This window comes from Chenopodium quinoa, unplaced genomic scaffold (assembly GCF_001683475.1).
Source record: "Chenopodium quinoa cultivar QQ74 unplaced genomic scaffold, ASM168347v1, whole genome shotgun sequence".
Classification (NCBI taxonomy): Eukaryota; Viridiplantae; Streptophyta; class Magnoliopsida; order Caryophyllales; family Amaranthaceae; genus Chenopodium; species Chenopodium quinoa.
Genome location: NW_018744662.1, coordinates 2,413,338 through 2,514,571, shown reverse-complemented (window position 1 = coordinate 2,514,571; position 101,234 = coordinate 2,413,338). Strand labels below are relative to the sequence as shown.

General features: G+C 34.6%; 12 protein-coding genes and 1 pseudogene across 15 annotated transcripts; 5 read left to right on the top strand and 8 right to left on the bottom strand.

The window, feature by feature from the left end:
* Nucleotides 1-3,647: 3,647 nt before the first annotated feature.
* LOC110702029 (BTB/POZ domain-containing protein At3g19850-like) lies at nt 3,648-8,349 on the top strand. The gene is made up of 3 exons (XM_021879670.1): nt 3,648-3,991; nt 4,227-5,447; nt 7,646-8,349. The coding sequence occupies exons 1-3, from the start codon at nt 3,929-3,931 to the stop codon at nt 8,129-8,131; spliced, it is 1,770 nt and encodes a 589-aa protein (XP_021735362.1). The 5' UTR covers nt 3,648-3,928; the 3' UTR covers nt 8,132-8,349.
* A 2,384-nt stretch (nt 8,350-10,733) lies between these two features.
* Nucleotides 10,734-17,738, bottom strand: LOC110702027 (phosphatidylinositol-glycan biosynthesis class F protein-like). 2 transcript variants are annotated; one of them, XM_021879669.1, is made up of 7 exons: nt 17,536-17,738; nt 17,091-17,254; nt 15,261-15,315; nt 14,809-14,857; nt 13,957-14,024; nt 12,839-12,947; nt 10,734-11,097 (listed from the first exon to the last, which is right to left on the bottom strand). In XM_021879669.1, the coding sequence occupies exons 2-7, from the start codon at nt 17,155-17,157 to the stop codon at nt 10,984-10,986; spliced, it is 462 nt and encodes a 153-aa protein (XP_021735361.1). In that variant the 5' UTR covers nt 17,158-17,254; nt 17,536-17,738; the 3' UTR covers nt 10,734-10,983. The 2 variants fall into 2 exon arrangements, with proteins under 2 accessions (XP_021735361.1, XP_021735360.1); XM_021879668.1 differs by having other exon boundaries at nt 17,091-17,182; nt 17,536-17,736.
* Nucleotides 17,739-19,001: 1,263 nt separating this feature from the next.
* On the bottom strand, nt 19,002-28,356 carry LOC110702026 (U-box domain-containing protein 62-like). 2 transcript variants are annotated; one of them, XM_021879666.1, is made up of 12 exons: nt 27,327-28,356; nt 25,687-25,803; nt 25,387-25,579; nt 25,026-25,192; nt 24,702-24,876; nt 23,882-23,943; nt 23,036-23,117; nt 21,846-21,903; nt 21,507-21,631; nt 20,698-20,778; nt 20,554-20,624; nt 19,002-19,498 (listed from the first exon to the last, which is right to left on the bottom strand). In XM_021879666.1, the coding sequence occupies exons 1-12, from the start codon at nt 27,809-27,811 to the stop codon at nt 19,357-19,359; spliced, it is 1,758 nt and encodes a 585-aa protein (XP_021735358.1). In that variant the 5' UTR covers nt 27,812-28,356; the 3' UTR covers nt 19,002-19,356. The 2 variants fall into 2 exon arrangements, with proteins under 2 accessions (XP_021735358.1, XP_021735359.1); XM_021879667.1 differs by having other exon boundaries at nt 25,687-25,816; nt 27,327-27,465.
* A 1,104-nt stretch (nt 28,357-29,460) lies between these two features.
* LOC110702025 lies at nt 29,461-35,003 on the bottom strand (annotated as a pseudogene).
* LOC110701810 lies at nt 29,740-32,742 on the bottom strand. The gene is made up of 6 exons (XM_021879435.1): nt 32,686-32,742; nt 31,510-31,644; nt 30,895-30,951; nt 30,309-30,408; nt 30,066-30,196; nt 29,740-29,823 (listed from the first exon to the last, which is right to left on the bottom strand). The coding sequence occupies exons 1-6, from the start codon at nt 32,740-32,742 to the stop codon at nt 29,740-29,742; spliced, it is 564 nt and encodes a 187-aa protein (XP_021735127.1).
* Nucleotides 35,004-40,788: 5,785 nt separating the features above from the next.
* LOC110702024 lies at nt 40,789-45,907 on the bottom strand. Its single transcript, XM_021879665.1, has 6 exons — nt 45,754-45,907; nt 44,024-44,306; nt 43,636-43,770; nt 42,825-42,881; nt 41,325-41,459; nt 40,789-41,148 (listed from the first exon to the last, which is right to left on the bottom strand). The coding sequence occupies exons 2-6, from the start codon at nt 44,300-44,302 to the stop codon at nt 41,083-41,085; spliced, it is 672 nt and encodes a 223-aa protein (XP_021735357.1). The 5' UTR covers nt 44,303-44,306; nt 45,754-45,907; the 3' UTR covers nt 40,789-41,082.
* Nucleotides 45,908-47,803: 1,896 nt separating this feature from the next.
* Nucleotides 47,804-53,352, bottom strand: LOC110702023 (uracil-DNA glycosylase, mitochondrial-like). The gene is made up of 7 exons (XM_021879664.1): nt 52,628-53,352; nt 51,631-51,857; nt 50,969-51,127; nt 50,559-50,589; nt 49,213-49,348; nt 48,709-48,792; nt 47,804-48,401 (listed from the first exon to the last, which is right to left on the bottom strand). The coding sequence occupies exons 1-7, from the start codon at nt 53,055-53,057 to the stop codon at nt 48,335-48,337; spliced, it is 1,134 nt and encodes a 377-aa protein (XP_021735356.1). The 5' UTR covers nt 53,058-53,352; the 3' UTR covers nt 47,804-48,334.
* Nucleotides 53,353-55,982: 2,630 nt separating this feature from the next.
* LOC110702022 lies at nt 55,983-60,791 on the top strand. Its single transcript, XM_021879663.1, has 6 exons — nt 55,983-56,161; nt 57,177-57,753; nt 58,067-58,571; nt 59,653-59,701; nt 59,966-60,179; nt 60,409-60,791. Exons 2-3 carry the CDS (start codon nt 57,211-57,213, stop codon nt 58,502-58,504), a joined length of 981 nt encoding a protein of 326 aa, XP_021735355.1. The 5' UTR covers nt 55,983-56,161; nt 57,177-57,210; the 3' UTR covers nt 58,505-58,571; nt 59,653-59,701; nt 59,966-60,179; nt 60,409-60,791.
* Nucleotides 60,792-61,284: 493 nt separating this feature from the next.
* Nucleotides 61,285-62,903, top strand: LOC110701850. The gene is made up of 5 exons (XM_021879464.1): nt 61,285-61,539; nt 61,811-61,924; nt 62,105-62,184; nt 62,300-62,424; nt 62,638-62,903. Exons 1-5 carry the CDS (start codon nt 61,487-61,489, stop codon nt 62,707-62,709), a joined length of 444 nt encoding a protein of 147 aa, XP_021735156.1. The 5' UTR covers nt 61,285-61,486; the 3' UTR covers nt 62,710-62,903.
* Nucleotides 62,904-63,159: 256 nt separating this feature from the next.
* Nucleotides 63,160-67,838, bottom strand: LOC110702021 (disease resistance RPP13-like protein 4). The gene is made up of 2 exons (XM_021879661.1): nt 67,740-67,838; nt 63,160-66,018 (listed from the first exon to the last, which is right to left on the bottom strand). The coding sequence occupies exon 2, from the start codon at nt 66,002-66,004 to the stop codon at nt 63,467-63,469; it is 2,538 nt and encodes an 845-aa protein (XP_021735353.1). The 5' UTR covers nt 66,005-66,018; nt 67,740-67,838; the 3' UTR covers nt 63,160-63,466.
* Nucleotides 67,839-72,971: 5,133 nt separating this feature from the next.
* Nucleotides 72,972-75,923, top strand: LOC110702020 (thymidylate kinase-like). 2 transcript variants are annotated; one of them, XM_021879659.1, is made up of 6 exons: nt 72,972-73,167; nt 73,280-73,657; nt 74,008-74,119; nt 74,465-74,524; nt 74,912-75,016; nt 75,441-75,923. In XM_021879659.1, exons 1-6 carry the CDS (start codon nt 73,130-73,132, stop codon nt 75,555-75,557), a joined length of 810 nt encoding a protein of 269 aa, XP_021735351.1. In that variant the 5' UTR covers nt 72,972-73,129; the 3' UTR covers nt 75,558-75,923. The 2 variants fall into 2 exon arrangements, with proteins under 2 accessions (XP_021735351.1, XP_021735352.1); XM_021879660.1 differs by lacking the exon at nt 75,441-75,923 and having other exon boundaries at nt 74,465-74,607; nt 74,912-75,003.
* A 1,176-nt stretch (nt 75,924-77,099) lies between these two features.
* On the top strand, nt 77,100-79,603 carry LOC110701809 (double-stranded RNA-binding protein 4-like). The gene is made up of 6 exons (XM_021879434.1): nt 77,100-77,112; nt 77,597-77,862; nt 78,544-78,760; nt 79,000-79,122; nt 79,222-79,259; nt 79,520-79,603. Exons 1-6 carry the CDS (start codon nt 77,100-77,102, stop codon nt 79,601-79,603), a joined length of 741 nt encoding a protein of 246 aa, XP_021735126.1.
* A 961-nt stretch (nt 79,604-80,564) lies between these two features.
* LOC110702018 (ADP-ribosylation factor GTPase-activating protein AGD4-like) lies at nt 80,565-98,936 on the bottom strand. Its single transcript, XM_021879658.1, has 19 exons — nt 98,561-98,936; nt 97,801-97,877; nt 96,970-97,067; nt 94,254-94,324; nt 92,277-92,339; nt 91,202-91,246; nt 90,165-90,230; nt 88,903-88,950; nt 88,710-88,805; nt 88,586-88,627; nt 87,967-88,194; nt 87,677-87,808; nt 85,839-86,057; nt 84,597-84,680; nt 84,243-84,512; nt 83,285-83,403; nt 82,774-82,864; nt 82,241-82,680; nt 80,565-80,862 (listed from the first exon to the last, which is right to left on the bottom strand). The coding sequence occupies exons 1-19, from the start codon at nt 98,606-98,608 to the stop codon at nt 80,748-80,750; spliced, it is 2,352 nt and encodes a 783-aa protein (XP_021735350.1). The 5' UTR covers nt 98,609-98,936; the 3' UTR covers nt 80,565-80,747.
* Nucleotides 98,937-101,234: the final 2,298 nt, after the last annotated feature.

Below are 101,234 nucleotides of genomic sequence, written 5' to 3'. Positions count from 1 at the left end.
TCTAAGATAATTCAAGTCTCTTACCAAGTGAGCTAAACCCTGCTTGTTTTTTGAATAAGTCATATAATCAACATTATATTCCTATTATTGTTACTTGTGTCAGGCTAGTGTTTATTCAATTTATGGATCTTGTGAGCTCTAAATTTCATTTGTGTACAGTGAATAAGCCCCCTAACTGAGGGCATCTGCTACCAAACAAGTTGGATGCTTCACTTTGAAGTAATAAGAGGTTGATTGTTAAGTAAGAGCTTATATTCTTTCAAGAAAAAAAAAAGTAAGAGCTTATATATATATTAATCTCTAGAACCAAAAAAAAGTCTTGATTTTGGGGTACTAGAAAGAATGAGCAAGAATTTTTCAACATCTAAAATTAAAGACACTCCTTTTTAGATAGTGATTTTTGACAAATTTTCAGTAATTAAGTAATACAGTATTTTCCCCTAAAAAAAATAAAATAAAAAATAATACAGTATTTAAGTGAATCATATTGATAATTATTTTTAGAAGCGATTTCCCTCAATAATATTAATTAAAAAAAACTAATTACTCCTTTAAGTTGGTTATTACAAAAAAACAAATTTTCCAAGTACTATCTATGACTTTGTGGGAAGGAGTTCAGATCATAATAATATGGAGTATATGAATTTACATGAGGATGAGACATTGGATCATAAGGGATAGAAGAGGAAGATTTTTGTCAATTACTTCATGAAATAATCAAATTGGGTTCATATAGCCGACTCCACTTATGGGATTAAAACTTTAATTGATTATATTGATTGATTGATTTTGTTTAGCTTAAAACCGCTATCAATCAATCAACTATGGTAATAAAAAAACAATTGATTTGAGTAATTATGGCTTAGGTTTCATTTTCTCCATGGATAGATGGTATAATGTGATGGAGTTGAGGTAATTGTCTGGGTCCCTTGGTTCACATGTAATTAAAATGTAGTGTACCCCATAAAATCCAAATTAACAAGAAAACCAACAAGGGAACCAAAGGTGCTAACACATGGGACAAAGGATACCCACTATTCATTTTCTTGACTTGGCAGAACTTTGTCACTCACAAAAGACAATTTTATTTAATTTTATTCCTATCATTTTTATTTATTTTATTTATCTTTCAAAAGATTTGTTTTTGCCAAAAATTTAATAAATGTCATTTCTGACTATATTATGAGCTAGATAAAATGCATCTTCTTCTCTTCTCTTTATTTAATCCTTCTCTTAGCTTGCAAACATAGGCTCACGTGAAATAAACATATCAATTTCTTACAATTAATTAATTGTCAATTTGACATGCATGATTTATAGTTTATAATTTATATTTTGTCAAAATATTGTCATGGAATATATGCATGTATTAACTTTTATCTAAACAGAAAAATTGTGTTGATTTGAACCTCTATCTAATTGTGTCCAATGAGTTGTTTCGCACTTTCACATTAGAAATGAGGAGTTACTCCTCACCTTATGAGGTTGAGATAATTGAGGATAAAGATTACTTGATTTATATCTCATTTCAAGCTCACGTATCATGGGAATATTTAATTTAGTCCGAACACTCAATGCCAGGTGTTTTGCATGACACGTACAATATCAGTTTATAGTTCTTCTATTAATCTAGTTACACACTTGTTTGAGTCATATCATTAAGACATTATTTTGTCACTTTATATTCACTAATTTCAAGAATGATAAGTCTTAATAGTTTCCATTAATAACCATGATACACATCATAATCCTGAATAAACATATTGTTTGAAAACTGTGAACTCATGAATGCATAATGTTCACTAGTTAAGTAATAAACGGACTAGATGTTCGTTCTTAATTAAATCCATATGTCCCGTCAAAAAAATAATTAAATCTACATGAACATACTATCCACAATTAAGAGCCATATAAACTATACTCAATTCATAAATTAAGATATAAATTTTAAAAACATTTCAAATTATATGTTCACTGAAGACATCACTACACTATGTTGGCACATATGTCGTTCACAGGTTTTAAAAAACTTATGAAATTTATTTCTATTATTATTACTATTACAAAAACCATCTTTTGGGGTACTTGGATTTATATTGGCAAAACCACTACCTAGCACTTATATATTTTTTTCTAATAAAATTGTGACAACTTGATAAAAATATAATGTAATGATGCTAATTTCCCTAAAAATATATATATATAAAAAAAATAAAATAAAGATGCTGATTTCATATAGACGTCAAATCTGACAGTATTAGAGAAATACGAAGTAATTCTCAAAAACATCTGGTATCTAAATAGAAGAAGGAAGTAAGTAAACAAAATACTACCTCCGTTACATATTATTTGCAACGATTAGACATTTTTCCTCTCTAATTTATGTCAAATCGTTGCAAATAATATGTAACGGAGGTAGTAGTATAAGAGTTTAAGGGATTTATTATTTTTATTTTATTTTTTTGGTGTTCTAAGAGAGTAATATAAAAAAATAATACTGCAGTATAGTTATAGTACCAACTTGAAGTCAATTTACTCGGTGGATACTAGACAAATCGAATAATCAAACCATCTAACCTCAATTTTTTAATTCTCACCAACTAGGAAACAAGTTGGAAGAAAGGCTGATTATGTTACAATTTTAAGGATAATTTGTCAAGATCTATTGGTTAAGTTACACTTTATTTTGGTCGTATTATTCTTTTATATAATTCACACATATTTCTTTGACTAACTTAAATGATTTATATCCGTCATTAAAAAAAATGCAGAGTACTTCAATAATTAATTTATGAAAATATGTAAGGTGGTAAAGGAGACATATAGTCGTGGCCTTGTGAAAATCTTTTACGGAGTATAACTTAAACTAAAAATTAGTTATATTAGTTGTGATCGACAAGTATGAAGCTTCGAATGATGCAATTTAGAAAGAGTGCTCTAATATAAGTTTTTCGTACCCTCAATTGAGCATCGATTCAAAACTGATGCGAAAAGCTAGTTTTGAACCGATGCTCATTTGCATTTTTCTACTAGTGAGCAAGGTATTATTTACTTACAAACTCTACCAATGATTATAAATTTTCTGAATAACTATCTAGTAAATAATTCTCTATTCTATAGTAATTGACACACGTTCGCTTTTTTAACTAGTCATAGGTTACTTTTAACTATATTATTGTACTGATAGATTGGAAACAAATGTACTATTAGTATGTAAAATGTTGTTAAGAATATAATACTTTAAACTTTAAAGTTTCATTATATCAACAATATTTTTTATACTTTCTATAAATATTTAATTATTTAAATGTATAGGTTAATATATGTGTCAATTATTATGAACCACAGGTTCCTTGTTTTAAAAATTTCTTTAGTCTAAAACCTCATAATAAATTGTTTTTTTTAGGACAGTTCCTTATAATTAACCTTTTATTTTAATCAGAATGTAAATAACAACCGTCTCATCTTTTTACAACGCCGTTGTATAAGGGTCAATCTTTTGTACGTACACATCATGTTGATGACGTGAGTCACGTTTTTATCTTTTATTGGCTTTTCTCATTTCTCATTGTAAAATATCTCTACATTTCATATATTAACGATCAAAGTTATACACTTACAAATTACAAGCATATATGTTACATTGTCATAAACTCATAATTCATAAAACGGACTGAATATATATATAAAATCGACACCATAAAAAAAAATATATATATAATATTGTGGCAAAGGTATTAATAAAGACAGCAATATTTTCCTGTTTATCTGCCAACACACTACACACATGCTATCCTAATTTCTATATCCCAAACCACACTGTCTACTTCACCTCCTGCCAACTCTCAGATAACAGAATATCACCCCTTTTCTTCTGTCTCTCATTTTTCTATTTCAAGCTTCATTCAATGTAAATAACCATCAAATTATGGCAGACCAATGTGATCTTCAAATCCATATCAATGGCCAACAAACATTCTTTCTCAATCAGGTATTTATCTATCTATCTATGTCTATTTTATGTAACACATTTATTTCTTATCATCAATTCTATCAACTACCCACAAGACGGCCACTCCTGATAAAATCTTGGTTCATGTAGCCGACCTCATCTTTTCGGGATTAATGCTTTAACATAATTGTTATTCTATAAAAAGAAATCATATCTTATTAATTGATAAGTAGTTCAACAGGAAAATTAATTTCTGTGTTCAATTTTCCTGCAGAAAATTGTCTCAGCTTTTTCAGGAAAACTCAGGAAATTGATCAAACAAGAAAAGAAAAGAACTCAAATCAAGAAATTAAGCTTTACCCTTGAAGATTTTCCTGGAGGTTCAGATGGGTTTGAGCTAATTTCAAGATTCTGTTACAACAATGGTAGAATTCCAATCACAGTTCATAATGTCTGTCAGCTCTATTGCGCTTCGATTTTTCTGAACATGACTGATAAGTACTCAAGTTACAATCTTTTTCAACAATCAGAAACTTTTCTTGATGAAATGTTTCATTGGTCTTGGGGTGATGTTCTTGAATGTTTAAGAACTTGTGAACCCTTTTTCACAATAGCCGATTCAAGTAATCTCATTGATAAACTCATTACCACTTTGCTTGCGAAAATTGCTCAAAACTCTGATATATCCCTTATCTTTTCATCGAATTCTTCCTCCTCATCTTCTCCTGATAACACAATGTCTCGTAGACTTCGCCTTTCGAATTCATCATATAAGACTAATACACCAGATTTGAGCAAACCACTGTCATCTTCAAGCACCAATAACACCATTAGCAATACTACTAGTAGTAACACAAAGGCTTGGTGGTTTGATGATTTGGCTACACTATCTCCAATGGTAATAGAGAGGGTAATTCGGAATTTGGGTGCTTTTGGGAGTGACAATAACAGCCTGTTGCTCACCAAATTCGCGCTTCATTACCTTAAAACCGCGCTTCAGAGCAAGAAGAACTGCTCTGTATACTCGAAAGCTGATTACAGTGGGCTTGCAGATACCGCGATTTATGGAGTGATTCTGATGGGAAGAACTGCATTTTCTTGCAGAGCATTGTTTTGGGTAATGAGGCTAGTAACAGGATTTGGACTCAGCAGAGTCTGCAGAAGTGGATTGGAGAGACTAATAGGCAGTATGCTCGATTTAGCGAAACTCGATGATCTGTTAGTATCAGGACATAGTATTGAAGGGAATCATCATGTTGGAGGTGTTTATGATGTTAATCTTGTAATAAGATTGATTAGAGTGTTTGTACATTGTGAAGGTGTTTCAATAGCAAGATTAAAGAAAGTGGGGTGGTTGGTTGATCAGTATTTGGCAGAAATTTCACCTGATCAGAACCTGAAAATCTCCAAATTCATAGGTGTTGCTCAAAGTTTACCAGATTCTGCTAGGGATTGCTTTGATGGAGTCTACAGAGCAATTGATATCTACCTTGAGGTAACAAATACATGTTCTTTTTACTATTTGTGTTTACTTTTCGTCTGCAAGCCACCTTCTTTACTTCTGCTTTGTTCTCCTCAACTTATTAAAATAAGCGGGTGTAACTAAACTAAAATAAAGATAACTTAAAAACATGAGTTAAAGTAGAAATAGTAAGTTTTGCAAAAATAAGCCGCATAATTAACGAGAGAGGCTCAATTTATCTTCATGATAAATAAAAATTGTTTATTTAGTGGCATTTTTGTAAATAAATCAACAAAATAATAAAAATTTATTTACAGAATTACCACTAGATTAACACTTTTGTTTATCATGAAGATAATATTTTTGTATTTTGTTACGGACTATGATTGTGTCTCGTATGGTGAATATTGTCTTGTAAAAATGATGGGGTTTGAAATTGATTCTTTCCATTTTGGGGGCATCTTATTATTGATGGTGTTAAAGTTTGGTTGTTATCCATTGATGAGTTGGGGTGATAGATGTAGTTTTGGACTAAAACTTTAAGGACTACAAAAAGACTTAATACAAAGGAGACAAGGGTGAGAAAATAAGACAAAGGATTCCCTGCCTATTAGCTATGAACATGACATTTTCCTCTTGTTACATGGCTTATTTCTCTTTCCCCCACTGCCCTTCCCTACATACTCATCCTTGGTGGCTACTTCTTATAATGTTTTACTTTGTACTTAGTACTACATACAATGCTACTATGTCCATAAGCCGATCTAGTAAGAGTTCTGTGTGACACGTGTCCCATCATTTTTCAGAATACAGTAAAATTTACATTTTTAATAAATAAATAAGTCATAATTAAAATTAAAATGAGATGTGTATTGAATTAAATTATAATATGGTTCAATTTAACGTCACCATTTTATACTTGTATGCAATTTAGACCAATCACGAGTAAATATTTGCACTTTAGTGTCTTAATTGCTTTAGTCGTCGAGTTTTTACTACTGTAAATGATGCAATGGTTTTAAATTCTGTAAATTTCCTGTCCGTTCTTAAATATTATGTCACATTCACTTGAAAATAATGCACGAATAGATTGAAAATAATTATGCTTAATTACTAGCGGAGCATGTCACACACTTGAAAAAAAAAGTGAAAGAGTGAGAGTAGTTGAATATCTTAATAGATAGATTGTATAGTGATGTCTCATACTCCAAAGATCATAATTTTAGTTAAGATTACTTTAAAAAATCATGGAGGAAATGGTCCATGCTCTTTCTTTATTACATGGCTCATAGTTGATCGATTGAGATGTTTTTCTTAATTGTCAACATCTAAAATTATAATTGACCATTTACTTCTACTTTTAACCCTTTTTATATTTCACATTCTTAATGTATAATCATCAATAACATTTGAATTATTTATTTATTTATTTTTTATTTATTTTTTAAGGAAATCATTTGAATTAATTATTTATTACAAAGGGGTGCGTGACAAACAATATTGTGATTTACGGTAAATTTTTTTTTTTTTTAGTTAAAATAGATGTTAACTAAATTAGCAAATAAAACCAATAAATACCGTCTTTAATACAAGTAAGAAAATTTCTGACTCTGCCACTCGTTTATGTTTAAGTTTTCTTGGCATGCCTCGTACCTAATTGCATATGCCTTATGAACTCAATCAATGAACATGATCACATAACATTTTTGCTTATTCAATCAATGAAGATTCTTGCCTTTACTCTTGGGACAAGAATTAAATCAATATGTGGGCCAAAGTTGACTGATTTAGTAACTATACCCAATCTAATCTAGGCATTACCCTCATGTGGACCCCACACACCCACTCACTCAACTCCTAAAAGAACAATCACGAAAATAATTTGTGGCTAATAAATGTGCTTTGAGTGGCTACTAAAAAAGTAGCAAGGATATTATAGCAAAAATACAAAATTTGAACAAGATTTAGATACATCTATTATTAGTTGTTAAAGAGCTACTACATGGATGTATTGTGTTTATTACATCATATGTCCAATAATTTCATATAAAACATACGAGTGAGTTCGTTATTAAAATTTAGCATTAACATAGTGCTCGTTACTTTTTTACTTTATTTGTCCCATAGTTTTAATTAAATGTGAGTTTGATAATGAAATGAATAATACCGTATGTACCATATGATAAGTAAGTCAATAATTTTTATTTTTCATTTTTATTTAATAATTGCAGTCTCATCCGACCCTCTCATTTGAAGAACGATCAAGGTTATGTCGATGTCTTAACTACGAAAAACTATCCTTAGAAGCATGCAAGGACCTAGCAAAGAACCCGAGGATTCCTCCTAGGGTTGCAGTTCAAGCACTTGCTTCTCAAAAACATGCAAATTATGAGCCCCCTACAAAAGCAAATCAATTGGAATACTATTGTGAGAGCCCTAGTACAAACAAGAGTAACAACAAACAAATTGTTGTATATGGATCGGAAGGAGTAACAACACATCAATATCACGACGAAGATGTTGAAGATGAAGAAGATGATGATGAATGTATATCACAAGGAAGTGAAGACATGAAGTTGAACATGCAAAGAATGCAATGGAGAGTGTTAGAATTGGAGAATTTGTGTAAGGAAATGAAGAGTCAAATGTCCAAAATGGCGAAGCATAACAAATCATTTAGCTCCCCAACATACAATAGACCAACAAGACTTTGTTAATATTTTCTTGGCCTTTTTTTTATCTTTTTTAAAATTTTCTCCCTATAACTGTATAAGATGGTTTTTTTTTCCCCCTTTTCTTCCCAATATATGCCTTGTTTTAATTTTTGGGTCTCTATAATTGGTGTAAGGTTGTAAATTTGAGGCATGTTTTTGTTATATTTCAATATATATGGTAATTAAAATTATGTGCTCAATAACTAGTTTTACTTGTATGCATGTGTTTGGCTTCGTTCAAGGGATTTACCAATTTTCATCAAGGAAAAAATTCATATCAAAATTCAAAAAATAATACTAGTTATCTCCGTTAATTATTATGTGCAACAAAAGAATACTCTTATTTTAAATCTCATATATAATACGTCTTTATTGTACCTAATAATTAACAGAGGTAGCATATACTAATATTCACACTTGTGTTTTGTTAAACAAGAATGATGTTAAACAACAAGAAAATGCCGAACTGAGAAACAAGGTAATATATATGACAATTACAATAACAATTTAGTACAGAGTAAGACATATGATGACAAATTACTTAGTTAAGGATTTCACAATTTATTGTCTCTAGGTGTAAAGAGATTGATCAATAATTACTTAATTACTCGGTAGAATGTTACTCTCAACACTAATTATCTAATCAACAATAATTACTAATTAACAAGCTCATAATTTAAGTATTTTTTAATATTTTTTCAAAGAACAAGCTGATCATAGTTTAAACTTTAAACAATTAGATACAACTAGAAGTGTATATAATATAAATAGAAACCAATAGTTTCATCCTCTAAATTAGTGACAAATGACAATCTCATTTTAAAAGGTTTATGTGTCAGGTTTTTTAAAACCCAAATAGTCAGTAAAAAGTACTCAGTATACTGTAAAAATCTAATAATCTAACCAAGTTTAGTACGTGGCACAAAAATAATCACAGTAAAGTGAAAACTTGAAGAAATCAATGCTCAATGATGAGGCTCTTATGAAGTAAAGATTCTACAAAACTGATCCTATATTCTTTTTATGTTTGTCTTATGATGTTTTTTTTTTTTAAAATAAAATTTATTTTATTTTATAGTATTATTTTAGTTATGTTTTGAAACTTAGGTGGGTCACATTGTTATGGCTTATACTGTGTGAATTTACTTGCTATGCCCACAATTCTAGCTACCAAGTCAATTTACTTGTTTCTATTGTTGGCTTCAAGTAAGTTTCTTTTCATATTTATTCTTTTCCATTTGTTTTGTTGATAAAATGGTTAGTTTTGAATTTGAAATCCTCTTTATACTCGAATTCAATAAAAAAAATTTTTAAGGAAAAATCCAGTCAAAAAAATCTTATAACCTTTCTGAGAAACTTCATATTATTCAATATCTTTTGAGTTCAGTAAAATTCAGTTTTCTTAAAGAAGAATTATAATAGAATACCAGTAAAAATAATTTCAGCTCAGCAAAAATAATTTCAGTTCAGTAAAATTAATTTAAGTTTAGTAAAAATAATTTAAGTTCAGCAAAAATAATTTCAGTTCAGTAAAAATAATTTCAGTTCAGCAAAATTAGGGTGAAGAGAACAGGGCCAAAGTATGAGCAAGTACTACCTCCGTTAATTATTATTTGCAATAAAGAAATATTTTATACCTTATAAATAATACCCCTTTGTTGCAAATAATAGTTAACGGAGGTAGTATATAAGTTTATTGTATACATGCACGTGAAAAATATCAAGAAAAATTCAGTATACTATAGGACCGTAAGTACCACCAATATTTAAGACAAATGTTTTTAAAAACCGGGTGTACAATAAGTTACTATCTGACGGGAGAAAAATAAAAGAAATATGGGAACTTTTGTTAGTTAAATAAGAGTATACGCTAAATCTCGAAGATTACATTCATATCATAGTATCCCTAATTATAACTACAATACAAGTGGGATGAAAAAAATGGGAAGAAAATCAGCAATAATAATAACGTGAAGAATAAAGCCAAAAAAGATTAAGAAATAGAAGAGAAAAAAGGGAAAGTACCATGGAAAGGTACTAATGAATGACAACTACGAAAACAAGATGGTAATGTAAGAAACAAGGTGTTACTTAGATTAGACGACTCATCAACTATTTATTAACCCGTGATTATATGTCTATATCAACTTGTTTCTACAATATACACATTTTAACACCCTACAAACACAATACAATCCTACATACATTTTTTATTTATTATTATTATTTTATTAAAGATTCAATATATTTAAACTTGAATATTATATATGCCACTATGGTATAAATTAAACGTTGATGAAATTATCAAAACTACGAGCTATACTAGAGTTGAACATTTGTCTGCTTTTGTATACTTGCAACACGTCTTTTTGGCATGTTATTTGAGAAAGTGATTACAACAGGATGACGGACAAATCAAACTCGAGTATAAGTTTAAAATGTAACTAATTTTTAACGGAGTACAATTATGCGCGCAAAAGTTGCAAGTAATACATTACACCTGCAGGCAGGTGGGTAACGAATTCAAGACTGACCGTAAGTTGCTCATCTCAATCCTAAATGACACAAACAAAGGCACCAAGGAAGCTCCATCCTTGGCAAGAGAAACATAAAACTCAGATTTAAGAGCATATAAATTATAAAGTGATAACTATTTCAATTAGTATTAGATTCAAAACATATTTCCAAACTATATTAAAATTGCTAAACCTAACCATACCTTATCTAAGCCTCACCAGGTCAATTACATGAACCTGGTAAGTGTCGTCTACTTTTGGTTGTTCTTTTGATAACTAAAAAAAGAAAGAAAAATTGGTAAGGTTAGAAAAACATGAAATAGAAGAGAAGTACATAACCTAGTCTACTTTGACACACTGTCTCCGACGACTATGAAAATATAACACAAAAGATGCCACCACGCCAATCAGATAGCCAAGGAGCGCTCCATACGCCACACAGATGGGCCATTCCTGCAATTCGATTGAATATGAAACAAATAAATAGAAGATCATAGTGTCTAATGACCCTCTCCAGCATCCATGAAATACTAAAATAGCAGCAAAATTCAAAGTTCCCAACCACATACAGATGGAATCACTTCTGCAATCATAGTTTTTCTCTCCCGTAAAAAGAGGAAATCATGTCCCATTAAATAATGTGCTTTAAAATACTTTACAAGTACAATAAAGATGATTAACAACTAACAAGACAAGTAGTAACTGAATTGGTCCAAAAAAACCCAAATTAAAGAAAGATCAAAAAAGTGCCAGGCATTCTATAAAATTAATACCAAGTATCAGTAAGTTTCACTCAACATAATTACTTTAAACCACAAAAACCAAATATAGCAGAGAAGTTCTTTGCAGTAGAGCTTTCTGCTCTTGTCTACAAAAGTAGTGGATGGCAAACCCAAATATAGCAAAACGTAGTGGATGGCAAACCCAAATATAGCAAAACGTAGTGGATGGCAAACCAAAGTAGATTGACATTTTTTTTAAAGTATATATGGCAAGTAAATGGGGATCGCCGAAGAAGGAAATGCAGCAAGCAAAATGAGACGGAGCTAGTTATATTAACCATATATAATATCACAACAAAATGAGACGGGGCAAGCAAACTTTCAACATTCACAGATATCACAATAATCCAGAAGACAGATCAACTTGGACTCTCATAGTCTCATACTCTCATGAGAGTAGTAGATTTCCTATATCTGCTCCAATCAAAGGTTTTACCTTTTATGGGAATTTCCATTACATAAGATTTCTAAAACATGCTCCTCTTCTTCAAGATTAAGTTTTTTCAAGTACCAGAGAGCACTCTTTTCTCTCTAACTCTTGAGTCAACATGCCTCTTTTCCAAAGCATTTTCCTCCAAAACATCAATGCCGAAAGCATACAGAGTATCATTAAGCAGTGATCATGTTAGCTCTAACATCACCAGATGCTTTCTAATCCCATAACCATAAGCTGTCTTTTTAATATTAAGCTGCCTCATATATCTAAAGCCTAAATCAACAAAAGCAATAGACTATAATGATTGATATAATAGACCTATTAATAATGAGAGAATAGTCAAGCACAAATCTAACATTATTCAGGTTCTTAATATAATAAATCCACAGGGCCACAACCTCAATGGAATAAACTTCCTGAGGACCGTCGTACAGTGAATATATGTGTTATTCTTGTATAATAAAAATATGTTGTTGCTAAACTATATGGTGCATTGTTATCATCATGGCTTTATACTATATGTGAGCGTGTAGGCTGGTTACTGAGTACTAACGCCATCGTAACCAACAAAACGGGCCTAGTTTAGCAAACTGTGACTAAGGAATAATTTGTAGTTGGAGAAACATGCTTGTGTCAATTTGATAACCTTCAATCAAAAACATGGAAAATATAGAAAAGTATCACAGAAATACTCCCCTTGTCCTTTTTTTTTTCCCCTCCTGATGTACCATATCGACTTATAGCACTATTCACATCCTCCACTTTACCATATTTGGTTATGTGTAAATAAGAAAAACCATAGCCACGTGGGATCTTATTAGATACATCTCAATATGTATTATTAAAATTTAAACTATTTTTATTTTTTTACTGAAAAAAATTTAAAGCTATTATTGGTCAAAGTTATGTGTTGGCAAACATGCCAAGTCAATATACTAGTAGTACAATTTAGAAAGTAGATTTTGTACATAATTACCTGCCATGGCCTTTCCCAATCAAGTGGCATTGGCCAGGCCCCAAACCAGGAGCCAATGATAACACCATGTGCTGGAAGGCAAACCATATACTCAACAAATCCTGTTGGCCTGGAATTGAAAAATAATAAGAAAAGTTATGTGCAATACTTGGAAGATTGCAAAAAGTAGCAACTAATTAGTTGCAAAATTAAGGAGCTGTGACAGAATTTGTATTATAATAATCAAGACCTTGCAGAAAACATTAGTATTAGCTTGGGTGAAAGAAGACCAAAAGATTATATTCGAAGGTGACAAGGGCATGGTTCTTAGCAAGTTGGTATCAGACAGGTTTAACTTGCCAAGAGAGAGAGATTAGAAGAGAAAAAGTGATCAGATCATCAGAGTGAAAGAAGGACAAGCATTGTAGAGAGAGATAATTATACTAGATTGACTAACAGGAAATACAGGCTCTAAGCATTCTATAGGCTGGCTTTCTCATAGAGTAAATACATATTTCTGGTTATTCCTTCTCTTTCTTCTTCCCTATCTATCATTTACTCTAGTTTTGTTCTCTCACTCTTGTAACAAACTTCTTTTTAACAAAAATTCCCTTCTTGCTCTCTGCTTCTGTAAAGAAAAAACATTCTAATCGAATTGGTCAATTTCCAATGTGGTGTTAATTGAAAGAACCCTTCTTCTTTAGTCATGCATAAGAAAAGCAGTGGGGTGGGGTGGTGCATTGCCCTTTCCAACGTAAAAGCCAAATTTTTTACAGTTCTTTCCAGATGATAGGATCTACTAGCCTTTCCCTTGTACTGCTACACGACTATGCCCACCCCCCCCCCCCAACTCCCAAACTACAGCACTGAGTCAAAAGCTGACAAAATGAGGATAAGAGATGTCTCTTTCCTTGTTTCTTTTTGGATAATATAAAGTCCGCACTCCGCAGCTATCCCAGATGACACTGTAGGACCTGATGACTAATGAGGCCTTACAAAACATGAATATACAAAATTTCACACAGCCAATTCATAATGGAGCAGATAATCTGAGTAACAAGAGATGGGCAGCATATAAATGGAAAGAGCAACAATAGTACCATGGAAAAATATAAAGAGAAGAATATTTGAACACTTGCCTAGTTTTAACAAATATACGTTGCCAGTCTACCCATGATGCACCGAAAATAGCAGCAGCCGGTAAGAACTGCCAGAGTATAGCAATTTAGTACTATTACCAACTTCAAGTACTATAAAACATAGGCAAAGTATAAGTGATTTTGAATTAATACACATACAATTGCTTTTCTGTCTTGGAAAATCCATTTCTAGGTTCATTACCTAGGGTACTTTAGGGATGAAATAACATTTCTTAAATATACTTCTTAAGATTAAATAAATAGTAATAAAATATATACTACGAGTAGATGTTACAGGAAGTCATTACTATCCTTTCAAGCACAATCATGTAGTTTGGTAGTTCCTCATTAGCTCTCTCTCTCACACACACACACACACACAAAAAGTTCCAAAAGGGCTACCCAAGTACAGTTCACAGCTCTGCACAATCAGTTTGTATATGTTCAGATAAGTCAAATGAGGTGAAGTAAACACACTCTCAATCATGGACAATGGTAGTCCTTGACTCCTCAGAGTTCTCATATAACAAAGATCCTTCAAGATACATACGTAATGAGTTCCAACTTTCTTTTTTCCTTTTTTTCTTGATTATCACTTCATTTCACCAGCTAACTCTTATAGTCTTAACTCGTAAGGAGTATTTTCTTGTATAACTTTCTACATGTCAAACATAAGGAAAATTCATTCATCTTTATATGTTAAAATTGTAGTGGAAAGAAAATGAAAGCAAAGGTGAGAGCACATAAACCACAAGAAATAAGAATGAACAAAACAAAAATGAACAAGTGCATCTATCCAAGTGAGTGCAACAGTGCGTGTGAAAGAGAAAGAGATAGACAGCATTCACTTACCGTAAGTGATGACATCAGCAGAGACCATTTAATTGTGCTCAGCGTATACCTGGCACAAAAAAAAAAAAAAAAAAAAAAAAAAACAGATATAACATTATTCATTGATCCTCATACATTCCAACATATCCACCTCATATTGCATTTGCTCTTGTTTTCATATAACAGTCATGACTAATACTGACCCCCAAAATGCAAAATTTTAAAATTCATGGGGTACTTTTAGAATATAAAAATAGTGGAAATGTACCAAAAAAAAAAGTTGCGTGGTGGGATGTAGGTGGTGGTGCTGTAGTACTACCTGTTTCCACCTCACAACACACTTTAGCTTGAATTTTATAAGGTATCTTTCTTTCATTGTGGAAGTCAAGGTCAACACATAGTGTGGGGTCAAATTCTGCAATCATTCACTGCACAATTCTATAGACAACATAATGAAACCCTGTAACACATACTTTGAGCCAACTGGAGCACCCAAGCTAATAGCTCCAAGAGCAAACACCAAGGCCCCTGCAGCAAACAAGATATAGGCATTACTGACTTAAACAAGAGATGGGCAGTATGGTAAAAGAAACAAGTCGTAGATGACATTAACACGGTAAAAAGAGCACACAAACCCGAGCACTATCAATAAAGGATATAAACATGTGATATGGAGATGGAGGTTCCAAAATTATCCCAAATGCAGAACTAATGAGCCTTCCACTGGACTAAAGTGGCAAGATAAAGCAAATGCTGCTTACATAATGTTTTCGAACTAAACCTCACAAACAGCAAAGCCAATTTTGAATCTCACACCTCACCAAGGCCACATACTCCCGAAGCACATTGATGAGTCACACTGGTGAGTCATTCATATATGTACTTTAGGAGTTTAGGTACATTTATCCTGCATTTCTAGCTTATTTTAGAGCATTTAGGTGCATATTTGTATGGTTTACTCAAGTTATGCTCTACTACTCCTCGTTTGCGTGTTTTTGGCATTTCAATGATTTTCAAGTGAAATCGATGCAAATGGAATATGTTTGGCAACACTTGAGTATAATTATCATGGAGAATGAAACTAGCTTGCACGAGGATAACAACACATCTCTTTAGGATGAATTTGACTCTAAATGAAGCAAAGTGCTTGTGAAAGAAGTGCCTAAACTGACTCTTGTTCACTATTTTGCTCAAAACTTATCTACAAGTAACAATTAAGTGATTCCAATTGGGTTGGAAAGTAGACTTGAAGAGCTTTCCTACATTAAGTCACACCCCGAATTTCAAAGAGAAACAAGAATATGATGTTTTAAATATGAGCAGTTTTGATGATCCGTTACTCGCCCAATCAGGCGAGCTCGCCTGGCCCCATTGGGTGAAGGCTCTTTGCTCCGGTTTTTCTCCATATTGTAATTAAGTATTCACACCGGATCAGGCAGGTTTGCTCGCCTGATGGTTTAGCGGACATGGTTTCACATTTTCACATGATTTCTACTATTTTAAGAATCAAGTTTTGTGGCTTATAAATACCTTCTGAGGAGACACAATAAAGAGCATCTTTTGACACTAATTTTCTTCCACTAATTATTTGACTCTCTTAGTTTTTTTAGCCCTAAATTTTCTACGGCAATCTTCCATGGATTGTTCTTGAGTTCTTCAATTTAATTTTGTGAGATATTTCAATTTCTCTTTTCTTATTAATTGTTTTGTTTCATGTTTAGCCTAGATTTATCTTGTTATTCTTGCTTTGCATCTTAGATATAGTATTTATAAGTTTCAATATGTTGAGACTGTGAGTAGATTATTACTAAGATTAAAGGGTGCATCATAAACATCCTATCAAGAAGTTAACAATGAGAATGAATGGGATCCCCTTATCCAAACCCTGAGACGAAGTAAATTACTTCTTAGGAGAGGCATTCACTAAAGCTGAGAAATACGCGTGAGACAAGCACCCTTTAATCCAACACACCCTTTCATACAGCATTGTAAGATTAATTTGGCATCTATCATTATTAAGTCAGAGGTGAATTTCATTAGATTAAAATGGACAAGATACTACCTTCCAAATAATATTCTCTAGTTGGTCATGCCTTTGCATCCCGGTCTCTCAAAAACCAATTCTCACCATAACCTATGAATGATAAGCATTACAAGCATTCCTAAAGAACCAAAGCAGATAATAAGCATAAAACAGTCTAATCCATAAAACACATTCTCAAACTATATTTACCGACCACAGATAACCCTAGCAAAAGTAACTAGAAGAAAAAGAAATTGGAGAAAATTGGGAAATCTCTCACCTGCAAGAAGCCCCAGTAGGCCTCGTCCTACCGCCTTCGAGAACTGACAGAAAATGTCAAATGTCATAGCTCTGTCCTAACATTAAAGGGTTCTGCAACACATTAACAACCAAATTTAATTCAATTGTTCCAATTTCATAGCTCCTTCCTAACATCAAAGACTTCTGCAACACAATAGCAACCAAATTCGATTCAAATATCAAATTAGGCTCATAATTCTACTCAATTTCATAGTTCCATCCTAACATTATAGGCAATAATTGATTCAAATACCAAATTAAGCTCATGATTTTCTTCTCTAGCAACAAATTCGCTGGTTTGTAATTATACAAGCAACAGTTCATACTGGAGAACCTTAAAATGAGTTTACTTAGAATAAAATTAACGATAAACCCTAAAATGCGAAATTGATATTTGATGAGTAGAAATGGAAACAACATCTTACCTGAGAAGCTGCTTCAATGGAGGATAGAAATATCAATGGAGATCGTGGAGAAAATTAATTGATGAATGTCCAAGATTGAGATTTGTGCAATTTGAAAGATTTGATTTTTACAGTATTTTTTTGAGCACTGATGTCTAAAAGGGAGACTATTATGATTGTGTACCTTTTTCGATTAAACAAAATATGGACACGGCAGGAACCAACTTGAACACGATCCGTTTTGATAACACGGTCCGTTTTGATAAATTGGCCAAATCAATCAATCATCAATCAATCAATCAATAACTATATATTAAAAAACATACCAGCAATGACACGTGTCATTTTCTGGTGTGTCCTTTAGTTTTTTAAAAAAATAATGCTGGTAATCTTTAGTAAACAAATCGATTTGATAAATCTTATACATAAATAAAAAGATAGCAAAATAATACATAAATAAGAGATTTGATATGATTTTCAATAACATATACGGAGTACATTGGCAAATATATAAACTAAAATAAAAATAAAAATAAAAAATCAGATTCTTAACATAATTGTGCCATAATGTTATGTACAACTTATTACAACAATAATTTTATTTAGATTTATTTGATTATATGTTAAAAAGCTCCAAGAAAGTAATTTGAATTTCAAATATTAAAAAATAGATAAAATACAAGATTTGATGTATCCTTCTACAAATAAATATTAACAATTATAAATTTAAGAGGAAAAAAAATCAAATTTTAACATAATTTGTGACATACATAGTGACTACCGAGTGTAATGTACAAAGTTTTAAGAAATCTATTTGGTTAACAACGAGAAAATTTTACCAATTTTTTATGAAATTAAATATATAATAATATACATATTGTCAAATGCGTTTTAAAAATAACTATCAGGCTAATAGGCTCTTTTATAATTATTAATTATAGGATCTTTTAAAATAAATTCATTACATTATATAATATTTTAAAAAAAATCATTGTTAATTTAATAATAGTTATAAAAAATTACCGTGCATGGCACGGGACCTAACCTAGTTATACAACTATTCTACACTTTATGCTCCATATTGTTTAAGATAGATTTTGTGAACGACGCAAAATGAACACGAGGCCAATCATGAACACGCCACGAAATGACTATTTACCAACAGTAGGAGGCGTTATAAAGTATGAGCAATGGGTAGATTGGTAGTCATATACATAGTTCAGTACACCTTGCTCAAGCGCAAGCCTCAGAACGGTACAGAGTATCATCTTAAACTTGATTGCTTGTCAATGAATTGAAACTTAAGAACTAGTCTCTCCTTGGTGATATTAAATTTATCTAGCAAGGCATTCGTTTTTGGTGCATCGTCGCTGCCTTAAAGATAATTCGGAGTAGCAATAACTGATCTTTTCTGAATGATTGACGCCTAATGATCACCGGAGAGAAAGGGAAGGGGAGAAAACGAGATTTAACTACTCAGTATGATATAATTAAATGTACACAGTATGCTAGGTCAAATGATACTCTAATTTTGTAGTGATTCATGGTAAAAAGTTGGCAAGAACAGCAGCCGTATCGGTAAAATGCCCTAAGGCTTCCTACAGATCTGTACACAACTCTAGACAGCAAATTACACAACTCTAGACAACAAATTACAAGCTACGGTAAAGAATCCACCTAAATCAAAATCTCACTCGCAAGCTTACGAAAAATATGCCAATCAGGCAAGATGTAAAACTGACTAATTTTCTTTGAGATCAATTTACATGAAGATCACACCTTAACAAATGGTGATCTGAAGCAAGGACTTGAGAAGAGGAGAGACTTGGCAGGGAGGAGCAATCAGGATTTTTGTTCTTGGCTACTACTTTGAACAGGGTCAGATGCACATCTATCCTCACTTGTCTGAGAAGCAGTGAGCTTTCGTAGAGACCTATATTGCAAGCGAACACTTTCTCCACTTCCAACAATTTTGAGCAGATACCTGAGTGACATACCAGAACAAAATAACATAAAACGGATGACCTGATGGCTAAAAACTCACCAGCATGTAAAAAATTAACAAAATTTATGGTTTTATATATTGAAAAAAAAAATATATGATAAATTTGTTAGAAAGGTACTTATATGTTCACTTTTTTGTGAAAAAGGACCTTATATGTTCAAAGTGGTGAAAAAAGGCCTTATAAGTCACTTTTGTTGTGAGTAGGGACCTTGACATCGGAATATGGCCATTGACTTTACTTTTCCGGTGTTGACCATCACTCACGTGGCACGTGATGTTTTAAAAAGGCCCTTTCGTTCATTTTTTCCCACGTTTTCACATTTTCTCTCTTACTATCCCCAAGTTTTCTCTTGAAATCCCTTCTCTTTCCTTAAAATCAAGAGAAAAAAAAGAAGGAAAAGGCATTTTTAAAACATCACGCGCATATTACATGATGGTCAATGCCGGAAAAGTAAAGTCAGCGGTCATATTCCGATGTCAAGGTCCCTCCTCACAACAAAAGTAACTTATAATGACCTTTTTCACCACTTTGAACATATAAGGCCCTTTTTCACAAAAAGATACACATATAAGTACCTTTTAGACAAATTTTCCAAAATATATATATATATATATATACATATATATATATATAGAAACAGATGTATTTTTCAGTAGGACCATGGTCCTATTTTTAGCTTCAACACATGTTCCCTATCTAAATGGAGTTAAAAATTATCAAAGCCCTAAAGAAGTCAAAGAAGGAGATAAGAGGTGAAGCCAACGACCCACTAATTAGCTAAACTTAAGAGCTATATTATAAGGTAACTAGGATTATTGTATCTCAACCTTTTCTTCCAGAGGCTGGCATGCTAAAGACAAGACGGTTGATGTTCCTAATTATGTATTCATGTCGAAGTAGATATTATACTCCAGGTTATCGAGTAAAAGGAGACGATTCTCCCAAAGAAAATTACAGAACAGCAGAGTATTAGTCCCAAAATGTTTTGGGATCCCAGAGAAAATTATCAATCCCCAAAATTGAGTCAACTCACCATCCATTAAGACACTGAGATGTTATTACAGCTTCTTTTCCAACAAATTTATCTGGTGTTCTCCTGTTTCCCTACACCATTTAAACAAACAGTCAGCATATTCATGTCAATCTTGAAGAAAATGGAATCCGTTAAACAATTCACCTTTATCATCACTTTCTCATTTACTGAAAATGGATAATGAACCCTTTGCAGCCCACTATCGGAAGTAATATCGCCTTCTTCCTAAAAAATATCGTATGTAAATTAGAGAAACGGATCCAATAGTTAAGGTAACAAGACCCACAACAGCAACAACAACAACAACCAAAAAAAAAAAACTGCTTCAAAGGTCCAAAGGTCCACAGGTCCATAGCTGAACCAACTATCCAAGCACACCACAAAAATCATGATACAAAGGTAACAGGAAATAAGAATTTCAAAGGTAGCAATACTTAACAAGCTTAGACAAGATAGTATGTCTCTTAAAGCTGAGTACATGGAGCAGCCATCTCATTGTAATATACTCCGTACATAATACAATATAGGAGGAAAAATAGATACAACAACCACAACAAAGCTTTAGTCCCAAATTGATTTGGAGAAACATCATTTAACTCCTCTGAAAGAGAAATTCAACAAAAAAGATAATCCTATTACTTTCTTTCTTTCTTTTGTTTTTGGTTTTTTTTTTTTTTTTATTATTCATTTAAGTTGCCAAGAACCTTCAGTTGAGCTGAAGTATGAAGTATCTCGTTACATAATACTCATATATGTATCACTTCAGGCAATTAAACTACACTGGTGACTTAATACATTATACACCCACACGCGTGCACAAGTACACAAGCACCTTACTAGTAAGGTAAAATTTACACAGCCTTCCCAAGAAGAACAGTGATAGTGTTTACAATAAAGTGTTAAAAAAAACATTCTACAGAAGCTAGTAACAGGAGTACATAATATACAAGTACCTTGTTGATCCTTCTTCCCGAATCTATCTGATCACCAATTTCTTTCCGTCGCTTTCGAAGCGTTGAATTATGGAAGAGTCGCCGATCATCCTCTTGCTTCACAGTTGCAGCTGCAGCTCTTAGAGCTGTATGAGAACCATAAAGTAAAAATTAAAAAAAAAAAAAAAAAAAAAAAAAAAAAAAATTGGAAAACAAGGAAAACAAAAAGGCAGTTAGATCCTCATTGCATAGGACAAAAAGTTCTGAATTTAAGAGAATGGTTGTGTAGTTCCATTTTACGAAATTAAGAATGGAAGAGAAGCTGCAAATAAAGATGAATAATCAATTAAAAAAAATTACCAAGGTTCGGAATCAATGACCGGGTCTCAATTTCTGCATGACACAGCATGCACCTGGACTGTCAGGCAAACAATCAGCAGTCATAAATTCTATTAAATAGCATGTCAAAAGTTCTTGTCTGCCTCAATAAATAAATCAAATAAAAATTTCATGTAAATCTCTAGTAGAATATCTTCCCTCTTACCATCAAATTATCCATATCCTCAAAAGCAACTATAAATAGCAATAACACAAAATAACATCAATTTGGAGAGTAATTTACAGTAATTCCAGTGATTCTCATTCTTTGCTCTAAATCTTCAACCCCTATTAGCTCTTACAGATAGAAAATCTTAGCCAGTCAGAGTGTCAGACTAATATAGTGTTTGTTCATAAATCATAATTCCTCTTAATCATCTTCCCTTTTGAAATCCAGGCATAAATTTAGATAGTGAAAGCTTCAAATATCTGCAGGAACATATGAATCCAGTAATGCTCCAAAAATTATAACTAAGTAACATCCAAAGAAAGAGGTTGAGGGGTTTAATTTCTATCAGACTTTACACAAAGCTTCAAAACCCCAAAAAGATATTTTCTGGATTATGCCAAAAACCAAGATTGTAAGTGTAATAAAGTGGTAGGTCATATTTTTGCCTTTTTCCTCTTAAATAATTATAAACAATATTTTAAAAATAATCTATTGGCTCTCGCTGGCTTTCACTTAATTTTATATGGCAATGAGGGCCTCTTTTTTTTTTCCTCAAAATCACTTCTAATAAATTTTAAAACTTTACAGATGGAAAAGGTTTTTTTCACATACAAGAGGTATTAAAGCACATACAGTACAAAAATAATTCTTCGCATGCACAACACAAGGACACTGATTTAAAACAATAGAACAGCTTACACATAGATAAAGGTGAGGCAAAATACCACAAATACCAAAATGAGATCAAGGGTTACAGAAAAGTCCCATGTCGCAAGCTCCACAAATAAAATGATTCTTAGATAATTGGCAATAGGTGCAACAAACCAACAACTATAGAAAATAAAGATAAAAAAGCTGCAGATAACCAAAACTAGATCCAAGGAAGTGACCAATGAATTTTCTCAATAATCGTGGCTGCAGAAATAATGAGCGAAATATTTTACCAAGAAGCTGTGAAGAACAGTGGAAAATTATGATCAGAATCAAGAAAAGGTTATCCTACCGCTTCAATAACCTTTCTCAGCATAAGACCCCCAAATGAGTGTCCACAAGAGACAACCGTGGCATCTTCAAGAAATACACCACTGCACATCAACAAAGTAGACCAGTAAAAAACAAATCATACTCATAATCAACCAAGTAGACCAGTAAAAACAAATTATTTTCATAATCAACCAAGTAGACCAGTAAAAGACAAATTATATTCATAAGCAAATTTTAAAATCTAGGTTCAGAAAAGATTACGTTAAAAAAAATTAGAGGGAAAATAAATTACTCATTGGCAGTAAGCAACTTCAGAGCTTTAATAATATTGTAAAACATCACCATATCCAAGACAATGTAAGCTGCAGTTAAATTTATCACTAATGTAGCAGTTTGTTCCCTTCTAATTAACATCTAACATAGTTATTCTTGCATTGTTATTTAACTCTGCACTCTGGAGTAGTTTGCATTCTTCTTTTTACAAATTATTAAAGATCCAAAATGCAAGTATAACAATAGGATTAAGGCTCCAGATTGCAAATTCAGTGCAAACTGTATTTATTTGGGATTTTGCTGCTGTTGTCATTGATTTTATAGTTTATGTATGCTCAGAATTGATAAACATCAAATCTATAAAAAGTTTGACTCTTGCTCAAAAAACAAACCGAAAGCTTGACCAAATCAAAGTTTTAACAAAAATATTAAAGCACCAAAAGCCCGGACCCTAAGTCAAAGTTATAGCATCGGAGTACACCAAGTACAGAGCTAGAAACACTGCAAAAAAGTAACAATCAATATAGAGATAAAGAATTTTTTTTTTTTTTTTTTTAATAATGAAACAGAGAACAAGTAGAATAGAACTTACGATAAAGGATCTGAAAGTACACTTCTTAAAGATGGCTCCTTGTTAATATTGCTTTGCCCCACCTGAAATAGCAACTCACAACATAAGATTACAAACAAGTTAATGGACATAGTGATGAATTTCCTTACAAGACTACAGAGTCTGGGAGTATTTATGTGAGTATATCCTATGAGCCTATGGGGATTTGGCTTCGATCCTAATGGAAAAGTCATATTGCTTAAATTTGATGTTTCTAGTATCTTTTGGGAGCGAACAAAATAAACTTGTTGTTTATATTTATTGCTTTAGTAGATTTTGATTAGTTAATAACATGTTTTATGGGTCTTTGGGTTGCAATTTGTGTCAGTTAATTGGGCTTCTTTGGTTTAACTAAGTTAGTTAGGCTTAATTTGGGATCCAAATTGGGTTAGTTTCCTAAACTTAGCTGATTGCGATTCCAAGTTGGAACAGAGAGCAAGACATATATTAGTAATTAATATAATCGCTGGGTTGCACTTTCAGGGAAGACATAATCTGGACCTAACATCCGGATAGTGGACTGATAAAGTGATAATACAGCAAGGTCAATTTGTCCAATTATTGAAATTTTAACCATTTCTAGTTTCATAGTTAACAACCAGAACATATATCAGTTATACCAGCTTTAACTCCAATTCTCTTCTAAATGAAATAACATGCTTGTCATTAACATTGCAAGCTAGCTCCTCCATACATTTGTTGGTCAGCAAATTACATGGCTTTCTTCAATATCCTCTAATTTAGTCATGGATAGATCTTATTACAAAGCTTAAGTCTTAAGCTGGTCGTAGAGATGACTTACATATGTACTGTCAGGGTATTTGCACAAAGTATCTTCTTCTGCAGAGAGATCATCCATGAATTGGCTTACAGATATGGGAGCATAACTGTGAGGAATGACATGACCAGCAGCAGTAATGGGCGAACAGTCCAGAATGGCATTGCTCTGCGGCATAAGCCTAAAGGCTAATGAAGTCCTGTAATGGTAGAGAAGTAAGCCTTCTTCTATTCTATACAGAATTCATACCCCACCCTTCCCCCTGTCATCTGTTTCTTAAAAAAAAGGGGTTGACAGAGGATAACCATATCCTACATTAAAATACTAGTGCAAATTCCGTTTGAGTACCTTCCAACACAACCAGTATTTGAGGAGGTATCAGATGCTGCACGATAGGTGGAAGCAGGACGCAGGCCTGCCGTTGCATGACTAAGTGCCTTTCCTGTCAGTAATAAAACAGAACCAGAACCTATCCCACTATCTGCCAGGTACCATCGACCGTTTGGATCACAGACCTATGAAGACAAATAGCTGACAGAAATCATTTAAAGACCACAACTTATAGAGCAGGGAAGCAACAAAATCAACCCATCAACATGGCGGGAAATCTTAAGCTAAATTAAGAAAACAAATAAGCTGCACAAGCAATTGTAAATATGTAATAATTGAAGGACAACATGCTGAAGTCAAAAGATCTGGGTGCCCATACCTGCAGGCCAGGAGTATCAGAAGATATCAGAGTTAACAAACCCTTCTCATATTCACCATTGATAGATGGCTTGCCTCCTCCAATAGCCCCTTTTCCATTTTGCATAGGAGAATGGAAATAGGTTGCTACAAGAACTGAGGAGGATGCCTCATTAGCAGGTAGTGGGTTATCATCAAGAAGTTGGCTAAAAACGCTGTTCAAAATAGACTATCAGCTATTAAGCAAGAGCAGAGGAGCCATAAGATTAAGAGCCAAAAGAACAGTGAATAGAAGAGCCAAAGAATATTATCAGTAACATACTCGCTGCGCAGACGGAGGTGCCTAGCAATAGCACACAAAACAGCACGCGCAGCTTTACCCAGGCATCTAAAAATTTCAGCCATACATGGAGGAGATGAATCACTATCTTCCAAAGCCCTTCAAACAAAAGCTGATGGAGTGTCAATTTCTCAATCGATAACTTAGGAAAAATATGCACAAATACATTAAAATAGGCGCATCCAACACAATTAATAAAGGTAATCATTTAAAAGTTGGATATGAAAAAGTCATCCAAAGCAATGTCATTCTCTCACCCACTGTCCTGAAACTGCTGACAGCTTGACTCAGACAATTTAAGTCTCTACCATAAACATTGTCCAGCTCTACGTTAGGATAACCCAAGAAGTCACATTTACCAGGAACTTGTGAGAATGCCTCTAGGAGATTTATTCTCCCAAGAAACTTCAAAAACAAACCCAAAGCCCACAAATCTGTCAGGAATACTTTGCAAAATTTTGAACATCCACCATCTTAATGCATTTGTTTGTAATCTTTGCATTATTCCCTTGCACTTGGTTCTTAGATTATAAGGAATATCAGATACTAAAGGCAACCACAGCATCACGCCTTTGAGCTTGAAAGCATAGATGGTTTAGAATTTAGGATGCCAAGTTGCCAAATATTTGTAACTTTTCACTACACAGCTATTGTAACTTCCTGTTGCCAGCTTACTGTTGTATGTTGCACGGTTGCACCCAAAAGCAGCTCTGTTTCCCCAAATTAGCATTGTGGCTCTCCATATTTCCATACATATGATGGAAAACTGCTGCAATATATCATTTCCAGCAGCTTGAAAATTACTCCTACTAGACCTATAATCTATACTACATTGGGAAAAAGACAGCTGAAGAATGTAGATATGACGGTGTCATTTGAGTCTAAGCCAAACCCACAACATCATTAAAGGGTGGGAAATAAAAATTGAAGGGCATTTGCGAATGAGGTGGTTGTTTGATTGACAACAAAAAGTGAAATAGGGGAAAGTAGATATTTTTCATGGGAATTAAAACTTCCCAAAAAAAAAAATTGGGAAATAAATCAACAAATTTCCCTTTGGTCAATCAAAATTCATAAGAATTTCGATTTCATTTGATGCCAACCAAACAAGATAAAAATCCTAGTTGCACGAGGGAATTAATTTTCCATGAAATACAACATCCCAGAGGTGTTTACTTCCCATGTAAGACAAACAAGCACTAAGAATACAATCTAACAGGCAAAGTATGCATAGAAGGTATGAAGTTCATTTGAGGTCTCAAACCATTCTGTTCTTCCCTAAGCTTCAACAAAACCGTCGAGAAGTATTAAATCCCATCAACAACAACAATTCAATTGAGGTCCAGATGTACACTGTTTCATCTCTAATTTCTTAATTGTCCAAAAAGCTCATATTTCTTAGAGTCATCCATTCATCCTGCCCTTTTCTCAATTAAGTTCACATTTTCCCACCTAATTCCACTATAATCCGAATAACAGCAACAAAATTAATAAAATAAAAACACATACATACATCAATCTAATAATCCAATAAATAAAATGAAGCATTAATTCAAACTAAATTAGAGAAATTAAAAATAAATAAAAAAAAGAACATTTTTTTAGAGCAAAAGCAAAGATACCTTCCAGCCCTATACATGTAAACACCTCTACTTCCTTTCCCAACAGTTCCAGCCCTATTTCTGAAATACAACCTTGCTGACTCCAACCCACACCTCATGATCGCGGCATCGTTGCTTCCGAGCTCAAGAACCGCGGCATTATACCTCATTAGAGACCCAGAAAGGGCCTCCACAGCCTTCAAATAACTCCCACAAGGCGCCCCATCATAGGGGGCGATATCCGAAACCCGAACCCTCGCCGGAACAACATCCGGGTGGAAGGAAGAAATGGGAACAGCATGGTCAGCGCGGTGGGAGGAAGGAGGAGGGGGTGGTGGAGGCAACGAGGTACGAGGCGATAGAGTCAGCGGAGGAGGAGGTTGCTGACTATGGTGATGATGATGATGAATTTGTGGGTTGTTGTTGTTGTTGCTGTTGTTGTTTGTACTATTATTGTTGTTGTTATTGTTTTGAGAGAGTGACTGAGACATCATCATCATCACCATTAACAACAACAACAGCAGCAACAACAACAACGAAACGAATAATCTGCGAACAACATTTACAGTTCACTCTCATTATTTTAGGGTTTTACAGGATGATTCCGTACAAAAAAAAAAAAAAACAAACTAGGGAAAATTACAAATGGGTTCAAAATTGAACCATTGAATAAACAAATTTTGCAATTTTGTGTGATTGTTTTGTAAAATAAGTATGTAATTGATTTAAATTAGCTAGTTTGAAGCAGAAAAGTGGTCCAAATTTAGGGGGGATTTCATTATTTAAAGAGGGTTTTTGACAAATTAAGAAAAAATGGTGTGTTGTTGCTCAGTATACGAGGAAGCAAGAAACTGGTGTAGAATACAAGAGGAGAGAGAGAGTGTGTGGAAAATAGGAGCAATTTTTGGTTTTAGTTGTCAGAAAGTCTGAATGTTTAAAGCACTTCATAAAGTTATTTTCAAGATTCAAGTGTTTGTGACTTTGGGCCTTTTCATTAGGTTTAATTTCAATTCAGTTCGACTTTTAATTTTCTTTTTTCATAAATATTACTTTCTCCGTTTTTTTTACTTCATACGCTTTGACTTTTACACTATTCACCATATCTTCTTTGACTGTTTTTTGTGAATGATATGTAAAGAAAAATATATTCATATGATATCTTTTTAAATTCGTCTCAATAAGTACTATCGTAATACAGAACTTTTATAATTTTTACTTATGAAGAATTAAAGTTATTGATCGCTAAAGTTTTGCATTGGCAAGCGTGATAAAAGAAACAGGTCAAGTAAAAAAGAACAGAGGAAGTAGTAATTTATTTTAGTTTAGTTCAGTTCAAATCAGTTCAGCTCAGTAAATCAGAACAGACACTTTGTGTTGCTTTGTTAACAATAGTCAAAATCTCTTGGGAGAGATTTTGCAAATTGTAAACATTTTCTATAAAGATTCACTATACTCAAAATTCAAAGTCAAAATCTTTATATAAAATGTTTACCGTGTTTGAGGATTTAGTATTCTGAAGATTAGTGGTTAAAAGTTGCAAAACCAACTCTCTTAGGGCTCTTTTATATAGGTTTTGGTAGTACTCGTAGTAATTAGTTTTGAATACATAAGCCATAACCTTTGTGAATATTGGAGGAAATGAAAACTGAATCATGGAGAAAGTTCATTATATAAATTAACCAATACAAAGTGATGAGAATTATAGCGGCAAATATTAACCAATACAAAGTGATGAGAATCATAGCGGCAAATTAAGGTTGAGAGAGTGGGAGTTTGACACTGAGGGCCTATTCTTATACGTTTATTTTCATTTCAGTTCAGCTCTAATAAGTTCAGTTCAGTTTAGCTCCTAATTTCCTTGTTTTATAAAATATTCATTTCACTTCAGTTCGGCTCTAATAAATTCAGTTCAGTTCAACTTCATAAAATAGGCCCTTAATTCTTATTGGCTTAAAGCTATGTAAAATTGTAAATCATTTTCCTTTATTTTTTCTCAAAAGTTTTGTTTGGTTCTTAACAGAGTGAACACCCTATGACCCTAATATCATGCCACCCAACTTTTATAATGTCTTTGTTAGTGAATATTCATCATTACTCCGTACTAAATTTTAAGTTAACACTTATGTTCATACTATGATTATAATCTGTCCAAAAGATTGATTGTATAAAGGTTCAAGATTTGGTTCCCAAATGAGGGTGAAAATTGAGTGCCATGATGATTAACATAGAATGCTGTAATCCAACAATTTTTAAACATATTTCAATTGACATCCTATATACATATATATGCTATATAAAACACACTATTAGATCAAAGATTTTGCAGCTAAACAAGGTGAACATGTAACTTCATCATCTCGACCTCATTTCCTCTGAGGGCTATTCCTTCCACAAAAAAGGGTCACTCCAATGCCTGACCTGTAAGTTACAATTCTTACAAAAACTCATTTGTAGATCCATTCTGCCATTCATTTGAACGAGCGCCAGACTCATCCATGTCTATGAATATGCTTACAGCCTGCATCATAACAAGCAACAGATTCTGCCTTAGTTTTCTTTAAATACTACTCCGTATATTAAGTGAGCTTTGCAGATTCATTCTTAAGATGACTAAACCATGCTCATGTCAGCTAATTTATTGAACATGAAGCCGGCCAAGCACTTTCTGTCCACAACCTTTGATTTTACAGCATTAATGTTCAAATGTATGTTCATATATTGATGCATTCAAAGAGATTGTCCTTGAGTTTATGTTGTTACCTTTCCAATTCGTGGCGGCTCCTTCGACTTTGAGAGGCTGCTTCGGATATGTGAGACAGCACCCCAACATCTCAAATTATTTGCCACATCGTCAAGCCTCAATATGTATTCTTCAGTCAATGGAATGATCTCTGAAATGGTAGTACACAGATAAAAATACTGATAAAGCATTTAGACGACTTTGCTAACTTGCTAGGTTTGTGGACTAGATTTATAAAAAGATACTCTAAGCTTTACGCAAACTAGTGCCATGCCAACCAGCTCTTAAGGCAAAGGTAATACCGTTGGACATTTCCTGTAACTTGGTTCCAGTGTTCTCACTTGGGCATAAGAAAGAGAGAAGCTGTAGCATGTTTATCAAATTAACAATACCTCCATCTTATTTTCATGATTTTTATACCCACGCTTAAGGCCTACATTTGACACTTGACAATAGCATATACATTCTCCAAAGCTCCAGCTTAATAAGTACACCTTGTCAGAACTCATCTAACGCAATGTCAACCATTAAGAAAATAAACTTAAATAAGTCTAAATAACTATATACAGAGCAAGTGGATAAAACTAAAATTAGAGGCAAGAGAGAATTAATACAATATACACTATACAATTTGCATCACAAATTCACAATATAATTTCAAGTGATGAACTCAACCATACATGCTGCTACAAGACATCACCCCGCAAACTATGACTCTATAATGGTAAGAAGATACATTATAGAGAGAAGCGAATTGAAAACCGGCCTCAAATCTCATCCCTTCGATTGCGAAGGGAGGATGACAAAAAAAGCTGCCGCATTTAAAAGTTGAAGAAATTCTCCACATACCTGCTCCCTGTACTTCCACATGACATTCATTGCAAGCAGGTTTCTCCCCATGAACTCCTGCACAGTGATACAGAAATATAACAATAGAATCTAAAACAAACCAGTTAATATAAACTTAAGAGAAGAATGCAATGAGTCAACCCAGGGTATCTAGTTCAACAAGTTGAACAAGCTGATCACTCAGTCTAAATGGCGAGGAGCTGGGGAAACTGTAAACTAAACCATGTACAGATGAATGTGATACAAAAGGAGTTCATCAGCTTGATTAATGTAACACCTAGGAAATAGTATTTTCATCAGTGGACAATTGAATAATTTGATGAATGAAAGAGTGGTGATATAAAATTTATTGTGCTAATCATATGTATACTAAAAACAAGATTCTAATGACCGATTTGAGGCAGGATACTTAAAGATACATGAACACCTTTGGGAAGAGCATGATAAGTAGTTCAAAGTAGACAAGATAAATACAAGACACAAGAACAAAGCCTTCTTATGAAAATGAACAAAAAGGGATCTGCTAATGAAAGAAAGGTTTCCATACATAAAAATGAAATGGATTTTTAAAAAATTTAAAAAGAAACAGTCAAATTAGCAAAAGGAAAAAGATACCTTCTTTCTGAGTTGTACATCATAGGACCTTCCATATTTGTTTCTTATAATAGCTGCAAGGTCTGCCCCTCTGAACGTAGAATCATCCACTCGAATAATTCTTTCCAGATTGTCCCTATAACTGTCACTACTTGCCTGAAAAGTGAAGCACAAAAGGACATATAATTTAGCCATTTTTACAGTATGGATCAAGAAAGGCCACTAAAAGTATATTTAGACATGATCGTCTATATGGTTGAGATCATAGAGAACAAAGCATCCTACATAGGTAACATTTATTTTGTAGAGACAAAACAAACGCTGCCTTAGTGCACACACTTTATAGTCCTGATGGCTATCCCTTCATCCCCAATACTCTTTGCTGGCCCAACAAAATTCACCCAAGAAAATCATCATCATTCCTTCCAAATTCTACATGGCAATGCAAATGCAAATTTTGTGTTCAGTAATCAGCTAGGAGAGAGATAGAGCACAGCTATTAACATGCTTGCTAAAATCTGGGAGTATGTATGCCCAATGAGGAACCATCTATGGTGATGCTTCACTTCTCTTTTGTCTTAAACTTGGTCTGTATGATTTACTACTTCCTTATAATAATCTAATTTAGGTGCTCCTTTTCCAAAAAAAAAAAAAAAAATTAAATAAAATAAAAAATGCAGAAGAGCTTTGAGGGTTTAGGAGAAAGAGCTTTGAGTTTGGATAATCAACTTACATGGTAACTTCTCGGCTAATCTGGAACAGCTAGATTCCCCTAAAACTTCTACACGAAAGCTAAAACATGCCTCAGTAAATTCAATTAATGCATCTCCAGTGAATGGATCAAAACTCAGTAGATCCATGTGTAATTACATAAAATGGTAACATTGACCCCTTAGAAAAGTAAACAAGACTGGTGTTATCGATCTTAAATGTCCTGTCCTGTTGTACCTGTACTGTGGCTTAGATTTAGCTAAACTTGAGCTCTAGTTCAGTTAATATTCAAAGGCAGTTCATAAAAAAACAAATGCAACTTACAGGCAGACAGCAAGCAAGCACAACAATTGCATACAAAACGTACAGTTAATCTACTTTGTTTCATATGTTCCAAATCCCAGGCAATAAGGTTATTTTGCCTACAATCAATTAAAACACATTATATATAGACTTATAAATAGCCAATTCACAACATTCACTCACGATGTTTGTTTTCTCAGCTGTCACAGGCTCACAGCTGATCACATATGATTTAGTCATCGCTTACTCGGTTCTCAAAAACGTTTTCAGCAAATCCTTGTCTGCATCACCAATATTTGGATCAGAGAGTAAGCCCACAAATGATGATACAGTGAGATTATCAGCAGCAAACTCTTTGATTCTCATCAACCTGACAAGCTCTAATGCTCTCCTATAATCCTTTCCATCTATAAATCCTCTAACAATTATATTAAAGGTGCATTCATCTGGAAAGCATTTATTGTCCTCCATATTCTTCAATAATTCATCAGCTTTAGCTAGGAACCCTTCTTTACAAAACCCTTTTATCATTATGGTATAAGCATGCACATTATGCAGCCCTTTAGTTGTGAGAAAGGAGAAGATGTCCACTGCTTCTCTAAGGCGCTTAGCATCACACAAACCATCCATCAGGATACAGTATGTAACAATATCAGGGACGACTCCAGTAATCTTCATTTGCTTCATTGTTGTGATTGCCTCATCTATTAGTCCATTCTTACACATGCCATCAAGCAATGAATTCCAAGTGATTACATTTGGCTTAAGTCCGTGAGCTTCCATTTCCTTGAAAAATTGGTGTGCAAGCTTGAGCTGATTGACTTTGCACAAGGCATCTATAAGAGTGTTGTACGTGATAACATTAGGGGTTAATCCATTATATATCATCTCCTGGAAAAGACCAAGAGCTCTGTCAATCATTTTAGACTTGCAATATCCATTAATTAAGCTGCTGTAAGTAACAACATTAGGTACGCAACCATTGTTAACCATCAAATCCATAAGCTTTTCTGCCTCATCCATCTCCCCACGTAAACAAAATCCATCTAACAGAGCTCTGTAAGTGATGATATCGGGAACCAATCCTCTCTCAATCATGTGAACAAAAATGTCCTGCGCTTCACCAACCTGGCCATCTTTACAATACATGTCAATCAACATGCTGTAGGTCTCAATGTCAGGAGATATGTTGTTCCCCCACATCTCAGTCAGCATTTCTTGAGCTTCTCTCTGTCGCCCCAAAGTGCACAAACCTCGATCTATGGTAGTATAGGTGACAACATTAGGGGAAATTCCCTTGACTTTCATCTCCTTGAAAAGGCGGAGAGCCTGAGGTAATAACCGGTCTTTACATAGGCTATCAATGATGGTGTTATAAATGACAACATCCGGCATACAATGTCCATAAGACTCCATATTTCGAAGGAATTCGAGAGCACCAGCATTATCACCGGACCTACACAGACCTTTGAACATAGAACCATAGGTGACTAATGTGGGTTGGTATTTGGTAACCAAGATTGACAACCTTATACAACAATCGAACGGCTTTATCCAGTTGATTAGAATGAATAAAACCATCAATCAGAGTAGTAAAGGTGACATTATTAAGTTGATAACCAAGTTTAATAATGTTGGCAAGAATAGAAAACCCCAAATCAACAAAATTCAAACGACAGTAACAATTAGCGAGGATCGAAAGGGAATAATCATCTTGACGAACACCCAACAAATGGAGCTGCTTAGAGAGAGAAATGACAATGGAGAAAGGTGGGTGTGGTTTAATCTTCAACATAGCACTAAATAATATACAGAAATCAATGATACAAGGAAGAGGGTGAATCAATTTCATATGATCAAAGAGGGAAAGGGGGATTTCAACATTAGTAAACCCTAATTTGGATTGTTGTCTAACAAATTTTAGAAACAATTTGGGATCATCGTAATAATCATCAACATAATTATAACGAGTAGCGTAATTGCGGAAAAATGGAATCTGAGAATGGAAATTGGGAAGAAGGGGAGAGAGATGGAGAAGGTTACATTCGTGAAGACGAAGAAAAGCTCCAGCAAAAATGGCGGATTTGCTCCTCATATTGTCGTAAAATGCCTTGCTGATATCAAATTACAAGCCCTCTATTAGGAAATATATGATAGAATCTACAATAATATTATTGTTAGGCAAGATATATTTGATATATTTGCTAGATATTATGAAAGGATATTATTGTGTTTCCTAGTTTAAGATAGATGGTTCCTTGGGGCTCAAGGTCTTCTTGTATAAATATGATGATCTATGAATGAGAAAGGCAAGCTATTGAATCATAATATTGTCATGGTATCGGAGCCACGACCTTCTTCATAAAAAAAATTTTAACACCGTACACAATGCCCGGCGATGACAATCCACCGCCACCACCAAAGATTGAACCTAACTCCTCGTATTATCTAGGATTCCATGATCGTCCTGGTGACTACATTACCTCCCAACGCCTAAAATTAAACAACTTCAATGATTGGTCTCATGCAATTTTTATTGCTTTGTCTTCCAGGAGGAAATTTGGATTCCTGGATGGTACGATCACTCACTTTGCTCCACCATGTACGAAGGATGACTGGGTCACGATCCAATGTATGCTCGTGTCTTGGCTCATGAACACGATCGATCCGGAGGTAAGGTCCATGCTATCGTACTATGACAACGCCAAAAAGCTTTGGGGTGATTTACATGAGCGATTTGGTCTTGTTAATGGACCACGGATACAACAAATTAAATCCGAAATTAGTCGGTGTGAGCAAACCAAAACAATGCCCGTAGCAGTCTACTTTAGCAAGCTCTCAGTTTTATGGGATGAACTTGACAAGCATGAGCCCTTGATCGCTTGAAAGTGTGGCAAGTGTACTTGCGATGTAGGAAAGCAGCATGCAAATAGACATGACGGAGACCGCCTCCAGCAATTTCTTCTCGGGCTTTACTCTGAATATTATGTCGCTCTTCGCTCTACCCTTCTATCCCAAGATCCTTTACCTTCCTTGAACCGTGCCTTTCAAACTATTGCCCAGGAAGAACGAGTTCGAGGTATTGCAACTGTCAAGGACGAGGCCTCAGAAGTTGCTGGGTTCGCTGTGAGGATGGAAAATAACTCCAAACTTCGTCTATCTCGCGTAGAGAGGGCAGCCTTGGTGTGTACCTTTTGCCACAAAAAGGGGCACGATGCTACAACTTGCTTCGATAAGCATGGTGTGCCCCCATGGTATATTGAAAAATACGGATCGAAGGAGGATTCTCGTGGGACTGCTCGTGGCAAAAGCACCCCTGTCAAAGCAAATGCAACTCCACCAACTATTGTGCCGTCATCCACCACTGCCTCGGCTTCCTCTCAATTTCCGCACCTCACTCCCGAGCAGTGGCAAGTCGTCATGGCTGTTATGGGTAATGCGCCACCCCCTTCTCACCGCTTGAATGGTAAGTGGATTATTGACACCGGATGTTCTCACCACGTCACCGGAGATTTCTCTTGTTTATTGGACGTTCGTGATGTTCCTTCATGTAATGTGGGTCTTCCGGATGGTACTAGTGTGAATTGTCATGAAAGAAGGAGTTGTAAAATTAACAGACAAAATAATCCTTCACAATGTGTTTTTTGTTCCTAAATTAAATTGTAACTTGATTTCGTTTTCACAATTGTGTTCTACTAATAATTGTGAAGTCATAACTAACTCTAATATATGTACTATACAGGACCAACGCACGAGGGAAGTGATTGGAACGGGTGATCTCAAGGATGGACTATACTATCTTCAGGAAGAGGCTTCTATTGCGACTATTTCGGTTGAAGACACCTTGAAACTGTGGCACAAACGGTTGGGACATCCTTCTGAAAAAGTTGTAAAATTACTTCCTTTTCTTAGTAATTCTAGTGCTCATTTAAATAAAGATTGTGAAGTGTGTCATCGTTCTAAACACACTAGAGACAAATTTCCTATGAGTGATAATAAAGCTTCCCGTATTTTTGAAATAGTGCATTGTGATTTATGGGGCCCTTATACCGAACCTTCATCTTGTGGTGCACATTATTTTCTGACTTTGGTAGATGATTACTCTCGTGCCGTATGGATATATTTATTGGTTGATAAAACTGAAGTTTTTAAAATATTTATGTCCTTTATTGCCATGATTGATAGGCAATTTTCACAGAAAATAAAAATTGTTCGTAGTGATAATGGACCGAATTCTTTTGCTTGAAAAATTATTTTATAGCCCAAGGTATCCTGTTTCAAACTTCTTGTGTTGGTACACCTCAACAAAATGGGAGGGTAGAGAGAAAACACCAACACATTCTCAATGTTGCCCGTGCCCTTCGATTTCAGGGGGGTTACCAATATACTTTTGGGGGAGTGTGCACTTGCGGCGGCTCATATAATAAATCGCACACCTTCGGTACTATTAGGCAATAAAACACCGTATGAAATGTTGTTTGGCACCCCACCTTTATTTAATGAATTACAAGTGTTTGGTTCTTTGTGTTTTGCTCATAACCAAAGGGCGAAAGGGGATAAATTTGCAAGCCGTAGTCGTAAATGTATATTTGTGGGGTACCCTTTTGGGAAGAAAGGATGGTATTTATTTGACTTGGATAAAAAGGAATTTTTCGTCTCCTGTGATGTGCGTTTTTTTTGAGGATGTATATCCTTATTTGGATGCCGAAAGCACCAATATTAATATAGCTACAGATGGTATGAATGCTACAATAAATATGGAAGAAAATATGGAGTCTTTTACTCCTATTTTCGACAGTGATGAGGGGCAGACTATGCAGCATCCACCGACTGCCCACACCCCTCACTCACTGCCGCATCCCACCACCCCGCCACATAGCCCTGCCACGGCTATCCCTGACACGCCAGCAGTACGGACAGCAGGTGGGGAGGACACCACGGCACCCGAGCTAATGGGGCGTGGTCACCGTCCGAAATATGCAAACTCTAAATATAGAGATTTTGTCACTCATACTCATGTAGCTCGAAATAGTCCATCCAAGGCATCACTCAACCCAATTTCTACTCCTCCCTCAGGTATGTCATATCCTATAGCACATTATGTTAGTTGTGATAAGTTTTCTGCAAAACACCGAAATTTTGTTGCAACTTTAACAGGTGGGAAGGAACCACGATCTTTTAAAGAAGCAATGCAAGACCATGGTTGGAAGATGGCCATGAAAGAATAAATGCGTGCCTTGGAGTCCAATGGCACATGGACCTTGGAAAAATTACCTCCCGGGAAGAAGGCTCTTGGAAGTCAATGGTTGTACAAAATTAAGTACAACTCTGATGGAAGCATTGAGCGATTGAAAGCAAGATTAGTTGTCTTTGGAAATCATCAAACCGAAGGCATAGATTATGATGAAACTTTTGCTCCGGTGATCAAGATGACCACGGTCCGCGCATTCCTTTCCATTGCCGCCTCTAAAAATTGGGAATTGCATCAAATGGATGTTCACAATGCATTCCTTCATGGTGATTTAAATGAGGAAGTCTACATGAAACTTCCCCCGGGTTTCATCACTGACGAGCCGAGTCTTGTTTTCCGCCTTCGGAAGTCTTTATATGGCTTCAAGCAAGCTCCTAGATGTTGGTTTGCTAAATTGACGTCGGCCTTGAAAAAGTATGGTTTTACGCAATCATACTCAGATTACTCCCTATTCTCTTATACAAAGGGGTCGGTGCAACTTAATGTTCTTGTTTATGTGGATGATCTAATTGTGGCAGGGAACAATTCTATGGCCTTGCAATTGTTTAAAAATTATTTGAGCAATTGTTTTCATATGAAGGACTTAGGTGTTCTCAAATACTTCCTTGGGATTGAGGTAGCAAGGAGTAGTACCGGTTTATTTTTGTGTCAACACAAATATGCTCTTGATATCATCTCAGAAACCGACCTATTGGGGTCAAAACCGGCCATGACACCCATCGAGCAAAATCACAATTTGGGGCGTGCTTCCGGCCCTATGCTTGCTGACTCGGAGCCATATCGAAGGTTGGTCGGCCGTTTAGTCTACTTGGCTGTTACACGGCCAGACTTGACGTATGCGGTTATTGTTCTCTCCCAATTTATGCAGGCACCGCAACAAGTACACTGGGAGGCTGCAATTCGTGTTGTAAGGTACTTGAAAAGTACACCAGGCCAAGGAAGGAATTTTACTGCGCGCTGATGGTGATCTCACACTTGAAGGGTGGTGTGATGTGGACTGGGCAGTGTGTCCCATTACGCGCCGCTCTGTCTCGGGTTGGCTGGTCTTCTTGGGCCACTCGCCTATAGCTTGGAAATGCAAGAAACAACCAACGGTGGCCACTTCTTCTGGAGAGTCCGAATATAGGTCCATGTGCGCCATCACTATGGAAATGAAGTGGCTGAAAGGACTACTCTTAAGCTTGGGCGTGCAACATCCTCGTGCTATACCAATTTTTTGTGATAGTCAAGCGGCCATTCATATTGCACAAAACCCGGTTTTTCATGAGCGTACAAAACACATCGAAGTCGATTGTCACTTTGTCCGTGATGCAATACAAGATGGTCTAATAATTCCACATCATGTGCGCACCAATGAGCAACTAGCGGATATTTTTACAAAGGCCTTAGGAAAGCCTCAATTTGATTACCTTCGTAGCAAGTTGGGCATCTTTGATCCAAGTGCTCCAACTTGAGGGGGGGTGTTAGGAAATATATGATAGAATCTACAATATATTATTGTTAGGCAAGATATATTTGATATATTTGCTAGATATTATATAATCTTATCTTAGGAAAGGATATTATTGTGTTTCCTAGTTTAAGATAGATTGTTCCTTGGGGCTCAAGGTCTTCTTGTATAAATATGATGATCTATGAATGAGAAAGGCAAGCTATTGAATCATAATATTGTCACCCTCAATAACTTCTTTCAGAAATTACTTTTAGTAGTTTGAAAACAGAACTTTAAGGTGAGTAATTTTTATCAAATGCTAGCGCCCAATGCACACTGTAGATAAGGCTGTGCACCAATCCAAAATCAGACGAACTTGGAATTGCCTATTTTTTGCGGATCGGGGATCGGACCGGATCATAATCGGTGGGGCAGGGTTTCATTCTAGACCTGCTTATTTCAATCCAGTTCGATTTTGGATCGGAATGAACCGGTTATATCTTTATACATACATCATTTTTTAACGTCTTGTTTTTATTTGCGTGCTTTCCTATTTTGTACCTGAAATTTATAAATTACAAATTTTGTACCTCAATATAAAATATAAAATTTTCACCCGAAAAATTAAATATAAATTAAAAAAAAAAAACATTTTCGTGTCCGGATCGGAATATTCCTTTTTTTACGGACCGGACCAGAAATCTGGGATCACTAATTTGTGATGACCGAAGACCGACCTAGAATCTAATGGTCCGGTCATGATTTGGTTTTCGGTTTCGGTCCTTTTTTGCACACCCCTAGTTGTAGCTAGTAATTTTTGGGAAACTCTTTTAGTTGTTGGCAACATACTACCTCCGGTCCAAATTACTCGCAACTTTGGAATATTTTATATCTCACAAATAACACCCCAAAGTTGCGAGTAATTTGGACCAGAGGTAGTATATAAACAAATATTTTAGAGGTATAATTATCCAAACACTATTCTTATGAATTTTTTAATTGGAAAAAAAAAACGTTAATGAGGACAAATAAGTAAATAATATTTAAGAGGGTACAATTGTCTAGACACTATTCATAAGAGCTTAATTATTAAATCACACAAGAAAAAGGTTTAGAGACAATTAACATCATATTAATAAGGGGGTATAGGTTAACAAACATCTTTAAGACCAGATATAATTGTACTCACATTATTCATAAGTGTGAAAAGCAAAACTTGATATCCCTTATTATGAAAGTTGGATGGTATGACATTAGGGGGTTGAGAACTAAACAGAACTTTTTGAGAAAAATAAAGAAAGATAATTCAATATAATATATTCTAAGACAAGCGGATCAATGTATACTTTGATATTCATATTTTTAATTTCAACCCCTCGAAATTTAAGATAATTATACTTTTAGAAAATGTACAATGTATTCCACACATCTCAAAATAGTATACGTTTTTTTGGTGCAACCAAAAATAGTATACGTGAACACAAGATTATTAAGTCCGAATGAAAAATACAAGTAATAACTTGAACACCATGATATTCAATTTTCAATTTAAACCTTCTTTTCATACTATGATTAATTGATTATCATCTTTCCAAAAGATTGATTGTATAAAGGTTCAAGATTTGGTTCCCAAATGACGGTGAAAATTGAGTGCCATAATGATTAACATGGAATGCTGTAATCCAACAGTTTTTGAAAATATTTCAATTGACATAACAAATCCTATATACATGTATATGCTATATAAAACACACTATTAGATCAAAGATTTTGCAGCTAAACAAGGTGAACATGTAACTTCATCATCTCGACCTTGTTTCCTCTGAAGGCTACTTCTTTCAACAAAAAAAAGGGTCACTCCAATGCCTGACCTGTAAGTTACAATTCTCACAAAAACTCATTTGTAGATCCATTCATTTGAACGAGCGCCAGATTCATCCATGTCTATGAATATGCTTACAGCCTGCATCAAAACAAGCAACAAATTCATAAGATAACAAAACCATGCTCTTGTCAGCTAATTCTTTGAACATGAAACCAAGCACTTTCTGTCCACAACCTTTAATTTTACAGCATTAATGTTCGTATATTCATACATTGATGCATTCATAGAGATTGTCCTTGAGTTTATGTTGTTACCTTTCCAATTCGTGGCCGCTCCTTTGACTTTGCAAGGCTGCTTCGGATATGTGAGACAGCACCCCAACATCTCAAATTGTTTGCCACATCATCAAGCCTCAGTATGTACTCTTCTTCAGTTAACGGGAATGATCTCTGATATAGTAGTCACGCAGATAACAATAATTATACAGCATTTAGATGACATTAAAAGTTTATAAACAAGAAAAGGCAACAATGTAAGACTATGAATTAATAAAATGATACTCCAAGCTTCATGCAAACTAGTGTCATGCCAACCAACTCTTAAGTCAAAGGTAAAGCGTTGGATATTTCCCGCAACTTGATTCCAGTGTTCTCAATCGGGCATAGAAAGAGAAAAGCTCTAGTATGTAGAAAAGACTGAAAAACATAGCATGATTGGAAATGATCATAATAATGTCATGGAATGAATTGAATACATATAATTTTCTGTACCAGTTTTACTGTTTCCTTTTAATTATGACGCCTGAAAGGACTTGATAAAAAGATGTAAATCTTCGATATTTCCATCCGCATTCTCTCTGCCTTCTGATAATGTATATCCTCCTAACCTTCATGCCCCTCACTGGGAGGGAAGGGGGTAGGGGGGCAACAGAGCCTTTAGAAATGTCACTCTATGGAACATCACTCCATGAAAATCACGTCATTTTTATGTATCTATCAGCAGTTATATTGTCGGAATTGACATTTCACCTCAAAAACAGCATGATAACCTTCCATAAAATCCGATCCAATTTCTCAAACCCATCTTGCACTTCTCCAACAAAACCTCATTTCCAATACATACTCTCACAATACAACTATACATGCATGAAAATCTCATTTTTGCAACTTTTATCTTATGAAAATGGTGATGTGTATAGTTCTACAGAAACCCTAATGAGCTTCAACAGTTCAACCTTTCCTTCCATCCAACTTTGATAAACATTTAAGATATTCTGGTCAATAAAACTATTTAAACTATAACCTTCTTGTTAAAAATTCCTATGGAAATTTTTTTGCTTCCCATTCTAAATTATCATCACTTCCATCTTCTTTTCATGATCTCCATATATGCACCCTTAAGGCCTACTTTATTCTATGCCCTATCAATGGAAACCATGAATTACGCTCCTCATCTCTTCTTACTGCAGAGGTAACTATGGCATTTGACAGTAACATACCGTCCAAAGCTCCAACTTAACATTTACGCCTTGTCAGAACTCATCTAATTCAATGTCAACCATTAAGAAACTAAACTTATGATAGTATGAATAACGATATACAAAGTAAGTAGATTGAACTAAAATTACAGGCAAGAGAGAATTAATACAGTATACGCTACAATCTGCATCACAATATAATTTAAAGGGATGAACTCAACCATATATGCCACTACAGGACCACATCACTCAGCAAGCTATGACTTTATATTTGTAAGAAGTTACATTATGATAGATAGACAAAAAAACTGCTGCAAGTAAAAAAACTTCCACATACCTGCTCCCTGTACTTCCACATGACATTCATTGCAAGAAGGTTTCTTCCCATGAACTCCTGCACAGTGAGAAATACAACAATAGAATCTAAAACAAACAGTTTATATAAACTCAAGAGAAGAATGCAATGAGTCAACCCAGGGTGACTAGTTCAACAAGTAGAGACAAGCTGATCACTCAGCTTAAAAGGCAAGGAATTGGGGAAACTATAAAGTAAAATATATGGGCGAATGTGATACAAAAGGTGCTCATCAGCTCATTTAATTTAACACCTAGGAAATATTGATACTGATCAGTGGACAATTAAATAATTCAATAAACGAAAGAACGGTGATAAGGAAAATTATTGTGCTAATCATATACTTCCTCCGTTTCTATTTAGTTGATGCGTTTGATTTAGGCACATATATTAAGGAGAGGAGAGAGTGAGAGAGAGAATGAAAAAGCAAGTCGGGTAGCTTGTAAATGCAAGGTAAAAATTTACCCCAAAAGGAAACGTGTCAACTAAAAAAAAATCCTAAAAAGGAATACGTGTCAACTAAAAAGAAACGGGGGTAGTAATGCTGAAAACAAGATTATAGTGACCAATTTGAGACAGGACACTTAAAAATACATGATCAACTTTGGAAAGGGCATAACAAGTAGTTTAAATTAGACAAGATAAATTCACGAGAAATGAACAGACCCTTTTATAAAAATGAACAAAAAGGGATCTGCTTAGAGAAGAAAAGTATATCAATACATAAAATAGAAATGGATTTTTTAAAAAATTGCTAAAGAATCAGTCAAATTAGCTGCAAGGAAAAAGATACCTTTTTTATGAGTTGTACATCATAGGACCTTCCATATTTGTTTCTTATAATAGCTGCAAGGTCTGCCCCACTAAAAGTAGAGTCATCCACTCCAATAATTCTTTCCAGATTGTCCCTGTAACTCTCTCTACTTGCCTGAAAAGTGAAGCAAACAAGGACATATAATTGAGCCATCTTAACAGTATGTATCAAGAAAGGCCACTAAGTATAGTTAGACATGATCAACTATTTGGGGTTGGAATCATAGAGTAAAGCAGCCTATGAAGGTGAGGTATTATTTTGTAGAGAAAAAATGATTTAGTGATCCTTTTAACCGCATATAATCACATCTTTTGTTCCAAAACCATCATTAGTGATCCTTTTGGCCCATCATAATATAAAGATATACCGGTTGGCCTTCAGGCTTTGATGATTCCTTCTTTGAGTTTTCATCTTCTGGCTCGACTGGATCATTCATATTTACTGAGCTGGAGCAAACAGCATGATGTTTACCAGATTTTTGACAGTGACTATAGTAGACAAGATCACGGCTTTGACAAAAGCTTGATTTATATGGAAGTAATGGCCCTTTATATCTCTGACCTCTACCTTCACTGAACCTTCCAGTAAAACATTGTTGAGTCCCAGATGACAATATACTGGAATGGGTTGTTGCAATGCTCGTCATGCCTCTGCGAGCAAAATCTTACACTTGAGGATTCAATCCAACAGTAAGCATGCCTAAATATGTATTATGTATAAGCAATATCCTAAATTTGGCTAGGTCCAGGATATTAGGGTAGATTCAGAGTTCAGGAGAAATGATGCTAGTGTCGGACATTTGAACACGTAACTGTCAAAAGCTCAAAACATGGGTACCCAAGTCCCAGGAAATATAGTTACCCCGACTCCCAGGAACATAGGCACAACGACACATTCTAACAAGCGTGATACTTAATGCTATTAACTCTGACTTAAAGTATGCAAATGTAGTTATGCACAAGCCATAGCTCATCTAAAAGATAAAGCATGTTAAAAGCAAAGCACAACAATCTCTGCACTTACTTTCATCTTTATACAAATCAAACAATAAAATCCACATAATAATTCCCTTTCAAAACCTTCCACGTCATAAACGAGAAAATACAGGTTTCTCTCAGTAATAAACAAAAATTGTAATAAATCAACAACTTTTTCATCAATTGGACTCCACCATCCACGGTTGATGGTGATTGGATAAAGGTGTTGATTTAATTAACAAAATGTCATTGGGGCAAGCTCATTATAAACAAACATTTGAAGGCTGGTAATTTCTATAATATATAATCTTTATTTCTCAAGGTTTTCCCACCACATTAAATTGGCTTCTAAATCTAAACATACAAAACTTCACATTTCAAAAAATCCACAACCATGGATGATGACAAAATCCAACCATATAAGACTAATCGCCCTTAAAAGGCTTTGTTCTCTTCACTAGATATTCGCTTATCAAACTAATTCACCATTGTTCTCTTCACTAGATATTCGCTTATCAAACTAATTCACCATTCTATAAAGTATCTATTTTTACTGATTAAAACCGACTTTTATTAATTGAAACATATAATACTAACTAATTTTGTGCCATTATAAGTGTGGAAGTTAAGGAATATTCACCAGATTTTTACTTAACTGAACTTTTTTTTTTTTTTTTTTTTTGAAGAATACTTAATTGAACTGAACTTATCTGAACTTAATAAAACTTATTTTAGTTCTTGGGCAACCCTTATCAGAAGTTATTTTTTCTAAACTGAACTTATTTCCTCAATTAAGCTTATCTTAACTTATTTGAACTTATTAAAGCAAAAATAGCACTACATGTAAATAAAAAGATGTTTAACACTCTCACAATTTCACAAACATCCTTCTTAAAGATTATAACTTGAATCAAAACCCAGATTCCCAAAATCATTATACTACGCATGAACTTAAAAACTTAATTATTAAGCTTACCTAACTGACAAATTCATCATAAATAAATATATACAAAAATTTAAAAAGGAATTTTTTTTTTTTAAAAAAAAAGATTAATACTCCTTCGTATTAGTTAATAAAGAATCAAGAAATTAAGTGTAAGAAAAAATTAATGTTGCGTACCTTAAAAGAGGAAGTTAACAAGAGTTTGATTAACTAGTAAGAGAGAGAGAAAAGAAGAAGAAAGGGAGAAAGAGAGAGAACCTCACATTTTAATTTTCTTTTTAATTTTCTGAATTGAAGAATTTTCAGTAAAACGGTTTTGGACCGTTGATTATGAATTTGGAGTGAGGGTGTCAAAGAAATTTTGGTCCGTGGGACAATTGCATAACTTGCTTATGTGGACTCTATCAAACCAACATATTTCAACTTTTTTTTTTTTTTTTTTTTTTTTGAAAAAATTCATAGAGCCATTCCCATGAATGATGTGAGAAGAGAATAAAATTCCGTAAATACGCTATATTTTAATAAAATTCTCATTGTACCGTCCACGTCAGTAAGTGTAATTATTATTTTTTTTTCAAAATTAAAAACAAACCGCTAATTGAGAATTAGCGGTTTTATGTAATATAAATTTTTATTCAAAGGAGGATTACCATCCAAGAAGAAATAAAATACGAAAAATAAAAAACAAAAATCAAAGGAAACTACCTATGGAGGTACAAAGCGTGGTAAAGCCACACCCCCTATTATCCTCCTCTAAAATACGACTAAGTTCTACCGGCACATTATTAATGAATTCTATTTGAGAGTCTTGAACAACTCCACGGTTGGCCAACCAATCCGCCGCTCGATTGCCTTTACGGTACACATGAGCTACCTTGACTTTCTATCTTGCATCATTTAGCAACTGTTGGCAGTAAATTATGTCATGAATATTTTCACCTCTAGAGACTTCTTTTTTTGCAAAGCTTGAAAACAAGCTATGTTCTCAAGCTGAACTTCCAGGTTCTGTATTTGAAGGTTTTGAGCCATCTCCGGTCCTCGAGTTAGGGCCATAATCTCGGCTCTATATGCTGTGCAATAAGCCAATAACCAAAGTTGGAAGAGAATGCTGACACTAGTGTGCCATTATTGTCCCTAATGAGGGTACCACCTCCAGGCTCCAGCAGGCCCCGGACAACCCTTAACAGCTCCATCAATTGATTGGCTTGCTCAAGTAAGTGGGTGAAAAAATAAACCGCTAATTCAATTAACAATTCAAGCTTTTAATTTTTTTTTTTTTTTTAAAAAAAATCAGATTTATAAAAGATGACGTGAACAGTGTGTCGGGAATTTTATTAAAATGTAGCCTATTTATGAAATTTTATTCTTTTCTAACACTATCTATGGAAATCGCTCAAATTCATCGTAGTCGCATTTTTTTATTGTTTTTTTAAAAAAAAAAAGAATTGATAGTAGTAGTCCCATTTTTAAAAGATGTTCTTGTAAAGTTTTTTTCTATGATTAACATGAAAATTAGAGTTAAACTAGTTTGTGCTCAAATGATTCATGTAAATCATGTTAATTATCTCTTTCTTTTTTTTTTTTTTTTGAAAGATTCTAATAAAGCTATTTTCTAGGTGTTCTTAATATCTAAGACCTTGTTTGATGAAGAGCTTTTAGCTTATTTTGGCCAATTAGATGTTTGACCAATTAAAAAAGCTAATTTGAGTGTTTGGTAAATAGCTTATTAAAATAGCCTTTTAAGCTCAAAAAGCTTTTTTAGAAAAAAAAAATTATAAGAGCTTTTTAAATTTAGCTTATTAAATAATTAGCTTTTTGTCTCTTATATAAACTAAAACAGCTAATAATTAACAACTATTTACCAAACACTTGCTAGTCAAACCAACTAATATAAACAACTAGTTAAATCAACTAATACAATCAACTATATCAATCAGCTATGAACTAATTACCAAACAGGGCCTAAATACCATTAACGTGTTTTGCGGCTTGTTGATACTTCGTATAATATTGGGGCTACTACTTGTCCGAGGACTAGTGCCAATACTGGCAATGCTGCAATACATCATATAGGTGATAATTTCTTATGTAAAAATCACCACCTAAAATTGTAATAAATTGAATTCATCCAAATTTATGACTTAAGATGGCAAGAGGTTTGGAATTCTATGTTCTATGTTAATCACGTTTACACATGTTTGTAACAACCTCGGCATGAAAATCCATAATAACTTAAAGGCCAATGTTGCAGAAAATCGTCTAATTTTCTGTTCCTTTCCCTTTCGTTCATGCTAGGTACTAGTTTTCGGTAGTCTTCCTCGGGTTGCAGACTACAAATTTAGGTGAGAGCCTTCGCCATAGTGGGTGTTATTAATGTTATATCATCCAATTTGACATCAAAACTAACATGTCTCACTGGCTAGTGTTTGCTCACAGTCGCAATGACATCGAGGATTTGCATTCCTTCATCTTCAGGCATACATAAATCATTGTTCCATTTACATACCACATTGACATCTATATCATACAAAACTCCCCAGGTTTGCTCCAAAAGACACCTTGCATACATTAGTCACTGTTCCGTGTACATACCAGATTGTCATCTACGGCTTAAAAAACCCAGGTCTACCCTAAAAGCCGAAAGATATTTTTCTACACAAAGGGGGCTAACTGGCTAAGGCAACAAAAATCTAGACCTTGGGACCATAATTAAGGCAAGGGGCAAGCCTACTCATAATGTGATATTTATAATATCTGCTCACAACTGCCAGTCGATAGGCAATTCCCCATTCTTCTCCAGAATCTGGTTTGTGCGCGAAAAGTGCCTGCACAAGAATTGGAATATAGCAAGTCATTAGCCCATCCCATTCTTCTCTTTTTCAGCAAAATCCAGCACCTTAAAACGTCTACTTCCTCGGGTTAAAATGTAGGAAAACTGATAATAATGCAATTTAGTAGCAATGCAGCAAGCAAGAGATCTGAAAACTGTGGAATCAACAGTAATTAACATAGATACATCTAGCTTCCTTGGCAACTGTAAGCCACCAGAAGGTACACTTTTCATGTAAACAGTAGCAATTAAACAAAATAATAGTATTAGATGCTCCTATCACTATGAACAGAAAGGCTTACCTGCATCCAAAGAAACCCCTATGAGCAGAAAGACCAGAGGGATGAGCTGATTTGAGAATATGGTGCTTAGACTCATCAATCAACCTGTACAATACCATCACCAATGTTGTATCAAACTGAACAGTTCAATAACCCTTACATTTAATATTTTGGGTTTTTCTAACATAATCATAAAAAACTAATTATCTGCTTCAAGAACATTTGAGGTAGGCAAACTTCTACAGAGGAAAAAAAAAAGAGTCCAGATGAGGCAACAAACAAAAGCAGAGGTTGCCAATAAAGACAGACATTATCATGACACTATTCACAGAAGATGCTCAGATAGCTACATATAAAGTACAGAGAAGAATTAAATCAAAATTTAATGAGTAATACACCAAAGAAAAATCACAGTTGACAATCAAGGTCAACACAACTGCACTAAAAATTTGAAATCATGTAGACATAGTAACATATAACTTGCAATAAGATTTATTCCAGATAGTGTAGAGCTAGGAAACAAACCTGACTTTCTCCTGAGCACAATTTCCCCAAAGGATAAATACAACACCTCTTCTCTTTTCAGAAATTGTTCGTATTACTGCATCAGTCAACTGCTCCCAACCTTTCTTAGCATGAGAGTTAGCTTGATGATTCCTAACTAAAAGAGTGGAAAGTATGTAAGTAACACGTCAGAAATACATGGATGGCCGGCATGGCCCATAGGTAACTCATATGGTACATTTTATAAGACCGGTAAATTATAATGAAAAGAGCCCCACATTAAAGCTTTGTAGAATCTGTAGAATAAAATAAATATAATACAGGGAAGATTACCCTGTCGGATGAGGTTTTCCGAAGGTTGCTACAGGCATCAACCAAGCTATCACTTGGTATCATCAATTAGTGATTTGTAACTACATTATTCTGGATTCATTTCTATCAAAATTTTTGATACGAGTCACAAGCAGATTTTTTGAAAAAAAACCATTTAGTTGAATGCATCAAGACAATGGTTACTGGCTCAAGTACAAGTACAAGCAAAAACTGGGTGTGAAGGCTTTGAGCATCAACTGCTGAGAGCCAAACATAAATCTCATCAATTGATATACATTGTTGAAGAGTTCTTCAAATTAGAAACTCCAGAATGCAGTTTCTATCAAAATACTTAAAATGAGGATCATGGAATCCTAATTCCTAACACTGATGGAAGTATGGAACCTATTTACTTTGCTCTCTTCTTGTCATATTTCTCAGTTGTATCATTTCAGGAACTAAAAATGTGCAGAGATACAAAATTAATATGCATTTGTCAGCTAGTCAACTGCTCTACCATCAACTTGAATGGTGGTATTGTACCCGGCACATGATGTTTTATAGCCAGCAACAGTGTGGGAAAGTTTTACTGTGTCTATTCCTACGTATCGTTCTACGTCTACTTACTCTACTATGTAGTTATTCATCAAAAAATCAATTATCTTCATCTTGCCATATATCTGCAAGATTAACAATATCTGAAAAAAAATTTACTTTTATGATGAAGTGATGAATTGTCCCTATTCTACTTGTTGAGGATGAGAATATGATTAAGTAGATGTAGAAATTTAGAACTATTTGAATTTAAATGTAAACTATACTATAGACAATTTGCAATAAATCCTTACAAAAATTGATCAAGACTACTAGGAGAGGGTTTTATCATAAAGGGCTAAAGCAAGATGCAAATCTGATACTTTAAATAAGTGGAGAAGCTCAGCACCAAAAAAAAAAGTGGAGAAGCTAGAACAACAACAATAACAACCAAAAAAAAAAAAAACACACACATACACACACACAGTATCTTAGACTCTTAGAGAAACTAGGCAACTTACCCGTGAGGACCGTGTTGAGCAGCAAAATACCCTGCAGGATTCAAAATAACTTTCTTCAAACCTCTTTTTTTTCGAAAGTGCTGAACATCTTACAGCTATATTCAAGAATTTGCAATTTAATAAACAAAAATATGAATGACTGATCTACGAGTTATAAGTCTTAGCAGTACAAAAGAATAAACATGAAATTTGATAGACAGATTAGTTGCAGATGAAAATCAAGATTAAAGAGAAATAATGGCTGGTATGAGAAGTACTCTTGGGTATAGAAAGAGTAAGCAAAGGCTAATGAGGTCAATTCTAAAAAGCAGGAGAATGCATGGATTTCACATGAATTAGAAGCAAAAAGGCCAATTTAAAGAAGAAATGCAAGAAGGAAAATAAACCAGTACACTTGCCAGAACTATAACCTGAACAGTCCATTTCTCCAAATTCCCATGAGATGGAATAGTGCATCCAAGATCTTGTTTGAGTTCCTTGAATATATTTCCAAGACTTGAAGGAATCTTGATACCCTCAGGTACTGAGAAAGATAAACCCATTGCCTGTCCAGGTCCATGATATGGATCCTGACAAAAATTAAAAAATCTCAAGAGGTATATCTTTTAATGTCACCTTACAAGAAAGTTACGCAGATCATAAAATCACACAGTTCAGAGAAGAAATATAAATGGAGTGATAGATTCAGCCAGGCAAGAAAAACTTCCTGGGATAGAAGAAGCTCAAACCTTGAAGAATTACAGTTTCAAAAAGTTCAAAGATGGAAGATTTAACATTCTGGCAACTATATCTCATTTGTATCTAAGTACATATCAATTGACTCAGCATTAACCTCCTTGTTAGAATCTGAGAGGAAAACAACAATAAATGGATAGCTCTCAAACTGCTTCAGGCCACACAACTCTTTAAACCAAGACATGTTAAGCAGAAATCCACCATAAGTCAGAAGATGATGAGTTGACAACTTAAATAGTCTTATCATTTGTTATGCAGGGACTAAAACAAAAACTCAAAAGGAATGGACTCCAATCAAGCAATAAAGTGAGACACGCAGTCAACAATCAACGAGTACCTGCCCAAGGATGACAGCTTTAACTTTATTAAGCGGTGTTGAGTTGAGGGCATTAAAAATCAAGTTTGGAGGAGGATAAATGGGAACTTTGCCACCACAAATTTCTGTTTCAACAAATTTGCATAGACTCTTAGCATAAGGCTTTTCAAACTCCTCCGAGAGAGTCACCAACCATGAATCCTCCACAAGGAGCTCCTTTAGCTTCACATAGCCATTACCCCCTTCAGCTGATATGTTTATGTACACAATTTCAAACAATCAGATAATGCTCAAAAAATAGTATTACCTCGGTCACAAAGAGCAATGCAGTAGATAGGATTCAATCTAAGATCTTGGGTAATACCCCTAGACTTTTACCAACTATGTCAGTTGGGATATATATACCATATATGTTTAAACCTATGCATGTATCCAATGACTAAATTGTACTATACTACTACATACATTATTTCCTCAAAATTGCAACATTTGATGCAAAGTACACAACTTTACAGTTTCTTACCTTTTAATCTCATCTCAGGAAAACCTAGAAATAAAATTACAAACTTCTATACATCAAAATCACAACAAAACAATCAATATCCTTCTACTACAAGGCAAGTTTGTAATTTTGGCATTCTCAAGTAAACAGACACGTAAATCCTGCTCGGAAATGATTCTTTTTCAACAAAAAAGAGCTAAAAAAAACTAAAAAGTACTTTACTTTTAAGCACTACATAAATCACAAGATACATCAACATTGTTCCCTAACACAAGATACATCAACATTGTTCCCTAAACACATTCAATTTTTCGATTATCTTACTTCATAATGATCATACAAAACAATAAATCACATTTCACATTTCACATTTCTGTCAAACTTTATCAGCTTCAGCAATTAATTTAACAACATGACAATGATCAAACTAAATTATTGCCAAAAATAGTGTCTTTATAATTATAAAAATTAAATTGACCTACTAATTAAGAATAGAAAGGAAATCGAAAGATAAACCTTTAGAATTCAGAACTTTTTCAGAACAAATTCGAAGATTCCTTTTAGACAAAGCTAGGGATTTATTAAACTCCATTCTAAATTTCTGCTCAGCACTCAGAACCCCAGAAGCATCGCTAGGGTTTCCGTCGCAGGAACCGCCATTATCGGTGATCGAAAGAGAAGAAGAGGAAACAGGAAGGGAAGTAACTGACTGCAAGTTGCTACTTCCGGCGACATTGTCGGTGGTTTTACGGCGTTTAGGGTTGGATTGGGGGAAGAAATCAATTAGGGTTTTGGAGGAGGAAGATGAAGGTGCCATGAAAATGGTGTTGTTGAGAAATTGGAGAGAGAAAAAATGGCGGGAAGAAGAGAGAGAAAATGAGGGTTTATGAATTGTTGCTGCTGCTAATGCTGTTGTTGTTGGGAGGTGAATTCCTGGAATTTTCATGGTTTTTGAATATGATGGGATGATATTATGGCGCTCATTTTTTGTGGGCTATCTTTTGGCGCTTAATATTTTTTTATTGGGGGTTCGAAGTCATGATATAGATGGAATTTGATCATAAATTAGTTTATGGATTAAACAATATTTTTAAATAATTGATTTTTTCACATAAATTAAATAATTATACAGCTCGTTTTGTGTGCGGCAGGCCACATTGTGTGGCCACTTAAACTTTTTGGTTGTTTGAACAAATGAAATAGTTAAAATTCAAACGCTAATTAAAAATAAAAAAAAAATCAACGTAAAGGTCTTTACCAAACAAGGCTGAAAACCAATAGAGGGATAAAAGCTACATATTGTAAGTTTCATGTACAATTTATGTAGATCATTGATGTAATTTAATTTTGTGAATGATGACGAATTGGATTTGGGCCAAGTGGCATTGAGATATAAATCTAATGAGAATGATAATTGAAAACATGCTTAAATAAGATGCTAAATCTAAAACTACTAAGTCCAAATATGATACAAGCTAGTGCAACCATACTCTTAAGACTCTTAACCCCCTTGAACATTCACGTGCAAGTTGTGTTTTGAAACAAATCAATGCATTAATCAAAAGTTATACGACATCTACAAATGAAATCTAAATCAACAAATACATAAGATTAAATCAAATAAAGGTTTCCTTCATCAAAACTATAATCGTTGAATAAATCTTGCACTGTGTACATCTCTCGCACACATCACTAGAATATATAACATTTTGAGAGAGACGGTCTAACGGTTTGTTGTAGCCGTAAGGATAATTTTCATCTATTTCACTCAAATGCCTTTGAAGATTTGATAACCTTTGCGATCCCGGACGACTATTTACCAACGAACTGATAATAGGGCAAAAGATGATTACCATTTTAATAAACCCTAACACACACAAAACCTTTAAAAAAAAAAAATTACGCAAAAACTAACGACTCCACCATGAGACGAACGAATTTTTACACTACTCATGTAGATTTATTGAAAATTAAATAGCAAAACCAAAGAAAATTAAGAGAAAAAAGTCATAAATAGTCTAATTTTCGAAAAAAATAGACTATTTTTGGCCTAAACGGCCAAAAAAATTGAAAAAAACCTTGAAGATGAGGAGGAGATTTGCTCATATAATTTGACTCAATTTGTACACTAATTCTTAAAAAAAAAATTAAAAAAAAAAATCATCAAATGAGAATTAACTTTGTTATTTTTAAATATGAAAAATTGTCAGGAATATTACGACCTTTCAGAGGTTTTTCATAAATATAACGACCTTTGGATTATCCCGCAATATTACGACCTTTGACCCTGATCTTCCATAAATAGGACGTAACCGGTTGGTGACTTGTTAAAAGGGTTAAGTGTGACACTGTCACTTTTTAATTGGCCAGATACTTTTTTGTTTAATTTTACAATTTTTTTATTTTAATAAATGATTTTAATATAAAATGTTGATTTGAATAATTAAAAGAAATAATTTTAATTTTAAAAAATTCCCTTAGCACCCCCTGCCCCCCATACCCCCGTGAAACACCCTACAACCACCACCCCTATGAAACCCACCAAGGCCGCGAGCCCCACCCACCCCCGTGAAACCCCCACCGTAATTCTCGCTTCTCCGTCCTCTATCCATTGATGCAAGCAAGTATATAGTGTTTGGGTCGAAAATGAAAGGGTTGGGTAGAATTTTAGATGAAGTGGTCGGAAGTCGATTTTAATGGCGGTGGGATTTAGGTGAAGTGGGCGGGTTTCCTGTTTAGGGGTTGGTCGGAATTTCAGAACCGATGAGAATATAAACTCAGGGATTCGAAAATGAAAGGGAAAAGGGGAGGGCTGCCAGAGTTCGAATTTGGGAGGGGAATGGGGTAGGGTGGTCGAAAAGGAGAGGGGAATGGGGTGATGTGGTCGGAAAAGGGAAGTGAAGGGCATACGGTGGTCGTCGGTCGTCGAGGCTAGTCGGAAGGGGAGGGGAAGGTGGTTGTCGGAAAACCCATTGTGCTGCTGGAATGGTTGGGGAAGAACAGGGTGGGTTTTACATTTTTCCTTCTTTTTTTTATTTGTATATTTTCTTAATTAAAAATCAGTTTCTTGAAAAAAAAATATAAAATCAAATTAAAATTTCTAACCTATCACAATACAACACGTGTCTTGGGTAACCTTTTAAAAAGTTTACCGGTTTTTTGTCCTATTTATGGAAGATCAGGGTCAAAGGTCATAATATTACGGGATAATCCAAAGTTCGTTATATTTATGGAAAACCGCTGAAAGGTCGTAATATTCCTGACAATTTTTCCTTTTAAATATGGAATTTTTATAATTATAGGAAAATTTGACAATTGTAGCCATTTAAAGTTTGTATTTTGCAAATTGCAGCCATTTAAAAAAAAATTACAACTTTCATCTCAAAAGTTCTTTTAAATTGTAAATTGCAGCCCGATCCAACTTTTTTATCGGTGTGTCTTAAAAAATATTCGGTTAAGGTTTTAGGGGCTATATTTAGCCCATAAGAACCCGAATTAAACACAGAATTAACAGAAAAATAACGCAAGTGCCTCGTTTTTCGTAACAAAACTGTATCGATTTATTGACAACTATTTTTTGTTGTAAAATGAGGCACTTACAATATTTTTTTTGCTAATTCCGAGCTCAATTCGGAACACAAAAAACTAAAAAGCTCCTAATACCTTTAAAAAAAAGTTAAATTGAGCTGCAATTTACAAATTATAAGAAGTTTTGGACTACAATTTGCAAATTTTTTTCAAACGGTTGCAATCTTGTAAATAATTATCTTTAAATGACTGCAATTTACCCATTTTCCTAATTACAAATAAACCTAAAGTTGAAATAAGATCATAATCCTTTAGGTAATCTTGATACGGAGTACTTTTTTTTTTTTTTTTAGGTAATCTTGATACTCGTATCAATTTAAATTGAAATATACGAATATTGCAATTTGAAATTTAAAAAAATGGTTGGAAATGCCATGACTCATGAACTCACGAAAGGGCTGTGATCTTCCTCAACAGTGAAGAAAACACCTAAAGATTCTACACATTTGACGGTTAAATCAGGTAAAACTAATTCTTCGTTATTGTAATTCTTGAATTTGATCAATGGTCATTTATTAATTTCTCCCTAATTGCCAATTGGGAAACAATTAGGGTTACTTTTGCAGAATTTCTATGACAAAGTTGGCCTCTTTTCCGATTTCTTATTAGGGCAATTGATCGTGTATTAGTCATTTTCTCTTTTAAATTTCAAATTTAGGCTTAAATTTCAGTTTTCTTGTAATTTTTATGTTGGTATTTCAATTGGGATTGATTTGATTCTTTTGTAGTTTCAGCTTTCTTGTAATTGGGATTGAATTATTAATTTTGTTCTGGCCTTTGTGAATCTTTAGTTTTGGATTTGCATAATCAAATGCTTTTATAAAATTCAGGAAATTTGCTTTGTTTTTGTATAGTTGTATTATGAAATAATTGTATTCAAAATCAGGATGTTTCAATGGGATATATCATGACTATATGTGGAATGTGAGAGAAATTTGATGAATGAAACTAGCAAGTTTATGAATTGTCTTGATAGGATTCTTGAAGCTCTTATGACTTTTTTGCCTTAGGTTTCAGTGATCATTGGAAGGATTAATCAGTGGATTTTTGTGGGGATAATATACATCTGAAAAAATTACCTCTGCGCCTAATTGGGTTCATGGGTACATAGTATATATGAGCATTTTTTGTATTAAAAAAATAGTGCGCGTGGGGTTGGGGGTGGGGTGGGTGAGGTGATGTGAGGTGGGTAGAGGATTAGATGGATGCATCAGTTCTAGATGTGTAAGGACCAGGTTTCCGTTTGAAGACAAATGGATAATTGTTCATGTAATAATAGCTACTAACTGATCTTAGGCAAAGCCTCATTTAACGTCTTTATAAAAGATTAAAGAATGCGTTTACTTTACCTACTCCTGTCAAAGAGGGAAAAAACTTTGCTAAGTGTATTTTAATCTATTTGGAATTCTCTGTTAAGTCAATTGTAAAATTGCAATCCCATTAAGTTGGTTTAGTGTTTCATTTCTTGCCTGTGTAGAACTTTATTTCAGATTGAAAATTCTTCTTCAAACATGGATGGTGGAGGAAAACGACAGTTGCCATCATGGATGATGAGAACTACTGCTACTGAGCAAGCAAGTATTTCAGAGACAAACAAAGAAAACATAGAAGGTTCTGTAAAACTTCATACCCAAGCTGTCGAGCCCCAAAAGAAAATTAAGGCAAAAAAGAATGATGCTGGGGTCCCATTGATTGAGGATGAATTGAATTTGCTTAAAAAATGTGAAACAAGAACAAGAAAAAGAAAGTTAAACAAGCATGATGAAGGTCAAGAAGAAAAATTTCATGAAGATGAACCATGCTCGCTTAAACCATGTAGAGAAAGTAGAAGCAAAAGAATGCCAACTAAGCATAGTGAAGATCGAGTTAATGACTTTCTTGAAAGTGATATAGAGAAAAAAGTTGATGGTGAAGTGAGAAAAAGAGCTCGAGAAAATGATCCCAGGAAGAAGCGCTTAAAAAATTCGACGGAAGAAGGTCAAAATGGAACAGCAGAATCTAGTTCAAGTGAAGATGAGCTTACGGTGGAAGATCTAGTAAGCATTGCTGAAGAGGTATTGCCCCCTTAAGATTTTGTACCATATATAATTATACAACTTATACTAGATGTCACCTGTTAGTATACTAAAATCTACATTAATCATCGATCAATACTTTGAACAACACTGGAATAGTTCTTATTAATTATTTATTTACAATAAGAAACGCTTTCAGCTTGGGCAGTTACTTGGTTGCTTACATTTGATTCTCTCCTCCCTCTTTTTCTCTCTCTGGTGCGGTCAAGATCTTGGAGATTTGTAATATGCTCTTGTGGTTCACTTCTTATTATATTAGATTTGTGCTTATTATTTCATCGTGTATTTGCAGTATTTAAAGGCTGATAAGATGGAGTGTCATAAGTCAAAAAAGATGGAATTTGCACCAGAGACCAAACCTCAAATTACATCTGGTTCTGAGATAGTTTTGGAGAAGAATTATCTCACGTCGAACACAGAAGTTAAGATGGTTACCGATCAGCCACTTTCTTCAGGCTCTTCTGTGACCAAGCCTTTATCCAGTGAAGGAAGCTTTCTTAATCCGAGTACCACTCGCGAACCTGGCCAAGACATGCTTGATTTGTTATTGGGTCCCTTGCTAAGGAAGGCAGGAGAAGTGGAGAAGAAGACTGATGCTATAACTGATAAAAACACGCTTGATTATGAGCTCAGCAAAATAAGAAGTCAAAATGACACTGTAGCAGAAGTGGCCCCTGTGATGAAGAAGAAGTTTAGTCTTAAAGAGAGAGCAGGAAGACTCTGGGATTGAATAGCTGAGCTTGCTGAGTGTGAAATAGTACTGATTATTCACTCTAAAGAAATTCATCATCAATGAGGTCTGCTGCTATCTTTTTCACATTTTTGTTTTCTAACCTGTCTTTGTTTCTCTATTATTCTGCCAGGAAGTCTGTAACTGAGGTCCCTTCTGGTGCTTCATAGTTGTGATATTTCTAACTAGATTTCACACAAGATAGTCTAAGAAAGTTACTGAGTCAAGAATGTCTTGTTTGATTCTATAAATGTATATGTATTTTACTTAGTAGCTGTTGCAGTTCTTATTCTGGGGTTTCTTGAAAAACAGCTGAGTGGTTGGAACCTCTCATTTAGAAAATCAGACTCTGCTATTCCTGGTTGGGAATTTTGTTGGGAAAGGAACGATTAATTTGTTAGATGTTTAGACTCTACAGATCGCTTGATTGCATCTCTATAGTTGTGCTAGTGTACTTGAATGACTGGTTAGGTAATTTGAACATGATTTAGTGTGATATATGGCGCCTCTTGAAAAAACTTGTGGACTAGAATTTGCATCCACGAGAATTGACTATTGTGGTATTTGAGCAATCCATAAAAGATTCTGTATGTATTTAGCACTCTGGATTTGCATGTTTTACATGACTCTTGGGATGTACATTTTGGCCAGCAGCCCAGCTGAGGACACACACACACACACACACACACACACACACACACATATATATATATATATATGTATATATTTTATGTTGAGTTCAATGCAAATCCTGTTTATGGAAATTTCAATTCATGAGCCAATGGATAAAGGATCTGGCATGTACATCTTTTGGTTCATGGATTTCCTTTTGGTGGTTTTTGAACATTTTATTTAGAGGTAGATGATATCAATACATGCATAAATTCTGCTTGAGTATTAAGAAGCTTAGATCACACTATTCTCTCCCAAGGAAGTAACAAGAGTACAATGAAGGCAATGAATTGATGAGGTCGTAAAGGCTCACCATTAGGACCGGCATCATTTGTTAAATATTAAATCTATACCAGTTGTATGGTTGGATGTTCTTTTGTCCATGTATTTTGTCTTTCATGTTCAATTCTATTAACTCGGTGGTTTTGGATGTCTTCTTGCTCATGCCTTATTTTTCTATGTTTTGTGTTCTGCAGGATTCGAGCTACAGTTTTGGCGTTCATTCATCACTTGCTTATACCAAAGGTATCTTCAATTATTTTTGCGGTGTTTAACATATGTTAGGATCTTGAAATGGTATATATAATGCTCCATTAGTGATATATTATTGAGATTGTCAATGTGGATGACCTTTTATTGAGATCCTTCTGTTGGCTGTTCTGTCACGTAAGTTTCATATCCTTCATATCCATAATTACCATAATTTATACCCTTGTGACTGTTTGATAAAGCGTGTCTTTTTAATTAAAATATGGCCAGAGTTAATGTTTAAGTTGTGGATTTTTGCAGTTCATGTGCTAATTTTCCATCCACGCGTTCGTGATTGACTTTGCTACTGCAAATTCTCAAGACAAGAAGAGTAATTGAGAAAGGCGATGATTAATCTTGGTCTGTGCTACACAGTCTATGAAAAATGGATGAATATTGTCAATTGCAACTTGCAAGCAGTCTAGTGTGGGTTGCAGCACTATAGGAAATACAAAAGAAACTGGAAAAGCAGCTGGTAATCCTTTTTTACAATGATATATGAAGATTGGTACTCATATATACTCTTAGAATTTTATTTAATTTTGCTATTACTTCTTTATATAATGTAACTTCTCATATGCTCTTCTTGCATTTCAATTTCAATATCCACTCAAATTTTGTATGGTTGTTACTGTTTATTCACTGAACAGATTTGACAAGATCCTAAGTTAGAAATTAATCGGTTTTTATGATCCTACTATTAGGTCTGCAGTAGAAAGCTCCCCCCTGAAGATCAAAGCTTTATGTCATGGAACCTGGATACTGTCAAGCTGTCAACCAGGGTGTTTCACTCCCTCTCTGTTAGTTCGAGTGAGATCCTGTAAAAGTGAGGAAGAGACATCTGCTTTTTTTTAGAGCAGGAAGAGACATCTGTTTAGCAAACCTGAAGTTGTCGTCTTGTTGACTGTAGCTATTTTTGAATTTGTATTCATGTCTGTACAGTGTTGTAGGGAATGTATATTTATTAGCCTCGCGGCTACCTCATTATGCAACTTTACTGCTTTAGAATGCAGAACAAGAATTGTAATAACACTCTCTTGGAATTTCTGCTCATAATACATCTGTGTACTATGTTGTTTGTACTGTATTAGCAATACGCAGAAAATTGATGTCAAATTGCCAACCAGAGACCATTGTAGAATCGCAGATTTTTAGGGCTTGTTCTCTTCAGCTTATTTTCAGTTCAGTTTTTAATTTCCTTCTATCATAAATTATTCAGTTCAGTAAATCAGAACAGGTCCTTAGTCTCTAAGAGCACATTTTGAGGATGATTGTTTCAACTTTCAAGTGGATCCATCAAGGTTAATTTTGTAGAGTCAGATGGTGAAAACTTTCGAGAGACGTGTAGGCGCAGGTGCTTGGTAATTAGCTTGTTACAGACTCACAAGTTACAGCTGTAGTACCAACAATAGTGCTCAATTGTAGTAAAAATGACAAAGAAAATTGGATTTCATCTAAAAATTCAATCTACACTAATATTATGACTTCTTTTCTTTGAGATTAAATATCTAAGAAACAGAAGAAACATACTATAAGTATTTTTTACAAGATTTTTTTTTTTTTTTTTTTTTTTTGTTTGATAAGAAAGAACCATTTAATTCGACAATAAATTTTGCCCACATAAAAATTGAATAAAAATATTTAACACAGAAATTGTTGCCACAAATTATGGAAACTGTTATGATTTATTGACTCCCAAAAAAAAGAAAAAAGAAAAAAAAAACATTAAACTCATGGAATGAAGGAATTTTGATATTTGAATAGAAAATCAGAATAACAAAAATGATTCTTGCCGTGTTAATCACAAACCCTCAAGCCAACATCTTAGTTGAAATGTACTCTCTTTTACCTCCCCCTCTTAAAATTAATGTATTTAATTCAAATTTGTATTTTTTTCATACAATTTGTCTGCATAACTAATTGCATCAAGGCATATGTAAAGCCCTGTTTCATCCGGAATTATTTAATTGTCACGTTACTAAATCAAATTACGCTATCAATGACATTACATTACTAGCAACGAGAGTATTAATTCTGGATGAATGGAGTAATTAGTTATTTTAATATTTGAAATGCTAATTTACGCAAGAATATCTGTATTGGTAGATTCAATGGGGTGCCATCAGAGGAGCGGTTGCATTGGCGTTCTTTCTTAACCAAGCTTGGCCAAACTAACCTTAAGGGTGCCAAACATGAAGAACATTTCATTGCACACCACAAGTTTGTATTTTCGACATTGCTCGTAAATTGTTAACAGTTATTAACTGTCTTTGTTCTCATGATGGAATGATCTTAAGTAGTTGTTTAAGAGTCCTGTCTTTCATGTTTTAGTTTTCGATTTTGACTTACGATCACTTGAGCACTTGTTGTAATCATTCATATCTTTCTGCCTATTTTCAGATCAGTGTATATTGTTTATACATTGTTCGGAGATGTGAGCATCTACGCTGTTGGCAAGGACGAATATGATGAACTTACACGTAAGCATTCACCACGCCAAGCTTCCTACTGTCTTTGTGATATATACATGTATGTGGTTAGAGATTACAATCAACCTGCATTCATTCTAAAAGCTAACTCTCTATTTCTCTGAAGTGTCCGAAGTTATCCGTGCTATTACAACATCTATCAAGGATGCCTGTGGAAAACCTCCATCTGAGAGCCGTTTTTTGGACAAGTATGGAAGAATATGTTTGTACCTTGACGAGATCTTCTGGAAGGTAGTATTCATGTGTTTCCTTTGAAGCAAACTTAACTTTTATTTTCCTTTCACTTAGTTCGCAAGCCAATGCAATCGGACACTAGTATGGTGTTATGTGTGTGTGTTTGGCTCTTTCCTTAATGTTGCTGTAAGATTTGGGTTCAGACGGGTTCAAAATGGAATTCATACTCTTTACTATTGTCAGCAAGTAATTTGCCTTATCTTTTTTCAGGGAGTGTTGGAAAATAATGATAACGACAGAATAAAGAGGCTAGCCAGGCTGAAGCCTCCCACAGAACTATGAATACAGAAGGAAAGAAAAGCTTAGTCGGATTCTGCAGTTCTTTTTTTCTTTTGCCATCTGAACTCTACACAATAGTGGACAGATAAATCAGAGGGGGTGTGCTTTTCTGTTGTTTTCAATACAGTTTTATTGCTAGTCTATTTGATACAGTTTAGCTACAAGTCTAAAATTACGTCTCTGTCATTACTGCTAGAATTTCCCGAATCCCTGTAAACACGCTGTCTTAATATGTGGCATGTATATGCTGAAAAATATTCATCTTAGGGCTTAGGAGGCGATCATTAGACTAAAATTGCAAAGCTAATTAATATAGCAGAAGCACATATATACTACAGCAATAATTGCTTTAGTGCTTCATAGTTCATGCAGGGTATTGAATCAATTTTATGCAGTCTTACTGAAATTAGTTTATGAAAGAAGCTACAATACGCGTATAGCTTAAAGGCGCACACTTTGTATGACAAAGCCATAATTTACTGTAAATATGTTTTAACATACATGAAAAATGCACTCTGGCAAACAATTACAACAAAAACCAACAAGGAAGAAATCCTGTTCTGGAAATCAATTCTAAAAAATCATGAATAGAAAAATCATATCTAAAAGTTGGAATGCATCAAAAAGAAGTAAAAAAAAAAGTGGTATGACATAGTATGATATTTCACCAGAAAAGCTCACAAGATAGTAAGATATATAGCTTCAATGTTCTATACCTGGCAATCAAGAACATCTTTTTCTGTTTTTCTCTTGATTTGATTTAGCTATTCCGATCCTGCTTCCAAACACCGCCTCTGAAACCAACTCCCTCTATTGGGAAAGATGTCAATTCGGGAGACCAACAAGCATGCACGGTGCTCAAGGATGGCATCACTCTCTGAATCATCTCCCACTTCAAATTCAAATGAGAGAGTGAATCCAACTTCAAGCCCTTGATTTTCCAAGTAGTCTCATCATTTCCCCAGAAACTTTTGTTCAACTGTGCTAGGTTCCCTCCACACATGGAAAGATACCGTAACATAGGCAGAGAAGCCGGGTTAAGCCAACGTGGGCTGATTTTTCCTGGGTATAATTTAAGAGACAGCTCATGTAGCTGCATTGGTGGGCAAATTTTCTCAAGTTTTGATATGACTTTATCACTCTCAAAACTGTTGAAACAACTTATTGTCAAAATCTGCATCTCTTTTAAGCCATTCAAGGCATCAGTCTCACCGTCATCAATTTCATCAGCTCGAGTCAGTTGCAGTTCCAGTATCCTTAGCTGACTTAAGCTTCTTAACTCGGAGAATCTGGAACCTCCGCCTTCCACCTTAGCTGGCTTAAATCCTAACAGAACTTGAAGATTTGAAAGCTTCTCCAAGCCTCTTGGCAGAAATTCTAGGGACCCACAATGACTTACATCCAGCACCAGTAAGTTCTCGAAAGTCATGACAAAAGGAGGCAGAGATCTTAGACTTTGACAGTAACTTAAATCCAATATCTGAAGGTTATGGAGTTTCTCTAATGTTAGAGGAACTTGAGTCAATGGGTGGGTATTGTTTAAGTTAAAGCATGTCAAGTGCTTTAGATTTCCAATCTTGTCAAGTAGGGAAGCAAGAGACACTCCAAAGATAGATTTTGACAGATCCAACACTCGCAGATACTTAAAATCACAGAACTTGCTCCCAACACATGAAGCAATTTTGTTCACTTCACCACTTTTGGAGGTGGATATTAATGCCCGCAATTTTTTGCTCGTTACCATTTCCTTTTCCTTAATGTCAGTGGTAAGTCCCAGATGGCGGCGATGAGCAGCACTTAATCCTGAAAAAGATTCATCATTAGCAATCTGGATTACCAGATCTCGGACCATATCATGAACTTTACATGTGGATATCTTCCCATTGTATTCCCACTCAACTACTTCAACCAAGCATCTATTTGTTAAGCCAGAGAAGCAATCTTCACTAGCTTCAGTCGCTAGCCTACCATTTCTCACAGGCACAAAACCCTCACCAATCCACCATCGGACTAACTGATCTTTACTTATTTCACAGTCCTCAGGATATATGGACAGGGAGAGTAGGCAGGACTTCAAGTAAGATGGGAGCTCATCATAGCTACATTGCAACGAAGCCATAACAGAGTTGTCTTCAAGATCAGTCAATTCCTCCCGGAAGTGATCAGCAATCCTCCTCCACTCACGATAGTATGGTGGCTTACAAAGCATCATTCCTCCAACTGCCTTGATTGCTAGTGGAAGGCCTTTGCATTTAGAAACAATCTCCTTTCCAACACATTCAAGCTCAGTCGACGTACAAGTACCATAATGTTCTGCAAATGCCACATTGCAGAAGAGTGACCAGCTGTGGCCCTCGCTGAGGACTTTGGGTTGATGGATTCTTGCTTCCTGCACTCCCATTTTTCTTGCAACATTCTCGATTCTAGTAGTCACAATAATACAGCCCCCAATTCCTTTTGGCAACCCTGCAAAAATCCTCGTCCACCATGAAGTATCCTCACTCCAAACATCATCCAACACAATCAAAAACCTTTTGCCTAAAAGGTATTGGTTAATCCTCTTTAGTAAGTCACCTCGATCATCCCCAACATTAACATCACCGAGGTTTCTCAAGATGCTCCTCATGATCTGGTCTTCAGAAAACTTCTGTGATACAGAGACCCAAATTCTCTTCTCAAAATGAAGTTCAACTTCTTTCTCATTAAATACTGTCTGAGCAACAGTGGTTTTCCCCAATCCCCCCATACCTACAACTCCAATGGATAGTATGCCACTGTTATCGACCTGAAATAACCAATCTTTGAGTTTTTTTGTATCACCTTCTAATCCAACCACCTGAGTATGATCATAAATGGGAGAACTCCATCTCGGTGGTCCATCTTCTTGTGCATTACCATGAATAGACTGAGAAAGCGGCCCCAAAAAAGTTAAGATATTATTTCTGATGCTAGTAATTTTTTCACTAATTTCCCCCAGCCTCTTTCCCATTTGGTATTTTGATGGAACCTTTATTGGGGAAAATCCATGAAGAAGTTTTCCTGAGCTATCTGACAAAAGCTGGCATTCTGCAAGTATGTCTTCAACTTCGTAGACCAGCTCTCGCAAATCAGCTAGAGTGCATTTCAGAACCTCGTCTTTTCTTTTGAGCCTCTCTGCATCCTTGAAGAAGCTTTTCATGTATTGGAGATCAGTTTGCACCTTCTGAAACTGATCCCTGTAACCAAGTAGAACATTACCTTCCTTGACAAGGACTTTGAAGAGTCTTTCCAAACATACACTGACAACTGCATCCACCATATTTCACTTCTCTCCTGAATAAAAAAACAATGACATCTGAGATTTGCGAGTCACAAAGCAAAAAGAGAAAAGTTGACATTAAAGAGCATTCAACAACTTAACAATATACGAATTCCAATTGATCATGTGACCTTTATGCAAAGATGGAAAAAAAGAGCCCCGGAAAAGGGAAAGAAAAGAAAAGCATGCACTTCAATGTTCCCTTTTGCAGATTATGTTACTTGGACTCGGGTACTAGTATAAGACACGGATATGTTACAAGTTGCAAAAATTATCATGCACCCGTGTGTACATTTTTTCTTGTTCAATTGCTCGCTAGGAGGCTAGGAGCTATACAGTTATACACTTATTTGGACTCGGGTACTAGTATAAGCAGGGGCGGACCCACCTTTAGTCATAGTGGGTCCGGTGACACAGTATTTTTTTTAAAAAATAAAATATCAAAGAGACCACTTATTATAGATAGGGGGTCTCTTTGATGCTGCTAGTGGTAACAACAAACAATATCAAAGAGACCTCTTATTAGGATAGGAGATCTCTTTGATGCTGCTATTGCTACAAAAGACTTGGTGTGTTTTTTTTTATATATTAAAGAGACCTGTTATTTATATAAGAGGTCTCTTTGATGCTGCTATTGCATTTCACAATTTTTTTGCGTTACTTTCTTTTTCATTAAAGAGACCAGTTATATTTAATAACTGGTCTTTTAAGTTATCTCACTTTTTTTTGTATAATTTTTTAATAATTTTTTTTCCCTTTTTATATCTTATATTTGTACAACCAATTTTAATATTTCCCCATAAAGCTTATCAATTAACTAAAAAATCATAAAGTTAATTCAATATAATAATTTTATTGTACCATTGGTTTATAACATGTTATTTGTAGTATTTTCGACTTGTAAAATTGAATTCTTAAGTACTGTATTTGGTTGTGATATGAATTTTTGTGTCCTATTTCTGGATTGAAATCAATTTGGTATATGTATATATACATATATATATATTTTATATATATAAGTTTTGGATTGAAATTAATTATGAACAAGACATGGAAAAAAAAATTGTACTTTCACAAATGATCAATAATTGATGGTGACACACTATCTCGGAAATCCTGGATCCGCCACTGAGTATAAGAGATGGGTATGTTGCAAAATCTATCATGCACCCGTGTCTACTTTTTATTATTGCTCAATGTATGACCTTCGGGTGTACAAAATGAGGCTATGTGGGTTTATGTCCAAGTGTCAAACTCGATTACTTTTGGGGGAAAATACCTATGTTTAAAGACTAATGTGTAAGTGCTCAACTAACTATCCATACCCATGTCGGAGTGTCGAAGATCCGGCAAGAATCTAAGTAACATAGCCCAACATATGTGCAATTGGTAAGAAACATCACAATTATACCCACACAGAGAGGAAAGCAGAAAAATACAGAACATATCCATGAATCCATGATAAATTAATAATCAATACTTGTAATTCTAAACATTTAAAGTTTAGATTGAAATGGGATTTGATCAATTTCTCTTAATTCTTCAGCAATTTTAACTAACGTGATACAATATAGCAATTAAATAAGAAGGATGAATTAGATTAGTATAAAATCAGCAAAACAAGATTTTTTTTCTGCTAAATTGACAACCATCTAACTTAACAATAAAACCCATTAATGTGCTGCAAAAATTAAAATAAATAAACAGTTAATGATGAGAGAGAGAAAGAGCTTACAGTAAAGAGGAGAGCTTGCAGATAGATGATGAATTTGAAGATGATGGTGAGTTGAAATGGTATAGTGAATGAGTTTATAATTGATAAAGGTGGGTCATTGCTCATTGACTTGGACATTTCAATGCGTTGACTGATGCACTAATACCATTTAATCAACAATTCATCCATTTGATTTTCCTGTATCAATCTTCTAGTGGTGATCAAAAATCAAATCAGGTCAGGCCAGGCCTTAACATAATTTCTCATGTCCAAATTCGCAAAAAAGTAGCGAATTTATCAGGTCAAATCGGGCTTTTTTATATAGCTTCTTTCTATAAAAAGTTTGTTTTCATATTGTTATATGACTCGTATTTTTTCTATATTATTAACTAGTTTAAGTCCCGTGAAATGCACGGTTTTTACTTAGCATATTTATAAATTATAATGTTAATTAATAATAATTAAAAATAATAAAAATTAATATTTTTAATTGAAACAATACTTGATTTTCTTTTCCATTGAATTTTATATTATATTGATATCAAAAGTTATTTTAAAAAAAGAAGCAATATTTAATGATTATAGGGTTTTATATAAGATTAAAATGTTACTTCCTCCGTTCTTTTTTACTTGACCCGCTTTGACTTTTACACTATTCACCACCCCTCCTTTGACTGTTTTTTGTGAATAATATGTAAGAAAAATTATATTCATATGATATCTTTTTTAATTCGTCTCAATAAGTACTGTCGTAATATACAACTTTTATAATTTTTACTTATGAATAATTAAAGTTATTGATCACTATAGTTTTGCATTGGCAAGCGTGATAAAAGAAACAGGTCAAGTAAAAAAGAACAGAGGAAGTATGTTAATTATAACCCGTGAAATGTATTTATGTACCCCATATATCCAATAAATCAACAATTCTAAAAAAAAATATAAATAATAAATAAAAGGAAATGTAACAATCCCGGTTGGAGCAAAAAATCTTTCAAAGGAAAAAAAAATATGACGTAGAATGATATGAACTATGGAAAACTGGAGTTTTACATTATTCCAATATTCCTTATATTACCTTATATGTAGTATATGTTTGTTTGATATAGAAAAATACCTATTATAAAATATTATATGTCAAAATATTTTCATTGATTAAATGCATATAGAATATACTTTATATATAGTTGTCAAATTGAAAGTTAAATATTATAGGATATTATAAAATAATGTTCATAAATATTGTTAAAAAAAGGAAAGTAAAAGTGGCGGGAATTTTTTTAATCAAAACATGACAAATGTCATATCAGATTCGCCTTAAGTATTATGTTATTGATTCATCTTCGAGAAATATAATTTCATGTTCTATGAAATTCAAAATTCCTTATAAGCGCGGACGGGTAAATAACTTTTCTTGTAAGCTTTATTAGTACACACGGTACTAGAATCAAACTTAAATTTTGGAACACTCATATAGGCCTAAAACAACTCGCTTTTACACCCCTCACTTTAATTTTAAAGGTTTAGACATAAAGCCAATTGAATTTGTTTAACTATAAACAATAAACATAGACATAAGGAGTCTTTAATTGCATCAATCCCTCTCTTTAAAAAATTTCCCGTTTGAAATTTGTTTCCAAAGACGAGAACCAAATCACTGGCACATAAAACTAAAAAACAAAGGAACTATTGAAAACTACAGCATAATACTAAAATTTGTTATATACATCCGAGTGTACTGTACACCCAGGATCATTTGCTCGTTTGATCAACAAATGAGCAAATATTTGTTTATTAAAGGAGCAAAAAGCAACTTTTTGGTGCAACAGACCTGTAAACACAAATTTTAAATCTGCAAAATATAGATTCAAAATAAATAAAACAAAGTGTAAATTTTATTAATTTGATAATTTTGGGTACAATCTCTAATTTGCTCCTCTAATTCGATCGCCACTTTGACTTTGACGTAATTCACGAAACGAATTGAAACGATGAAGCACGTAGAAGAAATGATGACAAAAGACGGTGCACAAGACGACATCGTCAATGTCATGGCAATCGAAGCAAACACCGTCAAGGAAGAGTTATCAAAATAGTCAAATTAGCATCAAGTCAATAAATTGACTTTTGACCCATATATTATCCAATGTGGCACTTATATAAATATTCCGTGCCAACAAGGCCATACCGTATGGCAAGGGTTTACCCGAGTTATTTTGTTAGGGATTGCCCGAGTTATTCAGTTAGGGGTTATTCGGTCAGAGGTTACTTGAGGGGTTCAGACAGAGGTTACTCGAGGGGTTCACTTGGTCAAGGGTTACTTGAGGGGTTAACTCGGTCAAGGGTAATTTGGTCAAGGGTTACTCGAGTAATTCGGTTACAAGGTCAGGGGTTACTTGAGAGCTCAGTCGGGGGTTACTTAAGGAGTTCAGTCAAAAGGTTACTCGGTCAGGGGTTACTTGAGGGTTCAGTTGGGGTACTCAGTTAGGGGTTATTTGAGGAGTTACTCGCTCAGGGGGGTTACTTGAGGGGTTACTTGGTCAGGAGTAACTCGAGTAACCCATGATCGAAAAACTCGAGTAACCCTGGCAATTCGAGTAACCCCTGATCGAGCAACTCGAGTAACTGACTAAGTAACCCCTGTTGCACAGTACAATAGACCACATGCAAAAAAATTTGAAAAATTTGCTCATTTAATCAACAAATTAGTGAGTGGCCCGAGCGATGTCCCAGATTGCTAGCTTGTACTTGTTTAGTTTGCTAATCAAGTCCGATTGTTTTTGTTTGTTTCTTTTTTTAGGCAAAGGGACTGTTTTTTTTTCTTAATGTCATGATAATCATCTTGAAATTCATCATAAGTCAAAAAAAGATTTGTAACGAGAACCATATTCAATATATGACATGCTATGAAATATTTATAGACATTCAAAATTGACTATTAGAAAATAATAATTATTCCGTATATTTCATCAATTTGAAAAATGATACAGAGTTTTTCAAACTTCAGAATTTATGTTGTTAATTCGTCTTATGACCATTACATAATGAAAATAAATAGTATAATAAAACACTAATTATTTATCTAAGTTAACTATAATTTTGTTGGACTGAAAAACACAATAAATAAATGTAGCTAAGATAATAAGACTTGTTGGTTTCAAGTTCAAGCCTTACTATAAACATTTTTTAGTTGTCAAATCCAATCATTACATAATGGAATCAATTGGTATAATAAAATACTAATCTTATCTAATTTAACTATAAATTGGAAAAAAAAAACCACAATAAACAAATGGCTAAGATGGTAAGATTTGTAACTTAAGACTTGTTGGTCTTAACTTCAAGTTAAAGGTATTATTTTGACATGAAAAATTAGATTAATAATTTATTTTAGATATAAAAAATTTACTCGCCACCGAAGCAAAAGTCAAGCATGAGAATTACGAATTTTGCCACATAGGTAAAAACAACGAATAGTGAATAATTAGAATTTAACTTATTTATAAAACTAATAATTATCTCTTTTTTTTACATATATGATGGAAATCTTTGATCGCAAATATCTTTAATCTTTTCCTAGCAAATATTATAAAAATTAGATCTTAATAATCTACTCATCGATACGAATAAAACTTAATCTCATATGACTATAATTGTCCTTATATATAGAGAGAAATATTCTCCCTAATTTAATTTTTAATAGTTAAAAGATTCTAAATGGGACTAACATTTTGAAACAGAATGAGTATATGAAAAAAACGCAAGTGCAAAGGACTTATTTTAACCAATAAAAAAAATTGTCATTTATTTTTGAATTATAATTTAAATTGTCACCTAAGCAAAATTAATAAATAAGGTTTGGGATTTTATATTCAAGCTCCACGTAAAATACTACCTCCGTTTCATAAAATCTGCAACAATTTCTTAAAAGGGAAACTACACATTATGTGCAACAAAAAAAAAACTTCCCTAGTATAGTAAAATTCTTTGTTTAAATTTACCAACATACCCTTACTTAACTTCAATAAACCACCTATTAACTTATTAACCTAAATTAATTTATTCATAATTAAACCCTAACCCATATTCTCTTTCCTCCCTCATAGCCCACATCCACCACCAACATCACCAACTTTTCTCTCTCCACCCTCTCAACCACCAGAAACACACTTTTTTCTCTTATCCCTCTCAAGAGTCTCAACCACCAGAAATACAGTCCACCACCACCACTCAGATCAGCGCCACCTCGTGACAGTCGCCGCCCCTTACTCGCGACACTCGCTGGCACGAGCTAATCGAAAATTCAGATCAAAGTCGCCGGCTTCTTGCTTCCCTTATCAAAGTCGTCGGTCCTCCTTGAAATTCAGATCTAATCGAAAATTGTGATGGGGTTTCGGATCGGACTTGTTTCCCTTATCTAAGTTGCCGGTCCTCCTTCAAATTCAGACCTAAGTGATAATGGTGATGGGGTAATTAGGTGGGTTGGGGTTTTTGGTGGTTGCGACTTAGGTGGGGTGGGGTTTTTTCGGATCTTGGTGGTGGTGCGTGAGAACGTGGGGGGAGTTTTGGTGTTTTCGGATCTTGTGGTGGTGCGTGAGGAGTTGTGTTACACGGTGGGTTTTTGGTGGTTGTGAGTTGGGTAGGGTGGGTTTTGGGCATGGTTCGGATCTTGTGGTGGTGAGAGGGTGGTCGAATGTGTTGAAGGTGGTCCTGCGGTGGTTGTGTTGGTGGCGGTAGGGTGGTCGGATTTGTCAAAGCCTCAAAGGTGATGTTACTGGTGGAGAATGTGGGTGTTGGCGGTGCTAGGGTGGGCAGTTTGGTGGGTGGCTTGGTGGGAGCAAAGGTTTTGGTTGTTGGTGGGTGGCTTAATCAAATTATCCCACTTTTTTTATTAACCCTTAATAACCTACCCTTACTTTTGTTAAACTACATTTATCAAATTTTGTCTTGGGAAACGTAAATCCTAGTTTGTTGCAGATTTTATGAAACGGAGGTAGTAAATGAAACAACGAAATATAAATTTAGTGTTAAGATTTTTTTTAAAAAAACTGATAATACTAAGAATTTTATCCAAATATCTAATGACTGATCTTGAATTAAATAAAATAATTTACTACTTATGCACGGTCTTACATAGTTACATCTAGTAATAAAGTACGGAATATAAATGAGCAATTATACGGTACATCCGGATGTACAGGACAAGTTCTCGCATAATACAGATTATAGAATGTATGGGATTACAGTGGCGCGTCCAAATGTTAACTGTCTAACAGACGCTCAAGGCTCAACCTTGAGTCCTTGAACATTGTTCCCGCCCAAAATTTGAAAATTTTATTTTTATTCGTTTCAAAATTTCGGATTTATAAAATTGAAGATTATTTTGGCGCTGAACAACAATCAATCATCAGATGCTGCGAACTTTTCCAAATTTGAAGCCTTTATTACTGTCAGTTCTCTTTTTTTATTGCATCCCAATTCTAATTTTGTTTTCCTCAATTGGGTATTTCTTTCAAACCCTAACCCTAATTTTTAATTTTAATTGTACCCTCTAATTTCAGCTGTTTCAGGCAGCAGGCAATTGCAAGGCGATCATTGATTCAGTATAACAGTGTTAAATTTCAGTTGAATTGTTCAATTTTTGCTACAAAAATGGAGAATGATTCTTCCAAGAAAATTGAAGTTTCTGCCCTAAACCCCAATTTACAATCAAGAGGTGCTTTGGTTGTATTAGAAGGGTTAGATCGAAGTGGAAAGAGCTCTCAGTGTAGTCAGCTTCTCTCTCACTTGCAAAGTATTGGGTGTTCTGCTGAGTTATGGCGGTTTCCGGATCGAAATACTGCTGTTGGGCAGATGATTTCTGCTTATCTTTCCAATCAATCTAATTTGGATGATCATACTATTCATCTTTTGTTCAGTGCTAATCGTTGGGAGAAAAGGTTGCTTCTTTTTTCTTTTTATGATTGTTTTTTTATATATAATTTGTGAGTTGCATACCATGTGTTTGATGTTATGTTTAGCTGAATCTAATTCCTTTCTATGTTGTTATTTATTGGTTAATTTGGGTAATTCGTTCTCGGTTATATTACATTCTGGAGATTGTAGTTGGAATTATGATAGATTACTTTTAAAAAACTGTCTTTATTCCCCTGAGATTTTGAAATATATACAAGTATATTGGGACAGGAGTTCAGAATGTGATTTAAAGTTGTAAACTTTACTTCTTCATGAATCTGTTTTTTTGGTGATATGCTTGTTTAGTTGTTGACTTTGTCATCTACAATTACAGATCCATGATAGAAGAAAAGTTGAAATCTGGGACTACCCTCATTATAGATCGTTATTCATACTCCGGTGTGGCTTTCTCTTCTGCCAAAGGCCTTGATTTTGATTGGTGTAAGGTAAAATGTTATCACCACAATCTCTGTTTAAGTGACTGTTGAATGTTCTATAAAATTGGTTACTGACTTTTCATAATCCCATGACTTGTGAAAGTGTAAGGATTAAAAGTATTGTTTAACTCTTTTGGTTTGGTAACAATGGCATTCTATGAAGCATTATGTAAAGAGAGAATGGCTGATATAAGGAAATAATATACAGTAATTACAGTTGTTGAAAACTCATCTTCGAGTGAGTGTGATGTATGTTGACAACTTGCTTTGAAGATTCCAACTCTTAGTAATCAACCAGTTCACTCAGGCATATCTCTATTTAGTCGCAATATGATCATAATTCTCTTTGTGCAGGCACCAGAGATAGGATTGCTGGCTCCAGACATGGTCTTATACCTTGATATATCACCAGAGGTATACTTTCATTCAAATAGGCATGATGGGAATTTTGCCTTTAGTTTCACTGATAAGAATTTATGGGGCGTACCATTTCTTTGGTAAGATCTGAGACATGGCTGTTAAACCAAATCTTAGTTTTTTCATAGCTTGCATCAGACTGTACAATTTTAATGCACTAAATTGAATAAGTATGCCAATTGCTTTACTGCTGTATAACTTTCCATCTTTATCATGGTCCTTAGTTGAAAGAAGGTTATACAATTAACAAATAATTAATAATATATTTGAAAAAAAAATTCAAGGCGCATCTTATTGTTATATCTGTAAAGGCAAGTCATATTCCACCAAATCTTAAAAATTCAGATCAAAGCATATCCTAATATCTTTTTTTTATAAATGCAGAAAGCTGCAGAAAGAGGTGGTTATGGTGATGAAAGATACGAGCGTCTTGATTTTCAAGGGAAGGTCAGAGAAAAATACCAGGCTCTTCATGATGCCTCATGGAAGGTAATTTCTATTCATGATTCCTTAAAAACTTATAGCTTGCAATGTTTATTTTTGCGATTTTGGTAAGGCTGTAAGGTTAATAGGTTTGACAGTGGTGACTTTATCTTGCATAGTGTCATTATAGTGATGCACTGATGCCTGCAATATTATGCAGTGCAGGTTATTCTAATTTTCTTTTACTTAAACATGTTCCAGTTTCTTTCAAACATAGTTTTCTGAAAGTAATTATTGTCAGAAAATATTTGTTAACATGTTTAGCAGCTTCCTCTTCTTTCTCTATCTGTCCAAAATTTTCTTCTTGTACGAGTGTTCTTTTTATTTTTGTAAATTACGTTTTTTAAATAGTTTCTGTGAGATAGCTGCTGTTTCATCAAATTCCGTAATACTGCCATCTAGATTTTCATACGATGCTGAATGATAACAGATGGTTGATGCCTGCTTGCCAATGGAAGAAGTCCAGAAGAAGCTCAGAGAATATGTGCTTGAGTGTGTTGCGGCCTGCAAAAATGGAAAGGCTCTTTCTCACCTCTGGTCACAATAAGCAAGCTGCCATATGCCTCTTGCTCGCTTGGGCGAAAATGTATACTATAGTCAGTACTCAGTAGTTGCGTTTTGAACTCTTGGTTGAGGTGCTTCTACCTTTAAGTTTAAGTCTAGAAGTTGGAGTTGTATTATACTTTGCTTAAGGTAAATTTGCTTTAAATTCCTGTAATTGCTAGTGACATGGTCTTAACTTTTGCAAAACCAATAGTAAATGGGTATATTGTAAACAAAAAGTCCTTTGTGAAGTTAATTTTTTGATGACTTGGCCAAGTGTGACGGTCTAAGAGTGACTAAGCATGTCATATAAAATACATCCGTTGTATACAAGACCTATTATTTAAAACGCACATAAAATTATACTTTATTCCACATATTTACTTTGTACTTTGTTTTTCCAAATATGCTGATGAGGGGACCATCCATTTTCTCACCTTTCCTAGGTTAACACTGGAAAGTTGAGATGCATGTTAGGGATTTTGGCCATTTTGCTTAGACTAAAACTATCCTAAGACTTTGTCTAAGACTTTGCTTAGACATGCGTCATGGGAAGATCATTTACAAGATGCAAATTACGCCTTGTGTATACCCTTTTTTTTTTTTTTTTGTTTTTCTTTTTTTTCCCACCTGGTTCACCCTTTTTGGCTAGTTTGAAATCGGAGATCAGTTTTGGGTAAAACTTTGTCTGGTCGTATAATTGAGCTAATAATGTGAACTAAATTTAGATAAAGTTTAGCTATATAGATTTTGAACTATCAACTTATATCTCACTTTGTGTGCTCAAATATTAACCAAAGTAATTTATGAAACTAATACAATAACGGATTTTATTCAAAGTTTCTCATTGCATTTGTACTCCCCCTAACTATATCTCAAATCCATTGTTTCTTTAGAAAGGGATCCATTCATAAGTTTGTAAAAATAAATGGTTAAGAAGTAACTCCATTTCAAACGAAATCTATTTCTTGGAATAAATTTTCTTCCATATGAAAATAAAATTAAACGTGCATTTCACCATGTTTTTGCATGTGTTCGTCGAATTTTGTGTGGTTGGTATGTATCAAACATGAATACAATAGGTGCCTTAGGTGGCTACTTTACTCGGCATATCTACTTCTCATAATTTCACTTGTAGAATCTATTGAGAAAACTTGTACTTTCTCATAAAATATCTGACTCACAATTTTAATACTTCATAGTAAAGTGTTAAAGTGAACGAAAAGAGTGTCACAATATTTCCACAAATGACTTTCACACTTAAAGGCATTCATAAACAAATGGACCAAAATAACCTTTAAGTGCAAGCTATGTGGGACTAATTTCTGATGGCAGAATAGTCCATCTACATAAGTTAGCAGTCATATTTCTCAAATTCAGTACTTAAGATGCTTCCCTCAACAAAAGCATGGTGAATTAAGAAACCACTCTCTCAACTTTGCTTATACTTAGACAACTTAGTACTTTGTATGGACATTCATAAGAAGTGAGAAGGAGAGACAAACACTTGGAATCAAGAAGCCGATTAATTCTTCTGAGGATAGCAATGTCTTCCACAGGTAAGGTCTTCTTTCTTTTTCATATGTATGATCTTATTCTTAAAGCTTGATTGAATAGATTGTATGTAATAACATATGAATAATCATACCGTGAACCAAAATGTTATAATAAACTCACTGTAGGTACGCGTATAATAATATTGAAGACTCGCGCTAGAATGATGCATGATCATTGCTAATTAGGCAGCTTACAAAAACTTCTTAAAGAAGTACATAATTTTAATAACAAATGTTGTGTTTTCTATCTACTAAACAACACTTTTTTTTTTTTTTTTTAACATACATGATACACTGGTTCAATATTTCTTGTGAAATTGTATGACATTTTGTTGGTCGCAGAAGGAAAGATCCATCTATGATTTATTTGCAAACACAGTTTTTGTTCTGGTCTTGATTTAATCTGTTGTCTTTATAATGTAGTTTGATTGTGTACTTTCTATATTCTTAGTCGATCACATACTATATTTTGATCAAACAATTGCAGGTAAACATGAGCCCCCCATTTTCAAGAATAAGCTGCAAGAATACACTCAAAAACGAGCTCTGCCATTCCCATCATATCGAACAGCCAACGAGGGATTTCAGCACGCACCAATGTTCAGGTCAACTGTGTTTGTTGAAGGAGTGGAGTATACATCTAAGCAGACATTTCGCCGTCTCAAAGAAGCTGAACAAGATGCAGCAAAACTTGCTTATGAGTGTATTTTATGCAATGAACAGCAGCTTGATGCCAAACCCCTGCTTCATGAGGTGTGTTATAAGCAAATTCTTAGACACTAGCCCTTAATATTTTATATGATTGAAAAGGAGATGAAGGTTTTGTTTTTTGGTCAGTAACATAGTATTGCGAATGTGAAAATCGTTTTCATAAGCTATCTAATCTAGTAAATGTTGGGCAAACCATCTACGAAGGACCCTGCCTTAGGACACCATAAGTCCAATCTTTATCAACTTCACTAGTTTACTATCAATGTAATGAACTAGCTGCTGCATAATGCCTTGTTTTTTACATGCCGCCAAATCCAATTCAAAAGTAGGCAAGTAGCTGCAAAAATAGGATGCCTTCTTGCTTGTGTTACCATATAGTTTCTGCTTATCCATCTCAAAACATGGGGTAAAGGCCGATTTCTTGCAGACACTCCTAACCAACTCATGATGTAGTTATCAGCAATTCAGCAATCATCAATATACATAATCTGTATTATGGTCGAAGCCTTCCTAAAAGTACGACTTAGCTAGGTCTAGAATACTTCTAATGCCTACTTATATGCAACCATATCAAGACACTTCAGTAATTGCAGATTTGTTTCCATACTTGATTTAATGTGTCCATGATTTGATGATGTATTTAGTACGCTAGCAAAGATACTAGTAGCTCCAAATTGTCTTAACTTTGTCTTCCTTCAATAACCTTCTCTCATTCTTTTGTAGGATCCAAAATCTAGCAAGTCAATGCTGTATGAATATGCATGCAAACAACAGTTAGATATGCCTGCGTACAAGACTCAGTCTTCGGAAGGAGAAGGACAGCTACCTATTTTTGTCTCCACGGTGACAGTGGCTGGTAATAACTTCACTGGCAAAGGAGGACAAAGCAAGAAAGACTCAGAACAGCTTGCTGCACAAGCTGCACTGCAGTGGCTTCAAGGTTTTTTTTTTATATATACCATTACTTCTATGTTAATTTTTAGGGGTTGAGGTGTGTATATTTTGTGGTTTGAATGTTTTCCATTACAGTAGCAGCTCCCTGCATACTTACTATGAATCGGTTCAGATACTGTCTTATGCTTTATACTTCTTCAGGGCTGAGATAACATTACACGAAAAGTAATACCTTACACTAAGTTTCAAAGTTGATCACTGTTTTCACTCCCTTCCCACTTATAGGAACTAACTCTGGAGCTATTCTCAACCAAATGGCGAGCTTAAAGCGAAAACACTATAGTGCACTTAAAACAGTCAAGTTCACAGGTAGTAACCTAAAGAAGCCAAGGAGCACTAATGTCAAAGGTAAAATCATTAACAGCTTGTTTCTTCAAAAGCTTAAAGTACTTCAAAAATGATGAAAAAAAAAAACTCCCAAATGCAATTCTTCTGGATTATGTGCAGGTCCTGGGGATGTCTCAGAGTCGAAAAGTGGTACCACGGTAAGAATTTTTATTCAAGGCTGTATTGAACACTGCATTACTTTGTATTTACTTCCTATTTTCTCCTCAAAGACAATAAATATGGTTGGGGGGAGGTCATAACTGTCTTCTGGCTTGAGATATAATAATCTTTGTCGGGTAATTCTTCAATCTCTTAGAGCAATAAAGATAACTGGGTGAAGTTATGTACAATTTCTTTTGTATATGTTCAGTAAGAAAGACTTTCCTGTTTATAATTTGTTGTTGTTCATTACTTGCAGCACTTAACATCAGCTCCTCACTATTCTACTGCTGTAACACAGCAGCGTAGCAGCTTTAAACAGCGTTCAGCAGGGCGCAGTTGATTTGGGAACAGGAAATATGCTTTTATGTATATAAAGCTAGGTTAGATATGTTTAATTTACTACCTAGCTTTTCAAAATTATGATAATGCCAATAACATTGAGCGTTACAAATTGACATATCCTTAGACAGCATTCTGCAAACACTTGAATCTGGGGCAAAAGAAACATCATAGCACAGTAAATAGCTGCACTTTTGCTTGGTTCGGGTCTTGGTAGAATTCCAACCCTTAGTTTTCTGGTTTAATCAGGGCTACGTAGTACGTACTATGTGCTTGAACTACAATGTCTCTAAGAGAAGACACTTATCACAAAGATCTTTTTTTTATATATAATCCACCTTCAGATTACTATGAATATATAATACGAGTATTGTCTATTTTATCTTATTTTGTTCTATTTTCAGTTCATTAAAGACATACAAATTCAATTGTCGATCTCTTCTTCAAGGGACGATACTCCTAGTTCTAACTGAGCATCTCTTCATTTTTGTACCATTAATTAGTTACTGTTCACATTTTTCGCCTGTGTAAATTTTTGTTGATTTTAGTAGGTCTACACACAGTATTACATTATCTAGACGAAGAAATGAAATTATTTACAATGATGAGATAGTAACATAAGCATGGGTTAAGGGAAATTAAGTAACATAAGCATGAGTTCAGGGAAAATCTGAGGGCAATTTCTCGACGAACAATGGGAAAGTTTTATCATTCCATCGCAACATGAAAGTCGGAAACTAAGTTGTGCAGTGAAATGAAAAAAACTAAAGTAAAGAGTGAGGATGAGCACAATTTATGCTTAGACCAAACCTCTCCCAAATGTTCTATCATGTATAATAATGTGTATATAAACTGGGTTATCAAGGTACAGTTCTTATAATCAGCTCACCATACCACACACTATAATAAGGAACAACAAGACTGTAAAGTGTAAACAGATGTACAGATCAGATATAAAAAAATGGTTAAAATTGGATTGAACCTGGTTTCATATATATGAATATATGATACATGCTTGCATATACATGACTATAATTTACATAGTTTGAATTACACAAGCCAGATTAATACAAGTATAAATTTATAAAAGTTAACACACTGTACCTTTGTGGCTTTCGTACAACACAGTTCGTGTAAAAAATTTGTTACTCGTTTTCAGAAAGCAAAATGAAGAGCACATCGTCTGTAATTGATCCCAACTCCATAGCTCTTTCTAGTGCAGTCAGTCCTCCCCAATCCTTAATAAGTCTTCTAGCACCTCTGAAGCCAAAAAGGTATGAAAAAAGTTATATTAACAGAACAACGATAAAGGTTTGATTGGAAAAAAATAATTCTTAAATCTGGAACTAGAATTAATTGTGTCACTCAAAAGTTCTGGACGAGGTTGAGGAATGTATAAATTTCTGGAAATGGAAATTAGAGGTACCAACGATTCAAGTTGAAATCATAAGGTACGGTTGGAATAAGTACTATATAAAGAATTAAAGATATCTCATATAAAGCAATAATATTTCTTAAAGTAGATAAGTTTTATGATTGAATTTCCTTGTAATCAGATTTTGATTTTGAAAACATTTTGACACAGTTTTTTCAGAAAAGATGACAGAAGGTTTCAACCACCACTAAGGCACTAACTACCCACACGATCCTGATCATTCACCCCTACTACACAGTAAACACCTCCCTTCTCTCAGCAACCCCAAAACCCCTAGCAATCCCCAGTCAATCAACCACTGACGATCCATCCACCACAACCTCCCATCACCAAATGACGCGAACCAACACCTGCTAACCTCAAAGCTGCCCTTTCTCTCTTCTCTGAAAAGGTGACTAGCTAGCCTTTTCTGCATCTTATTCCTCTCTTTTCTCCAGTGGTTGAGATTTGACCCTTTGTCCCCATGGTGTTTGAATTTGGTGTAAACTTCAGATACATAACCTGTCTGGACAAATTTGACTATGCTAGGTCGAATCATGCCTAGGATTTGCAGTTGAGAGTGGTTTATTTCTGAGAAGATAAATGTTGTTTTTAATTTGGGGCTAGGTTTGAGGTGAAAACTAGAATAAAGGTTTTGCTGAGAAAAAACAAAAATCATATTTTTGGTACTAGAATACTAATGTCACTTGAAAGTTTTCAAATAGATAAAGTTGAAAGTCTAGAAAAGAAAAATAGAGATACCAAAGATCCTAGTTCATATCATAAGATAATCTTCATTTTGAATATTTCCTTTGTCCAATTTAAGTAGTATTGTAGGAACTAGGAAGTCTAATAAAGTAAATACGTAGTAATAATTCTTAAACTCGAAACGGTTTATGATCAAATTTTCTTGTCACTAGTACGTAATTTAAGTGGACAGAAACAACATGGCTAATATAAAGATTTACTTTTTAGTAAGTATTATGTTAATTCATTAAGGGTTCGGGACATAATGACAACTAAGTTCAGACTGAGGGAATATTTGAAAAGGGAACCTTCATCAAGTGGATCAATAGCCTAGCAATAGTCAATAAATTATAGCAGAATAGAAAATTAAACAGGAAAAAGAAGCAAGTTTACAGTGAGAACAAAGACATGAGGTCTATATCTGTAAGATGCATCCTTTTGGCATAACTGCAGGAATTTCTAGGTAATTTTGTTTACCTTCTTAGAAGATACTTTGCCAACTCATCATTCTTTCTTGCAATGCAGTGGTGCAAAGGAGTCCTTCCATGAAAGTCACGCATATTAACATCAGCACCAGATTGCAGCAAAAGTTCAATCATCACAGTATTGCCAAAATGGCATGCCAAGTGTAACAATGAACAACCACGTAGACATCTTTCAGGTTCACCACCCCTTAACCTTGGGCATGTAGCTGGATCCAACTTGTGACCATCTTTGCCCAACTCTTCTTCCAATCTACTCAAATCAGCAGAGTGTATTTCATCATAAGTAGTATTTAAGACACTGGCATCTGATACAGCAATCAGTCGATAAGCTTCACACAGGTTACTAGTTCTAACTGCTTCCCACAGAGCACTGGCTCGTGAACCGATGACTGAATCAGTTGCATTCAGGCTAAGTAGCTTCTTTTCTGCATACTGAAACCAGGGCAAATAAATCATATTAGAATGTCATTGGAGAACAGTAACCTGGATGGTATTGCATCAAGGCAAGAAGATATCATATATTACCTTCAACTGGACATACTTTTCCTTCTTGCTGAAAGAATCATTCGAAGATGGTTTCACAATGGACGTAACAGAACTTTCTGATTCTTCTTTTCTGCATTGCAGGTTTATACAAAATCAGATAAGCATGAAATGGAAATGGCACATTGGGAATCAAAGAAAAAGGCAGAAACTGATTTTCTTAATTAAATTTATCTTAAAGAACTTAATTTTAAACTAGGCTCATCATTTCTTCAACTTAAAAAAATTTCACTGTAAAAAGATGAATAAATACTTTGTGAATAAATTTACTTCGACCATATACTTGGACTAGATTGATAATAATTTATGAAGGCAAGTACTGAATTCTCAAAGCAGGTCATATAGTGAGATTTCCAGACAGAAACTAGAATCATAAGGATGGCAGCATCAAGCAACTAATTTGTAGGTAGCAACTAACAAACAATTTAAATGCGCGTGTGTGGGTGTGTTCATAACAAAAGCATGTTTAAAGTTTCAGGTCATAATTGTTTACCTCCCATCAACAGACAGTTGTTCCTCCCACACAGAGTTGCAGTAAGCATTACCAAGTGCTTGAAATAATTCCAACACTGTTGGCTCCCAAACCTTGACATCCAACGTTATAGATCGAACCTACAATAGGAATGAAAGAAGTGACATTGACTTTGTCCATGCTGGACTAGATGGACCAAAATAAAATAATTCAACTAATATTAAATGTTGCATGATGTTTTGCGGTTGTACCCAAGGGACTCAATCAGATGCCTAATAATGCGAAATAATCCCCCCCCCCCCCCAAAGAGATTCCAATCAGATGCCTATGCTTTGTTAAGTGGCACAGCACTTTGATAAGTAAACAAAGGGATTATCCAACCAAACAAGAGCATGGCTTTTGTCTCAGCATCCTTGAACAAAGGAAACTCTTCCAGAAGGAAGGGGTAGCTGATGTACAACAAAAGAAATGCCAAACTGCAAGAGAAAGCACATGAATTACACACACCCTCTCTCCCTTAATTCCCGTGAAAAACGAGAAATGCACACTATATAATGTTGCGGAGGAGTACATATCAGGGGCTGTTACAGAATAATAGGGACCTACAAATTATGATTGATTATAAGCATGCTGTCATGCTTGTCAGTAAAACCCTCTAATCAGATCCTGGTCTTACCTTGCAGAAGTGGCCCAGAAATTCATAATGGTAAGGATAGGGAGAAGGGTAGTACGACTAGTAACTAGTAAGAAGAACCCTGGTAAATATCCCTATTCAACTCTACCAGAAACCTATTATATTGAATCACAATGTTGAGGCTTGAGAGAATTTTGAGAGTTGTAGAAAGCAAGATAAGGAAAATAAATCTCAAGCCAAATACTCTCAGAATAAAGTTCAAAGTAAATGCTTTAATAATTGTCATTTTACACTTGATAATTAGCATAAAGTTAATGTTAGAGGAAAAGCAAGAATTCAAATTACCTTTGAGATGTGAACACCAAGATTGCGATGGGCACCTGAGCATTCGATACACATCAAGATGCCAAGATTCAATGAGGCCCAATCAGGCTCAGGAGCGCTGCATTCTGCACACTGATTATTTCCAGGAATTTGCTGAAGGAGTCGAGAGACACCAATTGTGAGCTTCTCCGTATCATTGCTCAAATTTCGACTATGTGAGATAGGGGTATTTGACATAGCTTCACTCGCAATACATGAGCTATGATTTTCAACAACTGGAGCAAATGGCTCCTGAAGGTTATTGTTACACTGTTAGCATTTAAAAAAGAGTTAACAAATGACTTGTGAGTTGTAATTAGCAGCAAGCTGAGTAACCTGTTCTAAGTGAGAATTCAAAAGTGAAGTAATAACTCCAGTGATTTTGTTGACCCACTCCATTCTATCCGCCTCAGTTTCAGCCTGCAAAAACTATAAATTACAAACGTGGACAAAAAGAATAAACCAGAGGTACTGTGCCTTTAATAATGGTCATGCACTCTACTAACGCGGAAAGAAATGGTGGCTGTGATATAGATTACAAACATAAACCATAAGCACAAATAAGAGGTACCCCATGTATCATAGTAACCATTTCTTTCCCTGTTAGTATACTATTGATCAATAGGGCTCATAAATTTGATGTTCATACTCTACAGACAGAAGTTCTCAAACACTTCAAAACCAAATACAAAGTAGAAAAGAATGGATTCCTTTAATGTTAGCTTTTGGTATCTATTACAGTCAAATAAAAAACTCATAGAAATCATGATAACTTTGTAGAATCACTGAAATATTATACATACCTTTACCAGTTCTGACTGGTTGCAAAAGAATTATTCACAGAACTGACAAGGGACCATAATATTTTAAAATAATGAATGATTCTCCAAAGATAGACAAAGGTAAAATTTGAGAAAGCAAAAATGTGGGATATGTAACCAATATACATCTCATGCAATTTACAATGTAATTATGTAAGTCCATCGTATTACGGAGTAGCATAGAAAAACCATATGCAAAAATAATTGCCATGATCCCCGCACAAAGCTAAAGGGAGAGGGCGGGGGCACAAAAAGACAAGGAGAAGTGAAGTATATGTATAGAGGTAATACCGTAATAGTACATAAGCAACAAAGCATCTCTTAATTGAGTTTGAACTTTGATAACAACCATCAAATTATTATAAGCAAAAGTATTCATTGCCTATTGGCAAAAAATTACAGGCATCACTACTAGAAAAGATTGCACCTTTGATCCATTATGGATATAACAATGGAAGTGGCAGGGAATAGTCATAACTAATGCCCATAAGTACAAAATAATATGAACTGAATAAATGGAGCTTGATTATACAGAATACAACAACAACAAAGCCTTAGTACCAAAATGAATTGGGGTCAGCTAACATAAATTGTCATAAGGAATTGTACGATATACAGAAACGGACATAACAAAACCATAATTTAAAAGAGTTTGGAAAAAGGTGAGTAAATGAAAGAGCATTTAAGAAAAATTAAGGGATATTGCTTGGATATTCCATTAAATAGTTTCTAAAACTTATCAATTTAGAAAAAGTACCTGCAATGTGTATGTTTTTGATGGCGAAATTACTCGAAAGCAAAGACGGAGATCTCTGTCCTCTGCATCAATCTTAATTGTTGATGTACGAAGATCAACAGTACGACAGCCAAGGCTATCTTCAGTCCAAGATGGCGTCCTATTATGCTTTGACCGAAATCTCCCAAACACACTGTTACTTTGCTCTCCAACAGAAGTAGATTGGTTTGAATGAGGACCCTGAAGAAGTTTAGAAATAAGAACCTCCGAAACACTACCCGGCATAGGTTGAAAACTAGCAAATAGCAATAAAAGCATATGTATAAATTGCACTAGAAGGACACATGTCATACTGTCAATAAAGATCATCCTTTTACCATTAACTGAAATTAAGTTTCTTTTGCTAAATCTAGCATCAAGTCCTTTTCAAGATTTCAATGATTTTGTACTCTTATGCTCCTGGTCCAATATTAAGTTCTCTTTGATTGTCAGGGGGACAACCAAGAAAAAGGTCATCCAGGCATGGAATGTTGGGAATCAATAGCACTTGAGCTAACTTATCTTTTTATTTTAAGTTAAAAAAAAAAAAGGGGGGGGGGGGACAGATTTCTGAATCAAGAAAAATATCCAGACAACCAGTCCAACACTGCCTTTACAAAATCCAAAATTAAACATCCTTGTAATAGATGATCGACACCAGGATGGAAACAACACACAAACAACAGAAATACCAACATATCTAAACAAAACTATTTACGTGGGAAAATCCGGTTTTGGGGGGGGGGGTATAAACATTTTCAGATCACAGGCAGTGTAGGTAGATCAGATTATGTAAAACTATTTTAACAAACCAACTAGTATCCTAAAAGTTCTTGAAGTGTACTTTTCTATGATTGCCCATCTCTCCCTCCCTCCATTGGTCCAATCCTGCTCTCTCTTCCCTCTCATTCTTCCACTCATTCACTCATTTCTTCCTCCTCTGAATCTCTCTACTTACCTCCCTTACCCATACCTCCTTCCCCTGCTCTATCCCACTCTTGCTGTAATGCTATCTCTTTAACCTCCCCCTGATCTTCTTCCCACTCTCATTCCCTCCATTTTCTTCCTCTTACCCACTTCCCCATCCCCCTTTTTCTTCATGCACAAATCATCTTTTTTCTCTCTTCCCATTATTTATCACCCACTTCTCCATAACTTCTGTACTTCTACCCCTCTCCCTCTCTCTCAGTGTAAATACAGCATGCTCTCCCAAACTCTCTCTCCCTTTCTCTTTCTTTAGAGTTCACTTCACTGAAATATTATCTCTGAGCAATGAAAAGAGTCAAAATTCCATATTACACATTCAAGAAAAATGCTTAGTACATAAGAGTACCCAAAGATGCTATATAAAAAGAAGCACAAGACATAATGCAAAACACAACTCATGAATAGGGTAATTAATGACCTTTATCTTGGGGAACTATAAGAAAGTTTGACAGCTGGCAAAGATCAGAAATTGACTTCATGTTCTATTGATGAATTCGAATTGCTTGATAATTAATAAATTTTCTTCATAAAGCCAACCACCAGTGAAATATACGTAGTATGTCTTTCACCTATTTTTAGATGCAATGTTTTGCATTTGACACTATTCAAACACCCTCTTATTTATCTTTGGTCATCTATAATCAAGAGAAAAACAGTCATATGGGATCTTGTTGGAGTGTTGGACTCGTCTCAATTTATACTCTCAAAATATCAACTTCTTATAATTTTCTACTAATTGGCAATTAGAGATAGTAACTATTTAACTTGTGCATTGTCCAGCATGAAAAAAAGAAGTGCTGCATCTATAAATAAACAAAGGAAGAACTTCGTACCACTGGTTTTGGCCCCTTGGTTCTATGATAATATAATGTTCCACGACTGTCAAGCACAAAGAATCGCCTCTTCCAATTTGCCCTCAAGCTTGAAGATCGTTTTAGGAGGTAACCTTGCTTGATGGTTTGGACCTGTTGCAAATACAAACCCATAAGAAAAAGGATATAGTGGAATCAAAACATGTTATGTACGACCACTTGCTAACAGCATAATACCTCCAAGAACTAGGGACATACAAGGAGGAAAGATGATTTAATACAAGAAATAAACATTAGAGATTGAACGCTACCATCCCATTAGTATTAGACTGCATAATTGCCTCTATATCTTTGCATGAGGAACCCATACCGACAGGGCGAGTAGGCCGAGTACTGTCAATGCTTGTTGAGGCTTCTGTGTTACTTGTTACACGTAAGTTGTCTAATTGCACTTGAGTCCTGAACTCCTGCATTCTTCTAGCAAGTTTGTCTTGCTCGGCATTTGCAACCTCTTTTGACTGCTGTGCATATGTTAATACCTACAGCAACATTAGAATTTATGAGTGTAAAGCAATGCAAATAGCGCCAGACCAATTATAAACAACTAAACAAGGAATCCTATAAAAATTGAGCAAGGAGACACCCATTGTTTCTCTAGAAATTGACTAAAAACTATGTCAAACAAACTCAAATAAGGACATTGGATATGGTACACATCTGTGTATCTGACTTGTCAAGGCTCACATCTAACAAATAGGACTCCATCTTATGTTTGGAGTTTGGACATGAGAGCCGGGGCATGTCATTATTCAAATGTAAAGAAGAAAAATAGATATGTTCATGCAGATACTATCCAAACAATATACATTTTGAATACTCACACCCTAGAAGATCAATGAAAATGTCAGGAAGAGATATTTGATTTCATACCTGATGTATCAAGGGCTCCATTTGACTTAATAATTCATATCCCTGAAATCATTGTATGTCCTTCAGTTTTCACAGTCATAGTCATTCATATTGCTTCAAAGCAAGAAAAGTTCACACTATTTACCAGCTTGAAATATTTAAGGTGAGCATCCATGATTGCGCTGAAAGACTCTAAAAACTCATATTTCTTTTTTGATTCAACATTCATGAGAGAATTCACCTGGAATGCTTAACTGGCAGAGGTCAAAAAATGTCCAGAAACAAAGGGAAAGGGTTGAAGAGAGAAAAACAAAAAATAACAGTATTATTCAACATACCAGACTGAATCGATTTCTCTCAAATGCTGATTTGGAGTTGTGTAGGTCCTGCAAATAATTAATAAAATTCACTCAAAACTGGCAATCAGGCAAAAGCTCTATTATGAAGTTGTCCAAGAGATGGGACAGTCCCCTGACCCAAACTATAAGCATAGCTTAATTCTCCTTGAATATACCAAAATTTAATCCAGCCCCAACACTTAGGAAGCTAGACAAAAGAAGCATCTCCTCTATGATATCCTAAAATCCTTATCGAGAACCAGCATGATTGATATGGATTATAAAACACAAATTAACCAGACAAATCATTATTTTCTCAACTCCAAATACCACTTAGTTCACAGAAGAATCCCAGCTGAGGACCCTTAATTTATGACATTGTCAACTGGAGGTGATAGCTTGTTTCAAGAGCTTTCCAACAGTTGGTCATATGCCCAATTCCGACAAGAAATGAGAAAGTTATGGCTGTTTTACGAAGAATTGGCGATGCTGGAAATTTGCTGACAAGGTACTCGACGAAGCACTCCCGTGCCTAAAAGAGGCACGTCCGTGCTTAGTCGAAATTTCAGTTTTTTGGTCCGGTTTATGCTTAATTATTTTAGGGATAATTTCCTAAAATTATATATTTTTATGAAGGCTATTTGAGTATAATTGGGGAACAATTTAGGGTTTTATTAGGGTTTCCTTGTGTTATACAAGGACCCTTTAGTTGATCAATTAGATCATACCTTTTTGAGCCATTAGATTTAGGAATCCTTTTATTATTCTCTCGTTCTTCCTCCATTATAGTGAAGAAGCTCTCGAATCCCCCACCCGTGGATGTAGGTCGAATTTGACCGAACCACGTAAATCCTTGTATTCTTTTTTATCTTCTTTATTGCTTTTCTCGTTCCGAATTTTCATTGACTTGTTCCGCATTAATCAAACACAATTACACCCTTATTTCCTAACAATTTTCATTTTAAGGCCAAAGATTACATGAATCAGATAAACTCATGGTTTTTAGAGACGAATAACGATAACCTATATGGATATTACAAATTCTAATTAAAAGGTAAAAATTGGTTCTGTGATAAAATTTTGTCCTAGGGCTAGATATATGAAGGCACAATGTACTTAAAAGCTAGAAAGGGGTAAAAATCAAGACCCTGTCACCCCTACTGTGGTCACCTATTACATTTTTAAAAAAGATAAACAACATTTGTATCGTATTTCGGATTAGAAGAACAAGCAAAAGTTACAGATCAATCATCAGTACTTACCTCTTCTAGTCCAGCAACAATGTCTTCACGTGTGCTTTTCTTCAGTGAGGCATATCTTTCACGTGCCTAAATTTGATCGTGTTTACACAGAAGAGCAAAAGCAAAATAAAGTTTATCAGTAAATAACATGGAAAAAAAGGGAAGATGAAGATGAAGATGAAGAAGAAGCTGTTAAAATATACTTCCTCTGTTTTTCGTATTTTAATTCCACCATTCAATGGTTCACAATTGCCGATGCAAAACTTAAAGACATTTTTATCTTTAATTTGGTATTAGTAAATCTTGGAGTATAAAAATTTGACACTTAAATAGTATAATTCAAGACGAATCCAATAAGACCCACATAACTATATTTTTTCTTACATAGAGAACACAAAAGCTGGTCAAAGAGGGATGCGGAATGGTGAAAAAGTCCAAATGGTGCGATTAAAAAAACAGAGGAAGTAATAGCTACTGGGTGAAAACATGCAGCCCACAAAAATGCCATAGTCCTCTCTTAGCGTTCCATACACAGTTGGAAAAAGAAATAGGATTAGCAAAATACATATTATGAAAGTTTTTGTGTTCAGAGCTACATGAAAAAAAAAATCCAGAGGATCCCCACCCACTCGGCCACTCCTACACCCCCCCCCCCCAACACACTCACACAAAAAAATCAATAAATAAAAAAGAGCTCTCAGATCAGGAGACTCTGAATAGGACATGCGCTCTAAAAATCCTAACAAATGAAAACATGAGAATTGAGAAAATGGTAAGGTATACAATGGTTCATTTAATAATACAAGCAACGTGAAAGGCATGCACAGGATAGAGGCAATAATTGTTGAAGAGCCTGGGATGGAGACAAAAAAATAGGTTGATGTGATGGAAAGAAAGAAGAAGATTTTATATAGCCTGTGTAGTTTAATAAATAATGTTTATAAACAGAAGTATATTCCATATAGACACTTGATAGTGCTTATAAATAAACAGATAAGGTCCAGATCAAGAAATGCAAAGAATAAAACGGGGTATAAGAGAAAGTGGGTCATATGTACCTGATCATAGGCATATATAGATTTGTCAAATCGTCGGCGGGCATCCTGCAAGGGAAGGAGATGTATATAAACTTAATATGAAGGCAGACAGGAAGCGATGAAAATACATTGCATAAATACAGTTATGCAAGTAAGTGATCATGAAATAACAATGGACAACAACCACTAGAATACTGTAAACCTTTAGAGGAATGCTAATACAACAAGGCAAATAAAACTTTGCCCTGTCCGGTATGTTGACAATGGTGTATGTTAGACTTTCCATAACAAAAATCTAGACAAATCTTCAGGCATTTTACCAAAAAAGTGAGACTTTAACAGAAAATGTTTGCAGACAAAACATAAGGTCAACTACAAGCAGTGTATCATACAGCAACTTTAACATCAAACAAAACAATTAAATCAGCCACATAGCATATGTTGATATGTAGTAGATACAAGTAATACAACCTTCAAAAAGACTAGTTTGACTCCGTAAATATCATGTGATATTTAAGATTTTAAGCCAGTTGTAGGAACAGAAATGATGTGTTGATCATGGACTGTGTTGCACTTTTCACAATATGAATTTTTTAAAGGGATTTACACTGATAGGTATACTATCAGAGTAGTAAAAGCAGACTATTAGAGGATTAGAGTCATTATTGGGGATACATGGGTTCTACACTGATTGTATACACGGCACTCGGCTTTTACAAAGAGTCAGTGAGGGAGGAAATACAAATGTTCTGATGTTGCTCTGGTGTGACTAGCAGACAACAGTACTTGACTAATGAAAGCAAAAAATGAGACATACAATTTTTGCAAGAATTTTACAAGGCTTTCACCTATAGCTATAGCAGTATGCCAAAGCATAAGAGATGAGTAAAACTTTACCCTGTAATTACAGAAAGAGGACGTTTCTTGAAATGAAAAAGCAGTCCCCAGTTTAATGGGCTTTTAATTGAATGTTTTTTGCAGCCAATTATAATACATAGGTGAAAAATATACTATCACATTTCCTGCAACACTAGGAAAAATTGGGGAATATTTCTAATTACCATCAATCATTTCATCAGTAGAGTTCAATATGTACCTTCGCATCTTGGAGATCAACAGATACAAATTGTTGGAGACGATCAACTAAAACATGTTCCACCTGTGGTAGAATGAAAATCCGCATAAATACAATGCCTTCAAGTTTTAGAAAATCAACAAACATTAAATGTAAAACTGGAAATCAATTTTATAACCAGGAATCCAGGATAAGGAAATCAGGGTTCCAAGAATAGGCCCAAAGATGAGACAATACCCACAAGATTGGCAGTAAAGTTTTTATTTTTTTAACTCTCCCCCCCCCCCGGGGGGACCCAAATTTCTTAAGGCCCCAAGGCACTTCAAAGCAAAACAATTTTAAAGGATAACTTGTTTTCCTATGGCGATAATATACAGTAATTTCACTCAGTGCTATTATATAGGCTTGTCATTTTGTCCTTTTTGGATATAATTATAATTTCTTTATGATTTAAATTTTGGAATACACTCCTGCTTAGTTTTTTCATACTTCCTAATCCTTGGTGTGAATGTCTTTAATAAATGCTTCCTCTTTTTTTGTATAATTGTTCCAACTTTTGACTATTTATATGAAATACTTTGACCATATTTTCATCAATCTAATTGGTATGAAAGTACCTATTTCATTTTATTTCACAAAATGTCCATATCATATTACATATAACGCTTTATCTCTTCCCTAAGAACCAATGCACCCAATCACATATTTTTAAAAACATACAGTATTAAAAATCACGTGCTATACAGAACCTAAATTTACACCTTAATATTTGTGCCAAACCATATTTTTTTAAGAAACCCATGCATACCCTCCTATACAGTTTCAATGACATCCAAAGAATCACTTTAGAAGTTATGGATTATAATGAAATAATCAAAATGGTTCTAGAACAGTGACGCTTTCTAGAAAACCAAAGTAAATCACCAGCAGCTTAAGCCCACCAACACGTGCATTTAGTTATAATCACAAGTACTACAAGATCATCGTAAATGCATAATGCTACCACATGTTCTTCTCCTTCGCCCTTCCAAAGTCCACTAAACAAACTTGTGGCAATTCCAACACTGTACGAGGGATAACCCAATACTCCCTTAGATAGCAAGAAACCTCCAATTATGACTCGTCATCTCACAATGAAGGAAGATACGGAAGCAAGTCACTATTTGCACGACACAACATGCACGTATCTGGTCAATTCCTTCAGAATATATACCCAACACCAAGCTCCAAATAAAAGCTCTATCCACCAGAGGAACACCAGCCTTCCAGATAAATAGGCCAGTGGAGAAAAGGAATTACCGTGCTGGTGAAGATAAGCAAACCAAACACTTCTTGCAAGTAGAGATGCCTAATAATCCCCCACTCACGTCCTAGTATCCCTTACCACCAATAATCGGGAGGCTAAAGCTCAAAATCAAGGCGAGCTCCTCTGTTTCTTTGTCACGGCCTCACGGGAATGCCTCTGTAACTGAGAGTCCGGACATTGCTCACATGGAATGCTAAAACAGGAGTGTCTTGTAAAGTGGACGGATTAAGTAATCGACGAAAGGGTACAATAAAAAAAGCCTTGTCAGAGGCATTGATACTGTCAATCATAACATGTGTATATGTGCATGTATATTGCCAATAATAATATGTGTCCACGTGCGCCTGAGAGAGCGTACACACATGTACTCAACATTTTCTTTTGAGAAATACAATTGATAAGGCAAAAAGAAAATGTCGATTTTTAATAACAACGTTGAGTGTATGATATAGGTTTAAATAGTGAAATACCTGATCTACTAAGCTTACGCTAGTGTAGTGATAAGCTAAGTTTGACAGACTTCAAAGCAACTAAAAGGAAATAGCAGGACAAAACTGAAGCAGTGTTACCAAAAGATTTTAAGGCCTAAAGACCATCCTTAGCCCTTATTCTCCATAAGGGAGGTAATAGGTAACCCATTCAAATAAATTTATACAACTTACCAAACAAAGAAGCTACTAGAAGCGGCTTACCTGCAACCGAAGAAGGTCCTTGTAAGTTGCAAGCTCCCGGAAAGCGCTGGTGAACTTAGAAATTAGTGGACCTGAAGAAAACAATTTTAATATAAAAGCAGCATATAAACCATGCCATACTTGGGCAAAATGAAATAACATAGTATCAAATAAAATTCCAGCAGATAGCTGATGAATCACATTTATATAGGATTTATAGGCACGTTTATGCTAAGTTTATAGTTGCTTTTTAGGTCTTTTAGTCGCTTTTTAGGTCGTAAATACATAAGTTGTTTGTTTTGTGCTCTATTACGCTCCGTTTGTGTTTTTCTTAATGTTTCAGGTGATTTGATAGATATTTGGACGCTTTCGTTGTCTTTGGAGTTGATTCGGATGATATTTGGATGGAAGTCGATTAATTGAATTTATAAATCAAAGATCCCACGTTCGTGGATGTTGATTTTGATTAATATGTGCATGAGACATGAATATAGAATTCACAAGGGTCGTTATGTACTTTACGGAAATGAATTTGAGTTAGAAACGAAGAAAAACGAAGGTTTGTAAAGTGGCAAAACTGACCTTTGATCACTCTTTTGATCATAACTTGAGTTCTAAATATCGGATTGAAGCGATTCAAATTGCGTTGGAAACTAGACTTGAAGAGCTTTCCAATGATAGGTCACACGCCCCTAGAAGCTTTCTATAACAAAAGTTATGTCCGTTTTAATCCGAGCTATGTAGCCTGCGACCATATCCCGCGGCCACCCGATGGTCGCTGCTGCTACTGCCAGGGCGCGGCCACCACCCTGCGGCCGCAGGTTCTGCCGAGCAGCCAAGGCAGCCCACGAGGCTTCGTCGCTACACATCTTCACTCGTTCCTTGATTTATCGATCTTATTCGTGTCACGTCATATTTTATCATCTAATAGCATTGCAACTTTTGTAAATATTATTTTCTTATTTCTTTTCTTTATTTATTTTTAGATTAGATTTAGGAAGTTTATAAATATCTCAAGGGATATTATGCCTTTTTATACTTTTTATTTTTACGTTCTTTTGAGTTTTCTCTTTTGAACCCTAGTTTCTCATGGCATCTCCATGGATTCTTCCATGGATGATTCTTGGGTTTACTATTTTAATTCATTGAGGTATTTTATTTCTTTTTTCTTGCTTTTAATTATGCTTTCTTCATTAGATTTAGTTTTTATCATTTATTTCATGCTAGAGTAGTTTATTTCTAGGGTTTGGGAATCCATGTTTATATTATGAATCTTGATTGATAATTTTAATATTTTGATTATTGATTTCTCTAATTGATAGTGTTTTATTGTTAATCTTGCAACCTGATCAATTGTTTGATTAATTCATGTTAATAAGAGTTTGAATCGAAAGATCTTACTTTTAGAGGCTTCCCTACAATTAGCAATTCTGATTATGTTAGCGACCGCACTGCATATGTTGAATTGAGAGCGTTAAGACCCGACCGTAGGCTTAGCAATCGGTCTAGATTACTGATTGATTGAATTGTTATTGATATTTGATAGATTTAGAACTATAAACATGGTGAACCATAACCCTAGGTCTTTTTATTAATTATTTTATCCCTCTTTTAATTTAGACTTTTTTTCTATCTCAATTTCGTGACATAGTTTAGTTTCTCCATACCTTAGAAGTTAGATTGAATAACCATCTCTCTGTGGATTCGACCCTACTTACCCTACTACATTGTTAGTTGGTTCTGTTAGGAATTTATTTTTGACAGGTGCACGACAACCTATCAATAGCGTTACTTCTTGTTAAATTGTTTCTAAGAGATGATCAAGCTTTAAATCAAACCACAATGTTAACAGTAAATCCTATGTTACTTGGACTCGGATGAAGTGTCCAATTAGACACGGGTGTCCAAGTATCGGACTCGCCCATTTTCTTGAAAAAAATTGTGTTTTTAGTTAAAAATGAAGTGTCCAAGTGTCGGTGTCGGTGTCCGACACGAGTCGTGTCAGACACGGACACGTGAGGTAAATGAAAGAGTCCGAGTAACATAGAGTAAATCAATTCTTGAACCATTAATAAGACCCTTGCACAATGCAGTATTTTCTTAATATTAACGAAAAGGATTTCATTGAATGACAAAGAATGTTAAATACAATAATTCTACTCAAACATGATGCACATCTTATAATATGAACCCTTCCCTCTGTATTACACTTAACTTTTGGGGTGGCTTCCAGGAAACCAGCATTCCAATTATATGACAGTTCAGTTTTCTAATAGAATTCTCAGGTAAGACTTCAGGAGACAATCCTTTATGGTGAATATAAGAATACCTCCTTAAGTCCTGATTTTTTTTCATTTAAGGGAGCACAGTCAAATTATAAATAAATTCGCCACCAATATCATACAACCAAAGGCTGCTATAAGCTGGGAAAAAAACTCTTAAGCTCATGGTTCGCGATATAGAAACTTTGTCAATGATCAATTAGCTCCAATCATGCTCACGTCCAAACCTCTCAGATTAACTACACCTTACTTCTACTTCACAATTACGCATTTGTGTCTTATATATAAAAAATAAAAATAATAAAATAATAATAAAATAAATAAATAACGCATTTGTGTCTTATATATAAAAAATAAAAATAAATAAATAATAATAATAATAATAAATAAATAAATAATAAAAAGCCTGCTTTCTGCTGTTCAAGTGAGGAACAAACTCTCAAACTTCAACTTACCTCCTATAGATAAACTCAAAGGATCATCCTGTCCCCCAAAGGATTTTAAAGCATCTGCAAAAGTGGTGTCACCTTCATAAGCTTCAGAAAGAGCAGCCCTGCAACATCAAGAGTAAACTAGTTTCAGATATAGATCCTACTGCTGATTGTGCATGCCAGCTACCTTGTTATTATAATTCTTTATTAATTATGCTCTTAGGTACATTATAAATTTTAGATTTCACATTGAAAGAGTTGCTTAAAAATGCAACGAATTTGCACTGGGAAGGACAAGAAAATTCCTAAGGGGAAAACAAAACAGCAACTGGCCCACTACAAGGTGATTAAGGAAGTTACGCAAGATGCACAACTTCTCAACAAAAGGAGTATTTGAGATATCTAGCCTTTTTTAAAAAAAAGCAACAAGGCCTTGTTGGTTTAAGTTGCTCTCTATAAAGGCCCATGCTTTGTTTCCTGCAGCAATGGATTATTTTACACGTGAACTGTATCATCTACCCTGGATTTCTTTGTTCCCATAGCTAATAATGTGCCTTAAAGTCTTCCCCTCATCTAGTCGATATCTCATTGCACAGAAATCCTATAGTATACTTAATTTGTTAATCGGTAGTAGGAACAATTTCTACATAAGTAGATAGGTTAAAACGAGTTACATTCTTTAGAGGTGTATTACCCTAATCTAACCTTGTTAATCTACTATCCTTTTACATTACATTTCTTGGTTTATGTCATAATTCCTCGACGTGAGAAAAAACATGAGAAATATTTGCATAATAATTTCCTAAATATAGGAGGGGGATTTCACGATAAATGTTACTTCTTCAGAGTACTCACAGCAATTTCTGGGATCCTTTATAAAGTCTCTGGCAACGATCCTTTAGTTCATCGGTAGTCTGTTCCATCGAAAACACCTGCTCAATAGTAACAGTCACACTCATATCAGAAAGAAAGATCATTCTTTCTACTGACACTTGTTTCGCTTCGTTGCTATAAGTAACATCACACTACTTACACCTTTTCAAAGCTAGAAACATATCAATTAAAAAGACTATACCTTGCCAATAAAATAAATCAATAAATAGATAAATAGGAGTAAAAAAAAGCATCTATAATTGGAAAGCTCCCTCCGTGGCTCAAATTGTTCAATGCAAAATCAATCGAGACAATCGAAATTCGCAAGATTCTTATCGACACACTACAAATTGAGACTAGATTACAGTGTAATGTAATAAAAATTGATAAGAACGCAATGCCAACTAGCTTAATTGGTAGGTACATAAGTAAATTAAATCTCGTCTACATCATTGCCCTCGCTAACAAAGCGGTCCGTCACAGCTTAAGATCAAGAGTTGCCCCCAAACAAAGGAGGTTAATATGATCCCCAATTACATAAATTCTTCAATTCGATTAAAATTCACAAAAAAAAAAAAAAAAAAAAAAAAGTATATAAATCTGCAACTCAATTATGCGTCGCGCAATTAAATAAACCCAATCAATAATTTTTCAACTTCAGATCGATTCAAAGCATTAATATAATGAAGAATACAAAATGCAGATCAAATTAAATGAAAATAATACGGGAAATTAAAGGTACCTGCTTGTGAAACATAGGTGAATCTTCTAGATCAATGTAGGACGCCATTGGAGGTAAGGAATTAAGGTAATATGAGAATGAAGGTGAAAGTGATGAAGAAGAAAGAGGAGAGAGAAAGAAGAGAGAGATGAGAAAGAGAAAGAGAGAGAATTGCAGAAATGGTGAGGTGAGTCGAGTTGAGTTGGGAGTTAGATGTCACCTCACTGTCATACGATACCAAGTTTCGCCTTTCTCCCGACACCCTTCTGGTTTTTTGTTTTCGTACAGATACTACAAACACTACTCAATTCTTTTTTCTATTTTTTTCGGTTCTTGTTTGATAGGTCTTGTATGTCCATTTGAGATTGTCCCATACTATTTTACTCTCCTAACCACTACATTGACCCTTACAATGATTCTCTCTCCACGATTTCTTTCAACTAAAGATTAAAAAAGTAATCATCCCCGTATTGAGCGAACAAAGGGGAACGGAAAGAGTAATGCTATTGTACATCACGCCATGTTTTATGCAATATGTCATCTTTATGTGTGCTATTTACACACAAGGTATAGCGGTTGTTTTTGTATGATATCTCAATCAATAAAGATAGGTAGGATGGATAATTTTTGCGTATGCTATCTTTTGTTGTTAAAGTATGTTTAGAGTTACTTTAGACTTAGTCGTCTTCAAAGAGGAAACAAAGAGTATCTATCTTTGGAGGTACCTATATTGAGACTTTGGTGTGATGTATACTAGCCCATTTTTTGAATTGATCGAGCATCATGATCTTACATGAAAGATGATAGATGTAGGTTTAGATCCTACTTAATTTAGCTATTGGATATATAAGAAAATATTACTTCAAAATTAATTATTCCTAATATATATATATATATATATATATATATATATATATATATATATATATATATATATATATATATAAATCAATGATATCACTTCTAACGTTATGCCTGATTATCCAATAGGTTTGGATTTAAAGGGGTAAATCTTTAAGGGCAATATTATTACTAATATAGATAGGTTGGCTATTATTTTTTATTTATTTTTTTTTTGACAATGAAAACTTCATAAATAAAAGACAAATTACAACCTCAGAGAGCTAAAAGTAACTAAAAAACTAATACACCAAACTAAACACACTAACATCAAACAAGCAACCTTGTATTAAGTGGCCGAGGACCAAGATATGGAGTCGCGATGAAGACCACCAAATGCATAACACCATTGACTTTGGAGCTTGGGAAACCAAGAGAAACTTACTGATGCTTCATTGTGGGCCAAGAATTGCCAATTTAAACGGAAAACACGAGATGAACCTAGTGATGAGAACTGAAGTTTGCAAAAATCCTAAAACAAAATCAAAAGAAAAGTTGTTGAGACCAACACCAACCAAAAGGCCGTACCCTGTTGTAGAAAAACTGACCGTTGACACCATTCCACTCCCGGGGATGGCAAACCATAAGTACTTTCTAGGAGTCTGGGAATACAACCAAAAGCGCCATACTTTGTAATGGCTCTACTTTGAGAAACCTTGCTTGACAATGCAGGTTGGCCATTAAGTTATAACCATTATAAGTAAGCTCTAATATTGTATGTACCTATTTATGATCATTAAAGCTTAAAGTATGGCAATAGGCATCTGTAGAATCGGCATTAGCACACTTAACTTTGTTGCTAGAGATATGAAAAAATGAAGTATACCAATTATCTGTGAGCCAATGACCTAGATGATGTAGGTTCAAGTCCTACAAAAGTTAATTGACATTTGATCAATTATTATAGAGTATAAAGTAGCCTCGAGCTCGAAATAACCCCCTTGCACGCCAAATGTAATCTGCCACCTTTGTACGGGGTAACTATAGATGTCTTAATTCAGAATACTGCAAGTCTAACGGATTCGCAATACATCCAAATGACATGACTTACATGAGAGAATGAGTATTAACGATTTTGAAATATATGAATAAATTTAAATGACATAAGAAAACGAGTGTTGCAATTTTGGAATATATCCAAATGATATGACCTGAGAATTTAAGCATAACTATTGAATACATTCCTATGACATGAGAATATGCAAAAGAACCAATAATAAGAATTGTTATTTACCTTGTCAAAAAAAAAAAAGAATTGTTATTTACAGCTACATAGTTCTAAATAGCTCACTTTTAGGCAGATAATTCAAGCTAGCCTCACAATGATCCTACTATCAAGTAAGACTGCTCCCGACCCCCGGCCCAATTAGAGCCCGGGAGTAGCAGGGCGAGGTAAGGGGCTCCTCACCCCAAATGCACATGACTTCAAGGTCACAAATTAAATCCTTAATCAACTATGCTAAGCAAGTAGGGTAGTTCTTTTGAATATGAAACTCACTACAAATAATTCAGGAGATTAGGGAAAACAAGAAGATGAGAATTCTGATACTCAGCTCATCAGCTATAATGCTACATTTACAGTCCCAGAAACTCCTAGCTATTCTACACCACAATAACCAGCATATTGATAAACAAGTGCACTACAGAGTATAGACATTCAAAAGACGAGCTCCAATTACTTGAAAACTGATACTCCTAGTACCCAACACACCCCCCCCCCCCCCCCCAAAAAAAAAAAAAAAAAAAAAAAAAGCCACTAACTCCAGAAAACTGAACTGCCTACAATGCAAGTGAA

Coding starts and splice junctions, on each gene's coding strand:
- LOC110702029 (XM_021879670.1), top strand. CDS start 3,929: ATGGCAGACCAATGTGATCTTCAAATCCATATCAATGGCCAACAAACA. Junction 3,992..4,226: donor AAACATTCTTTCTCAATCAG/GTATTTATCTAT, acceptor ATTTTCCTGCAG/AAAATTGTCTCAGCTTTTTC. Junction 5,448..7,645: donor CAATTGATATCTACCTTGAG/GTAACAAATACA, acceptor TAATAATTGCAG/TCTCATCCGACCCTCTCATT.
- LOC110702027 (XM_021879669.1), bottom strand. CDS start 17,157: ATGACATTTGACATTTTCTGTCAGTTCTCGAAGGCGGTAGGACGAGGC. Junction 15,316..17,090: donor CCTACTGGGGCTTCTTGCAG/GTGAGAGATTTC, acceptor TGTTTGCTGCAG/GGGCCTTGGTGTTTGCTCTT. Junction 14,858..15,260: donor GGTGCTCCAGTTGGCTCAAA/GTATGTGTTACA, acceptor TTTTTGTGCCAG/GTATACGCTGAGCACAATTA.
- LOC110702026 (XM_021879666.1), bottom strand. CDS start 27,811: ATGGTGATGATGATGATGTCTCAGTCACTCTCTCAAAACAATAACAAC. Junction 24,877..25,025: donor AATACTGGTTGTGTTGGAAG/GTACTCAAACGG, acceptor CTACCATTACAG/GACTTCATTAGCCTTTAGGC. Junction 19,499..20,553: donor TCTCAGTGTCTTAATGGATG/GTGAGTTGACTC, acceptor TATGTCACTCAG/GTATCTGCTCAAAATTGTTG.
- LOC110701810 (XM_021879435.1), bottom strand. CDS start 32,742: ATGACTAAATCATATGTGATCAGCTGTGAGCCTGTGACAGCTGAGAAA. Junction 30,197..30,308: donor AGCTGGTTGGCATGGCACTA/GTTTGCGTAAAG, acceptor CTACCATTTCAG/AGATCATTCCATTGACTGAA. Junction 29,824..30,065: donor AGCCGCCACGAATTGGAAAG/GTAACAACATAA, acceptor GTTATGATGCAG/GCTGTAAGCATATTCATAGA.
- LOC110702024 (XM_021879665.1), bottom strand. CDS start 44,302: ATGACGAGCATTGCAACAACCCATTCCAGTATATTGTCATCTGGGACT. Junction 42,882..43,635: donor ATGTACAACTCATAAAAAAG/GTATCTTTTTCC, acceptor CTCACTGTGCAG/GAGTTCATGGGAAGAAACCT. Junction 41,149..41,324: donor AGCGGCCACGAATTGGAAAG/GTAACAACATAA, acceptor GTTTTGATGCAG/GCTGTAAGCATATTCATAGA.
- LOC110702023 (XM_021879664.1), bottom strand. CDS start 53,057: ATGAAAATTCCAGGAATTCACCTCCCAACAACAACAGCATTAGCAGCA. Junction 51,858..52,627: donor AAAAGTTCTGAATTCTAAAG/GTTTATCTTTCG, acceptor TAAACATATCAG/CTGAAGGGGGTAATGGCTAT. Junction 50,590..50,968: donor TGGAGAAATGGACTGTTCAG/GTTATAGTTCTG, acceptor TGAATCCTGCAG/GGTATTTTGCTGCTCAACAC.
- LOC110702022 (XM_021879663.1), top strand. CDS start 57,211: ATGGATGGTGGAGGAAAACGACAGTTGCCATCATGGATGATGAGAACT. Junction 57,754..58,066: donor TAGTAAGCATTGCTGAAGAG/GTATTGCCCCCT, acceptor GTGTATTTGCAG/TATTTAAAGGCTGATAAGAT.
- LOC110701850 (XM_021879464.1), top strand. CDS start 61,487: ATGATTCTTGCCGTGTTAATCACAAACCCTCAAGCCAACATCTTAGTT. Junction 61,540..61,810: donor GCCAACATCTTAGTTGAAAT/GTACTCTCTTTT, acceptor CTGTATTGGTAG/ATTCAATGGGGTGCCATCAG. Junction 61,925..62,104: donor CATTTCATTGCACACCACAA/GTTTGTATTTTC, acceptor GCCTATTTTCAG/ATCAGTGTATATTGTTTATA.
- LOC110702021 (XM_021879661.1), bottom strand. CDS start 66,004: ATGGTGGATGCAGTTGTCAGTGTATGTTTGGAAAGACTCTTCAAAGTC.
- LOC110702020 (XM_021879659.1), top strand. CDS start 73,130: ATGCTGCGAACTTTTCCAAATTTGAAGCCTTTATTACT. Junction 73,168..73,279: donor AATTTGAAGCCTTTATTACT/GTCAGTTCTCTT, acceptor CTCTAATTTCAG/CTGTTTCAGGCAGCAGGCAA. Junction 74,525..74,911: donor ACCTTGATATATCACCAGAG/GTATACTTTCAT, acceptor TTATAAATGCAG/AAAGCTGCAGAAAGAGGTGG.
- LOC110701809 (XM_021879434.1), top strand. Junction 77,863..78,543: donor CCAAACCCCTGCTTCATGAG/GTGTGTTATAAG, acceptor ATTCTTTTGTAG/GATCCAAAATCTAGCAAGTC. Junction 79,123..79,221: donor AAGGAGCACTAATGTCAAAG/GTAAAATCATTA, acceptor GATTATGTGCAG/GTCCTGGGGATGTCTCAGAG.
- LOC110702018 (XM_021879658.1), bottom strand. CDS start 98,608: ATGGCGTCCTACATTGATCTAGAAGATTCACCTATGTTTCACAAGCAG. Junction 97,878..98,560: donor CACCTATGTTTCACAAGCAG/GTACCTTTAATT, acceptor ACTATTGAGCAG/GTGTTTTCGATGGAACAGAC. Junction 86,058..87,676: donor CCAAGGGGCCAAAACCAGTG/GTACGAAGTTCT, acceptor AAACTTCTTCAG/GGTCCTCATTCAAACCAATC.